General features: G+C 35.1%; 1 pseudogene; it reads right to left on the minus strand.

Annotated features, from left to right (window-relative positions):
- Positions 1-123,775: 123,775 nt before the first annotated feature.
- Positions 123,776-124,342, minus strand: LOC133081989 (ferritin heavy chain-like; annotated as a pseudogene).
- Positions 124,343-144,179: the final 19,837 nt, after the last annotated feature.

A 144,179-nucleotide genomic window follows, 5' to 3' on the forward strand; every position in this document is an offset into this window, starting at 1 on the left:
AAAAACCTATGGGCCCAGTAATATAGTATAATCTTAGTTTCTTAGAATAGTCCATAGATTACTCTTAAATCAATATTAATTGCAATATTTAGATCTTTATTATTCTAAATTAAGTTTTGTCAATTCAGTTAATGAAAATTGAGAAAAGTTAAAAGAACCACTATTTATTTTCTAGGTATTTTCCTTTTATTGATAACCATTACATCTACATTTCTTTTTTCTTTTATGTCTATATAATAGAATACTATATGGGACTTCATATTTCCCTGAACTTGGGGAGTTAGGTTCCAAAGCTGAGGACAGAAATATGTCAAGTACTCCACATTCTTAAATAAAGCCACAGAAGTCAGGGGCCAGACACTCCCTCCAAGACTGATGAAGAAGAAATCAATCTGGCTTTGCTATCTATGGTCATCACCACTGGATTCTGCTGCTTTCCTTTCCTGGAATATAAATATATAAATATAATATAAAAAGTTGTTTGTGCAATGGGCAGATTTTGTTTTTGGAGTACTGAGCCATTAGCCTGTTGAGGTGTGCTGTAACTTTTCCCTGTCTTTTCCATAAGGAAAGGGGGAAGTGCTTCTCCCACCCCCAAGCCACTGAAGGGAGGTTCCCAAGGATTATTTTTGGCGATTCATTGTACCCACATGCAAAGTATATTAATATCTCATTCCCATTTGGACACTTGCTTATCTAGTGATATTGTACTTACGTAAGCATGGAGAAAAAGGTAATAGGGGAAAAATGTCAGGCCAAGGAGTGGGGACAGCACCTTGAATTCCCCATGTTTGATGTGGCAAGGAAATGGATTTCCCTGGATCAAGGGGACATTGAAGAAATTAGTTGACCTTGAGCCATAGTTCAAAAGGGATAACCACCAGATTTCAGAACCCCAGCAGCAGAGTCTATGAAATATATTTTGGGGGATTAGATCTGGGGTTGAAAGTGGAAGAGGACAAGTCCAACTGTTAAAAAATTGCATATTAGGAAGGACCTTCTGTGGAACTCCCTACAAAACTGATAATGTGCCCTGTAAGAGAGCTTGACACACACACTCTCTGTTTCTCTCTCTTTTGAGCACCTGTCTAACAGGAAATGTTAATTGTCAGGCAGTGTTTACTAGGGAAGCATTTGGAGAAAAAAAAAATATCATCTAGGCAGCCAATTATGTGAAAGAACCCCTGCTATTTCTCCTATTTCCTTTTCTCAGGCTTTACATCCCAGAAAAGCTAGAACTAGAAGAGAGGGAGGGAGTTACAAGAACAAAAGACCATACCTCCTCCCCTCTGCAGGTTCCTTGGTCTGAAAGTCAAGTAAGATCCGGAGGGGAGGGAGGAAATGAGTTTAGAGTTTTTAATTGGAATATGTGCTGTCTAATAATCGCTGAAAATGACCAACTGTGGAAGCTACCAGAAATGTCATTAAATGGATTGAGAAGACAGGTTCAACAGGGCGTGACTGAAGGCAGTGACTGGAAGAAAAAAATTTGTTATCCATATTTCTCAGAGTTTGGTGGGTTCAATAAACCGGTTATTTATATTTTGCCTGATAATTATTTAATAATTAAATTATTTACTATACTTAGGATCTTATGTTTTATCAATATAAAATGAACTTTTTTTCCCATTCAGTGCTTTATGTTTTGAATTTTACTTCAGTTGATATTTTGCAACCCCTGCTTTCCTTTTGTTTTCATTTGTGTTGCATTTCTATGTTCACCTTTTTAAAAATTTTTCTTTCACAAATTATTTTTCAAATCAATGCCACACACACACACACACACACACACACACACACATATCTACCTATCTGTCTTTCCAATCTCAGTACAGGAGGTTAACTTATTCACACTTGTTTTAGTAGCTGATATGATTGATTTACTTCTGCCAATTTGTTTTATATGCTTTCTTTAAAAAAATGCATGCTTTTCCTTGGTTTTCTAACTTTCAGTATAGAGACTTCATTTTTGTGTTTTCCAGTGATTTAGAGGATCATGTTTTATATTCTCATAATAGTATCCTTTATGTTGTTCAAAAGCATTCTTTAACTTCTGAGTCAAAAATAAAATAGTTTAATGTGAATGCCCCATATTTGAGATAGACTATCTAGAACACTTTTAATTCTGTTTCTTTCTTCAACCTCTTGTTATCATTATAGTCAACATTTCTATTTAAATATTTGCTATTCCATTTACCTATCATATCTAAATCTATACACATATATACATATGTGGTTGTGCATGTTCATTTTTGAGAATATTTTAAAATTAACATTTTAATCATTATCCTAATGATTGCATTTGTAAAAGTTACTTAAAATTGTCTCAATTTTAACTAATTTCAGTGCTCACCAGTCTTTATTATTTACCTTGACTATACTATTTTTGGAATCTTTATTTTGCTAATCTCTTTGTCAGTTGCAATATACATTCAAACATTTCTTTTAAAAAAATTCATGAATAGTATGTCTTTAGACATCTTGATATCTAAGATGGTCTTCCACTTGCCATCACACATGAAAGTTGATTAAACAAGATATAAGATAGACACTCCTTCAAGTTTATTATGAAATTAACTGTTAGAAAAGTTTGAAGACAGCCTGATTTTTGTTTCTTTATAGCTAAAATATTTTGTCCACCTAGTCACTCGATAAGTTTTTTCTTTATAAGGATAGTTTAAAAATTAAGGTCCCCTTTAAATCACTATTTTCATTTATGGGAATTTATCCTAAGGAGATACACAGTATTTTGGGGTATTTTTCAGGCCATGTAGAAAGTCTGTTTGAATTCAGAGGACTAGTAAGTAGATAGGTAGGTGGATGATGACAACTCTGTGGACAAATACTCTTTTAGCTACAGTGAAATGAGGATTTTAGATCACAGAAGTCAAGGAATAGCCAAATGGTTTCACCTAGTTTTAATTCTCAAACACTTATTAGAACAATCTCTACAGGTTTGAATGGAAAAGAGGGGGGACATTTATTCTGCATCTGGTTGTTTATTTATACTTTCCCCAGACCAGACACTGTGAGACCATGGTGATATTTAATTATAATGTCTGTCTCTGGAGGGAACCCATTGTGAATAACCCTTGCTTTATTTGAGTAAAAAAGCAGAATTTCCCCTAAGAGGTTAAGGGAGGAAGGGTTTTTTAAGAAAGAGCCTTGATCCCAGTGCATTTTAATCGCATATTACTTGTCACTGATTTCGGAAATGCAAATGTCACAGGAAAGAGGCACAGTGACTTTGGCCCAACTTTATAATGCACCCTATTTTCTTTTTTTCCTTTTTTTTTCTTTTTTTGATGCTTATTACCCGATTTATTAGAGAGATCTCTTCCACGTAAAAAGGGGGGGGGACGGCGGGGCTGGGGGGGTGGGGTTCCGGGGCTGCATATGAGTGTTACGGGGCCAGCAGTGGCTGCGGTTACAGAGGCGCCCACGGCTCTGGGTTTGAGCGGGATGGCGTCCTGTGCCCGAGGAGGCTGTGCCCCGGATTGTCACACACCAGACCATGGGGGCTGAGCACACGGAACCCCCGGTGAGAATTAAAACACACAAGGTTTGCAGTTTCCTTGTGTTTGGAAATCAGTTCGGCCATAAAAAAAAAATCAGTGACCAGGATAATGCTGGGAACATTAGTCTATCTCCTTAGGATAAAGCCATATGAATAAAATTGGTTGATCAAAGGGATACAGGTTTTAAAATTTGCCAACAGTAAGTGCCCTCTTTTGCACACTCTTCGCTACCTGGAGTTTTGGCATCCTTTTTAATCTGTCATTCTTATATGCAAAAACAATTTTTTTTTTAATTACAGCTGGTGTCTTTTACTTTTTAATGTATTTATTCCCCACTTGTATTTCTTCTTTTGTATATTGCCATATTTACTAAAATAATAATATTTATATTTGTCTTAGTGATAAAGCTTGTTTTTTCACGTATACACTGCAAGTTTTCCTAATTTGTTAGCTATATTTTATATATGTGTGTTTATTTGTATATATATGTATTTGTTGTTTTAGCTACGTATTTTAACATTTCTATTTAGTCCAATTTATGAATTATTACCATTTTATTTCTGATTTTAATATTTTTCATATTTAGCAATGAGTCTCTCAAACCATCTATAAAAATTATAACCTAAATTTTTTCTAGTGCTTTTACGATTTATTTTATATTTAAAACTTGGAACCACTTATAGGTTGTTTTGATAATTATGATAGAAGCAATATTTTTGGTTTGTTACTACATGACTGCTTTTTTTCCATCAATATCATTTATTGAATAAATTTATTTTTCTTTGTTGATTTGAGATGTCACATTTAGCATGTATAAACTCCCATATATCCTTAGGTTTATTTAAAGACCGTATTCTATTCTGTTATGTCATCCCAATACCATTTTGTTTCAAATAATGTCACTAAGTAATAAACTTTGATGTCTGGCAGGACAAGTCATTTTCTACTCTTCTTATTGTCTTTTTTTTTTTTTTTAAATAATAGGCAGGGATATATGCTTCCAAGCACAGTAATAAGAAGGAGCATTTTCCTAGTAGATATTATGAATTGTAAAATATTATAATAGAGTAAATATCAACTTTAGACCCTCTTTGTTGAATTCCAAATTATATTCCATAGCGATTTCAATAGAAAAATATATGGATCTGAAATTTACTACTTGATCGCCTCAATCCAAGAGTAAATATTGCCTTTTATTTTTCCAAGCTTATAACGTGTTTCCATAGTGTAGTGGTTATCATGTTTGCCTGATGTTTTTCCAAGGTTATAAAGTTCCAAAATATGGTTTTAGCATTTTTATGTAGAGGCTGTGATTTTGTTGGTTTTTTATGAGCTTTTTGCTGCTCCTTTGGGTTATCATTTTGTTCCACAATGTTTTTCATTAGTTTACTGTCAGAATACAGGAAAGCTATTAGTTTTGTAATTTTTTCCCAAACAGTTTACCATACTGAACTCTTGTTTTCTCTAATAGATTTACATTTGAATCTATTGGATTTTTCAGATAGATAATCATATCGTGTGCAAATAACTACAATCTTGCTTCTTTATTTCTAAAATATTTATAACTTTTACTTTGTTCTGTTTTCTGAATGATGTTTTTGGTGGAAGTACTAGAAACATTAATACTAATAATTAGAGCAGAAAGTGTTACCTTGCTCATGATTTTCATGGTTAGTGGGGTGAGGAAAGGGGCAACTAGACACTTGTATTCAATCTGCCTTCTTACCAGTGCATTGATCCCACCATTTTCATCTATTTATTCTGCTTTTATTTTCAAATGTTTTATCTTGAAAGGGAATTTCTGGAGAAAATTCTTTGGTTTGCTTTTAGTGGTCAAAGTCACATCATACATTTGAGAGCACATTTTCACTCTGCTAAGATATATTATCAAAAGGAAGAGAGGAATATTTGAGATAAGACATCTGAAAACCTTATATCCTAAAAACAAACAAAACTGACAATGGTAAGTATTGGCAAGGACCCAGTGCTACTGGAACTCTCCTATATTACTGGTAGGAATACAAAACGGTAGTACAGCCAGTCTGGAGAACATATTGGAAGTTTGTTGTAAAGTTAAATATGCACTTAACATATGACCCAACAATCTGACACCTGGGTATTCCCCCCCTCCAGAGAAATGAAAACTTATGTTCATACAGAAATCTGTACATGAATGTTTATTGCAGCTTTATTGATAGTAGTCCCAAACTGCAAACAACCCAAATGTCTCTCAAGTGGGGGTGAATAAACTGTGGCACAAGCATACAATGGAATACTGCTCAGTAATAAAAAGGATCGAACTATTGATACACAGAACAACATGGATGGATCTCGAATACATTATCCTAAGCTATAGAAGCCGGAATGAATAGTTTACATATTGTGTGATTCCATTTACATGTCATTATAGAAAAGATGAAACAGGGATAGAGAACAGATTGTTGCCAGGAATTGGGGTAAGGGTAAGTTTTTACTACAAAAGTATTGCACAAGGGAATAAGGACCTGTTTTGTATCTGCATCATGGAGATGTTTACATGACTCTATGTATATGTCAGAACTTGCAGAACTGTATAGCAAAAAAGTGAATTTTACTGAATGTAAATTCAAAAACAAAAGTTGTATTCACACAACAGGGTCTTCTTTGAACTAAAACTTCCTTCTCCCTCTGGCAGTTTACCTGCTGGGAGCAGAGGTCAGCTTAGACATATCTGTGAGAAAAGCCCAAACTGGGAGTTTTCTCCTCAGTGTAAGAGGCATATGCAATTTTAACGTTTTTTATTCATTCAGCCAATTTTCATAGAAAATGGTAAGGTTTTTATAAACAATACCAAGGATTTAATGAGAGGCAAAGCAAAGTGTAACATTTCTAAGTATGAGAAATCATTGAGAGCATGTCATGTACTGGACTGAATTTTAGGCATCAGTTTGCATTGTATGTAATGTTTGTTTTTGTCATTAACTGGATTTAAAGTTTCGAGGATTCTTGTGTCTTCCTCAGTTACAATTTAAGTGCTATTAAAATAAGATTATTACTTATATAGAATCATCACTAATTCTTCTGAATTGTTCCTTTTTTATCATTTTAGCAAGATAATATTTTAAAATATCAAGTCATGAGATTGCAGTTTAGTTTCTTACCTCTTAATTATTCCCATTGAAGGAAAATGAAGATATGTTTACCATCTAAATGCAACAGTGGCAGACGCTGTCTTGTAAGTTATGGTAACAGCCTAGTCATATTTCCTTGGGCCACTCTAAATTTGGGTTGCTATCATTTTCCATGGTGTCTCCTGTAACCAGATCAACAATTCTTCAGTAACTTTTATGCATTCTGCCTCCTAGATCCCTTTTTTATTTGTTAACTTTACTCCATTCCCATTCCCTTTGTCCAAACACTTTTGTCCTGGCTTATGCAAATAGCTTTCTACATATTGTCTCTTTCTCCTAAGTAACCCTCCTCTTTCTTATCCACTAATAATCATCAAATGAGTGAAAGTATGAATTCAAGATTTACAGAGTGGCATATGTAATGTGATACACCAGTCAACCAGACTATAAGTATTAGAAACACTGTTGCCAGCTCAAAAAACCTGAACTTCAAATAATTGCAAATTAAATAAATATTATGATACTACTTTCACCCTTGAGTTTAGAAAAAAAATATTATAAAAAACTGATATCGAATCAATTTTCACTGCAAAGTAAAGGAGCTGTTACAGTGGAGGATTACTGGACTGAATGTCAATATTATGACATAGTATGAGTGTGTTTCATGTTTGGTAATTGCAATCATTGTTGCTTTTGTTGTGGTCATCCATGTACAATGCTTGGTGTCAGTCTATTTATCTCTTGTAAAAATAAAATACAGTGTGTGTGTGTGTGTGTGTGTGAAAAAAAAAACAAAAAAAAAAACTGATATCGAGTTTTAACAAGTTCTGAGGAAATGGGCATTATCAAGCAGATTCCTGGGAGTGTAAATTGCTATAATTTTTTGGTAAAGTAATTTTTTTGTATATGAGTATAAAAAGTTTTTAAACTTTTTATTGGAGGATAGTTGATTTACAATGTTATGTTAGTTTCAGGTGTACAGTAAAGTGAATCAGTTATACATATACATATATCCACTCTTCTTTAGATACTTTTCCCATATAGGTCATTATGGAGTATTGAGTAGAGTTCACTGTGCTATACAATAGGTCCTTATTAGTTACCTATTTTATATATAGTAGTGTGTATATGTCAGTCCCAATTTCCCAATTTATCCCTCCCCTACTCCTTTCCCCCCACTAGTAACCATAAGTTTGTTTTCTACATCTGTAACTCTATTTCTGTTTTGTAAATAAGTTCATTTGTACCATTTTTTTTTAGATTCCACATATAAGCAATATCATATGATATTTGTCTTTCTCTGTCTGACTTCACTCAGTATGACAATCTCTAGGTCCATCCATGTTGCTGCAAATAACATTATTTTGTTCTTTTTTATGGCTGAGTAATATTCCATTGTATATATGTACCATATCTTTATTTACTCCTCCGTTGATGGGTATTTAGGTTGCTTCCATGTCTTGGCTATTCTAAATAGTGCTGCAATGAACATTGGGGTGCATGTATCTTTTTGAATTATGGTTTTCTCCAGGTATATGCCTAGGAGTGGGTTTTCTGGATCATATGGTAGTTCTATATTTACTTTTTTAAGGAATCTCCATACTGTTCTCCATAGTGGCTGTACCAATTTACATTCCCACCAACAGTGTAGGAAGGTTCCCTTTTCTCCACACCCTCTCCAGCATTTATTGTTTGTAGATTTTTTGATGATGACCATTCTGGCCAGTGTAAGGTGATACCTCATTGTAGTTTTGATCTGCATTTCTCTAGTAATTAGTGATGTTGAACATCTTTTCATGTGCTTTTTGGCCATCTGTATGTCTTGTTTGGTGAAATGTCTATTTAGATCTTCTGCCCATTTTTGGATTGGGTTGTTTGTTTTTTTAATATTGAGCTGCATGAGCTGTTTGTATATTTTGGAGATTAATCCCTTGTCAGTTGCTTCATTTGCAAATATTTTCTCCCATTCTGTGGATTGTGGATCCAGAGTTATTTCAACTATTAGAAATCTATCCTACCTAAAATGTAGGTAAGATGCATAATACATCATTGTTTTAATTAAAATGAATTATAAATATTTTTCTTTTGTAAGGGAATGGATGACTGAATTATGGTGTAGTCATTCTAGATTTTAAAGAGGAAAATTTAGATTCTATTTCTGTTGGCCTAGAAGGGTCTCCATGATGTATTGTTCTGTGGAAAAAATGTTGAAGAACAATGGATATGAGCTAACATATTCACATAAAAAATAGAAAACCTAAAAGCATTTTCTTGGTATATGTTTGTAATATTACAGAGAAAGGCATGAGAGATTGGGATGTTTACCACAGGAGGGGGTTTGTTTCCTTATTTAAACAAATGAACTAAAAAGTCAGCATCTTTTAAAGAGGTTGAAAATGTAATTGCTTGTGTGATTATAGAGAAAGACGTGGTAGTGAGGAGGATACACCTAAACTGGTTTCCACTGGATGGGAGTGATAGTGATTGCTTCTTCTATCTTGTGACACTAGAGAACCAGTATAGCATAGCTGTTAAGAACACAGGGCCTGTACCATAACTATATGGGTTTGAATCCTAGCTCCTTTACTTAAATATGTGTTATCTCTGGCAAGTTTAGTAAATTGCTCAGTGCTTCAGTTTCCTTGTGTAAAATACGGCAATAATAATACCTGCTGAATCAAGTGGTTATGAGGATTGCATGAATTAATATGTTTAATGCTTAGAATATTTCCTGTTATAAAGTAACCATTCAGTAAATGTTAGCTGCTACTGTATAATGACAGGATTTATATGGATATCTCATTTATTAAGACATGGTATTTTAAAAGAAGTATATAAACAGGTAAATCCAGTTTTTATGTACATAATATTTATCAGTGTTTTATCTTGAACATAGGATTGTGGCAGTTTCTCTTATTATTTTTCATAATTTAGAAAATGAATATATATTATTTATTCTGATGAAAATCAAAAGCTTATTACAAGTAATATATGATTGATATCAAAGCAAATCAAGATGTGTCATCTCCAACTCACCATACAAATGTATCTAAGGCCAAGTCCTAGATTTCAGCAAAATTTATTTCCACATGCCTTTAGCTATAACTAGGATGACTATATAATTTATCATCCAATCCAGGGTACTTTTGAGAGGGGAATAGGGCACTTTGTAATTACACCCATAAAACAGATTTTAATAAGGGACTATCTGGTTAACTAGGTTACATGATCACACTAGCCCCAATTGAATCTCCCTTGACATACCTGTACTCACCCACTGTAGCCCAGTACACCTATGCTTACCTCAGATTCATAATGGTCAGTAAAGACACCCTGGTTCAGGCTACCATTACTCTTCATTTGCATTAACCCAATAGCTTTCTAAAAGACCTCCCTTCTCTGTCCTTATTTCCAGTCAGTCATCATGACTGCCAGAGTGATCGTTTTAAAATATAAGTTAAATCATATCACTTTTCTGCTCAGTTCTTCCAATGACTTTCTCTATCACTCAGACTAAAATCCAGAGTCCTTTCAATCATCTTTATAAGACCCTACCTGTCTGGTTGTCTCCTGCCTCCAACTCCCCACTTGGATCTCATTGCTTCTCTAACCCTATCTCCTACTATCCCCTTATCATTCGTTCGCCTCCAGCAATACTGCCCCTTTTCTGTTCTTCAAACATACCAGACCTGCCTAGACCTCAGGGCCTTTGCACTCTTTGTTCCCTCTTCTTGGTGTGTTCTTTCTGTCAATATCTATGGGTTTTGCTCCCTCATTTTTTTTTTTTACTTTTTTTCTCAAAGTCTCCTTCCCCATGAAGCCTACCAAATTACTTTATGTACAATTGCAAATCACTTGCATCTCTGGTACTCTCCATCCCTTTTCCCTATTTTATTTTATTAATTTGCTGTTGCAGTTCACTAGAATGTAAGCTTCTACGAAGTTAATAATTGCCTCTTCTATCTACTACTGTTTCCATTGTACCTAGAACAGTGCTGACCACGTAGTCGGTGCTTAATACATATTTCTTGATTGACAGTGACGACTTTAAAATTCACCTGCTTACCTATTTTGTCAAGCACACACGTGTTTGTACTATTGCTTTGCAGAAATTCAACCATGTTTTTTGGGGGGGCATGCCGAGTGTCATAACTTCTGTGAGCATGTTGCCTGTCCATTCTGAAAAAAGGTCACAAGTCTAGTAATGACCACAGCTTTATGCCATACCTGTGTGCCAATTTGTAAAGGAAATGGCAAGATTTGGAAGCATCTTCCCACGTGTGTTTTAAAATAGATCAGGTAGGAAACAGGAGTCTTATCTGTACTGATGCAGATCTTTATTTTACAGCCACTAATTCCTCAGAGGATTAATAAAGGATGACAGCAAGAGAAGAAAGATCTTTAGACTCATTTTTATATGATGCTTTGCCAAGAGCGACATTTATCAGGGCAGTACATGCACCATATGGAAGCCGGGGGCCTTGGTAATGTGTGAATTTGTTACCGTCTCCAAATTAAGTCTGCTCAATTCTGTTGTCTTTCCAATTTTACATCCTCGATTACAAATTCATAAAACTATCCCTTCTTTTGAACATAAATTCAACTGCTTCAAAAATATAATTGTTCATGTTTATCAAGTACCTAATTTGTTTTTACTTGCCAGTTACTAATTACATATGAAATATAAATGAATTGCAGGCCATACATTCTGTGTTAACTACTGCAAGGAAAACTTTTAGTAGGCCCTATCAACATTGGAGCTGCAGGAAGTAACAAGCCTGGCATTAAACATTCCTGACATATCCTACTTCTCAACCTAGACATCAAGGAATATGTAATTAACAATGGCTTACATATACATCCACAAAATGCGGCAAAAGAATATATCTTATGGAAATTGTCTTTTGAGAGGTTTTCATGCTATGAAAAGTATTTTAGCCTAACTTATTCTAGTGCCACTAACTTTATTTATTGAGAGACTAAACTTCATGAAGTCAGGGATCTTGTTCATCATTTTATACCTAGGTGTATTCATTTCCTCAGGCTACTGTAACAAATTACAATAAACTTGGTGGCTTAAAACAGCAGAAATTTATTCTTTCACAATTCTGGAGGCCAGAAGTCTGAAATCAAAGTGTGTGTAGGAGTGCACTCTCTCTGGAGGCTCTGGGAAAGAATCCTCCCTTGCTTCTTCCTATTTCTGATGGTTACCCAGCATCTTTGGTGAGTCTTGGCCTGTGGTTGCTTAAATCCAGTCTTTGCTTCCCTCTTCACATTGCCTTTTCCTCTATGTGTGTCTATCTCTCAAAACTTCCTCTGCTTCTCTCTTGTAATCATATATACCATTACATACATACATGCCAGATAATCCAGGATAAAACTCCTCCTCTCAAGATGCTTAAATTACATTCTTTGCCATATAAGGTAATTCTCTCTATTTTACATAAAAGATAATATTTACAGGTTCTGAGGATTAGGAAGTGAATATACCTTTGGAGGATGATTTGTTTAGCCTATCACACTATGGCAGTGCCTGACACATAATAGAAAGTTGATAAATTTAGTGACTTATATGACTTGAGCAAGTCTCTCTCTTTCACTCAATCTCTGATTTTCCCACATTTAGTCTGAGAGGGCGGAATTATTTAATCATTTTGACTTGAAATGACATGAAACAACAGAACAATTAATGAAGAAAAAAAATTACATGAAATACAGATTAAGCCAGGTATAAGGTCGAGTTTGATGTTCATTCCACGCTTCAGTCATTCAGTGAAAGAGAGAAAGAGACAAGTCCATGTCTTTCTGTTTCTGAGTTGGCATATCAGTCATTTCAAGGCAATATAATAAGATTTGATAGACTTCATTTGCTAATTGTTTAGAAAACACAGAGATGTTCTTACTGCAAATACATATGTGAAAGTGGGAGAAATCTCTGTAACAGTATGATACTTGCAATATGTTTGTTATTAGTCCAGAGCCCCAAAATTCTAAACCATGAAGAACTCTATTTGAATTATTTTTCCCAAATATTATGAGACCTAACATTGTAGAGGAAGTATACTACCATACCAAAGAAATCATACTTTTGATAGCTAAAATTTTAATCAAGTGCAGTTTACAGTAGCTATGATTTCAAGACATTGGAATCATTGATATTTTGAAATAAAACTTCTACATCACCATTTTTTTTAACATCTTTATTGGAGTATAATTGCTTTACAATGGTGTGTTAGTTTCTGCTTTATAACAAAGTGAATCAGTTATACATATACATATGTTCCCATATCTCTTCCCTCTTGCATCTCCCTCCCTCCCACCCTCCCCATCCCACCCCTCTAGGTGGTCACAGACCACTGAGCTAATCTCCCTGTGCTATGTGGCTGCTTCCTACTAGCTATCTATTTTACGTTTGGTAGTGTATATATGTCCATGCCACTCTCTCACTTTGTCACAGCTTACCCTTCCCCCTCCCCATATCCTCAAGTCCATTCTCTAGTAGGTCTGTGTCTTTATTCCCGTCTTACCCCTAGGTTCTTCATGACTTTTTTTTTTTTCTTAGATTCCATATATATGAGTTAGCATACGGTATTTGTTTTCCTCTTTCTGATTTACTTCACTCTGCATGACAGACTCTAGGTCCATCCACCTCACTACAAATATCTCAATTTCGTTTCTTTTTATGGCTGAGTAATATTCCATTGTATATATGTGCCACATCTTCTTTATCCATTCACCTGTCGATGGACACTTAGGTTGCTTCCGTGTCCTGGCTATTGTAAATAGAGCTGCAATGAACATTGTGGTACATGACTCTTTTTGAATTATGGTTTTCTCAGGGTATATGCCCAGTAGTGGGATTGCTGGGTCATATGGTAGTTCTATTTTTAGTTTTTTAAGGAACCTCCATGATGTTCTCCATAGTGGCTGTATCAATTTACATTCCCACCAACAGTGCAAAAGAGTTCCCTTTTCTCCACACCCTCTCCAGCATTTATTGTTTGCAGATTTTCTGATGATGGCCATTCTGACCGGTGTGAGGTGATACCTCAATGTAGTTTTGATTTGCAATTCTCTAATGATTAATGATGTTGAGCATCCTTTCACGTGTTTGTTGTCAATCTGTATATCTTCTTTGGAGAAATGTCTATTTAAGTCTTCTGCCCACTTTTGGATTGGGTTGTTTGTTTTTTTGTTATTGAGCTGCATGAGCTGCTTGTAAATCTTGGAGATTAATCCTTTGTCAGTTGCTTCATTTGCAAATATTTTCTCCCATTCTGAGGGTTGTCTTCTGGTCTTGTTTATGGTTTCCTTTGCTGTGCAAAAGCTTTTAAGTTTCATTAGGTCCCATTTGTTTATTTTTGTTTTTATTTTCATTTCTCTAGGAGGTGGGTCAAAAAGGATCTTGCTGTGATTTATGTCATAGAGTGTTCTGCCTATGTTTTCCTCTAAGAGTTTGATAGTGTCTGGCCTTACATTTAGGTCTTTAATCCATTTTGAGTTTATTTTTGTGTGTGGTGTGAAGGAGTGTTCTAATTTCATACTTTTACATGTACCTGTCCAGTCTTCCCAGCACCACTTATTGAAGAGGCTGTCTTTTCTCCACTGTATATTCTTGCCTCCTTTATCAAAGATAAGGTGACCTTATGTGCCTGGGTTTATCTCCGGGCTTTCTATCCTGTTCCATTGATCTATATTTCTGTTTTTGTGCCAGTACCATACTGTCTTGATTACTGTAGGTTTGTAGTATACTCTAAAGTCAGGGAGCCTGATTCCTCCAGCTCCATTTTTCGTTCTCAAGACTGCTTTGGCTATTCGGGGTCTTTTGTGTTTCCATACAAATTGTGAAATTTTTTGTTCTAGTTCTGTGAAAAATGCCAGTGGTAGTTTGATAGGGATGGCATTGAATCTGTAGATTGCTTTGGGTAGTAGAGTCATTTTCACAATGTTGATTCTTCCAATCCAAGAACATGGTATATCTCTTCATCTATTTGTATCATCTTTAATTTCTTTCATCAGTGTCTTATAATTTTCTGCATACAGGTCTTTTGTCTCCTTAGGTAGGTTTATTCCTAGGTATTTTATTCTTTTTGTTGCATTGGTAAATGGGAGTGTTTTCTTAATTTCACTTTCAGATTTTTCATCTTTAGTGTATAGGAATGCCAGAGATTTCTGTGCATTAATTTTGTATCCTGCTACTTTACCAAATTCATTGATTAGCTCTAGTAGTTTTCTGGTAGCATCTTTAGGATTCTCTATGTATAGTATCATGTCATCTGGAAACAGTGACAGCTTTACTTCTTCTTTTCCGATTTGGATTCCTTTTATTTCTTTTTCTTCTCTGATTGCCGTGGCTAGGACTTCCAAAACTATGTTGAATAATAGTGGCGAGAGTGGGCAACCTTGTCTTATTCCTGATCTTAGTGGAAATGGTTTCAGTTTTTCACCATTGAGGATGATGTTGGCTGTGGGTTTGTCATATATGGCCTTTATTATGTTTAGGAAAGTTCCCTCTATGCCTACTTTCTGCAGGGTTTTCATCATTAATGGGTGTTGAATTTTGTTGAAAGCTTTCTCTGCATCGATTGAGATGATCATATGGTTTTTCTCCTTCAATTTGTTAATGTGGTCTATCACGTTGATTGATTTGCGTATATTGAAGAATCCTTGCATTCCTGGAATAAACCCCACTTGATCATGGTGTATGATCCTTTTAATGTGCTGTTGGATTCTGTTTGGTAGTACTTTGTTGAGGATTTTTGCATCTATGTTCATCAGAGATATTGGCCTGTAGTTTTCTTTTTTTGCGACATCTTTGTCTGGTTTTGGTATCAGGGTGATGGTGGCCTCAAAGAGTGTGTTTGGGAGCATTCCTCCCTCTGCTATATTTTCGAAGAATTTGGGAAGGATTGGTGTTAGCTTTTCTCTAAATGTTTGATAGAATTCGCCTGTGAAGCCATCTGGTCCTCAGCTTCTGTTTGTTGGAAGATTTAATCACAATTTCAATTTCAGTGCTTCTGATTGTTCTGTTTATATATTCTATTTCTTCCTGGTTCAGTCTCAAAAGGTTGTGCTTTTCTACGAATTTGTCCATTTCTTCCAGGTTGTGCATTTTATTGGCATATAGTTGCTTCTAGTTATCGCTCATGATCCTTCATATTTCTGCAGTGTCAGTTGTTAATTCTCCTTTTTCATTTCTAATTCTATTGATTCGAGTCTTCTCCCTTTTTTTCTTGATGAGTCTGGGAAATGGTTTATCAATTTTGTTTTTCTTCTCAAAGAACCAGCTTGTAGTTCTGTTGATCTTTGCTATCATTCTCTTCATTTCTTTTTCGTTTATTTGTGATCTGATCTTTATGATTTGTTAACTTCTGCTAACTTTGGTGTTTTTTTTGTTCTTATTTTTCTAATTTCTTTGGGTGTAAGGTTAGGTTGTTTATTTGAGATGTTTCTTGTTTCTTGAGGTACGATTGTATTGCTATAAACTTCCCTCTTAGAACTGCTTTTGCTGCCTCCCATAGGTTTTGGGTCATCGTGTTTTCATTGTCATTTGTTTCTAGGTATTTTTTGATTTCCTCTTTGATTTCTTCAGTGATCTCTTGGTCATTAAGTAGTGTATTTTTTAGCCTACATGTCTTGTATTTTTTAGAGTTTTTTTCCTGTAATTGATATCTAGTCTCATAGAGTTGTGGTCGGTAAAGATACTTGATATGATTTGAATTTTCTTAAATTTACCAAGGCGCTATTTGTGACCCAAGATATGATGTATCCTGGGGAATGTTCCATGAACACTTGAAAAGAAAGTGTATTCTATTGTTTTTGGATGGAATGTCCTATTAATATCAATTAAGTCCATCTTGTTTAATGTATCATTTAAAGCTTGTGTTTCCTTATTTATTTTCATTTTGGATGATTTGTCCATTGGTGAAAGTGGGGTGTTAAAGTCCCCTACTATGATTGTGTTACTGTCGATTTCCCCTTTTATGGCTGTTAGCATTTGACTTATGTATTGAGGTGCTCCTATGATGGATGCATAAATATTTACAATTTTCATATCTTCTTCTTGGATTGATCCCTTGATCATTATGTAGTGTACTTCTTTGTCTCTTGTAATAGTCTTTATTTTAAAATCTATTTTCTCTGATATGAGAATTGCTAATCCATTTTTCTTTTGATTTCCATTTGCATGGAATATCTTTTTCCATCCCCTCACTTTCAGTCTGTATGTGTCCCTAGGTCTGAAGTGGGTCTCTTGTAGTCAGCATATATATGTGTCTTCTTTTTATATCCATTCAGCCAGTCTATGTCTTTTGGTTGGAGCATTTAATCTGTTTACATTTAAGGTAATTATCGGTATGTATGTTCCTATTACCATTTTAATTGTTTTGGGTTTGTTATTGTAGGTCTTTTCCTTCTCTTGTGTTTCCTGCCTAGAGAAGTTCCTTTAGCATTTGTTGTAAAGCTGGTTTAGTGGTGCTAAATTCTCTTAGCTTTTAGTTGTCTGTAGAGTTTTTAATTTCTCTGTCGAATCTGAATGAGATACTTGCTGGGTAAAGTAATCTTGGTTGTAGGTTTTTCCCTTTCATCATTTTAAATATATCCTACCACTCCCTTCTGGCTTGCAGAGTTTCTGCTGAAAGATCAGCTGTTAACTTTATGGAGATTCCCTTGTATGTTATTTGTTGCTTTTCCCTTCTGCTTTTAATATTTTTTCTTTGTATTTAACTTTTGATATTTTGATTAATATGTGTCTTGGCATATTTCTCCTTCGATTTATCCTGTATGCGACTCTCTGTGCTTCCTGGACTTGATTGACTATTTCCTTTCCCATATTAGGGAAGTTTTCAACTATAATCTCTTCAAATATTTTCTCAGACCCTTTCATTTTCTCTTCTTCTTCCTGGACCCTTATAATGTTTAATGTTGTCCCAGAGGTCTCTGAGATTGTCCTCAATTCTTTTCATTCTTTTTTCTTTATTCTGCTCTGCAGTAGTTATTTCCAGTTCAGTTATCCATTCTTCTGCCTTTTTATCTTCCAGATCACTTATCCGTTCTTCTGCCTCAGTTTATTCTGCTGTTGATTCTTTCTAGAGAATTTTTAATTTCATTTACTGTGTTGTTCATCACTGTTTGTTTGTTCTTTAGTTCTTCTGGGTCCTTCTTAAACGTTTTTTTTATTTTCACCATTCTATTTCCAAGATTTTCCAAGATTGTGGATTTTCCAAGATTTTGGATCATCTTTACTATCATTACTCTGAATTTTTTTTCAGGTAGACTGCCTATTTCCTCTTCATTTGTTTTGTCTGGTGGGTTTTTACATTGCTTCTTCATGTGCTGTGTATTTCTCTCTCCTCTCATTTTGCTTAACTTACTGTGTTTGGGGTTTCCTTTTCACCGGCTGCAGGTTCATTGTTCCCATTGTTTTTGGCATCTACCCCCAGTGGCTAATGTTGGTTCAGTGGGTTCTGTAGGCTTTCTTGTGGAGGGGACTGGTGCCTGTGTTCTGGTGGATGAGGCTGGATCCTGTCTTTCTGGTAGGCAGGACCACATCCGGTGGTGTGTTTTGGGGTGTCTGTGAACTTATTATGATTTTAGGCAGCCTCTCTGCTAATGGGTAGGGTTGTGTTCCTATCTTTCTAGTTGTTTGGTATGGGGTGTCCAGCACTGTAGCTTGCTGGTTGTTGAGTGGAGCTGGGTCTTAGCATTGAGATGGAGATCTCTGGGAGAACTCTCACTGTTTGATATTACGTGGGGCTGGGACATCTCTGATGGTCCAGTATTGTGAACTCGGCTCTCCCACCTAAGAGGCTCAGGCCTGACACGCAGCTGGAACACCAAGACCCTGTCAGCCACACGGCTCAGAAGAAAAAGGAAAAAAGGGAAAGAAAGCAAAATAAATAAAGTTATTTAAAATATTTAAAAAATGTTATTAAAAATTAAAAAATTAAAAATTTAAAAAAAAAGAGAGAAAGAAAGAAGAGAGCAACCAAACCAATAAACAACCCCACCAATGATAACAAGTGCTAAAAACTATACTAAAAAAAAAAAGGCGGACAGACAGAACCCTGGGACAAATGGTAAAAGCAAATGTATACAGGCAGAATCACAAAGAAGCATACACATACACACTCACAAAAAAGAGAAAAATGAAAAAATATATATATATATAAACAAAAGGAAGAGAGCAACCAATTCAGTGAAGAAATCTACCAGTGATAATAAGATCTAAATACTAAACTAAGATAAACGTAAAACCAGAAACAAATTAGATACAGAAAGCAAACCCCAAGTCTACAGTTGCTCCCAAAGTCCACCGCCTCAATTTTGGGATTATTTGTTGTCTATTCAGGTATTCTGGGGTACATGAAGTTGATTGTGAAGATTTAATCCACTGCTCATGAGGCTGCTGGGAGGAATTTCCCTTTCCCTTCTTTGTTTGCATAGCTCCTGGGGTTCAGCTTTTGATTTGGCCCCACCTTTGCATGTAGGTTGCCTGAGGGTGGCTGTTCTTTGCTCAGACAGGACGGGGTTAAAGTAGCAGCTGATTATGGGGCTCTGACCCACTCGGGCCGGGGGGAGGGAGGGGTATGTAATGCAGGGCGAGCCTGCAGCGGCAGAGGCCAGCATGACGTTGCAATAGCCTGAGGTGCGCTATGTGTTCTCCCGGGGAAGTTGTCCCTAGATCATGGGACCCTGGCTGTGGCGGGCTGCACAGGCTCCCGGGAGGGGAAGTATGGATAGTGACCTGTGCTTGCACACAGGCTTCTTGGTGTCTGTAGCAGCAGCCTTACCGTTTCATGCCCGTCTCTGGGGTCCGCGCTGATAGCCGCGGCTCGCACCCATCTCTGGAGCTCGTTTACGCAGTGCTCTGAATCCCCTCTCCTCACGCACCCTGAAACAATGGTCTCTTGTCTCTTAGGCAGGTCCAGACATTTTCCCGGACTCCCTCACATCAAGCTTTGGCGCTCTAGCCCTCTTCAGGCTGTGTTCACGCAGCCAACCCCATTCCTCTCCTTGTGTAAATAGTATTTTAAAAAATTCCCATGAGCATAAGATTCTAAGTGCTTAATTTTTAGAGTTATCTTCACAGTTATAATTATTATGCAATTGCTCTATGAATGTAAGTATATTACTGGTAGTAAATAATTATTAAACATATAAAGTAAAATTTTTGTTGAAAATGCCTCTATTAATGAGGTGATAAGAATTTTTATCTTGATTAGCTCATGTGCCTATGGATTTATAATATTTATGAATAGAAAGAAAGAGGATCCAATGGAAATTTACAGCAATGTAAACAGAGGTAAGGGTGCAGTTTACACTAGTAAGTGTGCAGCTTACAAAACAATTAATGTTGATCGTTGTTAGTGTTTTGAATTTACAGAGAATTTACAATAAAATTTCATTTAAATCTAATTAAATACACGATAAGAATGAATAAATGAGTAGAATATTCATTGAGAAAGACAGCAAACACAAGACTGTTGCCAACGTTTAAAAACTGGGTACAGATGTGCAGTGTTGAGTAACTTTCAACCAATTGAGATTGTTTTTCCTCAGTCTTAATAAGTGTTTAAAATATAAAATGCTACATTTTTTGATACGTTCAGTTTGCTAAAGATATTCTGTCAAGAGTAAATGCAACATTTTGAAACAATCTGAGACAGAGTTATGGGCGTAGTCACTAGGCTTTTATTAATGAGAATGGTGAAAATGTAGGAAAAGCATGCTTTATGGCAGATTGGTATTTCCTATGATGCTCTTGTAAGTCTTAAATATTCTAATTATAAAATAGTTAACAAAGCTTTGCATGTGTTTGTTACCTGGATATAAAAAGGAACTGCCACCTTTAATATTTCTTATTGTTCCTGCTTTTCTAGGGCTCTCCTTTAGAAGCAATACATTGAAAATTCTTGAGAAGTTGAAGAGGGAAATTCATTAAACAAAAGTTATTATTCCCATTGACCCACTCTTTAATATATTTCATTTCCTGTCCTACTCTTTAGTATATTTCATTTTCATCCCACAGAGGTCAACATTCCCTTTTTCTATCCAATGATTCATTACTAACGCAAATACATATAAAACCTATTGTGGGGTTATTGGGCCTTTTTTAAAGGAGGCTTTAAAAGCAACATTTGAAATTGTTACTTTGTTTGTCAGCCTGGAGATCTTTACATCTGGCATAGTTAAGATTTGTGATACATGAGAAATATGGCTTTCTTTATAAAGTATGTGGAGGATAACTACAGACACATGCTCAGGTACTTAATTTTTAGGGAAGAGATCTTATGGCAGTCGAGTATCTAGAAATTGAGTCTTAAAAAAAAAATCTCCTATTTTATATCCCTTTGAAAATATCAGGGTATCACCAGGCTTATGTGTACTCCGGTTTGAAGACCACTAATTTAGTGATATAGGTTCGCTAGAAGACTGCAACAAAGGAGTCAAATATTTCAATCAAAACATTGAAAAATAATTTGAGATTCAGGGTATACTTTTGGCTGATAAGGGAAAGAATCATTCAGATTAGTTGTTTGATTTCATATAAATGAATTTGAAAACTGACCCACAAACTTACTTTTCTACTAGTGGATGAATTGGCTTAATAGTTCAGTGCATTCATTTATCTACTCATTTGCCCATAATAAAAATTAAGACTTAAAGAACTGCATTTGGTGCTGTGGGGTTTTTGCGGGGGTGAGTAGGCATTGTTTAATCATTCCTTTTTTGTTGAATAGATACTGTTTAAAAATGGATTTAAATATGTTTGTTGGTTACTTCTATTTCATTTGCTTATAGTCTCATTCAAAAACATTTAAGTGAAATATTTTCCATTTCTGTTTTATCCCCTAATCTTTACTCATTTTCTTACATTCTGAACTGAAAGGACCAGATTTTCCAATCATCTTAAGGCATGCAAACTTAGAATAATGACTTGAAGGGAAGAACCAAGTTATATGTAATGAATGTTTTGGATAACATTTGAATTTCTTTAGGGTTTTTATTGAAGAAATGCTAAATTCTAAATGTCACCCTCTTCTTCAGGCTGTGGAGCCTCTGAACATTCTTAGTTATTTCTGGAAATTAGCAGAGTGTCGTCACCTTGAATTTCCTCATGACCTTGATCATGATGGAAGTTTAGGATTTAGTTAGTCAGTGGAGTCCTCATTAATTTAGCCTTTCATTAAATCCTGTCATGGAACATGATGAGATTCAGACCCTTGCAAAGGGATGATTTCCTTTTGTTTCTCTTCATCAGTTTATAGTCGTGCATTATAAAATTTTGTTTTTCACTAACAATCAGGATAATTTGGTGGAGGAAGAAAGCAGCTGAAACTAATGAAGTAAACTATAGAATAATTCTTATGTTTGGTATAATAGATGAAATACAGTGACTCTTAAAGGAATATCCTTCCTCACCTTCCAGGAATTTTGAATGTACTACTTACCTACAAATCACTTTCTTTTTAAGTAAATACTATAGGTAAATATCACCGCAGCCCATATCCTCATATTTAGAAATTCCTTAATAGTGCCTCCAAATTAATGAGACGATCTGTTGTTTATTTGTTTTGCATTTCCAGCTTTATTAAGGTACAATTGACAAAATGGTAAGGTATTTAAAGTGTACATCATGATTATTTGATGTACACATACATTGTGAAAGAATTCCTCCCATCTACTTAACACATCCATCACCTCACATATTTTTGTATGTATGTGAGAACATTTAAATTCTACTCTCTTAGCAAATTTCAATTATACAATACAGTGTTTTCAGCTATAGTCTCCATGTTATACATTAGATCCTCAGACATTATTCAATTCATAGCTGAAAGATTATACCCTTTTACCAACCTCTCCCTTTTCCTCCTACCCCCGAGACCCTGACAATCATGTTTCTACTCGTTTCTATGAGTTTGATTTTTTTTCTTTTTTTTAAGATTCCACATATAAGTGATAGCATGCAGTATTTGTCTTTCTGCATGTGGCTTACTTCACTTAGCATAATGTGCTCAGGTGCCATCCATGTCTTCTCAGACTGCAGGATTTCCTTCTTGCTTGTGGCTGAATAAGATTCCTCTGTGCGTGTGTGTGTGTGTGTGTGTGTATCATATCTTTTTTATCCATTCATCCGTTGATGGTCACTTAGGTTGTTTCCATGTCTTGGTTATAGTGAACAATACTGCAATAAACATGGGATTGCAGATATCCCTTTAAGATCCCATTTTCATTTCTTTTGGATATATACCGAAAAGTGAGACTGCTGGGTCATATGGTAGTTCTATTTTTAATTTTTTGAGGAACTTCCATGTTGTTTTCTATAGTGGCAGCACCAATTTACATTCCCACCAACAGTACACGAGGATCCCCTTTTCTCCACATCCTCATCACCACTTTTTACCTCTTATCTTTTTGATGATAGCCATTATAACAGGTGTGAGGTGATAGCTCATTGTGATTTTGATTTGCCTTTTTTTGTCCTTATTTTTTTAATTATTTATTTTTTCTTCCAGTTTTATTGAGATATAATTGACATACCACCTGTATAAGTTTAGTTGTACAGCATAATGATTTGACTTACATACATCATGAGATTATTAGCACAGTAAGGTTAGTGAACATCCATCATCTCATATAGATAGAAAATAAAAAGAGAAAAATATTTCTTCCTTGTGATGAGAACACTTAGGATTTACTCTCTTAACTTTCATATGTAACATGCAACAGCACTAACTATATTAATCATGTTGTACATTACATCCCTAGCACTTATTTATACTCTAACTGGAAATTTGTACCTTTTGACCACCTTCATCCAATTCCCCCTGCCCCCACACCCTTCCTCTGGTCACCACAAATCCGATTGCTTTTTCTATGAGTTTGTTTGTTGACACATAATTGACCTATAACCCTATTTAGTTTGTGGTGCACAACATATTGATTTAATATTTCTATATATTACAAAATGATCACTATGATAAAACTAGTTACTATTTGTCACCATATGAGGATATTACATTACTATTGATTATGTTCCCCACTCTCTACATTTCATCCCTATGACTCATTTATTTGTAACTGGAAGGTTGTACCTCTTAATTCCCGTCACCTCTTTCACTCATCCCCATACCCCTCTCCCCTCTGACATTCACCTTTTTTTTCTCTGTATCTATGACTCTCTTTCTGTTATGTTTATTCATTTGTTTTCCTTTTTAGATTCCACATATAAGTGAAATTATGTAGTATTTGTCTTTCTCCATCTGACTTATTAAACTTAGCATAATACCCTCTAGGTCCGTTCATGTTGCAGCAAAGATAAGATTTCATTCTTTTTTTTTAATGGCTGAGTAATATTATATTGTGTGTGTGTATGTATATATATACACATACATATATACACATATACATACACACATATACATATATATATACACATACATTTATATCACATTTTCTTTATCCATTCATCTATCAATGGACACTTAGGGTTGCTTTCATATCTGGGCTACTGTAAATAGTGCTACAATGAATATAACAGTATACATATCTTTTTGAATTAGTGTTTTAGTTTTCTTTTGATAAATACCAAGAAGCAGTACACGAGTGTTTCCTTTTCTCATGATCCTCACGAACACTTGTTTCTTGTCTTTTTGATAATAGCCATTCTGATAGGTGTAAGGTAGTATCTCACTGTGCTTTTGATTTGCATTACCCTGATGATTAGTGTTGTTGAGCACATTTTTATGCACCTGTTGGCCATCCGTATGTCTTCTTTGGAAAGTGTCTATTCAGATCCTCTGCTCATTTTTTTAATCGGATTTTTTTGTTGTTGATTTGTACGAGTTCTTTGTATATTTTGAATATTAACCCCTTATCAGATACAGCATTTGCAAATATCTTCTCCCATTGAGTATGAGCCTTTTCATTTTGTTGACAGTTTCTTTCAATGTGCAAAAGCTTTCCAGTTTGATGTAGTCACATTTGTTTATATTTGCTTTTTTTTTTTTTTCCTAGCCTGAGGAGACAGATCCAAAAAATATATATATATTGCTAAGGCCAATGTCAAAGAGTGTATGCCTGTTTCCTTTTTTTTTTTTTTCCTAAGCATTTTATGGTTTCCGGTCTCACATTGAGGTCTTTAATCCATTTTGAGATTATTTTTGTATGTGTTATGAGAAAGTAGTCCAGTTTGATTCATTTACATATAGCTGCCCAGTTTTCCCAGCCAAACACCATTTATTGAATAGTTGGACTTTTCCCCATTATATATTCTTGACTCTTTTTCAGAAATTAATTGACCATATACATGTGGGTTTATTTCTGAGCCCTGTATTCTGTTCCATTAATCTGTGTGTCTGTTTTTGTGACAGTGCCATACCGTTTTGATTACTGTAGCTTTGTAGTATAGTTTGAAATCAGGGATCATGATACCTCCAGCTTTGTACTTCCGTATCAAGATTGTTTGGGCTATTTGAGGTCTTTTGTGTTTCCCTATAAATTTTAGAATTATTTGCTCTAGTCTTCTGAAAAATGCCAGTATTTTGATAGGGACTGCATTGAATCTGTAGATTGCCTTGAGTAGTATGGTCATTTTAGCAACAGTAATTCTTCCAATCCATGAACACACTGTTTCTTTCCATTTGTTTCTATCACCTTTAATTTCTTTCATTGGTGTCATTGTTTTTCTAGTATAGGTCTTTTATTTCCTTAGTTATATTTCTGGATATTTTATTCTTTTTAATGTGATTCTAAATAGGATTTTTTTCTTAATTTCTCTTTCCGATAGTTTGTTGTCAGTGTATAAAACTGCAACAGATTTCTTTACAATGATTTTGTATCCTGCAACTTTACTGAATGCATTGATGATTTCCAGTAGTTTTTTGGTGGCATCTTTAGAATTTTTGTGTATACAGTAACATGTCATCTGCAAACAGTGACAGCTTTACTTCTTCCTTTCCAATTTGGATCTCTGTTTTTTGTGGGTTTTTTTTTTACTATCTATTTATTTATTTTTGGCTGAGTTGGGTCTTAGTTGTGGCATGCGAGATCTTTCATTGGGGTGCAAGGGCTGTTGCAGTGTGCGGGCTTCTGTCTGGTTGTGGTGCATGGGCTTCTGTCTAGTTGTGGTGCATGGGCTCCAGAGCATGTGGGCTCAGTAGTTGTGGTGTGTGGGCTCTCTAGTTGTGGTGTGCAGGTTCTCTAGTTGCAGCATGTGGGCTTAGTTGCCTCGTGGCATGTGGGATCTTAGTGCCCTGACCAGGGATCGAACCCGTGTCTCCTGCATTGGAAGGCGGATTCTTAACCACTGGACCACCAGGGAAGTCCCTAATTTGGATTTTTTTATTTCTTTTTCTTATCTGATTGGTGTGGCTAGGGCTTCCAATACTATGTTGAATGAAAGTAGGGAGAGCGGGCATCCTTGCCTTGTTCCTGATTTTAAAAGAAATTATTTCAGCTTTTCACCATTGACTATGATGTTGCTTGTAGGTTTGTCATATATAGCCCTTATAATAGTTGAAATAGGTTCCCTCTTTACCTACTTTGTGGGGAGTTTTTGTCATAAATGGATGTTAAATTTTGTCAAAAGCTGTTTTGCATCTTTTGAGATGGACATATGATTTTGATTCTTGAATTTGTTAATGTGGCGTATCACACTGATTTATTTGTTGATATGGAACCGTTCTTGCATCCCAAGGACAAATCCCACTTGATCATGGTGTATGGTCTTTTTAATGTATTGTTGGATTCAATTTACTAATATTTTGTTGAGGATATTTGCATCTATGTTCATCAGTGATATTGGCCTATAATTTTCTTTGTTTTGTGGTGTAATTATCTGGTTTTGGTATCAGGGTCATGCTGGCCTCATAGCATGAGTTCTGAAGTGTTCCTTTCTCTTCAATTTGTTGGAATAGTTTGAGAATGCATTTTTTTTAAGGTGTTTGATAGAAATTATCTAAGAAGCCATCTGGTCCTGGAGTTTTGTTTGTTTAGAGTTATTTTTACTACTGATTCAATTTCATTACTGGTCATTGGTCTATTCATATTTTCTATTTCTTCCTGGTTCAGTCTTGGGAGATTGTACATTTATAGGAATATATCCATTTCTCTAGGTTGTCCATTTCATTGGCATATATTTTTTCCTAGTAATCTCTTATGATTCTTTAAATATATATTCTTTGAATATATATCTGTTAAGTCCATCTAATCTAATGTGTTGTTTAAGGCCAGTGTTTCCTTGTTGATTTTCTTTCTAGATGACCTGTCCATTGATGTAAGTGAGACATTAAAGTCCCCTGCTATTATTGTGTTACTGTCAGGCTCTTTCTTTACGTTTGTTAATATTTGCTTTATGTATTTAGGTGCTCCTTTATTGGATGCATACATATTTAAAATTGTTATATCTTTTAGTTGGATTGATCCCTTTATCATTATGTAATGACCTTCTTTGTCTCTTTTTATAGTCTTTGTTTTAAAGTCTATTTTGTCTGGCAAAAGTATTGCTACCCCAGCTTTATTCTTCTTTCCATTTGCATGAAGTACTTTTTTTTTTCCCTCAGTTTCAGTCTTTGTCTTTAGATCTCAAGTGAGTCTCATGTAGGCAGCATATAGATGGGTCTTGTTGTTTTGGTTTTTTTTTTTTATTCATTTATCATTCTCTGTCTTTTGATTGGAGCATTTAGTTCATTTACATTTAAAATAATTATTTATAGGTGTGCACTCATTTCCATTTTGTTAATTGTTTCGAAGTATTTTTGTAGTTTTGTTGTTGTTTTTGTTACTTTCTTCTTTAGCTCTCTTCCACTGTGTGTTATGTTTGGATTTCTTTCTTTTGTATGTGTGTGTATCTATTTGAAACTTGTTTTGTGGTTACCATGAGGGCTATATATAGTAATAAGTATTTTATATATATATATGTGTGTGTGTGTGTGTGTTTATCTCATATGTATATGATTATTTTAAGTTGATGATGCCTTAAGTTAAAAATCATTCCAACAACCCTGCATTTTTACTCTCCCACCCCATGTTTAATGTTTTTGACATCATATTACACATCTTTTTGTTTTGTGTATCCTTTAATGACTTATTGTGGATATACGTAATTTTACTACTGTTGTTTTTTAACCTTCATTAGCATTATAATGGTCCTGGAGGGTCTCCAGGCTGGTGGGCAGTGGCGGTTCATGGGTTAGCTTTCTGGGGAGCCTGAGGTGGATGCCAGCCCCCAATTTGCTGGGGCTGGGTCCCCATATGCCTAGCTGCTCAGCCTGGTGTGTCCTGGGATTGATGCCGACCAGCTGGTGGGTGCGGCTGGTTCTCAAAGCTCATAGTCTACAGGAGGACTCCAAAATGGTGCTTCCTGGCACCACTGTCCTCGTGGTAGAACAAACTCCCATAAAAAGGCTGCTGCCAACCTCTATGTCCCCAGGGGAAGTCCCAGTAATCTTCTTTCTGGGAGGCTTCTCCAAGATCAGCAAATGGGTCTGACCCAGGATTTTTAAAAGTTACTGTCTCTGCACTGGATCTTGGAGTGTGTGAGATTTTGTGTGCACCCTTTAAGAGTGGAGTCTCTGTTTCCAGCGACCTTCAAAATCTCCCATATGAAATCCCCTCTGGCCTATAAAGCCAGATGTTCTTGGGGCTCATCTTCCCAGTACAGGACGATGGGTCTGGGGAGTCCAATGTGGGGCTTTGACCCTTTGCTCCCTGGGGGAAATCTCTGCGATTGTGATTATCTTCCATTTGTGGTTTGACTACCTAGGGGTGTGAGTTTTGACTATATTGCATTTCTGCCCCTCCTACTTTCCTTGTGGAAAATCCTTTCTTAGTTGTGGAACTTTCCTAGTTGTGGAAAATCTTTTCTTCTAGTCTTCTATCATTGTGTGTGCTTTTTAAAATCTTGTTTAAGAAGTCTTAATCCAGTGTCAAGATCACAGAGATACTCTCCTATAATTTTTTTTAGCTTTATAGTTTTGTCTTTTTCTCTAGTAGTTATTTCATCCATTTAGAGATGTTCTTTTTTAACCTCATGGAGTATAGATCAACCTTTATTCTTCTCCATAGAGTAAACCTCTTTTACCAAGCCATTTACTTAATAGTTTTTCTCATTGATTTGGTATACCACCTCTGTTCTGTTGGTCTTTCAGTTCCTAAAAAATTTGTTTTTATCACATTGTCTTTATGATTTCTTAATACCTATGACGGTAAAATTCCCACCCTCCTTTTAGGTATTCTTTTTGTAAGTTTTCTTACTTGTAGACTTTTCTTATTTCATGTAAACTTTAGATCAGGTAACAGCCTTCTAATAAAATATTGCTTGAATTTTATTAGAATTGCATTGTTTATATATTAATATATGGATAATCAACATTTCTGTGTTGCTGTGTCTTATGACCAGAGTAAATCTCTCATTTTTTTTTTTCAAGGCTTTCCTTAAAGTACAGTCATCCTTCAGTATCCATTAGGGATTGGTTCCAGGAGCCCCCCACATATACCAAAATCTGCAGATGCTCAAGTCCCTTAGGTAAAATATGTAGTATAATTGGCCCTTTGTATCTGTAGGTTTTGCATCTGCAGATTCAACCAAGTGGGGATGGAAATATCTATCTGTAGTTGTGAAACCCATCAATATAGAGGGCCAACTGTATAGTTATTTTTTTAAAAATCGATGTATAGGTGGACCTGCAAAGTTCAAACCTGTGTTGTTCAAGGGTCAACAGTAAATGCAGTTGTCTCTTGATATGGGTCAGAGACTGGTTCCAGTATGCACCACAGGTACCAAAATCCACAGATGCTCAAGTCCCATAGTCAGTCCTTCACATCCGCAGATTCAACCAACCTTAGATTGTAAACATAGTACATAATCCTCTTTGGTTGAATCTGCAGATCTGGAAACCAAGGATACTGAGGGCTGACTGTATATTTATTGAAAAAAATGTGTGTAAGTGGACCCCTGCAGTTCAAATGCATGTTGTTCAAGGGTCAACTGTATATCAAAATTATTAATACTTTTGAAAGATATTCTTTGAGCTGTAGCAGGAATAGATTGTAGGAGTAAGAGTGGAAGTGGCAAACACCTAAGGAGATAGTTGTAATAGTCTTGGAAAGTGATAATGATTAGTGCCTTGGGCTAATGTTGTGGCAGTGGAAATGGAAATAAAAAGACAGATTCAAGAGGTATTTTGATGGTGGAGACAGAATAACTTTCTAGGAATTTATATAGGTGAAGAAATTACGATGAACAAAGATTACACAAATTTCCAGCTTGGGCAACGTGGTGAATGTGTGGTGCTGTTACTGAGTAGGGAGCAGCTTTGCATGGGCCAGGGTTAATAGAGGGAAAATCACATATGGCACATGGACTGCTTATTTTTAAGTCAGAGTGAGGACTTTCTGTATACCACACCTAGGCAAATGGAACACATGTGAGATTATAGATTCATACGCCCCTGAAAACTCTAAATCAAAGTTATAAACATGGTATTGTATTGTTCCTCCTTTATTAATTTCTGTGTAGTATTGCTCATACCTGATCTTTGGTTTCTGCATCTGAACAACTAATATAGTGGAAATCTTATGGGTATTAAATTAGAAATTTCCAAGTTTGAATCCCAGATCTGCCATTTTCTAGCTTCTTGAACTTGGAAAAATTATTCAACTTTTCTGAGTTTTTGTTTTCTTATCTGTAAAGTCAGTACAGTAGTATGTATTTCATAGAACTCTTGTGAGGATTAAATGAGAATTTGACCATAACACATGTTTGGCATTGAACATATGTTTGCAATCTATCTCTTCTCTGATCTTCTTGCCTCCATAGATGAGATCTAGCTAATAAGATAGTAGGACAATTTTAACTTCTAACTTATAGGGCAATAATACTGATTCTTGATATCTTACTTCCTATACACTGGTGGACTTCATTTCATAAAATTGTGTGCATTTTATAAAATATAATATGCATTTTTCCTAAATAAAAATAATTTTCAAATATATCAGAGATGATAATTTAATGGAATTCTATTATGAACCATATTGTAAAATGAAAAGCGACTCTCTCATTCATTTATTCCTCTTCCCCTATTGTCATGTGGTTGTCATTTCATGAGTATGGTTTTTATTATAAGTAAATCTCTTTATTAAGAAAGTTAAATATAAGCAACTTAGAAATATATATATCAAAACACATTATTCTTTACAGAAAATTTAAAAGTAAATGCTAAGACACAAAGCACAAATAATCCACTGTTATGGAATTTAATTTGGGACTTGTGGAGAAAGGAAGAATGCATTTACATATTGCATGTACTTATTGTGACAGATTCCATCACACTACAGCAGTGTTTTAAGTCATTCATCCTGGGTTGTGCTGTCAGCTGTGATAACTAGAAATGCATATTGTTCCATGACAAGTTTAAAAAATGAATGACCATTATTTTGAGTAACTAGTGTTATCAAATTGTGTGTGCAGTTAAATGTCAAAATGAGAATTTACTACTTTAAAAGAAGCTTATGGGGATGGATAATGTCAAGTGTAAAAGGGTTTTATTTAGTGGCATTTTTTGTTTTTGTTTTGTAAAAGTAATAAATCTAAGAAGTTTTGGAAAGTTGGAAGTTAGAAATATGCATAAAGGAACAAGAAAGAATACCAGTAGTTATATATGTTAGTATTTTACATACTCTTACAAGTTTTCCTGAGTTGTTTTATATAACTAAGATAATCTTCTATATGCATCTCTGCATCCTGCTATTTATTTTTGAATTTATAAAAATTGAAGGCATTCACATTGTTAAAGTTTTTTTAAAACATTATTTTTAATGGTGTCAGAGATTCCATTGAATATATGTATCCTAATTTATTTAACAAATCAAGGATTTTAGGGCATTAGAGTTGTTTACAGTGTTTGCACTTTTACCAGTTACCTATTATAGTCCTGTGCAGTATACCTCACCTTCTTCTGGGAACTACTCCTACCTACCCCTACTCTAGCCACCTTATTACCAAAGGTTCTGTCATATTCTTTCATGTCCTTACCCTCTGGGCCATAGTTGAAAGGTCATGGTGTTAGTACCTGACCTCAAGCTTGGCTAATCATTTTCTTCCTTAGAGGTTTTGATTTTATAACCCCAGAGAACATTCTCCCTCTTATAGCTAAAAGTATAAGTTAAAAGCCTTGGCAGTTATTGGCAGCTGCAAATAGGATCATATGGCAAGAACTGATTTGTGGAGAAAGACAGTGAAACAGATATTCAGAGAAAATAGACCTGAAGGACAGCATTTGAATTCTTGGTCCAGTTGCTCCTGAGGCAAAGTTGTTCCCCTGTCCTTTCCACAGCTTGGTTGTTCAATCCCCCTTTGGATCGATGAACTAATAGACTACTCATTTTTAAAGCTAATTTTAGTTGAGTTTCTAAAACTTACAACCAAAGAAGCCTATTTTAAACACTGTGTTGGACATCTTTGAGGATAGAATATGGTCTGCATTTGAGATGAATTCCTTAAAATATATTATCAAAATAGAATTTCTGGATTAAGTGTTATATATTTTAAGTCTCTGAATAAGGGGATTTAAATATCACCAGGTTTACAGAAATCAGAGAAGATAGTCCTGATGAGACATCAAGTTTTAGCTTATTCCTGAAGGTAATTAATTGTGAGAATGAGGCCAAGGAGTTACAGTCAGATAAAGAAGCAAGTGACTCTCACCATGAAAGAAGCCAGAAACATTATGAAGGTTTCTGTGAAGAGAAGGACACATAAAAGAAATGCATAGAAACAACAGATATTCAACATTTGATATGAGTTCTACTAATTTTAAGTGAAGCTAGACAACATTAATTGGGGAAAAAATAGATTCTGTAACATGTCTTCAGAATGACCTGAAAATAATGCAAGTGTGTAAGGTGGCCAAGTCTTACATTACTCAAGGAATTTTTCATGGCTGAACCATAAGTCAACATGAACCACAAGTCAACATGAAGAACTTTAAACTTGTTTTAACGTCACATCAATGGCAATATTTCACCAAAATTTGTTGATTTCACTCATATGTGGAATACAAAAAACAAACCATAAAACCCACAAAATAAATGAACAAACAATACCAAACAAAAAACAATGTAGATATACAGAAAAGAGTAGTGGTTACCAGAGGAGACATGGCATGGGGTGGGAGTGGTGAGGGTGAAATGAATAAATGAGGTCAACTGTATGGTGATGGATGGAAACTAAATGTTTGGTGGTGAGCCTGCTATAGTGTATGGAGAAGTTGAAGTATAATGTATATTAGAAACATATGTCATAAACCAATGTTAGGTCAATTAAAATTTTGTTTAATGAGGTCGAGCATCCTATCAATCTTCTTGTGTAAAAATTTGGAAGAATTTTTAGTTTTGTGATTGGATTCTTCAGTATGATGATTCTCTGGCTCATAGAATGTCTTCTTTGAAATGTTTTTGACCAAAACTGATGTTATTCAGATCCATGATCCATTTCCTTTACCAAATTATGGTTTTATATGATTCTGTATTTTTTTCAGCAATGAAATTCATTTTTAAAGAGTGAAGATTTGTTACGATTGTGTTACAATTAAGGATATATAAAAAGAAGCTAAAATGTCTAGAAATATCAAGAAAGCTTTACAAATGTATTTTTGAGCAGTAGCTGTGCTGTTGTAATAAGTAAATTACCTTTGATATGACTAGTCTGAAGTGAATGTCACTTCTTTAGATACATATGGAGAAAATACATCATTTACTTGGGGGCATATTTCTTATAACCGTATATCCTAACTTCATCCCTGTCTGAAGCTAACTTTGCAACTGATGCCAAATCTTAACTTGGTAGCAAAAGCTTCTATGATAGGTAGCACAGTGCCTTGCTCGTAGAATGCCCTTTGCAGATATTCATTGAATATATGTGAAGTATAATAACCTTTCTGTCCTATCTATCCTTCAGCCTTCAGACTGTATACTGCACTCAGATCTCAAGAAAGTATTCCCTAGATCTTTTCAGGAATGAAGAGTTTTGATTTAATCAAGCAATCTCACACTCCATATATAAATTAACATATTTCTACCTTAGCAATAGTCTTATTATAAGAACTTAGGTTGGTTACATACATAAAATGACAGAATTCCTTTACCAAATAGAATTTTAAAATACATAAGAAAGTAATCACCTTTGTACCAGACTCCATTGTTGCCCACACTCCAGAGTTCATTTTCCTGCAGACATCTTCCAGGAATAGAAAAAAATACTGTGGGAAAGAACCTTACAATATACATGCAGATAGTTACATAATCTCTTTTTGCCTTGGTTTGTCTGGCTACAACACTTGCCTCAAGTACGTATGCTCTTGCTAAGCCCTTTAGCACTGGACCATGGATCGAATGAAAGTGTCTGAGCAACCCTCATCAGTGAGGTTCCCAGCCTCCATTCCATCTATTCTGGTGTCCTTCTCCACCCCAGAAATGTACTGAGAACCTAGAAAGTTCCTGCCTAAACACATGGGTTTTCCAGACTTACTATCTGGGGGTGGGGCTTAAGAGGCGGTCATCTGGTTGGAAGGTAGACTAAAGGGCTTGTCTTATAGCTGCATTTACATAGAATGTACACGATTTTTACCTAGTCTACGTACTTATTTGAGATAGCTTGAGAATGCAGTGATGGAGATTTTGAAATACTTTAACCACCTATTCCCTACCACTCCTTGGTTTTAGCACTAAAATCATCACAAGTTTAACCACCATAAAATATATATATCTAAATCCTTGTTAGAACTAATAAAAATCTATAGAACATGGAGACACATTTCTGTTAAGTCCAGGGTACTTATGCTTTTGGAGTAGATCTTTGTCAGATTGAGTTCCAAGTCACCTTGAAGGAGTTGGGAGGGGAGGGAAGGTATCTCTGCCATGGATGGTGAGGGAACTACAGTAAGAGAACATTGGATCTAGGGAACATGAATTTTAAGATTTTGGTAGGAGAGATACAGTTCACAATGTTTACTTTTGTATAGTGCTATATATTCAGTATTGAGTTAAAGCAATGAAGAGATTGTTAAAGTATGATAGAGAACTTTTAAATGAAACCTTTGGAATACATATTTTGGAGTCTATGTCCAAATTTTTTTTCTCAGCTGGAATTAGTTTATAAAACTAACGCATATCCTCCCAAGTATTGCAGAAATAGGAGGAGAATAATTAAACTTGAATTGAGAAAAATGGAAAATGTCCTTTGATACTTCCAAAAACCTGTACTTTCCAAAGTGAGTGAGAAGGCACATAAATTGATAACAGAAATATTCCCTAGCTGAAAAATTTTATGTGGAGATGGATATCTCATGACTCTGGAGCAGTCTGTGTTACTCATTAATGAAACCTGAAAGGAAAGAATAAGGCCCACGAAGCAGAGAGGCTGACTAAGAGCAGTAGGAAGCAGAGTAGAGAGGGCCATTTGACATTTCTATGACTGAGACTGCCTTAGGTTGCTCATTCAAGGGTTTTTCCTCATTGCTAACTAACTTCTGCCCTCCTCCCTGCCTAACAGTACTAAGTGAGAGTGCAGTAAGATGAACTCAGGTTATGTCCCAGCCAAGAGTCTGGCTTATTATGATCTCTTATTCTTCCTATATTTGCATCTCTGAATTTGCATTTGACCCTAATACCCATCCTCATTTTTTGTATGGAAGAAATTGCCTTTCCATTTGCTGCATGCTGGGATTGGGAGGGGAGATTTTAGTAGACACAATATCCACCCCTCTCCTCCCATGGAATTGTAGATGAGGGATAATATAAACTAGAGAAGAAAATTTAATATTAAGATGGGCTATTTAAGTTCAGTAATCTCTGGTGTCAGCTGCAGTTTCTTGAAAGTCTCTCAGACAAGAGATCTCTTCGTGATTGATGTAGAATTTGTGAGCACTCACAGCAAAATTTACCGAAGTTACTCTATCAGTTTTACATCTGCTAAGAATTCCTGCAAGTGAGTCTTAAGTATCTTCCCAATCTTTTGGGAAGATTGCTTTTATTTTTCTCCGTATCTCTAGGCTTTTGCAGAAATTTTACAGTTAAAATGGGGGGATCAGGGTGAAAATCACACATATATTCCATGAGGAAAAACTGAAAACGTTTCTGTAAATCACTGTAGCAGGGTTGAAACAAGTAGATGGCATCTCTGCCTTTTTCCCCTCAGGGTTTTTTTGTGCTCCTGGGGATGTCATCTCCCCTTTGATTGAATGGCTCACCTCTCATGTTCTTTGCCATCACCAGAAGGCTAGGCCACATTGCCCGGCACAATATTTGCTTCTGTTCCTTGGGTGCTGCTTCTTCCCAGCAGCTGGGAAGGCATCTTGCTTTTGTCAGCTCTTTCCTTGAAACTTGTTAAGTAGAGCTGAGCTGCCTATTAGAGCAGTGGTGACGTCATTCTGTATACTTACAAGGGTGCTAGTTGCAGGGGTTTGTGAGGTGGGGGATGGCTGAGCATTATTTGAATGCTCTGCCAAAGAAGTACAAGACCAGACAGAACTCTCCTTCAATAGAGGCTAGATCAAAAACTTCCACTCCGGTGACAACTGTAGCATGAAAGTTTCTTTCTTGGCTCTCATAGCAATTCCTCCTCTTTTGCTGTATAGAGCTGGAGAATCTCTGCATCTCCTTGATGTCAGGTAGTCTGGTGATTTTCAAATAGTTTTTACGTGGTGCATGGTGAGCGATACAGTTTACAACAGTGCACACATACATAAATGTATATGTAACAAACAAAAATTTCATGAAACATTTAATGTGAGTCTCTCTGTTATTTTCTATTATATCCTATTCTATTACAAATCTGCTTGTGACCCACACACTTGATTTTAAAACCTACTAATAGGTTGCTATCCACAAATGAAAAACAATGATCTAGTCCATTAACAGTTTGACCATAAATTCTTTCTTTTGCATGTATTTATCATTTACTTGTTTTCTTAATTAAAAAATCGATTTTCAATCCCTGTGAAGAAAACTAGGCCCTACATTGATAACAGTTTAAAATCTGACAACAAAGAAAGGTAATCTCCTGTGTTTCCTATATTTTCTACATGTAGAAGAGGGAGTGTGAGAAAATGAAAATAGCACTTCAGCAAGTCACATCCCATCCCTACGTCTCAATCTCCTCAACTGTATTATGAAGAGACTGGATTATAAATGACTTAGAAGGTCTATTTCTGGTAGGATCTGTGATTTTGTGTCACTTCTTTCAGGGAATTGTTATGGTGATGATAAGAGATACATGGTAAGTCTATGTAAGATTTTGTGATTCTCATTTGTCTATTACAAGTAGTGAATTTTCTACCTATGTTGTGCCTGAGTACTGTGCCAGATAGGTGGGGGACTAAGAAAATATAGTGAGTAAAAAATACAAACACATGGAGGCTACACAATACACTACTTAATAACGAAGTGATCACTGAAGAAATCAAAGGGGAAATCAAAAAATACCTAGAAACAAATGACAATGGAGACACGACGATCCAAAACCTATGGGATGCAGCAAAAGCAGTTCTAAGAGGGAAGTTTATAGCAATACAAGCCTACATCAAGAAACAGGAAACATCTCGAATAAACAACCTAACCTTGCACCTAAAGCAATTAGAGAAAGAAGAACAAAAAAACCCCAAAGCTAGCAGAAGGAAAGAAATCATAAAGATCAGATCAGAAATAAATGAAAAAGAAATGAAGGAAACAATAGCAAAAATCAATGAAACTAAAAGCTGGTTCTTTGAGAAGATAAACAAAATTGATAAACCATTAGCCAGACTCATCAAGAGAAAAAAGGAGAAGACTCAAATTAATAGAATTAGAAATGAAAAAGGAGAAGTAACCACTGACACTGCAGAAATACAAACGATCATAAGAGATTACTACAAGCAACTCTATGCTAATAAAATGGACAACCTGGAAGAAATGGACAGATTCTTAGAAATGCACAACCTGCCGAGACTGAACCAGGAAGAAATAGAAAATATGAACAGACCAATCACAAGCACTGAAATTGAAACTGTGATTAAAAATCTTCCAACACACAAAAGCCCAGGACCAGATGGCTTCACAGGCGAATTCTATCAAACATTTAGAGAAGAGCTAACACCTATCCTTCTCAAACTCTTCCAAAATATTGCAGAGGGAGGAACACTCCCCAACTCATTCTACGAGGCCACCATCACCCTGATACCAAAACCACGCAAAGATGTCACAAAGAAAGAAAACTACAGGCCAATATCACTGATGAACATAGATGCAAAAATCCTCAACAAAATACTAGCAAACAGAATCCAACAGCACATTAAAAGGATTATACACCATGATCAAGTGGGGTTTATTCCAGAAATGCAAGGATTCTTCAATATACGCAAATCAATCAACGTGATACATCATATTAACAAATTGAAGGAGAAAAACCATATGATCATCTCAATAGATGCAGAGAAAGCTTTCGACAAAATTCAACACCCATTTATGATAAAAGTCCTGCAGAAAGTAGGCATAGAGGGAACTTTCCTCAACATAATAAAGGCCGTATATGACAAACCCACAGCCAACATTGTCCTCAATGGTGAAAAACTGAAACCATTTCCACTAAGATCAGGAACAAGACAAGGTTGCCCACTCTCACCACTATTATTCAACATAGTTTTGGAAGTGTTAGCCACAGCAATCAGAGACGAAAAAGAAATAAAAGGAATCCAAATCGGAAAAGAAGAAGTAAAGCTGTCACTGTTTGCAGATGACATGATACTATACATAGAGAATCCAAAAGATGCTACCAGAAAACTACTAGAGCTAATCAATGAATTTGGTAAAGTAGCAGGATACAAAATTAATGCACAGAAATCTCTTGCATTCCTGTATACTAATGATGAAAAATCTGAAAGTGAAATTAAGAAAACACTCCCGTTTACCATTGCAACAAAAAGAATAAAATACCTAGGAATAAACCTACCTAAGGAGACAAAAGACCTGTATGCAGAAAATTATAGGACACTGATGAAAGAAATTAAAGATGATACAAATAGATGGAGAGATATACCATGTTCTTGGATTGGAAGAATCAACATTGTGAAAATGACTCTGCTACCCAAAGCAATCTACAGATTCAATGCAATCCCTATCAAACTACCACTGGCATTTTTCACAGAACTAGAACAAAAAATTTCACAATTTGTATGGAAACACAAAAGACCCCGAATAGCCAAAGCAATCTTGAGAATGAAAAATGGAGCTGGAGGAATCAGGCTCCCTGACTTCAGACTATATTACAAAGCTACAGTAATCAAGACAGTTTGGTACTGGCACAAAAACAGAAATATAGATCAATGGAACAGGATAGAAAGCCCAGAGATAAGCCCACGCACATATGGTCACCTTATCTTTGATAAAGGAGGCAAGCATATACAGTGGAGAAAAGACAGCCTCTTCAATAAGTGGTGCTGGGAAAATTGGACAGGTACATGTAAAAGTATGAAATTAGAACACTCCCTAACACCATACACAAAAATAAACTCAAAATGGATTAAAGACCTAAGTGTAAGGCCAGACACTATCAAACTCTTAGAGGAAAACATAGGCAGAACACTGTATGACATAAGTCACAGCAAGATCCTTTTTGACCCAGGTCCTAGAGAAATGGAAATAAAAACACAAATAAACAAATGGGACCTAATGAAACTTCAAAGCTTTTGCACAGCAAAGGAAACCATAAACAAGACCAAAAGACAACCCTCAGAATGGGAGAAAATATTTGCAAATGAAGCAACGGACAAAGGATTAATCTCCAAGATTTACAAGCAGCTCATGCAGCTCAATAACAAAAAAACAAACAACCCAATCCAAAAATGGGCAGAAGACCTAAATAGACATTTCTCCAAAGAAGAGATACAGATTGCCAACAGACACATGAAAGAATGCTCAACATCATTAATCATTAGAGAAATGCAAATCAAAACTACAATGAGGTATCATCTCACACTGGTCAGAATGGCCATCATCAAAAAATCTAGAAACAATAAATGCTGGAGAGGGTGTGGAGAAAAGGGAACACTCTTGCACTGTTGGTGGGAATGTAAATTGATACAGCCACTATGGAGAACAGTATGGAGGTTCCTTAGAAAACTAAAAATAGAACTACCATATGACCCAGCAATCCCACTACTGGGCATATACCCTGAGAAAACCATAATTCAGAAAGAGTCATGTACCAAAATATTCATTGCAGCTCTGTTTACAATAGCCAGGACATGGAAGCAACCTAGGTGTCCATCATCGGATGAATGGATAAAGAAGATGTGGCACATATATACAATGGAATATTACTCAGCCATAAAAAGAAATGAAATGGAGGTGTTTGTAATGAGGTGGATGGAGTTAGAGTCTGTCATACAGAGTGAAGTAAGTCAGAAAGAGAAAAACAAATACAGTATGCTAACACATATATATGGAATCTAAGGGGAAAAAAAAAAAAAAAAAGAGGTCATGAAGAACCTAGTGGCAAGATGGGAATAAAGACACAGACCTACTAGAGAATGGACTTGAGGATATGGGGAGGGGGAGGGGTGAGATATGACAGGGTGAGAGAGTGTCATGGACATATATACACTACCAAATGTAAAATAGATAACTAGTGGGAAGCAGCCGCATAGCACAGGGAGATCAGCTCGGTGCTTTGTGACCACCTAGAGGGGTGGGATAGGGAGGGTGGGAGGGAGGGAGATGCAAGAGGGAAGAGATATGGCAACATATGTATATGTGTAACTGATTCACTTTGTTGTAAAGCAGAAGCTAGCACACCATTGTAAAGCAATTATACTTCAATAAAGATGTTTAAAAAAAAAAAAAAAAAAGAAAATATAGTGAGCAAATATGCTGGCAAAAATAACAGTATCTGAGCTCATAGAACTCTGCTTTACAAATCCAAGCTGCAAGGACTCCTGAATTTAGATCATAGTTTAAGGCACTAGCTGACAGTCTCTGAATATCACTTTTCTTATCAGTTTTTAAAAGACTGGAGATAGAATCACATAATCACAATGTCAGATGTAGAAAAGAATTTGGAGATTATTTAATTCAGAGTGCACAGTAGTGTGGTACAGAGTATTCCAGACTTGGCAAACAAATGCAAAGTAAATGTTAATATGGAATGGATTTAGTCCGCAGAGCAGAGGAATTCAGAAATCTCCCCTAAGTGGAGAGGAACTTGTTTTTAAGCATTTAATACAAACCCAGTTTTAACGAAATCTTTGGCAAATTGATTTGGAAGCTGGAAAGTAAAATTCTTTTTGGATTTTTGAATATTTGGGAGAATACTTTGTAATGGTACATTATTTTTCCCTTTGGACTAAGTCCAAAATAGGTGCTTAACTCTAATAGATTTAAAAGTGTGATCTCTTTGTTGCTGAGAGGTCCTGCAACTTTCACAAGCAAATCCAAACACTTTAAGGTGTCAGTAAGCAGTGTTCAAATGAACCTTGTCACACCTGTGACATGGTAAGAAAATTGGTCTCTTATACCCCATAAGAGGACCGCTCCATATCAGAGCAACAAATATGTATGTAAGGTCTACTGGGGGCAGACATAGCCTTTGTACTTCCTGTGACTTTTTTGGAAATGGCCATTACAAAAGCTTTGTAATCAAGGTGAGAGTTGATGCACTACTCAGAATTGGCCAACATGCTGATTTAATTAGAAGTCAGGGTTTTTTAGTCAAAGTTCTGACACTTTCCATTAAGATTCAAAACTAAACTTATTTATTTATGAAAGATAGAGTGCTTAATAATTGTTGGGAAGGATTTTAACTTCTCGATTACTCATTCTAAGGGAAACAAGTTTATGTCAGCAGGAAGAAAGCCTCCTCTGTGAGAAATAAATGCATACATTCTCCTTTAAACTGCGTGATTTAACTTATTGACTTAAGTTACCTGAATTAACCAGTTGTTTTAACATAATATACACATGACTTTATGATTAAAAATGTATATGCAGTTTGTTTTTGAGATCAGGATCTCTGGGCTCTGTTTCCCGTATTACAAATCTGTGGCCCTAGAGACATTAGCTTCTAATTTCTTGGAGAGATTTGGTAGTACAGTATAGGGGCCAGCAAACTATGGACAGTCATTTGTTTTTGTAAATAAAAAAGCACACCCATTTATGTATATATTGTCTATGACTGCTTTTGCTCTACAGTGGCAGAGCTGAGGAGTTGCAACAGAGACTGTATGGCCCCAAAGTCTAAAGTATTTACTGTCTGTCCCTTTACAGAAAAAGTTTGAATGCCTCTGGTATAATATACTTTTAAAACAGCATGGAACAACCAAGTCAATCCTTTTTTTTTTTTTTTTTAATGGTTGGTAATTCCTCCATCTGTGTTCTTTATCTGATCCCCTCCCGTCTCTCTTTGGACTTTTTCCAATGTGTCATCCTCTCTTTCTCCTGTGTTTTCAACCTTCTCCGCTCTATTGAGTTTCCCAGAGCCTATAATATATACTGTAGTCTCTCCTAACTTAAAAAAACAAACAAACAACAGCAAAAAAAACCCACCCTTCCTAGCTCTTGCCCTATGTGCTCTTCTTTTTCTGAGATGCTCCTTCTTTTCACTTACTACCAACCTATATTCCTCAACATGCCACATCCTGGTTTCTGTTCTTACACTTCACTGAAACTGGAAAAGGTCACCAATCCAATGGACACTTAAAAGTCCTTGTCTTGTGTAACCTCTTTGCAACATTTTATGTTACTTCTCACTGCATCCTTGAAAATTTTCCTTCTTTGGTTTCTATGACATTACTGTACCCAGTTTTTCTACTCTTTAATAGTTTCATTCCTCAGTTGCTTTTATGAGATTTTCTTTTTTGTTTGTCCTCTCCATATTGATGTTACTGTGTATTCTCTCCTCTGCATAGGGGATGTATATAAGGGGAGAAAAGCAGAGGCCAGTCTAATTCAGTCACATAAACTGAATAACTACCTATATGGCTATATCCAAAATAAATATCTGCAAACCAAACATTTTTCCTAAGGTCAGGATCGTATCTGTCTAGTTGACAACTTTTCCCAGATATCCTATAGACATAGCAAAAAGTGACCTCATATTTTTCCACCTAACTCTATTTCCTGCTTTATCAAATGGCTTCACCATCCAACATGACATATACCTCAGAAATCTTGGAGTTTTTGTCTTCAAATCATTGTCTTTTGCTCGTTAAACCAATTGGTCGTTAGACCTCATAGATTATAGCTACCCCTCCCTAATATCTCTTATATCTCTTTTCACCTATCAATCTCTACTACAACTGCCTAGGTTAATAGTTTTTAAATCAGTATCTCTACTTGTAGCATATACCTCCCCTTCAAGTCATCCTCTACACAGTTGCAAGAGGAATATTTCTAAAGTCCAATCCAGCCTTCTTAACTAAATTGCTTATAAGATAATATTCAAACCCTGTAATGTCACATAAATGGCATAGCACTAAAGATTTTACAACTGCATTCCTGTTTAGCTTTACTTTGTAGCATTACCTTAGTGGTAAATTGTATTATTGTTTCCAATCACTTGCTCCCCTATCTTTTGTAAAACATTATGCATCCCTCCCCCTTGCTATGTGGTATAATGCCACCCTATGAGACAAATATGATACCCCATTGTGAGCTTTGACTATGTGACTTGGTTGGCCAATGAGATATAAATGGAAACAGCATTGTGATACTTTCAAGCAGAACTTTAAACACCTATTCCTTAATCTCTCCAGTTCTCTTGCTTTTTTCTCTTTTGCTATGAGAGTGGCATGTTTTCATGCTGACTGATAATATGGATAAATAATGAGTAGTGTAAGCCACCAAGAGTTTGGGATCATTCATAATCATAGCAAACCTAATTCACCCTCATGTCCTACCATTTTCTAATGAGGAAATCATAATTTCTGTAACATGTCATAAACCTCCACACCTCTGTGACTTCTCCCCATTTTGTCACCTTCTCTATAAAGCCTTTCTGATTCCTCTCCCCACTGTCTCTCATCCCCATCCCTACCCTAATTATTATCCCAGTCTATCCTACAGAAATATTTCTATCAGGGAAGGGAAAAATTAACAGGATGTCCGTAACTCTGTCTTCCCTTCTCAAGAAGATAATGTTTACCTCCACCAAACGTACTTATAAACATACTTATGGAATTTACTAACAGAAAGATAACTTAAAAAATTCTTATCTAAGAACTCTTCAATAGGACATACCTGGTCTTTTTTTTTTTTTTTTTTTTTTTTTTTTTTTTTTTTGGCTGTGTTGGGTCCTCGTTGCTGCACGCGGGCTTTCTCTAGTTGTGGCGAGCGGGGGCTACTCTTCGTTGCACTGCACAGGCTTCTTATTGCGGTAGCTTCTCTTGTTGCGGAGCACGAGCTCTAGATGTGTGGGCTTCAGTAGCTGTGGCACGCGGGCTCAGTAGTTGTGGCTCGCGGGCTCTAGAGTCCAGGCTCAGTAGTTGTGGTGCACGGGCTTAGTTGCTCTGCAGCATGTGGGATCTTCCCAGACCAGGGCTCGAACCCGTCTCCCCTGCATTGGCAGGCGGATTCTTACCCACTGTGCCACCAGGGAAGTCCAATACCTGGTCTTTAAAGATTGCTTATTGTAAAAAAAAAAATGAAATTTATAGATTTACAGGATGCTGATAGCTGAAGAATGGAAGATAGTCACAGAGGCTCCTTGTTTATGTAACAAATGGAGTGTAAAACCTGGGAAGTTAACATGTACCATAAACATAGTTAACATACATTTGTTACTTTGAAACAAAATGCATCTCACTGTTGAAAAAGGCAATATTGTGGAAATTATGCCTGATACTATGGAGCCCTTTCAGAGACAGATATTGCTGCCTTTGTGCTTGCTTTGTGTTTGTGTTCTTTGCCAGTCAGTAAAGTTTGCTGTTGAGTAGTATGCATGATTCATGTGAATCTACTTTTGTCAATCCAACCCTTTGTGACACTACATTATCAATACCCATACCACGTTTTAAAAATAGACCTCAGGACACACCATCTTCAGTGTGAATGCATGGTTCTATTCATTCAGTTAGTCATCCAGTCATTTAAAATTAAATCAAATCTTTTAAACCCACCCAAACGGAAAAATAGAAAATTGACAATACTTACATCTGTCCTCATGCTCCTCCACTTTTCTCACTTTCTGCCACCCTACCCAAAGTAAGTACTATCTTGAATATTGTGGTCATTAATCTCTTGTTTGTTAAAATTATTCTACATATTTCTATGTCTAAATAAAATGTTTAGTTTTAGTCATTTTTGAATATTATGAAAAAGATAGCATGCTGTATGCAATCTACTTGGAATTGCCTTTTCATCCCATACTCTTTTCTAAAGGGATTTCAGCTTTACATTTCCACTGGCAACATATAAGAGATCCTGTTGATCCATACTGGATATTGTAAGAAACCTTAGTTTTTGTAAATTGAATGCATATAAAATGGCTTCTGATTGTGATTTTGGTTTGTATTTTCATCAGTGTTAATAAGGTCATTCATCTCTTCATATATTTATCAATGTATACATTTCTTCCTCTGGACTTCCTCTTTATATCTTTTGCATTTGAAAAATAGTCTGGTTGTCTTTTGTTTGTTGTTTGTAGTAATCATATATTTTCCTGATGGTCCCTTTTGGCTATGTATATTGTAAATATTGTAAATATTTTTTCCCAGTTTCAGGCTTGTATTTTTTTCTTTCTTTAGGTTGTTCTTTGCTGACCAAAAATTCTTAATTTTAGTATAATAAATTTTATCAATCATTTCTCTGAGAGTTAGCACTTTTTATAATTTGTATAAACTATCCTTCAACATCCTGAGTACAGAAATATTTTCACCTGTATTTTCTACTAAGATTTCTATAGTTTTTCCTCTGACATTTAAGTCTAACTGGAATTGATTTCGTGTTTAGGGATAACTATTTTTTCACACTTCCATTAATCGAACTGCAATTTTTTCCTACTGATCTGCTATGTCATCTTCTTAATATAACAAAAATACTTTTAATGCGAATTTGTTTCTGAGATATCTCTCATATTCTACTGATTAGTTTCTCTATACCTATGCCACCCTCACTCTGCTTTATTATTATATCTTCACAATGTATCCTGATATCCAGCAAAACACATTTCTCTACAATATTTTTCTCCAGAAGAAGTTGATTAGTCTTAGATCTATACTTTACCATGTAAATTTTTCTAACCAGCCTATCAAGCTCTTCAAACAACCCACTTGGTATTATAATTGGAATTTAAGTAAATATGTAAGTTAATTTAGGATAATTGATATCTTTATTATGGTAAGTTTTCTGTCTCCTTTTATTTGGACCTTCTTTAATGTCATTCAATAAAACTTTATAATTTCTTATTCACACATCTTGCACAATTTGTTAGATTTACTTTTAGGTACTTCATAGTTTTGTGACTAATATACATTATATCTTATCTTAAACTGTGCTTTGCTAATTGTTTGTCAGTAGTGTACAGATATGCATTTGGCTTTGGTAGGTGGATCTTATATCCAGCCTCTTATTAAAGTATAGTTATTTTATTTTATTTTATTCTGTATTTTATTGAAGTATAGTTCATTTACAATGTTGTGTTAGTTTCAGGTATACAGCAAAGTGATTCAGTTTTATATATATTTTATATATTTATATATTTATATATATAATATATATTTATATATTTTTATATATTTATATATATATTTAATATATATAAAACGGAATCATTTTGCTGTATACCTGAAAATATATATATATATATAAAACCTGAGTAAGGTTACCTGTGCTATATAGTAGGTCCTTGTTGGTTATCTGTTTTTTATTTAGTAGCATGTATATGTTAATCCCAAACTCCTAATTTATCCCTCCCCCTCCCTTTCCCCTTTGTTAATCATAAGTTTGTTTACTGTGTCTATGAGTCTATTTCTATTTTGTAAATATGTTTATCTGCGTCCTTTTTTTAGATTCCACATATAAGCAATATCATATTTGTCTTTGTCTGGCTTACTTCACTTAGTATAATAATCTCTAGGTCCATCCATGTTGCTGCAAATGGCATTATTTCATTCTTTTGTATGGTGAGTAATATTCCATTGTGTATATGTACCACTTTTTCTTTATTCATTCATCTGTCGGTGGACATTTATTTAGGTTGTTTCCATGTCTTGGCTATTGTAAATAGTGCTGCTCTGAACATCGGGATATACATATCTTTTTGAATTAGTGTTTTACACTTACATAGTTCAGTATGATTACCACTATAGTATTAGTTAACATCTCTATCATGTCACATATTTATTTCTTTACTGTGTTTAGAACATTTAAGATCTACTCTCTCAGCAACTTTCAAGTATATAATACAGTATTTTAAACTATAATAGAAATGCTGTGCAATAGGTCCCCAGAACGTATTCATTTTCTAACTGCAAGTTTCTATCCTTTGATAACATCTCTCCACCCCACAATTCCTGGTAACCACTATTCTTTTTTCCATTTTACAAGTTTGGCTAATTTAGATTTCACATCGAAGTTGTATCATACAGTATTTGTCTTTCTCTTTCTGACTTATCTCACTTATCTTATTGCCCTAAAGGTCCACGCATGTTGTCATGAATGTTGGAATTTCCTTCTTTCTCATGGCTAATATTCCATTGTATATATATGCCACATCTTCTTTATCCATTCATTCATTAATGGACACTTAGATTGTTTGCATATCTTGGTTGTTGAAAATAATGCTGCAATACACATGGGGGTGCAGATATCTTTTTGATATCCTGTTATTTCCTTTGGATAAATACCCAAAAGTGGTATTGCTGGATCATATGGTAGTTCTATTTTTAGTTTTTTGAAGAATCTCCATGCTGTTTTCAATAGTGGCTACACCTGTTTACATTCCCACCAACAGTGCACAAGAGTTCCCTTTTCTCTACATTCTTTCCAACACTTTTTATCTCTTTTCTTTTAGATGATTGTCATTCAAACGGAAGTGAGGAAATATCTCACTGTGGTTTTGACTTGCATTTCCCTAATGATTCACATTGTTGAACATGTTTTCATGTACCTGTTGGCCATTTCTATGTCTTCTTTGGAAAAATATCTATTTAGTGCCTCTGCCCATTTTTTAATTGGATTGTTTGTGGGGTTTTTTGTTACTGAGTTGGAAGAGTTCTTTATATATTTTGGATATTAACCTCTTATCAGACATATGGTTTGCAAATATTTTCTCCCATTCTGTTGGTTGCCTTTTCATTTTGTTGATAGTTTCCTTTGATGTGCAGAAGCCTTTTATTTTGATATATTAGCACTTGCTGATTTATGTTTTTCTTGATTGTGCTTTTGTGTAATATCCAAAAAATTGTTGTCAAGGCCAGTATCAAGGAGCTTTTTCCCCAAGAGTTTAATGGTTTCAGGTCTTATGTTTAAGTCTTTATTTTATGTTAATTTTTGTGAGTGGTATAAGGTAGGGGTCTAATTTCATTTTTCTGCATGTAGTTATCCAGTTTTCCTTGCATAATTTATTGAAGAGACTGTAATTTTTCCATTGATTATTCTTGGCTCCCTTGTAAAATATTAGTTGCCTATATATGGGTAGGTTTATTTCTGTGCTCTCAAGTCTGTTGCATTGGTCTGTGTGTCTATTTTTATGCCAGTACAGTGCTATTTGATTACTATAGCTTTATAGTGTAGTTTGAAATCAGGATGTGATTTCAGTTTTGTTCATCTTTCATAGGATTGCTTTGGCTATTCAGGATCTTTTGTGGTTCCATACAAATTTTAGTATTCTTTTTTCTATTTCTGTGAAAAATGTCATTGGAATTTTTATAGGGTTTGCATTAAATCTATAGATGGCTTTGGGTAATAGGGCATTTAACAATATTAATTCTTTTGGCCCATGAACACAGAATGTTTTTCCAGTTGTTTGCTGCTTTTTCACTTTCTTTCTAATTTTCAGTATATGGGTCTTTCACTTCCTTGGTTAAATTTATTCCTAAGTCTTTATTTTGTTTTTTTGATGCTACTGTGAATGGGTTAGTTTTCTTTTGTTTGTTTTACACTTATTTCATTATTAGAGAAATATAATTGGTTTCTGTGTGCTGATTTTATATCCTACAAATTTATTGGATTTGTTGATTAATTCCAACAGATGGTTGAGTCTTTAGGATTTTATATATATAATCAGTTATGGTGGTGTGCGTGGCCTGGCTGTGACAGTTTGTGGGAGGGTCAATTGGCAGAGTCCACAAGTGGCCCAGATGACGGTAGGGTTCACGGTTGGGCCAACTGGCTATCTGGGTTTGTAGGCGGGATGACAAGTGGGGTCAAAATTTTATTAGTTATAATTAAGTTCAGATTTTCTGTTTTCTCTTGACTATATTTTGATATGCCAACTTTTTCTAGGAATTAAAAACTTTTTGTCTAAGTTTTCAAATGAAATAAAAATGCTTAAAATATTACCATATTTTTTAAGATTTCTGCTGTGTTTATATATGTCTCATTTTTATTTCTACTATTATTTAAGTACACATTTCTCTTTTTTGTTGATAATTATTAACATATTTTTATCTGTTACTCTTTACAAAGAGTGAGATTGTTTTTTGTATTGTTTTGTCCTTTTACTTACTATATTTATTGCTCATTTCACCAATATTATTTACTTCTTTCTACTTCTTTTCATTGTTCTCTGTTGTTCCACTTCTAACTTATTGGCCTTTAGGCTTAACACATTAATATTTAATCCTCATTTTTTGGTAATATAATCCCTTATGTCATAAACTTTTCTTCCAGTGCTGATAAAGCTCAGAATTCAAAATTTGATGTGTATTTTCTATTATTAATTTCAAACTGGATTGTAATTCCCTTTATGCTTCCTCCTTCAACTGATTTCATTTATAAATATCACTTTATATTTCTAAATATATGGGCTTTATAAATTATCTTTTTGTTATTGATTGCTAGCATAGTTTTACCCTAGTTAGAAAATGTCATCTGTTTCATATCCATTCTTTGCTATTTGCTGTATTTTTAGTTGTGGTGATGAACTCTGCTGTCCACATTATGCTATTTAAATTTAAATTTAAATGAAAAGTAAAGTTAAATGCTGCTATTTAAATTTGCATTAAATCAAATTAAATAAAATTTAAAATTCAGTTAATCAGTTGCACTGGCCATTTTATAAGTGCTCTAGAGCCACACCTGGCTAGTAGCTACTGAATTGAACAGAACACTATTTCCCTCATGGCAGCAAGTTCTATTGAACAGACCTTGGCTAGAATGTAAACAATTACTAAAATGTTCCTTATCTGCTTAAGAATAATACGCCTTCACTAAATTTGGCATGTCAGTTCTATATTTTATTCTTTCTTTTATTTTTTAATCTATCAAACCTGAGAGTGTTAGACTCTCCCACAATGATTGTATATTTACCAATTTCTTTTTAAAGTTTATTTAATTTTCACATTACATGTTCTGAGTCTCTGTTATTAGTGGAATACAAGTTTGTAATGTTTACATCACCTTTTGAATTTTTTCTCTTTTATTCTACATTGATCATCTTTACCTTTAATATTGCCTTTTCCCTGAAAATCTATTTTATTGATATTAACATAGCTACATCTGCTTTCTTTTGCTAACTACTATCCTGATATTTTATTGTTTACCTTCAATCATTAGAAATCCCTGTGTTTTAGTAGTATACTCTCAAAATTAACCAGAGCTCTTAATTTACTCACCTGTTTATTTTTTTACAAGTCTTATATTCCATTATTATGTTCTCAATTCAGTATTCTTCCTTTAATTTTTGGTTCCATTAGAAAAGATTTCTATGTTGTCTTTGTTCTTGATCAGTAATTTAACAAGTTACAAAATTCTAGGCTAGGAATTACTTTTTTTCCCAGCACATTGACAATAGCATATCTTTGCCTAGTGCTTGTGTGTGTGTGTGTGTGTGTGTGTGTGTGTGTGTGTGTATACTCTCAGTTTTATTGTTATTTCTTGGTGGAACTAAATCTTTGATTTTTGTTTGCATTCAAAAATATTTTCTTTGTGTTTGATGTTCTGCAGTTCTATGATGTGTGAGGGATAGATTTAGATTTTTCTTAAATTGCAGTTAGAATCATTTTTTTTTATTATTTTTTTTTATATTTATTTTTGGCTATGTTGAGTCTTCGTTTCTGTGCGAGGGCTTTCTCTAGTTGCGGCAAGCGGGGGCCACTCTTCATCGCAGTGCGCGGGCCTCTTCACTATCGTGGCCTCTCTTGTTGCGGAGCACAGGCTCCAGACGCGCAGGCTCAGTAGTTGTGGCTCACGGGCCTAGTTGCTCTGCGGCATGTGGGATCTTCCCAGACCAGGGCTCGAACCCATGTCCCCTGCATTAGCAGGCAGATTCTCAACCACTGCGCCACCAGGGAAGCCCCTAGAATCATTTTGATAAACATATTTGAGGCTTTAATTTTCAATGATTCTCAAACAATATCACTTTTATTATTTCCTTTCCCTCATTTTTTCTCTCTTGTTCTTTTGCATTGCGTTTTGGATTGTCTCAGTCTTCCACATCTCTCTCACATTCCCATGCCCCCTTGTCTCTGTGTTGCCTTTTGTTTCATTTAGTTCAATTATTCTTTAGTTCATGACTTTTCTCTTTAGTAGTGTATTATCTGATATCTAACTGTATTTTTCCTTTCGAGGAACGTTATTTTTTATTGCAAACTTGCCGAGTACTTTAAAAATAAAGAGTTTGTTATTTTTGCTTTCATTTCCTCCTCTTATGTATTTATTTTTACATAAGTGTTTTTTATGAGAAAATTTTCACATATACACAAAAGCAGAGTCTGACAAATCCCTAGGTAACATCACACACCTTTAACAACAAATAACATTTTGCTGTACTTATTTTGTCTATCTCCCATCTGCCATTTTTTGCTAGAGTATTTTTAAGCAAATCTCAGAGGTCATTTATCCCCACCACCCAAGTACTTCAGTATATATCTTCAAACAAAAAACAAGAAAGGGCAAGTTTTTCTTTCACATAGACAAAATGACAGCAAAGTTAACACTAATTCCTTAATACTATCTAAACCCATGTTCATATCCAAATTTTCCTAATTGTTTACCTTTTTGTTGTTTTACAGTTAACTTGTTTTCATCAGGATCTATGCAAGGTCTATTCATTGAAAATGATTTTTATTGTCTTATGTCTCTTTAGATCTCCTTTAAATTGAACCAAATCAGATCCTCTTCCCATTTGTTGCTATGTATTTGTTGATGAAACTAGATTATTTATCCTGTAGAATGGTCCATATTCTACATTTGGTCAATGCCTTATCTTATATACTGTATCACATCAAGAGGCACATATCTGAGTGTCTCACTTTTACTAGTGTACTAAGATTTATTCATGAGTTCAGGTGATGACATTCTGATCCTTTTATTATAAAATTCCTAATGATGATTATTGCCCAATTGTGATTTTTATTAGGGGTTGCAAAATGTTGATTTTCCAATTTTATAATTCCCACAGCATTTAATGCCTTGGATTTATTCAGTAGATGATTTTTAAAATCAACTTTTCTTTTCATATTACTCTCTCCTTTTATACATTGGAAAGTATACCTCCTTATAATCTCAACTATGTTAATATAAATCATTTCAATATCATATCCAGAATTTTATTTGCTTTTAAATAATGTGAGAATTTTTAGTTTTCCATATTGTTTGAAACTGAAGTTCTTAAATTATAATAGCTTTTATCATTATATATTTATATTTTAATATCTGATATTTGCCCAGGCCTTAATTACATTCTTTAGGGTTTTAAAAAAATTGAATTACATTTATGCATTGTCAGTTTGATCCTAGATCCACACTTTTTTAGCTATGTGACCTTCACTAAGTTGTCACCTTTAGGGAAGAAATTGAAATTTTCAAATTAATAAAGCTCCCTGTGCTTGAATATATTAATAGTCTACATATTCCATGTTTTTCAATAAAGTTTTATTGTTTCCTGAAGATAGATCAGGCATATGTCATTAATCAGGGTTCAACTTAGTATGGCTAATAGGCTGCATCTGACCTGCTGCCTAATTTTGATTAATTGTGTATTTAGCAAATTAAATGTGCAAAAGCATTAATTGTTTGAAACATTAACATATCTCTAAACATTTGACTAAAATCAAAGTCTAAGTATCCCATTCTCTTAAATGCTTGAGAAGCAGAAAAACACCCAAAATTTCAAAAACTTATTTTTTCCATTTTATTTCCTTTGAAAAAGTGCTCATCCTGTGGACAGTGATGGCTGATATTTACACTTGACATGTACTGACATCTTTTTATTGTGGTAAAATACACATAACAAAGTTTACAATTTTAACCATTTTAATATATGCAATTCAGTGGCATTAAGTATGGTCACAATAATGTGCAACCATCATCTGTCTCTAGTCTCAGAACTTTTTCATAACCCCAAAAAGGAACTGAACACCTATTAAGCAATCTTTCTTTATAATACTGTATTTATGATGCCATTGAAAATGGAATTATTTTTCGGACTTTCCTTTTCAGATTGTTCATTACTAGTGTATACATCTACAACTGATTTTGTATATTAATCTTGAACCCTGCAACTTTGCTGCATTCATTTATTAGCCCTAATAGTTTTGTGTGTGTGTGTGTGTGTGTGTGTGTGTGCATGTGTATTTTATATATATAAGATCAGGTCACCTGGAAATATAGATTTGCTTCCTTCATTTCCACGTTGGATGAATTTTATTTCCTTTTCTTGCCTAATTTTTCTGCCTAGAACTTCCAATACAGTATTAAATACAAATGACAAAAGTGTTCATCCTTGTCATTTTCCTGATCTTAAGGGGAAAGATTTCAGCCTTTCACCTTTGAGTGTTATGTTAACTGTAGGTTTTTCCACAGTTGCCCTTTATAATATTTATTTTTTATTTAAAAAAATTTTTAACATCTTTACTGGAGTATAATTGCTTTACAATGGTGTGTTAGTTTCTGCTCTATAACAAAGTGAGTCAGCTATACATATACATATATCCCCATATCTCCTCCCTCTTGCGTCTCCCTCCCACCCTCCCTATCCCACCCCTCTAGGTGGTCACAAAGCACCGAGCTGATCTCCCTGTGCTATGCAGCTGCTTCCCACTAGCTATCTATTTTACATTTGGTAGTTTATATATGTCCATGCCACTCTCTCACTTCATCCCAGCTTACCCTTCCCTCTCCCCGTGTCCTCAAGTCCATTCTCTACATCTGCATCTTTATTCCTGTCCTGCCCCTAGGTTTTTCAGAACCTTTTTTTTTTTTAGTTTCCATATATATGTGTTAGCATACGGTATTTGTTTTTCTCTTTCTGACTTCCTTCACTCTGTATGACAGACTCTAGGTCCATCCACCTCACTACAAATAACTCAGTTTTGTTTCTTTTTATGGCTGAGTAATATTCCATTGTATATATGTGCCACATCTTCTTTATCCATTCATCTGTTGATGGACACTTAGGTTGCTTCCATGTCCTGGCTATTGTGAATAGAGCTGCAATGAACTATGTGGTACATGACTCTTTTTGAATTATGGTTTTCTCAGGGTATATGCCCAGTAGTGGGATTGCTGGGTTGTATGATAGTTCTATTTTTAGTTTTTTAAGGAACCTCCATACTGTTCTCCATAGTGTCTGTATCAATTTACATTCCCACCAACAGTGCAAGAGGGTTCCCTTTTCTCCACACCGTCTCCAGCATTTATTGTTTGTAGGTATTTTGATGATGGCCATTCTGACTGGTGTGAGGTGATACCTCATTGTAGTTTTTATTTGCATTTCTCTAATGATTAGTGATGTTGAGCATCCTTTCATGTGTTTGTTGGCAATCTGTATATGTTCTTTGGAGAAATGTCTATTTAGGTCTTCTGCCCATTTTTGGATTGGGTTGTTTGTTTTTTTAATATTGAGCTTCATGAGCTCTTTATATATTTTGGAGATTAATCCTTTGTCGTTTGCTTTGTTTGCAAATATTTTCTCCCATTCTGAGGGTTGTCTTTTGGTCTTGTTTATGATTTCCTTTGCTGTGCAAAAGCTTTTAAGTCTCATTAGGTCCCATTTGTCTATGTTTGTTTTTATTTCCATTTCTCTAGGAGGTGAGTCAAAAGGATCTTGCTGTGATTTATGCCATGGAGTGTTCTGCCTATGTTTTCCTCTAAGACTTTTATAGTCTCTGGCCTTTCATTTAAATGTTTAATCCATTTTGAGTTTATTTTTGTGTATGGTGTTAGAGAGTGTTCTAATTTCATTCTTTTACAAGTAGCTGTCCACTGTTCCCAGCACCACTTATTGAAGAGGCTGTCTTTTCTCCATTGTATATTCTTGCCTCCTTTATCAAAAATAAGGTGACCATATGTGCGTGGGTTTATCTCTGGGCTTTCTATCCTGTTCCATTGATCTATATTTCTGTTTTTATGCCAGTACCATACTGTCTTGATGACTGTAGCTTTGTAGTATAGTCTGAAGTCTGGGACCCTATTTCCTCCAGCTCCGTTTTTCTTTCTCAAGATTGCTTTGGCTATTCAGGGTCTTTTGTGTTTCCATACAAATGGTGAAATTTTTTGTTCTAGTTCTGTGAAAAATGCCGTTGGTAGTTTGATAGGGATTGCACTGAATCTGTAGATTGCTTTGGGTAGTATAATCATTTTCACAATGTTGATTCTTCCAATCCAAGAACATGGTATATCTCTCCATCTGTTGGTATCATCTTTAATTTCTTTCATCAGTGTCTTATAGTTTTCTGCATACAGTTCTTTTGTCTACTTAGGTAGGTTTATTATAATTTTTAAGAAGTTCTCTTCTATTCCTAGTTTGTTGAGTGTTTTATCATGAAGGAGTGTTGAATTTTGGCAAATGATTTTTCTGTATCAATTGAGATATGTTTTTCCCCTTATTCTATTAACGTGATATCTTACATTAATTGATTTTTGTCTACTGAAACATCCTTGCATTTCTGAGATAAATCCCACTTGATCATAATAATCCTTTTACTGTGTTGCTGGATTTGGTTTGATGCCATTTTGTTGAGGATTTTTACATCTGTATTCCTAAGGGATATGAGCCTGTCATAGTCTTTTCTTATGATGTCTTTGTGTAGCTCTGGTGTCTGGGTTATCCTGGCCTCATGTAGAATGATTTAGGAAGTGCTTCTTTTTATTCTATTTTTTTAAAGATTTTTGAGGAGGATTGGTATTCTTTAAATTTTTGGTAGATTCATCAGTTGAGGACATATGGTCCTGGGCTTTTCTTTGTTTAGAGACTTTACTGATTCAGTCTCTTTAACTTCTTATAGGTGTATTCAGATTTCTATTTCTTCTCAGTTAAGTTTTGGTAGTTTGTGTGTTTCTACCAATTTGTCTCTTTCAACTAGATTTGCTAGCATGCAATTTTTCATAACATTTTCTCAAAATCATTTTTATTTCTGAAGGGTTGGTAGCAGTGGTCAAACTCATTAATTATTTTAGTAGTTTAAATGTTTTATGTTATTTGCTTGGTCAGTCTACCTAAAGATATGTCAGTTTTGTTGGTCTTCTCAAAGAGCCAACTTTTTTTTTCTCTATTGATTTTATATTCTCTATTTCTTTTTCAATGAATTATAGTTGATTTATAATGTTTTAGTTTCAGAGGTAAAACATAGTGATTCTATATTTTTGTAGGTTGTATGTATTCTTAATTTCATTTTTCTCCACTCTAGTCTGTTATTTCCTTTCTTCTGATAGCTTTGTCTTTAGTTTGCTTTTCTTTTTCTAGTTTTTAAAATGTAAATGTAGGTTATTGATTTGAGGTCTTTGTTTAATGTAGCCAGTTGAAGCTATAAATTTCCCTTTGAGCACTGCTTTTTCTTCATCCCATGAGTTTTGTTATGTTCTGTTTTCATTTTCATTCATCAAAATGTATTTTCTAATTTCCTTTGTCATTTTTTCTTTGATCTATTAATTGTGTCGTGTTTATTTCCACACATTTTTTAAATTCTTAGTTTTCCTTTTTCTTATTGATTTCTAGTTTAGTTCCATCATTGCCAGAAAAGATACTTTGTGTGATTTTAATCTTCTTAAAAATATTGATGATTGTTTTGTGACCTAGAATGGTTTATCCTGAAGATTGTTTCATGTGCACTTAAGAAGAATATGTCTTCTGTTGGGTGAAGTGTTCTGTATATGTCTGATATGTCTAGTTGGTATATATTGTGCCAAGTCTTCTATATACTCATTATGTTCTTTTAGTTGTTCTATCCAGTATTGAAAGTGGGTTATTGAAGTGTCCAGCTGCACTTGTTAAACTGTCTATTTCTCTCTTCACTTCTGACAATGTTTGCTTCCTATATTTTGAGGCTCTATGTTAGGTGTGTATAAGTTAATAATTGTTATATCTTTTTGAAGGATTGACCCTTTTATCAATGTATAATATCCTCCTTTGTCTACTGTAATAGTTTAGTATAGCCACCCCAGCTGTCTGTTGGTTACAATTACATGATATCTTTTTCTATCCTTTTGCTTTCAAACTATTTGTTTCTTTGGATCTAAAACAAGTCTCTTGTCAACAACATGTAGATGGATCACACTTTTTATTCATTCTGCCAATCTCTGCCTTTTGATTGGGGTAATTGCATCAGTAACTATTGATAAGAAAGGACTTACTTCTGCTAGTTTGCTAGTCTTTTTTCTGTGTTTCTTATACCTTTTCTCCAATTCTTTTATTACAGCCTCCTTTTGTGTTTAATTGAACCCCTCACATAGCCCAAAATAGATCAAAATAAACTCAATTTTGAGAACAAGCTCTGCTCTATTCCAGAACCAAGAACTCACACTGGGAACATAAGCTGTTTCTTTAAGACAGTTGCAATATGGGGAGGGGGATAAGGCAAGAAAAGTTAAAACATTATAAAACTCTCCCTACTGTGTTTCAATTGCCTTTTTATTTTTACTTTCTTTAATTGAAGTATAGTTGATTTATAATACTATATTAGTTTCACGTGTATAGCATAGTGATTCAGTTATATTTTTCTGATTGTATTTCATTATAGGTTATTAAATATTCGATATAATTCCCTGTCCTATATAGTAAATATTTGTTGCTTATCTATTTGGTGTATAGTAGTTTGTATCTGTTAATCCAATACTCTTAATTTGTCCCTCCCCCTTTCCTCTCCCCTTTGGTAACCATAAGCTTGTTTTCTATATCTGTGAGTCTGTTTCTGTTTTGTATGTAGATTCATTTATATCAGTTTTTAGATTCCACATATAAGTGATATCATATAGTATTTGTCTTTGTCTGACTTACTTTACTAAACATGCTGTTCTCTACGTCCATCCATGTTGCTGCAAATGGCAATGTTTCATTCTTTTTTATGGCTGAGTAATATTCCATTGTATATATGTACCACATCTTAAGCCCATTGTTTGTTGATGGGCATTTGGGTTGTTTCCATGTCTTGGCTATTGTAAATAGTGCTGCTGTGAACATTGGGGTGCATGTATCTTTCCCAATTAGAGTTTTCATTTTTTCCAGATGTATACCCAGGAGTGGGATTGCTGGATCATATGATAGCTCTGTTTTTATTTTTTTAAGGAACCTCCATACTGTTTTCCATAGTGACTGTACCAATTTACATTCCCACCAACAGTGTAGGAGGGTTCCCTTTTCTCCACACCCTCCCCAGCATTTATTATTTGTAGACATTTTGATGATGGCCAGTCTGACCGGTGTGAGGTGATACCTCATTGTGGTTTTGATTTGCCTTTCTCTAATGATTAGTGATGTTGAGCATCTTGTCATGTACCTGTTGGCCATTTGTGTGTCTTCTTTGGATAAATGTCTATATAGGTCTTCTGCCCATTTTTTGGCTGGGTTGTTTGTTTTTTCAATATTGAGTTGTATGAGCTGTTTCTATATTTTGGATATTAACACCTTGTCAGTTGTATCATTTGCAAATATTTTCTCCCATTCTGTAGCTTGTCTTTTAATTTTGTTGATGGTTTCCTTTGCTATGCAAAAGCTTTTAATTTTGATTAGGTCCCATTTGTTTATTTATGCTTTTATTTCTTTTGTTTTGGGAGACTGATCTAAGAAAATATTGCTACAATTTATGTCAGAGAATGTTTTGCCTATGTTCTCTTCTAGGAGTTTTATGGTGTCCTGTATTATATTTAGGTCTTTAAGCCATATTGAGTTTATTTTTTTATGTGATGTGAAGGAGTGTTCTAATTTCATTGATTTACATGTAGCTGTCCAGCTTTCCCAACACCACTTGTTGAAGAGACTGTCTTTTGCCCATTTTATATTCTTGCCTCCTTTGTCATAGATTGACAGTAGGTATGTGGGTTTATCTCTAGGCTCTCTATTCTCTTCCACCGATCTATATGCTTATTTTTGTGCCAATACCATGCTGTTTAGATTAATGTAGCTTTTTACTGTAGTCTGAAGTCTGGAAGGGTAATACCTCCATTGTTGTTCTTTTTCCTCAGGATTTCTTTGCAATTCCGGGGTTTTTTTGTGTTTCCATATAAATATTAGGATTGTTTGTTCTAGTTCTGTGAAAAAATATCGTGGATAGTTTGATAGGCATTGCATTAAATCTATAAATTTCTTTGGGTTGTATGGCCATTTTAACAATATTAATTCTTCCAATTCAAGAGCCCAGGGTATCTTTCTATTTCTTTGAATCATCTTCAGTTTCCTTTATAAATGTTTTATAGTTTTCATCATATATGTCTTTCACCTCCTTGGTTAAGTTTATTCCTAGGCATTTTTTTGATGCAATTTTAAATTGGATTTTTTTTTAACTTTCTGATATTTCATTATTAGTATAAAGAAATGAAACAGATTTCTATGTATTAATCTTGTATCCTGCTACCTTGCTGAATTCATTTATTAGTTCTAATAATTTTTGTGTGGAGACTTTAGGGTTCTCTATATAGAGTATCATGTCATCTGCAAATAGTGACAGTTTTACCTCTTCCCTTCAAATCTGCATACCTCTTCTTTTTCTTCCCTTTTTTAAAAATTTTAAAACAATTTTTAAAATGATTTTTAAAAAAACTTTATTCATACATAGATAGAGAACAATGTTTATTTTTTTTCACTCTTTTTTAGATTCTTTTCCCATATAGATCATTACAGAGTATTGAGACTAGTTCCCTGTGCTATACAGTAGGTTCTTATTAGTTATCTATTTTATATATAGTAGTGTGTATATGTCAATCCCAATCTCCCAATTTATCCCTCCCAGCCTTTCCCCTCTGGTAACCACCATAAGCTTGTTTTCTAAATCTGTGACTCTATTTCAGTTTTGTAAATAAGTTCATTTGTACCATTTTTTTTAGATTCCACATATAAGCGATATCGTATGATATTTATCTTTCTCTGACTTACTTCACTCAGTATGACATACTAATGTCTCTCTTCAGATTGTATGACTCTTTTGCCTTTTACCTCTTCTTTTTCTTGTCTGATTGCTGTGGCTACAACTTCCAATACTACATTGAATAGAAGTGGTGAGAGTGGGCATCCTTGTCTTGTTCTTGAATATAGCAGGAAGGCTTTCAGCTTTTCACAGTTGAGTATTTGATTGCCTTTTTCTTAATTAGGCATTCACTCTGTTGCTATAAATCTTTTACTATTTTTCAGAGTTTAAACAAAGTTGATTCTGACAGTTTTGGCAGATTTTTTCAGTGCTTCTTAGGAGTGATGGGTTCTTGGAATTCACTAGTCTGAAATTTTCACTCCCCTTGGTTCCTGCTGACTCTTTTTGTACATAAAATTTTATTGGAACACTGTACCACTCGTTTGTTGACATATTATCTATGGCTACTTTTGCTCTACAATGGCAGAGTTGAGTGGTTGCAACACAGACTATGTGGCCTCAAAACCTAAAATATTGTTATGTTTTCCCAATGAATTAAAATGCCAGTTTAATCAATCAAATATAGATTCATGTTCCTAAGCTGTCTATTTTTTTGTGTGCTCAAAAGCTCTTTTCTAATAAGAGTACTATACTCTTAATTATTTCACTTTTATAGGTAATGTTGATCAATATGTCTCATTTCATTACTGTTTTTTTCAATGTTTTTTTAAAATATATGTCTTGTCTGCTATAGATGGAAATTAGAATTATTTTATCAAGGCTCTCCAACTCCTCACAATCCCTTTGGAAATTTGAATAATATATAATATATAATCTTTGCAATATTGGGTTTTTCTTTCCTAGAAAATAACATGTGTCAGTTTATCCAGTTTGTTTTTATTTCTCCCAATAAACTCTTCTAATATTTAAATTGAACTTGTATATTTACTGTGATTAATCCTTACAGTTTTATATTTTATTGTTTTTTGTATAGGTTAATTCATCTCATGTTAAATAACAGTTGTGTTATACAGGCAATATTTTTGGTGTCAGATTTGATAGGCATGCTTTTAGTGCCCTGATAGATGAAATCTCATGTGGCAAATGTTATATACTGTTTATGTCTACCTAGAGTATTGGATTTAGAAAGGTTTTTAGGTCTGTTTCAATTCAACTGTAAAGAGGACTTTTATAGTTGAATTCATTAATTTCATGAATATGGACTAGGAAATGGCAATACATGTCCTAATTTTATATACCTGCTCTTCTGTTTCACCACTAAGCATGACAAATAACTACTAATATCATTTATACATTATTAACAAGTTAAAGAAGTTTCCTCCAAGTTTTCACTTTACTAAGAGTGGGGTTTTTTGGTCAGAAATTGGTGTTGAAGTTTATCAAATAAACGCCCTTTAGCAACTGTCAAAAATCATTTGGTTCTTTATTAAAGTAAAACAATATGCAGAGTAGGTTAAAGAATTTCTAATTATAACTCATCTGTCATTTCCTGTGATAAAATCAGTTTGGTCATAATATATGATTTTTAGTTAACATATGACTGGACTTGTTTTGTTAGATATTTGAGGTTTCATGTTATACTTATTAGTGAAATTTATCAGTATTTTCCTTCTTTTTGTGACAATGTATATCAGATATAACAGCTTGATAAAAAATAATTCCAGGATTTCGACCTTTTGGTCCTATACTCTGAAACATTTTGAAGAAAATAAGAGTGTCTCTTACTTTGAGGTTTGAAAGAATCTGCATAACACAATTGGAATATAGTGTCACTCTTGGGGGTAATTCTTTAAAAACCTTTTCAGACTTCTTTCATGGTTTTTGATATACTTTTACACTTTTTCCTTAGTTAACTTGGTCATATATATTGATACTTCCTGGTAGAATTGTCCATTGTATCAGTTTTATTTTTTTTTATTAGAACAGAGTAGAGAATTTTTATTCTTCTCTTCTAATTTTATTAAATAAAATTTATTTTATCAGGATAATATATATGTGCATAAGTTTTTTAAGTCACATTTACTAAGGGCATTTAGTGGATAACAACAGTATCCTGATGGAAATGTCCCCATCCCTTAGCCCTGTTCCTCAGATAGAACAACCTTAAACTATTTAAGGTGTTTCTTCTAGTGTTACCTCTATGTTTCAAAGGAATATGCTCATGCCATTATTTATTTAGTGATTTTTAGAAATTATGCTTTTATTTCCAGTTACGGCATAGGAACATTTAAACTCTATAATACAATTCAAACTTTTTCTTCTTCCATCTTTCAAATATAGTTATAATTTTAATAAAATTTCAGTGTTTATATTATTATGACTGTTTATAGCATTAACTGATAAGCCATCTATGAATGTTTCTTTTTTATACTTCTGAATTTTCATACATTTAATAATTATCTTGTTTTCTCATTAGCAAATTCTTATTAATTATTGCAATACAAATGTGAAATGCCCATCAGTATTATTTTCTAAACAGTCAAATGCATTGTTTAATCTAGCATTTCTATTTTTTCCCTGGAGACCTTTTTTTCCTTAATCCCTCCATTCTTCTCCATTCCACAATGATTGCTTTCTGGGTATACTGAAGATTTGTCATCCCAGGAGTACTTTCATTCGTCTCCTATGTTGTACTCCATGTTTTCTAAATCTCATGACTGTCTGGTTTACTCACCCATTTTGTTGGAGCAAATTTACCAGTAGTCTTCTGTGAAAGGACATATGCAGAATGTATTATAAATTTCTGAGCCATTTCATGTTTGAAAATCTCCTTACACTGTTCAGAAACTTGGTTTAGAGGAATGATATTCTCTCAGAATTTTAAAGGCATTGCTTCATTTTCTTCTAGCTTCCGGTGTTATGCTTGAGAACTTTGATGCTATTCTATTTCCCAGTCCTTTTAGGATCATCTCTTTTATTTCCAGTGTTCTGAAATTTCACAATAATGTGCTTTGGTGTAGGCTTTTTCCCAGTCATTTTGTTGATACTTCGTTGCTTCTTTCTATTAGGAGACTCATATCCTTAAATTCTGTGAAACTTTTCCATTTTATTCCTTTGATAATTTTCTCTTTTCTATTTCCTTATTTTTAAATTTCAGGTTATTTTATCAATTCCTGAATTAATCCTTCAGTTAAAAAATCTCCACTCTCCCATTGTCTGATTTTCTTATTGCTGTCAATATTACTTAAATTTCTAGGAAATTTCCTTGGTTTTAACTTCCAGTGTTTCTTCTTTCAGAAATTGTGAGCTTATTTTTAAATTCCAAGGACTCTATTTTTTCCTGATTCTTCCCCTTTTTGTAACATTCTGTTCTTATTTCAAAGACAAAGTATGTTCTCCAAAGATATTAATTATTGCCATTTTTGAAGTTTTATCTGTTTCTTGTATTTTCTGTTTTCATCTTGCTTCCTTTTGTCTTGTTTTTTAGGGGGCTATTTCATCTTGGAGAGTTTCCTGAACATCTCATTATCTTTCACTGTTGGTTTACATTTAGGAAGGAAACATAAAAGAACTGCTTAGAAGCTCTGTGTGTGTGAACAGGGCTTTCAAATAGCAAACTTTAAATTACAGTGACTGTACAGTAATCCAGCTCTTTCATTAGGAGAACTCACAAATGCCTTTTCTCTACAGTCCTTCCATTTTTCTGTGGATAACTTATCTAATTACCTGCCTAGTATGTATAAGCCTGGCTGCTGAAATTCTGGAAGCAGGGTAACAAAGGGAGCCTATAATTTCCAAGGTTCAGTATGTATATTTTTATTTAATTATTACATGTGGAGCTTTGCACTTCACCCCATCCTCTCTTGTGTTTGATCATGGACACAGAAACAAGTCCCTTTTTCATTTGTCATGGTGTCTTTTTTTTGAATTTGTAGTTTAATATCATTCTGTGTAAAGAGTTAAAATCTTAAGCTACTAACATAAATTTTACTGTTCATTGTTGTATTGTGCAATGCCAGGTTTAAATGCAAATATAAGAGCATTTAAATCATATATGAAATCACAGAAATTATACAATTTGTCTTAGTTCATGCATGCATATGAATTTCATTACCACAATTGTGAAAATGCTGCACAAAGGTAACTAAACTGTTTTTTGTTTTACTTATTGATATGTGCACATTCTATAGATACTCTGGCTTACTGTTGAGTGAGAAGGACTGAACAGAAAAAAAATTTTAGTTTCCTTTACTTTTTTGAAAAAAATTATTTTCAATGTAAGTAGTTGGCTAATTAGGGATATAAAATAAGTAAGACAGGATATGGTAAGATTCCTTGTTTGTTCCAGTTTTTTAAAATGTCATTGTCTTTTTTCTGCATTTGGAGTTAAGTTTTGGTCTTTGGGAGCTGTCAGCTTCCTTGCTTACTTACTTAACAGATAAAACACACCTACCTTGTACTCAGTGTCTTGCTGAACTGCCACATATCATGAGTCTACTGAAATTCTATGCTCATGGATCACCCACAAATGCTATGTGCACATGATGTGGTAAGGAACAGCAGGGAGCATGCATACTGCACCAGTCTCCTTTGCTCATGTATGTGCTCCATTGTCTCATGGAGTTTCATTCATAATACCCAAGTTGAAAGGTATAATTATTAAGAACTTCAAGACAGCAACAGCAGAGCTTTAAACCAAGGTGGAGCTATTTTGAGCACAAGGCCATACATATACATGAAACCTGTTTGCATTGGTCTTTTCAAGTAAATAATTCAGAAGATTATTTCTGTTTTCTAATTCATTAATTTCTGCTTTTCTTCTGTCACTTCCTTCCTCCTATTTTCCTTATATTTTTTTTTGTTTTCTTTCTAACTTTTCCATTTGAATGTCCAGTTTAATTATTTTCATTCTTGCTTATTTAATAAAAATATATTTGAGGCTATGAATTTCACTTGAGTATAACTGTAACCGAACTCTATAAATTTTGATATTTAGTGATATAATTGTGCATTTTTTGTAAATACTCTATAATTTTGACTTACTATTTCATATGAAAGTCACTTAGCAGCATAACTTTTAGTTCCTATAATATGTCTTATTCTACAAACAGAGGTGTTTTTGAAAATGTCACATAATTTCCATTAAATAAAATTTGAATCCAACTTTGTTATGGATTGAATTATGTCTCCCAAAATTATATATTGAATTCTTCGCCCCCAGAACTTATTGGAAATAGGGTCTTTGCAGATGTAATCAAAATAAGATGAAAACATACTGGATTAGGGTAGACATTCTTACAGGCACTGCTGTCATTATAAGAGAAAGGAGAGGGATATTTGGACACTGAGATGCAGGAAAATAGCCATGGGAAGATGGAGGCAGAGATTGGAGTTATGCTACCACAAACCAAGAAATGCCAAAGATTGATTTCTAGCAACCACCAGAAGCCAGAAGACGCAAGGGAGGTATCTTTCCTAGAGACTTTGGAGGGAGTATCACCCTGCTGACTCCTTGATTTAAAACTTCTAGCCTCCAAAACAATGATAGGATCAATATTTGTTGTTCTAAGCCACCCTATTTTGCTAAATTTTTATGGCAGTCATAGGAAACTAATATAGATTTTGGTATCAAGAAGTATAGTGCTGCTGTAACAAATACCTAAAAATATAGAAGTGGCTTTGGATTTGGGTAATGGATAGAGGCTTGAAAAATTTGGGGGCACATGATAGAAAAAGCCTAGGCTACCTTGAAGAGACTGTTGTTGGAAATATGGAGGTTAAAGATGCTTCTGGTAAGTTCTCAGATGGAAATGAGAAACATGTTATTGGCCACTGGAGGAAAGGGAATCCACATTGTAAAATGGCAGAAAGAATGGCTGAATCATGTTCTTCTGTTGGATAGAAAGTAGAACTTGTAAGTGATGAACTTGAGTATTTACTTGAGATTCCCAAGCAAAATGTGGAATATAGAGTCTGCTTTCCTGCTTCTCCGAGTGAAATGTGAGAGAAAAGAGAAAATTTGAAGAAAAAAGGGACTAGAACTTGATTTGGAAAAGTATCTGCCTATTCATATTGAAAAAGATGCTAAGACATGCTCTGTAGAGAACACCAAGTCTGTAGCTGGGCAACCTTCTGCTGGAGAGATTAAGGATGTAACTCATGGATCCAATCAAATATCTCAGCAGAAGCCAAGACTAGAGATGGGGTTATCCAGGAAGGATCTGTAGAGAATCCTCATGTGTAATAGCATTGTTCCCCTTGAAGAAATGGAAGACTACAGTGTTTTTGAGGATGTTATACTAGCAAAAACACTTCCAGCTTGGACTGCCAGGGAGAAAGAAAGGATGAAATGAAGGAAGGCTGTTGAACTTCTGGAATTCTATGGGCAAAATAGTTACTTGGCTACCAACATGTGTTATCCTTCAAGTTAAGTAATGAATGACTCTAAGGTTGGCTCAGTAGCCGATGGGGCCAATGGGACATCTGTAAGCCTAGAGGATGGAATATTAAGCCATAGAGGATTATTCATGGGCCTTGAAATATAATGGAATTTTCCCTGCTGGGTTTGCACTTGTATAGGACTCATGACCCCTTTATTCCTTCCAATTTCTCCCTTTGGGAATGGGTATGTCTATCCTATGCCTGCCCCACCATTGTATTTTGGAAACACTTTCTAGTTTCACATGTCCACAGGTGGAGAGGAGTTTTGTCTGAAGATCAGCCATATCCAGAGTATTACCCATACCTGATTAGATGATTTAGAAGACAAGATATAAGACCTATTGAGTTGACAGCCACAAAAAATAATGAAATAATGCCATTTGCAGCAACATGGATGGACCTAGAGATTATCATACTAAGTGAAATAAGTCAGAAAGAGAAAGACAAACAGCATATGATATCACTTATATGTGGAATACAAAATATGACACAAATGAACTTATCTACAAAACAGAAACAGACTCACAGACATAGAGAACAGGCTTGTGGTTGCCAAGGAGGAGGGAGTAGGGGAAGGATGGATTTGGAGTTTGGGATTAGCACATGCAAACTGTTACATATAGAATGGATAAACAACAAGGTCCTACTGTATAGCACAGGGACCTATATACAATATCCAGTGATAAACCATAATGGAAAAGAATATGAAAAAGAATGTATATATATATATATATATATATATATATATACACACACACACACACATATATATATAAAACTGAATGACTTTACTGTATAGCAGAAATTAATACAACATTGTAAATCAACTATACTTTATGTTTTGTTTTATTTTATTTTATTTTATTCTATTTTATTTTATTTTTTTATTTGGCTGCCTCGGGTCTTAGTCGCGGCACGCTGGCGGGATCTTCATTGCAGCATGCGGAATCTTTCATTGCCTCATGCAGACTCTTTGTTGCGGTACGCGGGCTTCTCTCTAGCCGTGGCACACGGGCTCTCTAGTTGTGGTGCTCTAGCACGCACGGGCTGAGTAGTTGCAGCATGTGGTCTTAGTTGCCCCATGGCATGTGGGATCTTAGTTCCCCGACCAGGGATTGAACCCACGTCCCCTGCATTGGAAGGTGGATTCTTAACCACTGGACCACCACAGAAGTCCCTCAACTATGCTTTAATAAAACAAATTTTAAAAAAAAGAATAAGACCTATTGAGTTGATATTTAGATGAGATTTTGGCCTTAGAGTTAATCCTAGAATGAGTTAAGGCATTTAGGGGTGTTGGGATGAAGTGAATGTATGTATTTTGCACGTGGGAAAAACAAGAATTGGGGGTAGGGGGCAGAAGGTAGACTGTTGTGGGTTGAATTGTTTCCTCCCCCAAAATATGTTAAAGTTTTATCTGCCAGTATGTAGTCTAGGTCTTACTTACTAATTCTTAGACTAGCAGCTTCAGTTATATACTTTTTCCCAATCTCACAGAGCCTTGCTGGCTGCATGGACCCTCCTGCCCATTTTTCTCTCTTTCTAGCTGCCACAGGTATCTGGACTATGCTGATTCTTTCAGCACTCTTGGGGCAGGGGACTAGAAACCAGGCCTTTGGAGAGCACATTAAAAGTCCAGAGATGTTAGAGCCATACTCCCCTCCTCCCTCCCTCCTGTATGAGAAGCCTCAGTTCTGCACCTTCTCCAAATTTCGCAGAGTTATGCTGGGCCACAGGAAGGTGTCTACCCCTTTTTCTTTCCTAGCAGCCCCAGGGGTGCAGACTGTGTTTTATGGTTTGATATTTATCTGGCTGGGAGTTAAGTTGTGTTTACTGTTTACTATTCTCTCTATGTGTAAGTATCAGAGGGTTAAATTTGCTTGTATGTCCTTGTTTTTATCTCCCCTGTTGCATAGGAGTCCTACTGATGTGTGTACCCATATTTCTTCTCTTTCTGTTGTCTCTTCTTTTTACCTGATGCCCCAAGTTTCTTTCTTTTATCATTACTTTTCTGTTTAAAGAACTTCCTTTAGCCATCTCTCTAACAATAGATTTACTAAACAGAAAGCATAATTGTGGCTACTAGGGGCTGGAGGGTGGAGAGGATGAGGAGATGCTGGTCAAAGGTTACAAGCCTTCATTTATGAAGTGAAAGATCTCTGAGGATCTAATGTACAGCATTGTGACTATAGTTAATAATACTGTGTTGTGTACTTAAAATTTCCTAAGAGAGTAGACATTAAACATTTTCATCTAACATACAAAAAAAGGTAACTATGTGAGGTGATGGATGTGTTAATTAACCTGATTGTAGTAATCATTTCACAAAGAATGTCAAATCATCACATTGTGTACTTTAAATGTATACAATTTTGTCAATTATATCTCAATAAACCTGGTAATAAAAACAGATAGATCTACTAGTGACATTCTTTTTGTTTTCTCTAATGTTGGAATGCTTTTATATTCCCTCAGTTTCCAAAGGTGGTGGACTGTTCTTTCCTTTCAGCACTTGAAATAATTTTTGTAGCTTCCTTCTGGCCTCCATGGTCTCAAATGAGAAATGTGCTGTCATTTGAATTGGTGTTTTCCTATAGTTCATGTGTTGTTTCTCTCTGGCTGCTTTCAAAATGTTTTTCTTTGATTTAATTTTCAGAATTTTAATTGTGATGTTTCTTGGCAGGGATCTCTTTGGATGTATTCTATAGGTATTTGATATTTACTCCGCTTTATGAACCTGTAAGTTCTTGTTTTCCATCAAATTTGGAAAGTTTTAAGCCGTTATTTATTTGAATATTTCTTTAGTTCTACTTTCTTTCTCCTCTCCTTCTGGCACTCTGATGATACATATTTTTTTTTCACAGATCACTGAGGCTCTATTCATGTTTTCTTCTGCATTTTTTCCTCTATTATTTAGATTGGGTGAATTCTATTGATCTGTCCTCAAGTTCACTGATTTTATCATCTGTTATTCCCACCCTATTATTAAGCCCTTCCAGTGAGATTTTTATTTCTGTTATTTGGCAACTTTTATTTGTAATAACATGTCTTCCCAGAAAACTAACAAGATAAATAACGTTTTCAAATTGTGGGGTTTTACCTATTCTTTTCTAATCATTATACTTCCTATTTATTTCTGTTTGCTTATTGTGTTGGCTAGGACCATCATTAAAATGCTTAATAGTAGAAGTTATACTATCTTTAATTTACTCAAGACTTTATTAAAAATTCTTCAAAAGTTTTACCAGAAATATCATCTTTTTCATGTGGTTTTTTTTTTTTTGGAGTTACCTTTAGTTAAGTTAAGGAAGTTTTTCCTTTATCTTTATTTTGCTAGACATTTTTATAATGATGGTGTATTGAATTTCATCAAGTCCTTTTTTTTTGTCAGTGAGATGTTAATATTTTTCCTTTAAATTAAAGAAGTGAACTACAGAGATAGATTATCAAAACTATGTGCCATCCTAAGATACATCTGACATTTCTTTTTTCTTAACTTTATTTATTTATTTATTTATTTATTTGGTTGCACTAGGTCTTAGTTGCAGCAGGTGGGCTCCTTAGTTGCAGCTCCAGGATTCCTTAGTAGTGGCATGAGAACTCTTAGTTGAAGCATGCATGTGGGATCTAGTTCCCTGACCAGGGATTGAACCCAGGCCCCTTGCATTGGGAGCGTGGAGTCTTATCCACTGTGCCACCAGGGAAGTCCCTACATCTGACTTATTTCTACTTTATTATTTCAAATCCTTCCTGAATTCAATTTGCTAATATTTTGTTAAGGATATTTGCTTTTATGCTTATACCTGAGTTTGATTAATAATTGTATTTAATGTTCTTCTTTTCTAATTTTGGCATCAGGATTATGTTAACTAGCTAAAAGGAGTTTATAGTCTTCTCTTTTTTCTAAGTTGTTTTTTTCTTAACATCTTTATTGGAGTATAATTGCTTTACAATGGTGTGTTAGTTTCTGCTTTATAACAAAGTGAATCAGTTATGCATATACATATGTTCCCATATCTCTTCCCTCTTGCGTCTCCCTCCCTCCCACCCTCCCTATCCCATCCCTCTAGGTGGTCACAAAGCACCGAGCTGATCTCCCTGTGCTATGCGGCTGCTTCCCACTAGCTATCTATTTTACATTTGGTAGTGTATATATGTCCATGCCACTCTCTCACTTTGTCCCAGCTTACCCCTCCCCCTCCCCATATCCTCAAGTCCATTCTCTAGTAGGTCTGTATCTTTATTCCCATCTTGCCCCTAGGTTCTTCATGACCTTTTTTTTTTTCTTATATTCCATATATATGTGTTAGCATACAGTATTTCTTTTTCTCTTTCTGACTTACTTCACTCTGTATGACAGACTCTAGGTCCATCCACCTCACTACAGATAACTCAATTTCGTTTCTTTTTATGGCAGAGTAATATTCCATTGTATATATGTGCCACATCTTCTTTATCCATTCATCTGTTGATGGACACTTAGGTTGCTTCCATGTCCTGGCTACTGTGAGTAGAGCTGCAATGAACATTTTGATACATGACTCTTTTTGAATTACGGTTTTCTCGGAGTATATACCAGTAGTGGGATTGCTGGGTCGTATGGCAGTTCTATTTTTAGTTTTTAAAGGAACCTCCACACTGTTCTCCATAGTGTCTGTATCAATTTACATTCCCACCAACAGTGCAAGAGTGTTCGCTTTTCTCCACACGCTCTCCAGCATTTATTGTTTCTAGATTTTTTGATGATGGCAATTCTGACTGGTGTGAGATAATATCTCATTGTAGTTTTGATTAGCATTTCTCTAATGATTAATGATGTTGAGCATTCTTTCATGTGTTTGTTGGCAATCTGTATATCTTCTTTGGAAAAATGTCTATTTAGGTCTCCTGCCGATTTTTGGACTGGGTTGTTTGTTTTTTTGATATTGAGCTGCATGAGCTGCTTGTAAATTTTGGAGATTAATCCTTTGTCAGTTGCTTCATTTGCAAATATTTTCTCCCATTCTGAAGGATGTCTTTTGGTCTTGTTTATGGTTTCCTTTGCTGTGCAAAAGCTTTTAAGTTTCATTAGGTCCCATTTGTTTATTGTTGTTTTTATTTCCATTTCTCTAGGAGCTGGATCAAACAGGATCTTGCTGTGATTTATGTCATAGAGTGTTCTGCCTATGTTTTCCTCTAAGAGTTTGATAGTGTCTGGCCTTACATTTAGGTCTTTAATCCATTTTGAGTTTATTTTTGTGTATGGTGTCAGGGAGTGTTCTAATTTCATACTTTTACATGTACCTGTCCAGTTTTCACAGCACCCCTTATTGAAGAGGCTGTCTTTTCTCCACTTTATATTCTTGCCTCCTTTATCAAAGATAAGGTGACCATATGTGTGTGGGTTTATCTCTGGGCTTTCTATCCTGTTCCATTGATCTATATTTCTGTTTTTGTGCCAGTACCATACTGTCTTGATTACTGTAGCTTTGTAGTATAGTCTGAAGTCAGGGAGCATGATTCCTAGAGCTCCAGTTTTTCATTCTCAAGATTGCTTTGGCTATTTGGGGTCTTTTGTGTTTCCATACAAATTGTGAAATTTTTTGTTCTAGTTCTGTGAAAAATGCCAGTGGTACTTCGATAGGGATTGCAGTAAATCTGTAGATTGCTTTGGGTAGTAGAGTCATTTTCACAATGTTGATTCTTTTTTTTTTTTTAAATTAATTTTTACTTATTTATTTTTGGCTGTGTTGGGTCTTCGTTTCTGTGCGAGGGCTTTCTCTAGTTGTGGCAAGTGGGGGGCCACTCTTCATCGCGGTGCGCGGGCCTCTCACTGTCGCGGCCTCTCTTGTTGTGGAGCACAGGCTCCAGACGCGCAGGCTCAGTAGTTGTGGCTCATGGGCCCAGTTGCTCCGCGGCATGTGGGATCTTCCCAGTCCAGGGCTCGAACCCGCATCCCCTGCATTGGCAGGCAGATTCTCAACCACTGCGCCACCAGGGAAGCCCCACAATGTTGATTCTTCCAATACAAGAACATGGTATATTTCTCTATCTATTTGTAGCAACTTTAATTTCTTTCATCAGTGTCTTATAATTTTCTGCATACAGGTCTTTTGTCTCCTTAGGTAGGTTTACTCCTAGATATTTTATTCTTTTTGTTGCAGTGGTAAATGGGAGTGTTTTCTTAATATCACTTTCAGATTTTTCATCATTAGTATACAGGAATGCAAGAGATTTCTGTGCATTAATTTTGTATCCTGCTATTTTACCAAATTCGTTGATTAGCTCTAGTAGTTTTCTGGTAGCATCTTTAGGATTCACTATGTATAGTATCATGTCATCTGCAAACAGTGACAGCTTTACTTCTTCTTTTCCAATTTAGATTCCTTTTATTTCTTTTTCTTCTCTGATTGCTGTGTCTAAAACTTCCAAAACTATGTTGAATAATAGTGGTGAGAGTGGGCAACCTTGTCTTGTTCCTGATCTTAGTGGAAATGGTTTCAGTTTTTCACCATTGAGGACAATGTTGGCTGTGGGTTTGTCATATATGGCCTTTATTATGTTTAGGAAAGTTCCCTCTATGCCTACTTTCTGCAGGGCTTTTATCATAAATGGGTGTTGAATTTTGTCAAAAGCTTTCTCCGCATCGATTGAGATGATCATATGGTTTTTCTCCTTCAATTTGTTAATATAATGTATCACGTTGATTGATTTGCGTATATTGAAGAATCCTTGCATTCCTGGGATAAACCCCACTTGATCATGGTGTATGATCCTTTTAATGTGCTGTTGGATTCTGTTTGCTAGTATTTTGTTGAGGATTTTTGCATCTATGTTCATCAGTGATATTGGCCTGTAGTTTTCTTTCTTTGTGACATCTTTGTCTGGTTTTGGTATCAGGGTGATGGTGGACTCGTAGAATGAGTTGGGGAGTGTTCCTCCCTCTGCTATATTTTGGAAGAGTTTGAGAAGGATAGGTGTTAGCTCTTCTCTAAATGTTTGATAGAATTTGCCTGTGAAGCCATCTGGTCCTGGGCTTTTGTGTGTTGGAAGATTTTTAATCACAGTTTCAATTTCAGTGCTTGTGATTGGCCTGTTCATGTTTTCTGTTTCTTCCTGGTTCAGTCTCGGCAGGTTGTGCATTTCTAAGAATTTGTCCATTTCTTCCAGGTTGTCCATTTTATTGGCATAGAGTTGCTTGTAGTAATCTCTCATGATCCTTTGTATTTCTGCAGTGTCAGTGGTTACTTCTCCTTTTTCATTTCTAATTGTATTGATTTGAGTATTCCCCCTTTTTTTCTTGATGAGTCTGGCTAATGGTTTATCACTTTTGTTTATCTTCTCAAAGAACCAGCTTTTAGTTTTATTGATCTTTGCTATCATTTCCTTCATTTCTTTTTCATTTATTTCTGATCTGATCTTTATGATTTCTTTCTTTCTGCTAACTTTGCGGTTTTTTTGTTCTTCTTTCTCTATTTGCTTTAGGTGCAAGGTTAGGTTGTTTATTTGAGATGTTTCCTATTTCTTGAGGTAGGCTTGTATTGCTATAAACTTCCCTCTTAGAACTGCTTTTGCTGCATCCCATAGGTTTTGGGTCATCGTGTCTCCATTGTCATTTGTTTCTAGGTATTATTTAATTTCCCCTTTGATTTCTTCAGTGATCACTTCGTTATTAAGTAGTTTATTGTTTAGCCTCCATGTGTTTGTATTTTTTTCAGATCTTATCCTGTAATTGATATCTAGTCTCATAGCGTTGTGGTCAGAAAAGATACTTGATACGATTTCCATTTTCTTAAATTTACCAAGGCTTGATTTGTGACCCAAGATATGATCTATCCTGGAGAACGTTCCATGAGCACTTGAGAAAAATGTGTATTCTGTTGTTTTTGGGTGGAATGTCCTATAAATATCAATTAAGTCCATCTTGTTTAATGTATCATTTAAAGCTTGTGTTTCCTTATTTATTTTCATTTTGGATCATCTGTCCATTGGTGAAAGTGGGGTGTTAAAGTCCCCTACTATGATTGTGTTACTGTCGATTTCCCCTTTTTTGGCTGTTAGTATTTGCCTTATGTATTGAGGTGCTCCTATGTTGGGTGCATAAATATTTACAATTGTTATAGCTTCTTCTTGTATTGATCCGTTGATCATTATATAGTGTCCTTTGTCTCTTGTAATAGTCTTTATTTTAAAGTCTATTTTGTCTGATATGAGAATTGCTACTCCAGCTTTCTTTTGATTTCCATTTGCATGGAATATCTTTTTCCATCCCCTCACTTTCAGTCTGTATGTGTCCCTAGGTCTGAAGTGGGTCTCTTGTAGACAGCATATATACGGGTCTTGTTTTTGTATCCATTCAGCCAGTCTGTGTCTTTTGGTGGGAGCATTTAATCCATTTACATTTAAGGTAATTATCGATATGTATGTTCCTATTCCCATTTTCTTAAATTTTTGGGTTTGTTATTGTAGGTGTTTTCCTTCTCTTGTGTTTCTTGCCTAGAGAAGTTCCTTTAGCATTTGTTGTAAAGCTGGTTTGGTGGTGCTGAACTCTCTCAGCTTTTGCTTGTCTGTAAAGGTTTTAATTTCTCCATCAAATCTGAATGAGATCCTTGCTGGGTAGAGTAATCTTGGTTGTAGGTTTTTATCCTTCATCACTTTAAATATGTCCTGCCACTCCCTTCTGGCTTGCAGAGTTTCTGCTGAAAGATCAGCTGTTAACCTTATGGGGATTCCCTTGTGTGTTATTTGTTGTTTTTCCCTTGCTGCTTTTAATATGTTTTCTTTATATTTAATTTTTGATAGTTTGATTAATATGTGTCTTGGCATGTTTCTCCTTGGGTTTATCCTGTATGGGACTCTCTGTGCTTCCAGGACTTGATTAACTATTTCCTTTCCCATATTAGGGAAGTTTTCAACTATAATCTCTTCAAATATTTTCTCAGTCCCTTTCTTTTTCTCTTCTTCTTCTGGGACCCCTATAATTCGAATGTTGGTGTGTTTAATGTTGTCCCAGAGGTCTCTGAGCCTGTCCTCAGTTCTTTTCATTCTTTTTTCTTTATTCTGCTCTGCAGTAGTTATTTCCACTATTTTATCTTCCAGGTCACTTATCCGTTCTTCTGCTATTGATCCCTTCTAGAGTATTTTTAATTTCATTTATTGTGTTGTTCATCGTTGCTTGGTTCCTCTTTAGTTCTTCTACGTCCTTGTTAAATGTTTCTTGCCTTTTGTCTATTCTATTTCCAAGATTTTGGATCATCTTTACTATCATTATTCTGAATTCTTTTTCAGGTAGACTGCCTATTTCCTCTTCATTTGTTAGGTTTGATGTGTTTTTACCTTGCTCCTTCATGTGCTGTGTGTTTTTCTGTCTTCTCATTTTGCTTATCTTACTGTGTTTGGGGTATCCTTTTCACAGGCTGCAGTTTTGTAGTTCCCGTTGTTTTTGGTGTCTGTCCCCAGTGGCTAAGGTTGGTTCAGTTGGTTGTGTAGGCTTCCTGGTGGAGGGGACTAGTGCCTGTGTTCTGGTTGTTTAGGCTGGATCTTGTCTTTCTGGTGGGCAGGTTCATGTCTGGTGGTGTGTTTTGGGGTGTCTGTGGCCTTATTATGATTTTAGGCAGCCTCTCTGCTAATGAATGGGGCTGTGTTCCTGTCTTGCTAGTTGTTTGGCATAGGGTGTCCAGCACTGTAGCTTGCTTGTTGTTGAGTGAAGCTGGGTCTTGGTGTTGAGATGGAGATCTCTGGGAGATTTTCGCCATTTGGTATTACATGGAGCTGGGAGGTCTCTTGTGGACCAGTGTCCTGAAGTTGGCTCTCCCACCTCAGAGGCACAGCCCTGATGCCTGGCTGGAGCACCAAGAACCTTTCATCCACACGGCTCAGAATATAAGGGAGAAAAAATAGAAAGCAAGAAAGAGGGTAAAATAAAATAAAATAAAGTTATTAAAATAAAAAATAATTATTAAGAAAAAAAATTCTTTATGTAAAAAAAAAAAAACAAAAACGGACGGACAGAACCCTAGGACAAATGGTGAAAGCAAAGCTATACAGAAAAAATCTCACACAGAATCATACACATACACACTCACAAAAAGAGGAAAAGGTGAAAAAATAATATATCCTGCTCCCAAAGTCCACCTCCTAAATTTGGTATGATTCGTTGTCTATTCAGGTATTCAACAGATGCAGGCACATCAAGTTGTTTGTGGAGCTTTAATCCGCTGCTTCTGAGGCTGCTGGGAGAAATTTCCCTTTCTCTTCTTTGTTTGCACAGCTCCCGGGGTTCAGCTTTTGATTTGGCCCCGCCTCTGCGTGTAGGTCGCCTGAGGGCGTCTGTTCTTGGCTCACACAGGATGGGGTTAAAGGAGCAGCTGATTCGGGGGCTCTGGCTCACTCAGGCTGGGGGGTGGGAGGGGTACGGATGCGGGGCGAGCCTGCAGCGGCAGAGGCCGGCGTGACGTTGCAGCAGCCTGAGGCGTGCTGTGCGTTCTCCCGGGGAAGTTGCCCCTGGATCACGGGAGCCTGGCAGTGGCGGGCTGCACAGGCTCCCGGTGGGGGGAGGTGTGGAGAGTGACCTGTGCTTGCACACAGGCTTCTTGGTGGTGTCAGCAGCAGCCTTAGCGTCTCTTGCCCGTCTCTGGGGTCCGCGCTAATAGCCGTGGCTCGCGCCGGTCTCTGGAGCTCGTTTAGGCCGCGCTCTGAATCCCCTCTCCTCGCGCACCAGGAAACAAAGAGGCAAGAAAAAGTCTCTTGCCTGTTCTGCAGCTCCAGACATTTTCCCGGAGTCCCTCCCGGCTAGCTGTGGTGCACTAACCCCTTCAGGCTGTGTTGCCGCCAACCCCAGTCCTCTCCCTGAGATCCAACCGAAGCTGGAACCTCAGCTCCCAGCCCCCGCCCGCCCCGGCGGGTGAGCAGACAAGTCTCTCGGGCTGGTGAGTGCTGCTCGGCACCGATCCTCTGTGCGGGAATCTCTCCGCTTTGCCCTCCACACCCCTGTGGCTGCGCTGTCCTCTGTGGATCCGAAGCTTCCCCCCTCTGCCACCCGCAGTCTCCTCCCGCGAAGGGGTTTCCTAGTGTGTGGAAACCTTTCCTCCTTCACAGCTCCCTCCCACTGGTGCAGGTCCCGTCCCTATTCTTTTGTCTCTGTTGTTTCTTTTTTCTTTTGCCCTACCCAGGTACATGTGGAGTTTCTTGCCTTTTGGGAAGTCTGACGTCTTCTGCCAGCGTTCAGTGGGTGTTCTGTAGGAGCAGTTCCATGTGTAGATGTATTTCTGTTGTATCTGTGGGAAGGAAGGTGATCTCCGCGTCTTACTCTTCCGCCATCTTCTCCTCTCTCCTAAACCTTATTTGACTTATTGGTTTCTGAGAAAGATCTGCTCAAATCTCCTATTATTGCATATTTTACAAATTCTCCTTTGAGACTCAGTCAATATTTGCTTTACTTTAACAAAAAGTTGTTGGATATGTAAATTAATGTTCATGGCTTTCATATATTTTAGTTGATTTTTCTTTACCAATATACAGTATCTTACTTTGTCCCACTTAATGCTTTCTGCAATGAAACATATTTTGTCTACACCTGCTTTTATTTTAACATTTACTTGATGTAAAATTTTTTATTCATTTATTTTCTACCTTTTTTGCCATCTTATTAAGGTGCCACTCTTATGAACAGTCATGCTTGAACTTTAAACAAATCCATTTTGAGGATCTCTGTCTTGCAATAGATAATTTTAACCAATTAAAATTTATGCGATTACTGATATAGTTGGCTTTATTCCTGCCATCTTACTTTGTGTTTTCTCTTTCATTGTTTTATTCTATTCCTTTTTCTATGTTGGATAATCAAATTTATCTTTAAGTTTGGCTTACCTATTATTTGTTCAGAAACAGAATCCATAACTCTAATTCTTCTAGAGTTGATCCACATATTAACACACTCTTAACAAACATCTACAAAATAACACTAGCCTTCTGCATTTCCTCTCTTCTCCCTTCAATGCTCCTATTTATTTGTATGTTACCCCTTTCTATCTGCAATTTCAGATCTTTCTTCATTTTAAATTTTAATTGTTTACTTCTTTTATATATTTCAAGTCTCTTCTTTTTGAACATAGTTGTCTGCGAATTTGTTCTTAATAATCTGTCTTGTATGCTATCGCCTCTCTTATCATTTATTGTCTTTATTTTCTGCCTTGTTCGTCTGTGCAATCCCAGAAAGCTGTTTTAGGCACTCTGCATATAAATAATATATTTTGTAATAATTATCCTTGCTTGTAATGCTTTTCTGAAATATGTTATACTGTTCATTTCCCTCTACACTTTTTTCATTATACTACCTATATCCGTTATTATCATATTTTATTTCATCAACATAGCTTTCATCTCCTCTATAGAACTTGTTTGTTTCTGTGAGCACAGCGCAGATGCTGGCTAAAATTTCCTCTTATTTTAGCAATCAGTTTAACAAACTATGTTCTTCTTTATCTCTTTAGTGTTACTTTTATTTCTTTATATTATTCTGAAAAATCTTTTGGCTCACTTGTTAGTTCTTTCTGTTGCAAACTTGAATGTGGCCTGATATTTGTCCAAAAGTGTGGGTGGATTCTCTTTACATTGTCTCTTTAGTCTCTAAGATACTCACAGAATCCTTTGCTCACATCTTTAATTTGAAAGTTGATTAAAATAAGTTTCTGTTATCAGTCTGGTGATTCAGTAACCTGAGGTAATGGTAAGATGCTATTGCAGTGAGCAGCCCTGGTACAGTAATTTTACTTTTTCATAGATTTTATTTCAGAAATCTACTTTCTGCATCTAGTTTTCTCCTCAGCCTGACTTCCACTTCAGAGACATTATAATTAATTGTCCATTTTTATTCCTGGTGCTACTGCCCCCAATGCCAGAGAAAACCCTGATATATTTAGAAATGGTTTTAAAGACCTAAATAAATGGAGAGACATGCCTTGTTCATGGATTTTGAAGACTCACTGTGGTGGAGATGTTAATAATTCCCAAGTTGATTCATAGAGTCAAATAAATGCCATTCAAAATCCCAGCAAGATCTTTGTTTAGAAATTGAAAACTAATTCTATAATTCATATGGAAAGGCAAAGTTACTAGAATAGCCAAAACAGTTCTGAACAATACCTGATTGCAAGATTTTCCATAAAGCTAAAGTAATCAATGTGGTATTGGCACATACCAAGAGACACACAAATCAATGAAACAAAATAGAGAAATCAGAAGTAGACTCACACAGGTATGGCCATTTGATTTCTGATGAAGGTGCAAAGGTAATTAAATGGAGAAAGTATAATATTTTCAAGAAAATGTGCTGAAACAATTGAAAATTCAAAAGAGAATAAAGGAAACTCAACATATGCCTCGTACCTTATACAAAAACCAAAGATTAACTCAAAATGGATCATAGCCCTAATTGTAAAATGAAAAAAAAAATGCAAGCTTTAAAAGAAAACACAGGATAAAATATGTGACATGGGATTGGTAACATAATTTTAAGTAGGGCACCAAAACTGTACATACAGATACGCTGCTGGATAAAATACAGGATATCAGTTATATCTGAATTTCAGAAAAACAATGACATAATAGTATAAGTATTCCCCAAGTGTGTATTTTTCTTTGCTAAATCTGGTAACCCTAGGGATAGACAATAGATCAATTGTTGCCAGAATCTGAGGGTGGGGGAGGGATTGAATACAAAGGAGTATGGGGGAATTTGGGAGGTAAAAGCAATATTCTATATCTTGATTGTTGTGGTAGATATACAATTGCAGGTGTTTGACAAAGCTGGTACAACTATACACCAAAATGGGTGAATTTTACTATATTTAAAGTGTACCTTAATAATGAAAATTGAAAGAAGTTAGAGTAAAATGGTAATTGTAGAATCCAGGCAGATATACGGTTGTTGTCTGATAAAATCTTTAAAAATTTTCTGAATGTTTGAAATTTTTCATAATTAAAAATTGGTGGGGGGAGTTGAACAATATAAAACAGACAAATAAACAAAACAGAAAACAAGTAGAAATAGTTCTACCTCTTAGGGAATATGTCCACCATATCAAGAAACAACTATGCTAGGGAGATACCAAAGATTTCTATTTGTTTTGGCCATACTTGCCTTTAAAGTACTTGGGAGTAGCTGCTTCTGATAAGTTTCTGCAAGGCTAAGAAGGTTCCAGAAGTGCATTTTCCAACTTCTAAAATACCAATCCTCATGTCTTAATATTAGGGGTATTTGTGGTGTTTTTCTAGGATCAACACAGTTCTTGTGATTCCACACTGTTTTTCCAGAGAAAGGATTTGAATAGATGAAATTTCATATCTTCTTTCAGTCAGGCCTACTTTGCCTATTTCAGAGAAAAATTTCTTGTAGTTTGTGTCATTTGAAGGGCATCTTTGCCCAATTTCCACAGCAGGGTTTTGCATATTTTAGCTAATTTGTGTCTGTTTTTAGGCAACATAGTAGGGTCAGGGGTAATGGTTTGGAACTCTCTTCTTATACCACTGTCTTGAGAAAGGAATAAAAATCAGGTTGGCAAATCTGGAAGAGTTTTGACAAAACAAAAACTTGATTTTGTTTCCTTGAATACATAAAGATGTTTTGTCCATATTCAAATTCACATTTTACTAGTTTGTTATCTGTGTACAGGTCTATTTTCTTTAATTTATCCAAAACAAGTTAATATTTTTCTTTCTATTCTTAAGCATGTTTTTTTTTTTTTTTTTAGGTCCAGAACATTTTATTCCCAGTATTTGGTTCTTCCTTTCAAATGTTCTTGTTCCCTCTTTGGAACACCTAAACTTTATAGTTTTGATCTCCATTGTCTGTGCTCATTTACTCATTTATACTTCATTTTTTATCCTCATTCATAATTTTGCAGAATGCAGGGTAAAAGAGACAGTATTAGATTTGCCTCTATATTGCATATTTAGGTTTTTTTTTTTAGCCATCGAGACGACAATTTGTATCCCTTTGTATTGTTTTCTGTTATCTTTGTTTTTTTCTCTGCTTTTCAATTCCATCTTTTTTTTTTTCTTTTGACACACATGTGCTTGTGCCTAAAAGACCATGTCTTCTTAAAGTCATATTGAAGAAGCCAAGCATGGAAGATTCTCAGCACTTTTCCATAGATCCTTTGTAAATATTTCTCATTCTTTCCTCGAAACTGCTCACTATCCACTGGGAGAAGATTGCCGGAAAGTTAAAAAAATAATAGCAATGGATAAGGGTTCTGGTTCAAGATGGTGACCTAGGAAGATCCTGCACTTACCTCCATTCACAGACTCACCACATCAACAACTATATATGGAAAAATTTTCCTGACAAAAACCCTAAAAACTAGCAGGTACACATTGGGCAAATGAGAAAAAAAGAGACACATCAAAGCAGGTAGGAGGGGCTGGGGTACAGTCTCACCATAAACCTTACCCCTGGCATGGTGACCCACAGCCAGGAGGAAACTCAAAACCTGGATCTTCTCCCTGAGAAGCAAAGAGTTTGAACCTCACATTGGGAACCCCAACTTTTAGGACCTGCACCTGAGAGATGAGTTCCCAAAGCACTTAGCTTTGAAAACCAGTGGGCCTTGCATCCACAAGACCCACAGGGTATAGCAAACTGAGAAAGCGCTCTTAAAGGGCTTTCCTGCTCAGACTCACTGGTCCCAGGGACCAGTGCAGAGGCAGCCAGACTTTTCATGAAAAAGGCTTATTTGATTATCTTAAAGTGTCAGCCTGAGGGGAAGTCATCTAATTAACGCACATCCAGGTGTCTGCTAGGTTATTCTCTGGGAAGGGAGGTTGGCAGGTGCCATCTTTGCTCTCTCTGCCTCACTCCAGCTTACCTGTATCTCCCAGAAAGGAACTTGTACCCTCTTCTCATGCCCCAATTTTTGTGGTTGCCACCCAGGAGGCTCCTCTAGACTGCCTAGCTCTGGTGGCCGACAAGGCTTATGCTCACTGGCCCCAAAGGACTGTAACCAGCAGAGAAAAAGTTCTTAAAGGGCTACTACCCCAGGGCACAGCAAGAGGTGACAGTCCAATGAGCCCAGGCTTTCTGCTGAAAGAGGCCTATTAGATTATCTTTATAGCTGTGGCCTGAGGGGCAGGCTTCTAATTAAACACACGTTTAAGGACTGACTGTAATTGTGTTTCCAGAGGCCTAGAAGGGAGGGTGCTATCTTCGTGCTCTTCCTCTGCCAGGTTCCAGAGCACCAGTATTTCGCAGAGGGGAGCTTTTGCTTGTATCTGGTGCGCCAGTTTTTGTGGCTGCTGCTGAAAGGATGCCCTTAATCACTTGGCTCTGGAGGCCAGGGGGGCTTGCGGTCCCACAGGACTGTAACAATCAGAGAGTCAGTTCTTGGGTGGCTACCACCCTCAGGGCACTGCACAGACAGAGACTGAAACCCACCCCAAGTCCTTCTGTGAAAAAGGCCTATTTGCTTGTCCTGGAGCTTTGGCCTGAGGGCCAGGCATCTTGTTTGTCACACATCTAAGGGCCTACTGATGTTCTCTCAAGGAACGGAGGCCAGTGGACGTCATCTTTGCACTCTCCCCTTGTCTCACTTCAGCTTGCTGGTATCTCTCAGAAAGGAGCTTGTACACTCATCTGGTCCCCCAATTTTTGTGACTGCTGCCCAGGGGACACCTCTAGATCGCCTGTCTCTCATGGCCAATGGGACTTAAGCTTGCAGTCCCACAGTACTGTATATATTTGCAGACTTTAAAAACCACTCCCTGAGCATCTGGTGTTCAATCAGCCTGAATCTAGGTGCTGACTGAGATCCTCCCCTTTGGGACACTGACAGGTCTTGGCACACCCTCAACTACTGGGAGCCAGTAAAAATAAAATGGGTTGCTTGGACAATCACAATGGTTCACTCTCTGTGCTGTGAAGTTCAATGAGCTTTGACATATGCTCAATGTCTTATATCTACCATTAGGGTATTAGTCAGAATAGTTTCACTACCCTAAGAAATCCCTTGTGGTTCATCTATTCAACCCTCCCCTTTACCTGAACTCCTGGCCGCCATTGATCTTTTTGAGTTGTATATACTTTTGCCTTTTCCAAAATATGATGTGATTATACTGTATGTAGTCGTTTCAGATTGGCTTCTTTCCCTTAATAATATGTATTTAAGGTTTATCCATGTCATTTCATGACTTAATGGGTCATTTTTGGTACTGCTAAATAAGATTCCATTGTAAGGATATATACAGTTTGCTTATCCATTCACCTCTCAAAGGGCATTTTAGTTGCTTCCAGTTTTTGGTGATTACAAATAAGGCTGTTACGTTTTTCAGTTCTATAATTTTATTTGACTCTTTTTAATAACATCTATTTCTTTGCTGAGATTTTTTTTTATTTTGAGAGAATTTGTAATTGCCTGTTAAGCATTTTATGGTGTCTGCTTTAAAATACTTGTGACAGAATTTCAATATCTGATTCATCTTAGTGTTAGCATCTTAGTATTAGTTGATTGTTTTTTCTCATTCATGTTGTGCTTTTTCTGGTACTTGATATGGTGGGTGATTTTTGACTGTGTCCTGCATATTCTTGAGCATCCCTGGATTTTGGTATATGAGGAGATCCTGGAACCAGCCCCCATGGATACCAAGAGAAAACTGTATTACTACCTCAGGTCTAGAGAAAAGTGGGAAGAAAAAATAGAGCAAACCCCCAATGCTTATTATTTTTTAATATATTAGAACCACACAATGAAGAAATATATACCAATAGCTCTTACTTTTCAGCCAGGTACCTCATTCCTCAGAGTAGCAAGTAAGAGGTAAGGCAATAGTCCAATAGTATTAATCCAGGGAAGTCTCCTCACATAGAGACTTTTTGAAATCAGTGTTTCTGTCTTATTATTGAGTTATAAGAGTTTTTTGGTATATATTCTGTATACAAAACCTTGATCAGATAAAATATTTTGCAAATTTTTTTTTCTCAATCTGCCTCTTTATTCTTCAAAGTCGTTCAGAGATCAGGAGTTTTTAATTTTGACGTATTCCAATTTGTATAGTCTTTATTTTACAATTTTCACATAGCCCAAAGCCACACAAATAAGAGATAAGCAATCCAATAACACTTGGCATTATTAATTTTTAAAATTGCCAATGTAATAGGCAAAACACTATATCCAATTCTTAAGAATTGCATTTATTTGATTATTAGAGATGTTGGACCATTTCTAATATTTTTTATTTTTAACATCTTTATTGAAGTATAATTGCTTTACAATGGTGTGTTAGCTTCTGCTTTATAACAAAGTGAATCAGTTATACATATACATGTGTTCCCATATCTCTTCCCTCTTGCATATCCCTCCCTCCCACCCTCCCTATCCCACCCCTCTAGGTGGTCACAAAGCACCGAGCTGATCTCCCTGTGCTATGCGGCTGCTTCCCACTAGCTATCTATTTTACATTTGGTAGTGTATATATGTCCATGACACTCTCCCACCCCGCCACATCTCACCCCTCCCCCTCCCCATATCCTCAGGTCCATTCCCTAGTAGGTCTGTGTCTTATTCCCATCTTGCCACTAGGTTCTTCATGACCTTTTTTTTTTTTTTCCTTAGATTCCATATATATGTGTTAGCATACTGTATTTCTTTTTCTCTTTCTGACTTACTTCACTCTGTATGACAGACTCTAACTCCATCCACCTCATTACAAATACCTCCATTTCATTTCTTTTTATGGCTGAGTAATATTCCATTGTATATATGTGCCACATCTTCTTTATCCATTCATCCGATGATGGACACCTAGGTTGCTTCCATGTCCTGGCTATTGTAAACAGAGCTGCAATGAATATTTTGGTACATGACTCTTTCAAAATTATGGTTTTCTCAGGGTATATGCCCAGTAGTGGGATTGCTGGGTCGTATGGTAGTTCTATTTTTAGTTTTTTAAGGAACCTCCATACTGTTCTCCATAGTGGCTGTATCAATTTACATTCCCACCAACAGTGCAAGAGTGTTCCCTTTTCTCCACACCCTCTCCAGCATTTATTGTTTCTAGATTTTTTGATGATGGCCATTCTGACTGGTGTGAGATGATACCTCATTGTAGTTTTGATTTGCATTTCTCTAATGATTAATGATGTTGAGCATTCTTTCATGTGTCTGTTGGCAATCTGTATATCTTCTTTGGAGAAATGTCTATTTAGGTCTTCTGCCCATTTTTGGATTGGGTTGTTCGTTTTTTTGTTATTGAGCTGCATGAGCTGCTTGTAAATCTTGGAGATTAATCCTTTGTCAGTTGCTTCATTTGCAAATATTTTCTCCCATTCTGAGGGTTGTCTTTTGGTCTTGTTTATGGTTTCCTTTGCTGTGCAAAAGCTTTGAAGTTTCATTAGGTCCCATTTGTTTATTTGTGTTTTTATTTTCATTTCTCTAGGAGGTGGGTCAAAAAGGATCTTGCTGGGATTTATGTCATAGAGTGTTTTGCCTATGTTTTCCTCTAAGAGTTTGATAGTGTCTGGCCTTACACTTAGGTCTTTAATCCATTTTGAGTTTATTTTTGTGTATGGTGTCAGGGAGTGTTCTAATTTCATACTTTTACATGTACCTGTCCAATTTTCCCAGCACCACTTATTGAAGAGGCTGTCTTTTCTCCACTGTATATGCTTGCCTCCTTTATGAAAGATAAGGTGACCATATGTGCGTGGGCTTATCTCTGGGCTTTCTATCCTGTTCCATTGATCTATATTTCTGTTTTTGTGCCAGTACCAAACTGTCTTGATTACTGTAGCTTTGTAATATAGTCTGAAGTCAGGGAGCCTGATTCCTCCAGCTCCATTTTTCGTTCTCAAGATTGCTTTGGCTATTCGGGGTCTTTTGTGTTTCCATACAAATTGTGAAATTTTTTGTTCTAGTTCTGTGAAAAATGCCAGTGGTAGTTTGATAGGGATTGCATTGAATCTGTAGATTGCTTTGGGTAGCAGAGTCATTTTCACAATGTTGATTCTTCCAATACAAGAACATGGTATATCTCTCCATCTATTTGTATCATCTTTAATTTCTTTCATCAGTGTCCTATAATTTTCTGCATACAGGTCTTTTGTCTCCTTAGGTAGGTTTATTCCTAGATATTTTATTCTTTTTGTTGCAGTGGTAAACGGGAGTGTTTTCTTAATTTCACTTTCAGATTTTTCATCATTAGTATACAGGAATGCAAGAGATTTCTGTGCATTAATTTTGTATCCTGCTACTTTACCAAATTCATTGATTAGCTCTAGTAGTTTTCTGGTAGCATCTTTAGGATTCTCTATGTATAGTATCATGTCATCTGCAAACAGTGACAGCTTTACTTCTTCTTTTCCGATTTGTATTCCTTTTATTTCTTTTTCTTCTCTGATTGCTGTGGCTAACACTTCCAAAACTATGTTGAATAATAGTGGTGAGAGTGGGCAACCTTGTCTTGTTCCTGATCTTAGTGGAAATGGTTTCATTTTTTCACCATTGAGGACGATGTTGGCTGTGGGTTTGTCATATACGGCCTTTATTATGTTGAGGAAAGTTCCCTCTATGCCTACTTTCTGCAGGGTTTTTATCATAAATGGGCGTTGAATTTTGTCAAAAGCTTTCTCCGCATCGATTGAGATGATCATATGGTTTTTCTCCTTCAATTTGTTAATATAATGTATCACGTTGATTGATTTGCGTATATTGAAGGATCCTTGCATTCCTGGAATAAACCCCACTTGATCATGGTGTATAATCCTTTTAATGTGCTGTTGGATTCTGTTTGCTAGTATTTTGTTGAGGATTTTTGCATCTATGTTCATCAGTGATATTGGCCTGTAGTTTTCTTTCTTTGTGACATCTTTGTCTGGTTTTGGTATCAGGGTGATGGTGGCCTCGTAGAATGAGTTGGGGAGTTTTCCTCCCTCTGCAATATTTTGGAAGAGTTTGAGAAGGATAGGTGTTAGCTCTTCTCTAAATGTTTGATAGAATTTGCCTGTGAAGCCATCTATCTGGTCCTGGGCTTTTGTGTGTTGGAAGATTTTTAATCACAGTTTCAATTTCAGTGCTTGTGATTGGTCTGTTCGTATTTTCTATTTCTTCCTGGTTCAGTCTCGGCAGGTTGTGCATTTCTAAGAATTTGTCCATTTCTTCCAGGTTGTCCATTTTATTGGCATAGAGTTGCTTGTAGTAATCTCTCATGATCGTTTGTATTTCTGCAGTGTCAGTGGTTACTTCTCCTTTTTCATTTCTAATTCTATTGATTTGAGTCTTCTCCCTTTTTCTCTTGATGAGTCTGGCTAATGGTTTATCAATTTTGTTTATCTTCTCAAAGAACCAGCTTTTAGTTTCATTGATTTTTGCTATTGTTTCCTTCATTTCTTTTTCATTTATTTCTGATCTGGTCTTTATGATTTCTTTCCTTCTGCTAGCTTTGGGGTTTTTTTGTTCTTCTTTCTCTAATTGCTTTAGGTGCAAGGTTAGGTTGTTTATTCGAGACGTTTCCTGTTTCTTGATGTAGGCTTGTATTGCTATAAACTTCCCTCTTAGAACTGCTTTTGCTGCATCCCATAGGTTTTGGGTCGTCGTGTCTCCATTGTCATTTGTTTCTAGGTATTTTTTGATTTCCCCTTTGATTTCTTCAGTGATCACTTCGTTATTAAGTAGTGTATTGTGTAGCCTCCATGTGTTTGTATTTTTTACGGATCTTTTCCTGTAATTGATATCTAGTCTCATAGCATTGTGGTCGGAAAAGATACTTGATACGATTTCAATTTTTTAAAATTTACCAAGGCTTGATTTGTGACCCAAGATATGATCTATCCTGGAGAATGTTCCATGAGCACTTGAGAAAAATGTGTATTCTGTTGTTTTTGGGTGGAATGTCCTATAAATATCAATTAAGTCCATCTTGTTTAATGTATCATTTAAAGCTTGTGTTTCCTTATTTATTTTCATTTTGGATCATCTGTCCATTGGTGAAAGTGGGGTGTTAAAGTCCCCTACTATGATTGTGTTACTGTCGATTTCCCCTTTTATGGCTGTTAGTATTTGCCTTATGTATTGAGGTGCTCCTATGTTGGGTGCATAAATATTTACAATTGTTATACCTTCCTCTTGCATCGATCCCTTGATCATTATATAGTGTCCTTCTTTGTCTCTTGTAATAGTCTTTATTTTAAAGTCTATTTTGTCTGATATGAGAATTGCTACTCCAGCTTTCTTTTGATTTCCATTTGCATGGAATATCTTTTCCATCCCCTCACTTTCAGTCTGTATGTGTCTCTAGGTCTGAAGTGGGTCTCTTGTAGACAGCATATATACGGGTCTTGTTTTTGTATCCATTCAGCCAGTCTGTGTCTTTTGGTGGGAGCATTTAATCCATTTACATTTAAGGTAATTATCGATATGTATGTTCCTATTCCCATTTTCTTAAATGTTTTGGGTTTGTTATTGTAGGTGTTTTCCTTCTCTTGTGTTTCTTGCCTAGAGAAGTTCCTTCAGCATTTGTTGTAAAGCTGGTTTGGTGGTGCTGAACGCTCTCAGCTTTTGCTTGTCTGTAAAGGTTTTAATTTCTCCATCAAATCTGAATGAGATCCTTGCTGGGTAGAGTAATCTTGGTTGTAGGTTTTTCTCCTTCATCACTTTAAGTATATCCTGCCACTCCCTTCTGGCTTGCAGAGTTTCTGCTGAAAGATCAGCTGTTAACCTTATGGGGATGCCCTTGTGTGTTATTTGTTGTTTTTCCCTTGCTGCTTTTAATATGTTTTCTTTATATTTAATTTTTGATAGTTTGATTAATATGTGTCTTGGCGTGTTTCTCCTTGGATTTATCCTGTATGGGACTCTCTGTGCTTCCAGGACTTGATTAACTATTTCCTTTCCCATATTAGGGAAGTTTTCAACTATAATCTCTTCAAATATTTTCTCAGTCCCTTTCTTTTTCTCTTCTTCTTCTGGGACCCCTATAATTCGAATGTTGGTGCGTTTAATGTTGTCCCAGAGGTCTCTGAGACTGTCCTCAGTTCTTTTCATTCTTTTTTCTTTATCCTGCTCTGCAGTAGTTATTTCCACCATTTTATCTTCCAGGTCACTTATCCGTTCTTCTGCCTCAGTTATTCTGCTATTGATCCCATCTATAGTATTTTTAATTTCATTTATTGTGCTTTTCATCGTTGCTTGGTTCCTCTGTAGTTCTTCCATGTCCTTGTTAAATGTTTCTTGCATTTTGTCTATTCTATTTCCAAGATTTTGGATCATCCTTACTATCATTATTCTGAATTCTTTTTCAGGTAGACTACCTATTTCCTCTTCATTTGTTAGGTCTGGTGTGTTTTGACCCTGCTCCTTCATCTGCTGTGTGTTTTTCTGTCTTCTCATTTTGCTTATCTTACTGTGTTTTGGGTCTCCTTTTCACAGGCTGCAGGTTCGTAGTTCCCGTTGTTTTTGGTATCTGTCCCCAGTGGCTAAGGTTGGTTCAGTGGGTTGTGTAGGTTTCCTGGTGGAGGGAACTAGTGCCTGTGTTCTGGTGGATGAGGCTGGATGTTGTCTTTCTGGTGGGCTCGTCCACGTCTGGTGGTGTGTTTTGGGTTGTCTGTGGCCTTATTATGATTTTAGGCAGCCTCTCTGCTAATGGATGGGGCTGTGTTCCTCTCTTGCTAGTTGTTTGGCATAGGGTGTCCAGCACTGTAGCTTGCTGGTCGTTGAGTGAAGCTGGGTCTTGATGTTGAGATGGAGATCTGTGAGAGATTTTCGCCGTTTGGTATTACGTGGAGCTGGGAGGTCTCTTGTGGACCAGTGTCCTGAAGTTGGCTCTCCCACCTCAGAGGCACAGCCCTGATGCCTGGCTGGAGCACCAAGAGCCTTTCATCCACACGGCCAAAGCAGAGCCCGAGAGCGCGGCGGCCCGGGAGCGAGCGGCGCCTTTGTCTGCGGTCGCAGCGCCGGCGCGCTCGGCTCGGCCGGTCCCAGCCCCGGCGCGCTGCACGCTCCGGCGGGCGCCGGGATAGCCCGGCTCACGGCTCCTGCTCCGGCTGCGGCTCCTCTAATATTTTTTTTCTTACACTTTTTAACTTTTTTGACCATGTCATAGAGGGCAAATGTCACACATCTCCCAAAATATCCTGTGGTATTTTTGTTAAAAAGAATTCTGCATAGACTGGATAGACCATGATGTTGACCAGTACGGAAATGTTTTTCCTTCGATTCAAGTAACTTGTTAAATAGAGCATGTTATACCTATGTATAATTTGGAAGACTCAATCCATTTCTAAAAATTAGGACAACAGACAGGAGATAACATCATTTTTTATTATAACCGTAATGTATCCACTACCAGTTATTGCCTGATAGAACATAAGTAGGACTTGGTTATGCTCCTTGTTGTTAATGACCCAAAGATAAGCATGTATGTGAACACTATAGTTTCTCTTAATATCTTCATGAATGGAAGAACCATAACAAAATTTCCATACCTATTTACAACACATGTATTTTGCTGATATTTCACAATTTGGTGAAAATTTTAAAGTTTATTTTCTCACTCTTTTTTTAATTTAATGTGTATGACTCTGGCCTCAACTTAAACTTTGCATTTGCTCTTATACAAATATATAGAAGCAGCAGGACAAAGTGGCGACGTGGCAGTATAGAGGGTTAGGAGTTAGAAGCCGTGGGTTTAAGTCCCAAGCACTTAACACATTTATGGAACAACTCCCACAGTCCAAATTCTATTTAATTTGAACAGCTGAAGAGATGAAATCTAACTTTGCCATTTGCTAGTTGTTTAAACCTACGAAAGTCACTCCTTTTAGCTTTAATTTCCTCACTACAGGGTCATTAAGATTATGAAACAAGATAAAATTAACAAGACTACTTTGTACATTATAAGTACAGCATACATGTAAGAGATTGCTATTATTTTGCAGTCACATCCCCTCTTCTCCTGAATAACTGGTGTTTTCCCATGTCTTATTTGGACCATCTGTAATTTAGATCACTTATTTTTGTGCTTAGTCTAAGCAGAGATGATCTCTATGTACATTTTCAGATTTCCATATGTAGAGACATCTCAAAACTCCTAGGAGTTTTTTGGTATATATTCTGTCTACAAAACCTTGATCAGATGAAAATTTCTACAGAAGTTTTTTCTTAATCTCTTTGCCTCTTTATTCTTGAAAGTCTTACAAAGATCAGAAGTTTTTACTTTTGATCTGTTCCAATTTGTATATTCTTTGTTTTACAATCTTCACTTAGCCCAAAGCCACAACAAATTTTCTCTTATATTTTCTGTTAGAAGTTTTATAATTTTAGCTTTACCTTTAGGTCTATGTTCCATTTCAAATCAATTTTTTGTATAGTATGAAGTAAAGTGAAGGTTATTTTATTTTTATTGTTTGCATATGGATATCCATTTGTTTAAGCACAATTTGTTGGAAAGCCTTTCTTTCCCCATTGAATTACCTCAGCACCATTTTAAAAAAGCAGTTGACCACATATGTATGTATCTATTTTTGAATTCTCAATTCTGTTCTATCGATCTATATGTCTGTTTTTATGTCGATGCCACATTTTTTTCTTTACTGTAGCTTTATAGTATGCCTTAGTCAGGTAGTGTAAGCTTTCCAGCTTTTTTCTTCTATTTCAAAATTATAATCTCTATTCTAGGTCTTTTGTATTTCCATGTAAAGTTTAGAATCAACTTGTCAATTTCTAAAAAACAACCTGTGAGAATTTTTTGGAGGGTTATATTGGATCTCACATCAATTTGAGAAGAATTGACACTGTAAGATATTGAGTCTTCCATTGTAGGCAGAATTATGGTTTCCATGGTCTGTGTCCCCTGGTGTCACTCCTGTAATAATGTTACATTTCATGACAAAAGGAATGTGGAAATGTAATTCAAGTTACTAATCAATTGACCTTGAAATAGGGAGATTATTCTGGATTATCTGGGAGAGCAGTATGTAATCAATCACATGGGCTATTAAAAGCAGAAAGCAGGGGCAGAATTAGAATTATTAGAAATCCAAATGTTAATTTTTCAACCCAATATAAAAAGAACAAGATAAGGAAAAGTGTCTATTTGTGTGCTGATTCACATTTAAAGGTTTTATCTCATTACACTGTTTAATTAAAGGACTTGTTTTGAGTTAAGCACCAAATCCTGCAGCACAATTAGTAGATGTTGTTGTTGTTGTTGTTGTTGTTGATACAACACACTGAAAAGGACACATCATTTCTGTGCTTTGGTGTTTTTTTTCCCCCAAATCCATAACCTCACTCCCATCATGGGAAAACAGCAGACAAACCCAAATTTAGGGTATTCTATAAAATAACAGACTAGTGATTTTCAATATTCTCAAATTCATTAAAGACAAGGAAACACTGAGGACCTGTTATGGACTAAAAGAGACAAAAGAGAATACTAAATACAATGTGGAACAAAAAAATGGTATTAGTGGAAAAATTGTTGAAATTCTAATAAGGTCTATAATTTAGTTAATGATGTAATACAAATGTTACTTTCTTGTTTTTGATAATTGCACCATGATAATGTAAGATATTAATATTAGGGGAACCTGGGTGAAGGATATGAGATGTTTTGTACTATTTTTGAAAATCTGAAGTTACTTGAAATGAAAAAATTTTAGAAAATTTATACTAAGGGAATAAAATGGCTGGCACTTAGCAAAGTTCTGAGGGCATGAGCATATGACAGGTAATCTTTGAATGGGGCATGGTCTATCAATATTTGACTACAAGAAAGGGTGCTATCCCTTATGGGCTGAGTGTGAGAAACTTGAATGTGATCACACAGCACAGAAGGATCAAAGCAGTACATAAAAGGAATTTTTATATCTCAATTCCAAGTTTACCAAGTACCTCCCCTACTTGAGTGGTAACAGCTCAGCTGAAGGACCAATTTGTGCCAACAGGTTGATCCATCCCGCAAAGCAAAAATACATTTTCTTAAGCCTTTCTGGGAAGTCAATGTCTTAACTAAAAGAAATAACCTTAACATTATGGATTTTAAGTATCATAACAGATCAGTCTATCCAAAGTTTGGAGGGAGACAAGTCCTTGGAACTATTCTTAATTTGTTCTATTGTAGGTGGCTGCCTCTTCTGCTTCATCTATATCAGGAAGTCTGAATTAATCTTTCTGTTCTGACTGCAGTCTTATTAAATATCTGATATTTTTCTTCATACTTTTACCTTTTTTCTCTCTAGCATTGTCTTTACATCTTCTGCATAATTAAAGAGGTATTCTTGTTTAGTTCAGTTATTAGAAGCCCTAGAAATGTGCCTGTGTGAAGTGAGCCGGTTACAATTTGATACACTGTATTACCATGGGCTTTAGCCCATGGATTATGGGACCACTCACAATTGTCTTTGCTGAAATTTTATGGTTTGTAATACCTGGAGGGCATAGTGGTAATTTTGTACAACCTTTATTTCTTAAAAATAAGACATCATGGACTATTGAAATGCACAGTGATTGAGAGAAATGAAAGAAAGGTATGAGAAGAAGAAATAAATAAACGAAATGTTCTTTTTTAATGCAAAGGAAATACTTCATTGGTGTTATTTTCAGAAGGCAAATATTTTCAAGTATGAGCCAGCTTTCAACTAACAGAGACTTCCCTACTTTGGGATGTATATATCCCCCTGCTCTCCACACTCCTTCTGAATGCTACAAGGACTTCATTTTTTCTAACAACTAGCTAAAGTGCACGTTTATTTGACAATTTCATCACCAGTGGAAAAAGTCTGAAAATGGCATTCATATAGCTCTCTGAAAGATAGCAAGCACTTTGTGGAGTACTCCAGGAAACAGTACCAAATACAGGGTTAGTTGATTAAATGTAGTGGGAAACCAAAAGCTACATTATATTTTAAATTCTCAGAAAATGCATGAAGTTGTACATGGAGTATCCATGATCTCTTTCTATCCTCTCTCTTTCTCAATCACATGCACACACACAATTTTAATTTGTTATTCTGATATCTAGTTGTTTTATTTGCTAAAAGTCTCATCCTAGTAATGTAAGTGTAACAATGTTAAAAATTAACAGTATGATTTGTGCTTTTGACTAGAGTATATAAACTACACATTTTATCTGTATAAACAGATACAATTTTTCAGAAAGTTCAGTAAATGTTTATTATTAAAATCCACGTGCAAATATGAATAGATGAGAACATTTTTGGTAAGTTTTAGGTTTTTGACTAAAAGCCTAAGGCAAATATATTTAATGGGAGAGAATTCATATACTTTCCCTTTAAGGTAAGGTGCAAGGCAAAAATGCTTGTTACTTCCATCACTGGTTAACACAGGGAATCCTATCACATTACAATGGGAAAAATATAAATACCTGGATTGGAAGAAAAGAACAATAACTTTCATTTTATATAGATAATTTGACCATTTACATATAGGAACCCCTATGAAATCAACATACAAATTATTAGAATGAAAGTGTTCATAGAGGAACAAAAATCAAGAGTTCTTCCACACTTGGAATAGGTGACTAAGGTATTATTTCTATTAATATTATGAATGAAGTATGTCCTTTTCACTGTATATTCTTGCCAGTGTAATCAGTGTTTCATAAGGAGACAGTAGAGATAATGAGGAAGAAGAAATATATGAAGAATGATTGTTGGTGATTTAGAATTTTCCAAAACTGTCAAAGGACCTCAATCCACAAACATAAGAAGCACTATAGGGACTTCCCTGGTGGTCCAGTGGTAAAGAATCCGCCTTCCAATGCAGGGGGTGCGGGTTCGATCCCTGGTTGGGGAACTAGATCCCACATGCCAAGGGGCAAGTAAGCCTGCCCGCCACAGCTACTGAGCTCGCGTTCCTCAACAAGAGAGCCCACGTTTTGCAAACTACAGAGCCCACATGCCCTGGAGCCCGCGCACCACAACTAGAGAGAAGCCCGCATGCTGCAACGAAGACTTGACACAGCCAAAAAAATAAAGAAAAATAAATAAATAAAATTTAAAAAAGAATCACTATAAAACCCAAGACGTATATATACAAAAAACTTCAAACCAAGGCACATCATAGTAAGACTGCTGAAAATAAAATGCAAGGAGAAAATCTTTAAAGACTCTCAAGAAAGAAATGACACAATATCATTAAGAACAACAATATAACTGACAGCTTACTTCTCAACATCAACAAAAACCAACAAGAAGACAGGGAATAATATTTTTAATGTAAAAATAAAATAAATGCAAATTTAAAATTTAATAATGAACTTATCCCTCATGTATTAAGGTGAATTAAATACATTTTTAGAAAACCAAAATGAGAGAATTTATCATTAGTAAGCCTGCCCTAAAATTAAAAACTAGTATTTAGGCTGATGGAAAATGATTCCACGTTGCAGTTTGGAGATGCAAGATGTAAAAAGGTAAATATAAATGAATTGTTGTCAGTATAAAACTACAGAACATCAGAAGCAGCAGCAGCAACAATGATGTTTCCTTATATATATATGAAAATAAAATATACAAAACCCAGAAAGTGATAAGTGAGTTTAAAGTAGCCTGATGTCTTTTTAGTATTTGAAATTTAATAAAAGTAATAATATTGGATTTTAAATCGAGGCTTCATGTTGTAGTCTTTAGGATAAACATTAATATAGACCTGAAAGAATGTGCAAATAATAAGTTAAAAGAGGGGTAAAATGGTATAATAAAACACAATAGAAAAAGGTCAAGTAAAAAGAAAATTAGTTAACATAGAGAGGTGGGACAAAGAGCAAGCACATTGTACAATGGTAGATTTTAAGCCAAATATATCAGTCATTCCATTAAATAGCTTAATTTCCTAATTAAAAACAAAGTCAGTCTGGATAAAAAACTAGAGATGCCCTCTAAATAAAATGACATAAATAGATTGAAGGGCAAAATATGAAAAAGGGTTATGATATCAACAAAAAGAAAACTGTTCTAGCTGTACTCATATGACAAAAATAGAACATAAAAGTAGAAGCATTACTAGAGATAGTTATTTCATAAGGATAGAGTCTCAAAATACCAGGAATATATATATACATTCTAACTTTGTATAAACCTAATGAAATAATCTCAAAATATACTAAGCAAAGACTAACAGAACTAAAGGAATAGATTAATCCATAGTCCTAAGTGGAGATTTTAACATTTATTTCATAGTAAATTTAGAACAAGATAACAGAAAAGATCATTTAAGATTGAAGTAGAAGGAAGGAAATGATCAAATTCAAGAGAGACATAATAAAATATGAAGCAAATATACAATAGGGAATAAATAAAGCCGAATGTTGGCTCATTTACAACATGTTTGATTTTTTTTTCACTCTGTCAAGACCAATCAAGGAAAAAAAAAAAAACGGCAGGACAGAAATAACCAGGACCTGGAATGAAAAATGGGCATCACTTTAGATCCTATGGATTATTATAAAGACATTAGCAGGGTAATTTGAACAACTTTACAAAAATAAATTTTTTAACTAGATGAAAGGAGAAAGTTTCTTTAGAAATACATGTGAATAAATGAAACAAGAGGACATGGAAAATCTGAATAATTCTCTGTCTATTAATGGGTTTGATGTCATAATTCATTTGAATATCTAATGGAAACCTTTTCCCAATTAGTGTCTGCTTATGCATAGGATGAAGTGATTTGTGTCCCTCTGAGAACTAGTGGAAATGCCAGCTAAATTTTTTTTCAAATCTGCTTAAAGGCATAAAAGAACAGGGGATAAGATTCGGTATAAGGCTGAAACATGTAAAGGTAAGCTGAAGATATGCAGTCATTCAATCATTTTTCCTGTAGTAGCATTTGCTGATTTCAAATTAGGGAAGAGGTTAAGAAGTAGAAAGCTGAGAAGAGATCGGAAGACTGAAGCCAGCAGAACTCTTGGGAGTAGTATGCAATGGAGCAACAAAATAGGAGACTTTAGGGCCACAGATGTCTGGAGTCCTCTGAAAACATTGGCTATATTCTGAACCTATGGTGGGTAGTAGACTAAAAAGCTAAGTCAAAAATATTTGAAAAACAAAATTTCCAAAATCTTGCAGTGCTGAAAATTAAAAGATTATAGCTCATGACCCATCAACAAGAGGGACTCCAATGAACAACGCAGCAGATTTACATTGGGAACTTCTGGTGAACTACAACATACCCACAGGATAAACCAGTTGTAAACTGAGCCTTACCAAATCTACAACCCAATATTAACTCCATGAGTCCCTGTCTGCATGAAATTATCACCTCCAACTTTAACTGACTAGCAAAGGAGCTTATGAATACTATTTGGTGTATAATAAAATCACCTGGAAACTCTAGAGGTTTTCTTTTTTTTTTTTTTTTTAAATTGGCTGTGTTGTGTCTTAGTTGCGGCATGCAGAATCTTCATTGCAGTGCGTGGGCTTCTCTCTAGTTGTGGCGCATAGGCTCCAGAGCACGTGGGCTCAGTAGTTGCAGCACACAGGCTTAGTTGCCCCACGGCATGTGGAATCTCAGCTCCCCAACCAGGGATCGAACCTGCGTCCCCTGCATTGGAAGGCGGATTCTTAACCACTGGACCACCAGGGAAGTCCCTAGAGGTTTTCTTTTAATACATGATTTTTGGTATTCATTTAAAAAATTACTTGGTATTCCTATAAAACAAACATAATAGAACAGCTAGGCAGAAGACAATAAGGAAATAGAAGACTTGAACAACACTATACACAAATTAGGGCCAATAGACGTCTATAGAACATTCTACCAAACAAGAGCAGAATTCTTCCCAAGTGTACATGGAACATTCTCCAAGATAAACCATATGCTATCCCATGAAACAAGTCTGAATAGATTTAAAGAGATGGAAATCATAAAAGATATGATATTCTATCACAATGGAGTAAAATTAGAAATTAATAACAGAAATAAATTTATGTAATTCCCAAATAGTGGAAGTTAAATAACATACTCCCGAATAACCAAAGGGTCAGAGGAGAAATCATACAAAAATTAGAAGATACTTTGGAACAAATGAAAATGGAGATAAAACATACCAAAATTTAAGGAATGTAGCTAAAGCTGCACTTAGAGGGAAACTTATAGCTGTAAATGCCTACAGTAAAAAAGAAATCTCAAAACAACAACGTAACCTTCCACCTTAAGATACCAGGAAAAGAGAAAAATGGATAACCCTTTAGCTAGACTGACCAAGAAAAAAGAGAAGACTCAATTTATTAAAATAAGTAATGAAAAAAGGTATATTACTACTGACATCACAGAAAGAAATGATTGGAAGGAAATACTATAAATAACTCTATGTCAACACATTAACTTCAGTGAAACGGAAAAATTTCTAGAAACGCATAAAAACCAAAACAGACTCAAGAAGAAATAAAAAATCTGAGGAGACCAAAAACAAGTATCATGAATTGAATCAAGCTTCCCCTTCCCAAAATTCATATGTGAAAATCCTAACCTCCAGTGCCTTAGAATGTGACCTCATTTGGAAATAGGATCTTTGCAGATATAATTAAGATGAGGTCATATGACTGGTGTCCTTACAAATATGAGAAATTTGTACTCAGACATACATACAGGGTAACATTATGTGAAGATGAAGGCAGAAATTGGGGTGATGCTTCTATAAGCCAAGATGCACCAAAGATTGACAGTAAACCACCAGAAACTAGAGGAGAGACATGGAACAGATTCTTGCTCATGACCCTCAGGAGGAACCAACCTGTCAACACTAATCTCAAACTTCTAGCCTCCAGAATTGTGAGAAAATAAATTTTTATTGTTTAAGGTACCCTGTGTGTAGCACTTTGCTACAGCAGCCCTAGCAAACTATTATTAGTGGAGAGATTAAATTAGTAACGGAAAAAAAAAATCCCAGGCTAGGGTGGCTTCACTGGTGAATTTTGCCAAGCATTTAAAGAAGAAATACCAATTATCCACAATTTCTTCCCAAAAAACCCAAAGATAAAGGAACATTTTCCAACTCATTCTATAAAGCCAGCATTACCCTGATACCAAATCCAGATAATGAAATCATGAGAAGAGAGATCTGCAGCCCATTATTCCTTATGCATATAGATGCAAAATCCTCAACAAAATACTAGCAAGCTGGATCCAGTAATACATAGAAAGCATTATACACCATGACCAAGTGTTATTTATCCCAGGAATCCACAAATAAATGAAATACAAAATATCAATATAATAAATGACAGAATCCTCATTATCATTTCAATAGTTGTAGAAAAAGCTTTTGAGAAAATTTAATATCCCCAGTGATTAAAAAAAAAAAAAACTAGGAATGGAGAGGATCTTCCTCAGTCTGATAAAGGGCATCTAACAAAAAACATCCACAGCTAACATACTGAATGGTGAAAGACTAGATGCTATCCCTGTGAGATCAGGAACAAGACAGGGATTTCTGTTCTCACCACTTCTATTCTGTACTTGAGGTGTTAGCCAGGCAATTAGACAGGATATGAAATAAGATGCATCCAGATTGGAAAGGAAGAAGTAAAACTACCTCCATCTAGAGCTAATAAACTAATTCAGCAAGGTTACAGGATACAAGATCAATGTACAAAAATCAATTATATTTCCCTATATTTGCAATGAACAAACCAAAAATGTTATTGACAGTTACACTTATAATAGCATCAAAAAAAAAACAACTTAGGAATAAATTTAACTAAAAGTTTATGCTTTAAAAACTTCTAAACAGGGGAAAGAAGACTCTTTTGAACAGATAGTACAGGGACAACTGGATATCCACATGTAAATAAAAGAATTTGGACTCCTACTTCATACCATATTTTAAAATTAATTCAAAATTCATCAAAGACCTAAATGTCAGAGAAAACGCTATAGAAGTCTTAGGAGAAAACATAGGCATAAAACAACACGGCCTCTATTTCTTAGAAATGATATCAAAAGCACAAAGAACAAAAGAAAAAATAGGTACATTGTACATCAGCAAGATTAAAAATGTCTGTGCTTAAGGACACAAGAAAGTGCAAAGACAATTCACACAATGGGAGAGGGGTGGGATTATGGCAAGAGGATGTCTTGGATTTTTCTACAGGCTTCGGTGTCACTGGTTTCACGCTAATCTAGGGTGCTGGAGCCTCTCAATTGGTTTCTGGATTTTTCACAAAGAGAACTAATCCATACATCATTGTTGAATGGGTGTGTCTCTCCAGGGAAAGAGGGTCCAGGGCTTCCTATTCTTTCCTCTTGCTGATATCACTCCTCAATATTGATTTTTTAAAAAACACAATTATTCATTTGAATATCTTTTCTTTGCATTTGACTTTCTCAAATGTAAAAAGCAAGATATCATTTATAAAGATTCTGATCACTTGCGTTCTGATCAGTGGAGGTAAACTTCTCTGAGATTACATCCTGAAACAAAGTTGCTGTTACAGTCATACACTAAAGAGTTGATGAAATATATATTTTAAGTACTGCACTTCAGCACTCTTTCTTACACATTGCCATACAAATGTAAATCAGTGCCTTTCTGGAAAGCAGATTGCAATTATGTATCGAGCCTTAACAATATTTGTACTCTTTAAACTAGTAATTCAACTCAGAGAAATTGACCTACATCTCTATTTCCTAGGAATAAAGACTTACATTGAGTACTGTTCTTTGCAGTTTTTCTTTTTCAGTAAAACTAAAATTTTTGAAATACCTCAAGTGCCCAACAATAAAAGAATGATTCAATAAAGCATGGTACATACCCACATGGAATCATTTACAGCTATTAAAATGCATACTTAAAAATATTTTAGGCTTGAGGAAATACTTGCAATTAATGGTAAGCAGAGAAAAATCAAGCTAATACTAAAATATGCAGGTGTAAAAATCACAGGACACCTGGGATTCATTTTTAAATACTTAAGCAAAAGAAAATTTAAAATTCAGGTGATAAAGACACTGAGGGATATTCTTAATAATTGTTGAGTCTTGGTGCCATTTGATTTATTATGATCATCTCTAATTTAGGTATGTTTAAAGAAGTTCATGATCACTTTAAAAACAACCTGCAGATGAATGGGTAGAGCAGAGGGGATTTTTAGGGCAGTGAAGCTATTCTGTATGATACTGTAATGGTGGTTACATGTCATTATACGTTTTTTAAAACTCACAAAATGTACAAGACAAAGAGCGAACCCTAAAGTAAACTATGGACCTTAGTTTAAAATAATGCATCAATATTGGCTCATCAATTGTAACAAATATACCATGTAAGCAAAATGTTAATAGGGGAAACTGTCTGGGGCGGTTGAGGGGATCCATGGGAACTCTGTACTTTTCACTCAGTTTTTGTTGGTAAACCTAAAACTGCTCTTTAGAAATAGTCTAATTACGGAGAAAAGAAAGAGTAGTGGTTACCAGAGGGGAAGGGGTAGGGGTTGGTGGGGGACAGAGAGTGAAATTTTTGGTGGGGAGCATACTGTAGGGTATACAGATGTAGAAATGTAGTACATATGAAGCTTATACAATGCTCTAAACCAATATTAACTCAATAAAAATAAATTTTAAAAATAGTTTATTTAAAATAAATAAGATACCATGAATAAGCAGTATATTATCAATTTCCTTTTATGTATTTACATTGAATAAGGCTGAAATGATATAAATGTAAAGAAAAGAAATATTTGGTGGAATTATGAATTATTTTTATGTTCTTATTCCTAGTTTTGTTTTCTTCTAAATTATTAGGTAAAGGTTAAAGAAAATTCTTACATGCATATTATAGTCAACACCACCTCCCAGAAAAACCTCTGTTATTATATTATCATTTGGTCTTAATTCCTTTCAGTATATTCATTATGTGTAACTTATACACAACAGATCTTACTCTGTATGTGTTTTTGGCATGTGAGATCTGTTTAACACAATCTCTGGTGAAAATATCCAAGTAACGTTTGGAGTCAGAGGGTAAACAAATAAATCTATAAATCCATTTATAGGAATTGGCGGTTACCATTTTCATTCAGTCTAATATCTTTCTACAAGAGCAAGCAAACTAGGAAATATAATTGTGTGAAATGTCAACATTTATTCTTTCAAAGGTAAATTTTGAACTTTTCAAAATAGCTCGTTCTAGCTATTTAAATATGGTGGTTTATTTTTCCATAGTTATTGTGTAGTAAATGTTAAAACCAAATCTGAAGAATAAAAAAATGTAAAATATTTTCACTCAAAAACATCAGATCTAAAACAGTTTTTCCCTGACACTGTATTCTTCAATATCCCTGCTTCCTCACTATCATTTAAAAACTAATCTTTAGAAGGACCTTCAAGATGGCAGAGGAGTAAGACGTGGAGATCACCTTCCTCCCCACAAATACATCAAAAATACATCTACATGTGGAACAACTCCTACAGAACACCTACTGAATGCTGGCAGAAGACCACAGCTCAGTGCTTTGTGTCCACCTAGAGGGGTGGGATAGGGAGGGTGGGAGGGAGATGCAAGAAGGAGGGGATATGGGGTTATATGTATACGTATAGCTGATTCACTTTGTTATACAGCAGAAACTAACACAACAATGTAAAGGAATTATACTCCAATAAAGATGTTAAAAAAAAACTAATCTTTATATTTACTTCTCCTTTGCCTCTAATTCTATTTGGACATCTTCTTTAGCCTATTGTTACCGGTTGTATTGATCAATTTTCAAATGTTGAATGAGTCTTGCATATCTGGAATAAATCTCCTTTGGTTATGGTGTATCATTCTTTTTATATGTTGTTGGATTTGATTTGCTAATTCTTTTTTTTAATTTTAATTTTATTTTTGGCTGCGTTGGGTCTTTGTTGCTGCACGCAGGCTTTCCTCTGGTGCGGCGAGCGGGGGCCACTCCTTGTTGCAGTGTGCAGGCTTCTCATTGCGGTGGCTTCTCTTGTTGTGGAGCATGGGCTCTAGGCACACGGGCTTCAGTAATTGTGGTACATGGGCTCAGTAGTTGTGGCACACGGGCTTAGTTGCTCCATGGCATGTGGGATCTTCCCGGACCAGGGCTCGAACCCATGTCCCCTGCACTGGCAGGCAGATTCTTAACCACTGCACCACCAGGGAAGCCCTGATTTGCTAATGTTTAATTAAGGTGTCTTGCACCAGTGTTCATGAGACATATTGCTTGGTAGTTTTCCTTTCCCGTAATAGCTTTAGTCTAGTTTTAGTGATAGGGTAATGCAAACCTCATAAAATGAGTGAGGAAATGTTCCCTCTGCTTCTATTTTCAGGAAGCAATTGTAAAGAATTGGTATCTTTTTTTCATTAAGTTTTGGTAGAAAACCTTATGGGCTTGGTGTTTTCTCTTTTGGAAGGTTATTAGTTATTGATTCAGTTGTTATAAGTAGATATAGGCCTATTTATCTGTTTCTTCTTGTGTTAGTTTTGTTGGTTTATGTCTTTCAAGGAATTGGTCTATTTCATCTGTTATCAAATTGATGGACATAGAATTGTTCATAATAATTTTGGCATGACAGTTTGCCCTGCAACCTCAGTTTTCTGCTGGGTCCAAGTAAAATTATTGATTTTCAGTTTGCTCAGCCTTTTTCTTTTAAGGACTAGAGTAAAACTGGAAGTCTATTTTCAAGTCTTTAAAGTACCAATCTTTACAACAGTGATTTGTGACAACTTTTTTGATGCCACAGTAATATGATGAAGTCTATAAACCCTCATTGCAGTACAAAATGAATAAAACTATTATCCCGATATTGAATACAATTCAACACTGAACCTGCCCTGAGACCCATTCTCGGTGTCCCTTATACTAAGGCAGTATTTTCCAAAATTTCATACCCATGGCCATTTGTAGCAAAATTGCCTGGGGTTCTTGTTAAACATGTAGAACTATTGACCTGCCCCAATCCTACTGAATAAGAGTATTTTGGAGGGAGCTTGGAACTCTGTATTTAAATAAGCATTACAAATTTTGTGTGCCATAATAAAATATAAGAACTACTTCTCTCTCCAACCTGCTACACTCAATGTAGCATTATCATTGCACTCTTTCTCAGTAAAATTCTTGGCATTAATATCCTATCCACATTTTCTTTTCACATTGTTCTTTGCACATTTCTTTCTTTTCTCTGATCCCAAAGTTCTCCATACTTTTCCCACCATCTCCATTTTCCCAATTTCTACCATTATATGAAGACTTCATTACCTTTCTATTTTTTACAGGAAGTTGTCTTCTATTATTCAAATCTAGTATCATCTTTATCTCCTCACAACCTTTAGTAGTGTAATAATATTGTGCTCTAGTTTTGTTTTGTTTTTGTTTTTGTTTTTGATATATCCAAGTATTTTTATCCCTGAACATTTTTAGCTGGGTATCAGGAATAATACATTTTTCCTTCTGAAGGGATAGAACATCATCATCATTAATTTAGATTACCAGTCATGAGTACACATATCTTTAGATATGGCATATCTAATATCTAGGTTTACCTAAATATATCTAGATATAAATAAATAGGGTATATCTAAATATTATATATATCTGAATATCTTTAGATACTAGGTATCCAGCTCATATTTTGCAGCACTTTTGCACCTTTTTCCTGGACATTCAGTTCTCTCATAACATGATAGATTTCATTTTCCCTCTGGTATTCACTAAGAAGCACAGTTGGCTTTGCATTATTCTCTAGTTTATACATTTTCTTATAATTCCATTTTTGTATTGGCAATGTTTTTCCAGCATCTTTCAACAAAATTTAATTTGGGAGACCAAGATTTTAGTCATTCTGATTTAAAATGTAAACTAAAAAAATAGAGGCATACTGTGTTTAGTACAAAGTGACTATATAAATTAGCTGGCAAGAACTAACTTTTATATTCAATATAATTTACACATAGAAAATCATGATGGGGTGAGTGTACCAATCAATGAAGTTTTACAAAGTGAATATGCCCAGATAAACATCACCTGGACCAATATATAGAAAATTGCCAGCATCTTAGAAACTTCATCCCAGCCAACAGATCCTCTACCCCAAAGTAATCACTCTTCCAACTTGTATAATCTAAGATAAGGCTTTTATATTTTTGAATTTGATATACATGTTATCACACAATGCACTCTTTTGTGTCTGGTTTCATTTGCTCAATATTATATTTAAGATTCATCCATATTGTTGTATGTAATGGGTTGCAGTTATTTTCTCCCAATGCTGAAAAGGCTTGACTTCTCATTCTTTTCATGGAGATTTGTTTTATGAAATCATTTTTTAATTTTGTTGTCCAATTTATCAATTCTCTTTTTTATGGTTAGTGCTTATGGCATCTTCTCCTACCCCAAGATCATGAATATATTCTCATGATTATCTTTTAGCAAATTGGGTTATCTTTTAAAAGGCGTACTCCTTTACCTCTTTATGTTGCAATCTACAATCCACTTGGAATTTAATTTTGTGTATGCTGTGAGGTATGAGTCATGATTCTTAATTTTTTTAAATATATGGGTATACGATTGACCCAACACCATTAATTTTTCCTTTTCTACTGTTCCACTATGCTTTTTCCAGAAACAAACTGTCAAATTTAGCAATATCCCTGTTTTTTCTAGTTTGCTAACAGTTTTATTATTATTATTATTATTATTATGTGAGAATGTTGGCTTTTATTAAACGTTTTGCTGCATCCAATGAAAGGATCATATGATTTTCTCCTTTGTTCTATCGATGTGAGAAATTATATAATTACATGGATTGAATTTTTAATTGTCATAAAAAATACATAACATAAAATTTTCCATTTTAACCATTTTTAAGTGTACGATTCAGTACCATTAAGTACATACACATTATTGTGCAGCCATCACCATTATCAATCTCCAGAACTTTTTATTCATCCCAAATTGGATTGATTTTTGAGCAATAGTTATACATTCTTTTACTATTTTTTAATTGCTATTGTAACAATTACAAGATGCATTCTTAGCTTAGTAAGCGCAATATAAAGTAGAATATTTCAACTTTATTGACAATTAAAAACCATTAGAATAGGTTAACTCCATTTAGCACCTTCTTGCATTCTGTGCTATCTTTGTCACACATTTGAATTCTTCATAATCTCCAAGTATTTTGTACCCCACAGGATATCATTATTATTGTTTCATTTATACAATATGAATTTAGATTTTAACTCCACATTTACTTTTTATTTTTCATTCTTTCTTGCAATTCCTTGTTACCATCAAAAATCCGTTTTATTCTGTGTGAACTCCTCCCTTAATATTCCCTTTAATGCTGGTCTACTGATAGTGAATTTTCTCATTTTTTTTGGTCTTAGAAAGTTGTTATTTTTACTTCATTTTAGAAACTACTTTTTAGATGTAATTTACATATGATTAAATGCAAAAAATTAAACACACAGTTTGAAGGCTTTAACAAATATACACACCTATGTAACACTAGTTAAGAGGTAGAACATTTCCATCACTCAGGAAAGTTACCTCACACCCCTTTGCAAGATAACCACCCACCAAGGTAACCAGCATTCTGGTGTGTATCACAGCAACTTAATTTTATCTACTGTAGAAATTCATATGCATGGGATTGTACAGTAAGTACTCTTTTGTTTCTAGCTTCCTTAACCCAAAATATTCTTTTGTTATCATCCATACAGTTGCGTGTTCAAATAGTTTGTAATTTTTGTACTGAGTACTTTTCCATTGTATGGATATATCATAGTTCATACAATCTCTTCTTAACAGATGTTTGTATTTTTCCAGATTTTAGTTCTAAATAGAGAACCTCTTCTAAATAGAGAAGCTATGAAATTCCTGAATAAGTCTTTCTGTAGATATTACTTTTTTATTTTCCTTTGGAAAATAACTAAGAGTGATTAATAGGTTAGGTCTATATTTAACTTGTATAAAAAATTGCAAAATCTGTTTCCCAAAGTGATTTTTACCATTTTACACTTACACCAGCAACATATAAGACCTCAAGCTGCTCTGCATCTTCACCCACACTTGAAATCGTCATTCATTTTAATTTTATTCTAATGAGTGCAGAGTGCTACCTTTCATGGTTTAATTTTCAATTTCCAAATGACTAATGATGCTGAACACCTTTTTGTGTTTTTTCAGCCATTGCTATATCTTCTGTTACTTTCTAAGAAGATGTATTGCCTACTTTTAAATTAAAAGTGTGTCTTTTAATTATTGAATTGAATTCTATATATATTCTGTATACAACCTCTTTGTCAAATTTATGTATTATGTTAATTAACTCCAAGTCTATGCTCTTTTTATTTTCATAATAATGTCTTCAAAAGAGCAAAAGCTTTTAATTTTGATAAGGTCCAGTATTTTTTTTCAAAATGTAAATTTTGTTTATTTATTGAAATAAAGTTGACATACAATATTATGTTAGTTTCAGGTGTACTACATGATTTGACATTTGCATACATTAGGAAATTATCACCACAATAAATCTAGTAACGATCTGTCCCAATGCAAAGATACTACAGTATTATTGATCACATTCCTTGTGCTGTATTATATCCCTATGACCTATTTCTCATATAACTAAGGGTTTATACCTCTTAATTCCCTTTACCTATTGACACCCCCCCATGCCCTCCCCTCTGTCAATCACCCATATTTCTCTGTATCTATGAGTCTGTTTTGTTTTGTTTGCTTGTTTTGTTTTTTAGTTGCCAAATGTGAGATCATGTGGCATTTATCTTTCTCTGACTTATTTCACTTAGCATAATACCCTCTAAATCCATCCATGTTGTTGCAAATAGCAAGATTTCATTATTTTTATAGCTGAATAATATTCCATTGTGTGTGTGTGTATATACATACCATGTCTTTTTTATCCATTCATCTATTCATGTATACTTAGGTTGTTTCCATGTCTTGGCTATTGTGAATAATGCTGCAATGAAAATTGGAGTGCATATGTGTCACAGAATTAGTGTTTTTGTTTTCTTTGGGTAAATACCCAAAATATTTTCACCAAAGTGAAATTGGTGGATCATATGGCAGTTTTATTTTAATTTTTTGAGGAACCTTCATACCGTTTTCTGTAGTGGCTACACCAATTTACATTCTCACCCACAGTGCACCAAGGTTCCCTTTTCTCCACATAATTGGCAATACTTACTATTTGTTGTCTCTTTGATGACAGACATTCTGACAGGTATGAGGTGGTGTCTCCTTGGGGTTTTGATTTTCATTTCCCTGATGATTAGTGATGTTGAGCATTCTTTTCATGTGTCTCTTGGCCATATGTATGTCTTCTTTGGAAAAATGTATATTCAGGGCCTCTACCCATTTTTAATTGGGTTTTTCAATGTTAAATTTTATGAGTTTTTGTATATTTTCTATATTAACTTGTTATCAGATATATTGTTTGCAAATATCTTTTCCTGTTCAGTAGGCTGTCTTTCTTTTTGTTGATAGTTTCTTTTTCTGTGCAGAAGCTTTTTAGTTTGCTGTAGTCCCATTTGTTTATTTTTGCTTTTGTTTCTCTTGCCTGAGGAAACATACCCAAAAGAATGTTGTTAACATCCATGTCAAAGAGCGTACTACCTATGTTTTCTTCTAGGAGTTTTATGCTTTCAAGTCTTAACATTGAAGTGTTTAATCTATTTTGAGTTTATTTTTGTATACACTATGAGAAAGTAGTCCATTTTGATTCTTTTCCATGTAACTGTCCACTTTTCTTAACACCATTAATTGAAGACACTATCTCTTTCCCCATTGTATATTCTTGCCTCCTTTATCATAGGTTAACTGGCCATATAAACATGGGTTCATTTCAGAGCTCTCTGTTGTGTTCCATTGACCTATGTGTCTATTTTTGTGCCAGTCCCATACTGTTTTGATTACTGTACCTTTGTAGTATAGTTTGGAATCAGGGAGTGTGATACCTCCAGCTTTGTTCTTCCTCATGATTGTGTTCACTGTTTGGGGTATTTTGTGTTTTCCAATGTATTTTAGAATTATTTGTTCTAGTTCTGTGAAAAAATGTCATTGGTGTTTTGATGGGGATTGCATTGAATCTGTAGATTGCCTTCAGTAGTATGGTCATTTTAATAATGTTAGTTCTTCCAGTCCTTGAGCACAATATATTTTTCCATTTGTGTCATCTTCTATTTCTTTCATCAATGTTTTATAGTTTTCTGAATATAAGTCTTTTACTTTTATTCTTTTTGATTTGGGATTATTTTCTAAATTTGTCTTTCCGATAGTTTGTTCTTAGTGTATAGAAACACAACAGATTTCTATATATTAATTTTGTATCCTGCAACTTTGCTGAATTCATTTATTAGTTCTAATAGTTTTTTAGTGGCATCTTTAGGATTTTCTGTATATAGTATCATGTTTTCTGCAAGCAGTGATAGTTTTACTTCTTCATTTCCAATTTGGATGACTTTTATCTCTTTTTTCTTATCTGACTGCTATGGATATGACTTCCAATACTATGTTGAATAAAAGTGGTGAGAGTGGGCATCCTTGTCTTGGTCCTGATCTTAGAGGACATACTTTCAGCTGTTCACCATTGAATATGATTTTTCTGTGGACTTGTCATATATGACCTTTATTATGTTGAGTTGTGTTCCCTCTTTACCCACTTTTTTGAGAGTTTTTATCATAAATGAATGTTGAATTTTTTCCAAAACTTTTTTCTGCATCTGTTGAGATGATCATATGATTTTAATTCTTTAATTTGTTAATGTGGTATGATATGTTGATTGCTTTGTGGATATTGAAATGTCCATTGCTTTCCTGGGATAAATACCCCTTGATCATGGTGTTTGATCCTTTTAATATATTGTTGAATTCAGTTTGCTAATATTTTGTTGAGGATTTTTACATCTATGTTCATCAGTGATATTGGCCTGTAATTTTTTGTGATATTTTTGTCTGGTTTTGTTATTAGGGTGATGATGGCCTTGTAGAATGAGTTTGGAAGCATTCATTCCTCTTCAATTTTTTGGGATAGTGTGAAAAATATATGTTTTAATTCTTCTTTAAATGCTTGGTAGAATTTACCTATGAAGCCCATGGGGTCTGGACTTATGTCTTGGGGGAGATTTTTCTTTTTACTGACTCAATTTAATTACTGGCAATAAGTTCATATTTTCTATTTCTTCTAAATTCAGTCTTAGGGGATGGTACATTTCTAGCAATTTATTGATTTCTTCTAGGTTGTCCATTTTATTGGTGTATAATTATTTGTAGTAATCTCTTATGATCCTTTGTATTTCTATGGTGTCAATTGTAATTTCTCCTGTTTCATATCTTATTTTATTTACTTGGGTTCTCCCTCTTTTTTTCTTGATGCGTTTAACTAAAGGTTTATTAATTTCATTTATCTTTTCAAAGAACCAGCACTTAGTTTCATTGATCTTTTCTATTCTCTTTTTTTTGGCCTCTGTTTCATTTATTTCTGCTCTGTTCTTTATGATTTCTCTCATTCTACTAACTTTGGATTTTGTTTGTTCATTTTCTTGTTCCTTTAGATGTAAGGTTAGGTTGTTTATTTGAGATTTTTCTTGTAGATGCTTATGGTTTACCTTATATATGCTTTATATATTTTTTATTAAGTTTTCCCTAAGTATTATATAGATCATTATTATCGTAAAGGCTATTTCTGACAACCTGGATCCCCTGTGGGTATCTTTTTGTTGTTCATTTTTCTTCTTGATTTTAGATTATTTGATCTTGAGACATGGTATGCCTGTTAATTTTTAAAAATTCAATGTCAGATATTATATATAGAAATATAGAGATATTTTAAGGCTTTTGCATCTGGCCTCTAAGCTAGGGGGAGATCACTTTAATTCAGCCAGAGTTTGGGCTGATTATAGAGGCTGAGTTTCAGTCTTTACAAAAGCTGATCTATTTTTGGTTCATCCTTACAACCCTGTAAAGATGATCTACCTGAAAACTAAATTATTTTATGAGGGCCGACCACTTTGATCAGTCCTAAACTCCAATTTCTATCTTCTTAGCTCCAAGAGAATGCTGAGAGCTATGCTCAAATTCTTCGCTTTCTGGCTATCAGTCATGAATTTGTAAATGCCTGTAGAGGAAGTGCAGTACCAAATGTCAGACTCATCTCTCTGTGTTTCACTTCTCTCTGGGGTCTTGACCCCTCAAGTCCTGCCTTTATTTGTAACTTTCTGATGCCTTCAAACATTTTTTAACAAAAAACTTTTTGTTTTAAAATAAATCATAGTTTCACCAGAAGTGACAAAATAGTACAGAGAGGTACAGTGTACCCTTCATCCCAGTTTCCTCCAATAGTTACATTTTATATAGTTTTAACATAATATCAAAATAAGGATATTGACATTAGTACAATATGCGTGTATAGTTCTATGACATTGTATCCCATGTGTACATCCATGTAACTACCATTACAATCAAGCTATAGTATTCCACATTAAAAAAATGCTTTAAAAATATTTTATCCAGCTTTTCTATCAATTCTTAGAAGTAAGGTTGATCTAACCTAGCTTGTCCATCATGGCCAGAAGCAGATGTCCTAAAATTACCTTTATAATGTTTATTTTTCATATTTGCATTAGGAATTTTTCTGACTCTGAGATTGTGTATAGTATGTGAAAATGTAAGATGTAGGTTTCAGAGTTCTCTTTTTCTTCTCCATAGTGCCTACCGTGGAGCTGGATATATGGTAGTAAAGCAACAAACAATTATTAGATAATATTTAACTAAATTTATTTCTATAGTCATAGTTATAAAGTCATTGTAGCAATGCATTTGAGCCAAAGCCATCAGTTCTAGTTTACCTACATGGCAGAGACCTAGCTTAATTTACTTTTTTGGTACATTCAAGCTAAATGAATCATAGTTGTCTTGTTCTTGCACAATTTTATCTTTGCGTATGCACACATCTAAAGTGTTCCTGTATATTTAAATACCACAACATTTAAGTTACACTGGGAACTATTCTCCTGCTCCACCGTTGGAAGAACTTAAATTTCAAGTTAAAGAATATGGGCATTTAGTAGACAATGAATAGGTATTAGTGGCTACTTAGCAAAGTAATGCTGCTTGATGAAACATACTTTAGGAAACTGCTTCTTTTGGAAGTACACATAACGGATAAGACGTGAAAAGCAATATTTCAGGTGAAATGTCATGAATAGCCATGAGGTTGACCCAAGGGACCAGTGAGTTAGAATTTTGTATCTGTAAGAATATTAGAGTTTAAGTCCATGACTTTATATAATGGAAGGGAAAATAGAAGGAAGAGAGAAAGTGGAAAGGAAATATAGATAGCACAGTGTTTAAAAAATGAGTTCAGAGGCAAATAAATTATTTAAAGTACCAAGTTTTGGGCTTTCACATATTTTTTTAATAGAAGTGTCATATAAAAACAAATCCAGACTTAGATAAAGAGAGGCTTTACTGAGAAGAAAGACTGTTGCAGTAGGGAAAGCGCTCAGATCTCAGACATGTGCAAGTGTCTCAAAAGCAAGCAAAAAGGCTTTTCTTTTATAGAGAGGGTCAGCTTATTCGCGGGATAAGCTGATAAGGGGATATTTTTGGCTTTTCAGTGCTTGCTTAGGTTTGAGGACAAGCAGAGTTCAGGGATCTTTAGTGAAGAGAAAAACCTGACAAAAATTTGGTCAAGACAAAGTAGAGGGTAAGACGTGGGCAACTGTGAACACCTGATCAGGAGCCAACACCACACAGGGATATACTGTTACTAAAGACATTCCAGTGAATAATAAATAGCCTCTTGGTAGTTATGCTATGGAAGAAATTTGTTATTTTAATCTGGTAGGAATTTGGCCTAGGTGACCTTCAAAAATTTATTCTAACTTGAAGAACAATTCTTTGTACAATTCAGTGAGTTAGTATTTTTACAGAAAAACCGAAGAGGTCCCCTTAGTGTACATTCCTGGACAATTAGATTTGCTACATCATCTAGTCAATTTATATAGTATCATTCAATGAAAGTTAGTAAAATCCTTTAAAAGCAAGCTGTGCAATCATCATTTTGTAGATTGCATAAATGAATTATTCAGGACTAAGTATTTCAGAATATCTGTTATTTCAGATTGAACAAAATTGCTGTGTACAGGATATGCATTTCTTCCCTAGGAATGCAATAATAGTATGGAAAGGATGTGCAGTATTAACATTTAGATAGGTATCATTGGAAGAGCAATGCTTAAAATTTACCTAGTGTGGCAAAAAAAGAGGAAAAGTTTTGGTTAAATCTTATCAGACTTACCACTAGTCCATCAATTCAAAGTCAGCTTGGGGAGTGATGTTGCTTTTCAAGCTCTCATGAAAAGACTTCCTGATTTGTAAAGGAGGCAAATTTATTTATGTAAATTGACTATTTGGCAGTACTTCTGCTTCTTTTAGTGTTGACTAGTCCCACCTCTGATAAGACAGATCTAATTTCATTTCCATTAAAATGCAATGAAAGCACATTTATGAATTTAATAATTTCTTGCCTGAGTTTGATAGGAGCTTAAAATGGTTAGCTATGGAGTATTATTAATAAATATTGCTTTTTAAAATTAAAATAGAAACACCTAGCTGGTCAGGGATTTTTTTTTCTATAGATTATGACAGAAATTGAGTTGGTAAAAGAAATAGTAATTTGCCAAAGGGTTTGTTTAATTGGACCCTCTTGCTTATCTCCTTGTCAAATTATTTTTAAACCTAAGCTTTTCTATATAATTTAAATATTGGTGTACTTTGTTTTGCATAACTTATTCATTCTCCTGAAAGGAACATGAAGCAAATATAAATTTAGGCTTTTTAACAAAGCATGAAAAGAGGAATGTGACATCATGAATTGTTATTCTAATTTGTCTTTCAGAAGGCTCTCCTAAAATCTTATTTTTTCTCATACTTTCTGATCTTGGGTGGCCTCGGCCTGTAGCAGCTTGAATCAGGGTTTTGGTTCCCAGCCAGAGACTGAGGTCAGGTCAAGGCAGTGAGAGCACCGAATCCTAGCCACTAGACCACCAGGAACAAGTAGCCAGTGACAAGGCCCTGGCCCTTCGGCTTTGCAGAAAAGAATTCCCACAAAGACGTAAAGTAGTGAAACAAGTGTCTATTAGGAGAAGAAAGGAGTACGGTACATGTGGATAGACACACGGGCAGACTCAGAGAGAGAGTTGCACCCTCATGGTAGTTTAAATCACTTATATGGGGCATTTCTTCCAGGTTTCCTTTGACCAATCATTTTGATTTGCCTGGTTCAGAGTCTGTATTTGGTATATCTCAGGATCCTCCCATGTGCGCGTGCATCTCTTAGCCAAGATGGATTCTACCGAAGAGGCTATGGGTAGTTGGCATCACTTACTATGGGGTGGCACCCCCTCCCTTTTTGACCTTAAGGAGCTTTCTAGTTGGGAAGGTTTCCTTGACTTTGAGAATGAGAAATATGTGGTCTCTTATCCTGTATCTGGGCAGGGCCCAGCCTCCTCTCTCAATTGTCCTGCTATTGTCATCTTGGAGTATTGGTCCACAGGGAATGAATCTTCAATTGCTTACCCTGGGGGGGGAGGGGCATCTACCTCCTGCCTCACTTTCTACATTTTTATATGTACTGCCTATGTAAATATCATTATTTATGATAACTTTGTGGGCCTACTTGATCCACAGTTCTTCCTGATGAAGTAGCATTTCGCTGAAGTTCCTCTGCATAATCTGCACAGTCAACAACCATTTGTGCTTTAACAAAAAAGGGAAGATATGTGTGAAAATTTGAAAAAATACAAAAGGGTTTTTTTTTTAAGGGTTTTAAAGATTATGAGAATCACTGGTAGCAGAGCTGATCCTATTTTCCTGTCTAAATTAAGTTTCTGACTTCCCCTTCCCAAGAGGGTGAGGGGAGGGGAAGCTTCCCTTTTTTCACTTAAAAATCACTTGATTGAATTGTTAGGTCATCTGAAACAAACAACTTTCTTGACACCAAGAGACGTGTATATTGGGGAAGAAGACTGAGAAAATCTATGTAACAAAGTAGAAACAGTGTGTTGCATGGATTCAGAATACTGAAACAACGTGGCTACAACTTAAGAGTTTCTTATGCGTGGTTACTTAAAATAAATAAATGCTGAATTTGCAAACTCGTAATTTCCTTGACAGTATTGCACACCTGTCAGTCATTTCCAGCCTATCCTTTATTAAATGGCAAATAAAGAAATCTGGATTGGAGTAGAAAATATTATCTTGTGTCAAACATTTGTAGATGCCTTACTATGACTAGAACTTCCAGTGTAATCAAAATATTTAGGATCTATTAATATTGCTGTACTAGCTTCCCTTTTTATTTTATACATGTATGTTAAATTTAAAATGATAGTTTTACCATTTTCTAAACACAATCTAAATTTATCATGCTATTTAAAATTCACAATCAGTTTTCTGTGCAGACCTGTGTAATGTTTTGTGTATGGAATGAAAATCCATTTTAATCAAAATATATTGATTTAGATTATAAAAATAATATAAAATGAAATAAATTCAATAGCTAACAGTAAATATTTGAACTATCATCCTTATGCATATTAAAAATTCATAACAAATTAAGAAAGAAGAAAAAACATCATTAGATAAATGTACCAAACCTACAGCAAAAGTCATACTTAATGGTAGAATATTAATAATTCATCCCAAATCAGGAATAACACCATTGGTGCTATTATTTATTATTTTACTAGAAGACCTAACCAATGCATTAAGACAAAGAAAGAGAGATAAATATTGGAAATTGATACAAAACTGAGGATGCTTTCAAATGATTTGATCTGATTATCAAATAATTACTATTAGATTAGAAGCAGTGTTCTAATATATCGGCAATATCCAAATGATATATTGCAAACAGAAAAATAAAGATACATATTAAAATAGACAAGAGCTTTAATTTTATTTTGGAATAAACTTAACCAGAAATGTGAAAGACCTATACAAAGAAAATGGTAAAATTTATTGATAGACATTAAAGTTTCAACTAGGAAGACCAAACATTTTCCTTTTATTCTAAAGATTCATGAGTTTCAACTTTTGGGAATTTACTTATACTACTTCTTTAATAATTTTGTCTTCTTCATTTCCTCTATTTACTCTTTTTAATTTCTAATAGTAAAATATTGTCTCTATGAGATTGAATCCCTATGTTGCCATCATTTCTTTCACATTTTCTTTCTCTTTTCCTTTCTCTCTACAAAAATACATGTATTTCTTCAGCATTTTTTCCCCCGTAATTCTATTGATTTACTTTCATATAACAGCCATGTTTTGTTTTCTGATTTTTTTTACAACATTCAATTTCATTTTTAGTTAAGTTTTTCATTTTGAGAAAGTTAAATTCACATGCAGTTTTAAGAAAGAATACAGATCCTGTATACACCTTACCCAGTTTCTCTCGGTGATAATATCTTGCAAATCTATAATATCACAACAGAGATATGACAATTGATACAGTCAAGATATAGAACATTTCTGTCACCAGAAGGATCCTTCATGTTGCCCTTTTATAGTCATGCCTATTTCCCTCCCACCCCACCCTTTCCTTAATCCCCGTTGACTGTCAATCTGTTTTCCATTTCTATTATTTTGTAGTTTCAAGAATTTCATATAAATCTTATACAAATATAGCATTTATATAGTGTGTATTTGGCTTTGTTCACTCAGCATAATTCTCTGGAGATTCATACAGGTTATTGCATGTATCATTAGCTCATTGCTTTTTATTGCTAATTAGTATTTCATGGTATGGATGTACCACAGTTTGTTTAACCAATCATCCGTTGAAGGATATCTGCATTGTTTTCAGTTTGGGGCTATTACTATTAAAGCTAGTATAAACATTCATGTACAGGTGTTTGTATGAATATAAATTTTCATTTCTTTGGAGTGTAATTGCTGGTGTATGGTAATTGCATGTTTAGTTACTCAAGAAATTGTCAAACTGTATTCCAGAGTGACTGTACCATTTTACATTCCTACCAGCAATCTATGATGTACTCATATTTCTCTGAGAATACTAATTAGATTATCTTAAAATATCTCTTCTCTTTCTTGAACTATATTTATTCTGGGCTCAATATTCTGCTTGTTGTTTTTAAACTTACTGTCTTATTCTGTTGATTTTTATCGTATATGTTAAATTTTTGTTACCTGTTCGTATACTTCAGAATGAAGTATTTGGTTGATTACTGTACATAAGTTGAAATTGGTTTTCTTTGCTATTGTATAGGCAGGTGTGTTTCCTGATAGGTTTCTCACCTGATTGGGAAGCCTAATGGAAGCTTTGTTTCTGGAGACTAGGCTGGACATTTTGAATGGCAAGCTTCATTTTAAGATGCCTATATGAAGAGTTAGAATGTTTGTCTTGGGAATCCCCAAATTCCAGACTGTGGAATGCTTTAATTTAAGTGTCAAATTCAATATTTGAAGGCCTAACTACACATAGAGTTAAGCACTCTAGTTTTGGAGTGGTGTGTGTGTATATATGTGTGCGTGCTTGTACATGCATGTGTATGTGAGTGTTTTGCACATGGAGCAGGAGACAGGGAAATGGCCTTCCCATCTCATCTCTCTGTATGGAGGAGTAGGGGAGGATAGGATGAAGACAGAGACTGATCAGGATTCCATAGATGGTCATTAAAATTAATACCCTTCTGGCCTCACTTTTCACCATCTCTCTGTGTGGAAGAGTTGGACAGGATGGGAGGATGGCAGAGACTTGGCACAAGTTTTTGGTAATTATTCAAATTAACACCTCTATATCCCCCTGTAAATACTTACTTCAAGAATAGATCCTCACTGGGCTTTTCCCATGAATATCAGCTTGTACTTCTTTTCTAGGTACCATATTCATGTATTCGGTACCACATTTATAACAGGGCAAGAGAGTAACCTGTCCTGAGCTCCATGCTTTAGATGATCCCAATTATACACACACACAAAAATTAAACTTATTAAAGAACACATAGCAACTTCTGTCCCTTAGCATCTTCCACTCAGACCTGCAACCCTAAGCAAGCTGTCTTGTGACGCATATTGTTTGGATCCAGGAGAAAACATTTTCCCACCTCTTGCCCTGTGCCGAAATGTATCCAAATACTAAGGAGTTTCATGTGTTGGATACTGCTTCAGGATACTGCTTCAGGATGTGAGAAACATTTAAATGCCTTATGTAACAGAAAACACAAATTAATTAACTTGTTCAATATCTTTTCTCTCAGATGATATAAACCCCATAGATTCTTGCTTAAGGAAGTATTATTTCATAGTAGTGACAAGCATCCCTTTCCTTCCTTTTCTTTATGTTCCAATATTGTTTCTGGAGAGACACACATGGTTTTTATAACCAGTACAAAATGCAGCTGAGAAATATTTTGCTACATTTAACAATTCATATTCCTTTTAAATGTACATATGTAGCTCTTTATGTTGGCAAGTAGGTGGGCATTAAAAGGTAGGATTGTGAATATCTTTATATTTATAATCATATTGATAAGATTTGAGTAAATTTTCAAAAAATACTATACATTTCAGCTTTATTTAAAATTTTAACTAAAATTTTGAAATTCAATAATTAAGGTATATTATATTTGGCTTTTAATTTTAAAAGTTTGAATATTATATAAAGTAACTGAAAGCATATGTGAACATAACTATGTTTTAGTATTTTATAGTAATTTAATTTTATCAACATAAATTCAAAATTTGTATATTTTGAACATGATCACCTTTTACATTTTAATCTTTTATTGCATTAATATGAAAATCTTTATTTTAACAACATTAAAGAAAATGAAAAATAAATTGTATGGAATGAATATTCCTAAATATGAGTTATATATATCTATATTTTATTACTCAACCAAATATCACTGACTAATCAATAGAAAATCGTTATACATTAATAATTAACAATTTTTAATATTCTTCCAAAATTGTCATATAAAAACAGTCAACCAGGCTTTTAACTTTTTTCAAGGCCGGACAATATATATGTTTTATGTAACAGATTTTTAGCTTGACTTAGAAGTCTTATACTCTTGCCAGGTCCCCAAATTGTTAAAGGTGTGTCCAAGCTCTTATTTGATTTCTGGTTCCAAAAATGTGTTTAAATCTTTTTGCTATTTTTTCCTTACTCTTTTAGTTCAGATATTTACTATGATGTTTTTAGAAAATATCACACACAAACAATTCTGCCCAGTCTTCAGTAAACGCTTTCACCTCAAAATAAGTGCCTTCTTCTGTTGTGCACTTGACTGCTTTTTACTCCTCCAGGGCTCCACGTTTTCCTATGGAACTACTGTTGTATAAATGCTGTGTGTGTGTGTGTGTGTGTGTGTGTGTGTGTGTGTGTTTGTATGTGAGAATAAAGATGTTCTTCCATATTTGCTCTCTGTATCCTTGCTATTTAAAGTAAGGTCTGCTGATCAGTAACTTCTGCATCTCTTGGGAACCAATGAGAAATTCAGAATCGCAGGCTGTACCGCATATTTACTCAATCAAAATGTGCATTTTTAACAAGATCACATGGTGATTTATATCCACATTAGCGCTTGAGGGCACTGCTCAGTATCTTGGCTATCATAATTTCTATGGTTTTCCTTAATTCTGTATTTTGAGAGGATTCTCTGATACGGTAACTAAATTTTGCTAATTCAGATCTTTATTGTTATGTATGTGATTCAATGCCACTAAGGGCTATTTTATTATTGTTATTATAATTTCTGATATATTTTTATTTCTATGGAAGTTATCTTTTATTTTGATTCTCTCATTATACTTGATTTCCCCTTTTACTTCTTATAATTCTGTAAATTTTTATATATATTTTTCAGTTATATAAGTATGTGCATAGATTTATAATTGTGATATATTCCTGAAGGATTGACCATTTTGTCATTTTATGAAATCTCCCTCGTTATCACTGGAAATGTTGCTCGCCTTAAAGTCTGCTTGATTTAGTAGCAGTCCTGTTAAAGTAGCTTTCCTCTTAGTATTTTCATACTGAATGTTTTCATTGTTTTACCTTGAACCTGATTACTTTTATTTAAATTGTGTTTTTTGGTAAATAGCAACCATTTCGAAATATGCCATAACTGTTGTCCAAAACAAAGGGAACTTTGTAAGGTCCTTGTATGACCTTGTTGTGTCTCCTTTATTGACTTTAGAATTCCTTAATTACTCCTACTTGGATAAAGTCTTTGTTATGCAGCTCTTTTCGCTGTAAGCCACTGTTACACCAATCCCTCTTGGTATGGTCGCAAGGTATGGGAGAAGAGAAGTTTCTTTCAATTTATGATTAAATCTCAGTCGTTTAGTGGGCCCATGTCTCTGAGCTGTGACTTTCATCAATGTTTCTTAGCATTAATTTCTCCTCTTAGGTATTACAGGAAGGATTTGGGGTGGGGGAGGGAGTAGGATTGGATAAATGCTCTTCTCCCTAGGGTGTAATAAGGCTCTGGTAAAGCCTTTTCTCCTGCAAAGTTCCCTTTGTTTTGGAGAACAGTCTTGGCATATTTCAAAATGGTTATGTTTCCTTTTCCCATTTCAGAGCCAGTAGAGGATCCTTCCAAGCTTTTCACTGTGAGGATCTCATTGGGCTCCTGAAGGCAAAATCCATGAAAGTGTACCCCCGACACACATGCCAAAACACAGCTCTTAGGAGTTCTCCCTCATGCTAGTATACTCAACCTCAAGCAATTGGTCAAAATTACAACTTAAGTGTTCCTAGGAATTTTTGTTTCCAGGTTTCAGCTGTGATTCTCTATTCACCTATCTCTCCAGATTTCAAGGGTGGCAGTTTGCCCTGTGATCACAATTCTCTGATGGGTCTAAGAAGAGTCCTTAATTTTCAGTTTGTTCAGTTTTCTTTCTGTAATGATGGAAATAGCTATCTCCTAGCTGTTTACATGTCAACGTTGAAACCAGGAGTCTCTTTTGGTTTGCTTATAACTTCTGAAACAGTAAATATTTTTAAGATCTGTTTTATTTCATAAAAGAAGTATATCATGCTGTATGCAATCTTTGGAGACTCATTTGTCCTCAACATTTTATCACAAAATTCTTTCATGTTTTTATATGTTGCTAGTTCATTTGTTTTGACTACTGTATAATATTACATTTTACTGTACCACAGTTAATTCATCTACATTATTGTTTATGAGCATTTGGTTTTTTTCCAGTTTGTCGATATTGTGAACAGTACTTGAAAATACACAAAATACACAGGGGAATTTCTGGCTCATATATATGTCTATTCTCAACTTTAGGAGATAATGCTAATGCCTTATGAAGGTATACATATTTATATATACATATTCCATTCTGTTAATATGGTAGATTAAAATGATTTTTTGTCAAATGGCAAACCAACTTTGCTTTTCTGGGATAAACCCCAACAAGTCATGGTGTATTATTCTTTTTGTACATTACTTTAAATTATCTACTGATATTTTGAAAGGGAATTTGCATCTATATTTATGAGGAATATTGGTATAAATTTTATTTTTCCGTAATGTTTTTGTCAGTTTTTGGTATCAGGGTTTTAATGTCCTGGCTAGCTGATTTAGGAAGGGTTTCCTCCACTTCTATTTATGAAAACAGTTTATTTTAGATATGGCATTATTTATTGCTTAAATATTTGATTAATTAATTAATTAATTAAGCTGTGCCTGGAGATTTTCTTCCTTCCCTCCTTCCTCCCTGCCTTCTTTCCTCCTTCCCACCCATTCGTCCTTACGTTCTTTCTTTCTCTTTTTTTTCCTCCCTCTTCTCCTCTCTTTCTATTTCTCTCTCCTGATCTTGCTCTCTCCATTTTATTTTCTGCTTTTCTTAGGTGGTTTCTGATTATGAATTGAATTGCCTTAATGAAAAGTGTTTTTCTAAATTTTTATTTCTTCATCTGTCAGTTTGGGTAATTCATGGTTTTCAATAAATATCTCCAGTTAGCTAGGTTGTTGAATTTAATGATATAAACAGATTTATAATATTATTTTATTACCCTTTTAATGTCTGTAGTCCTTTTAGTATGTTTAGTGATATTCCCTTTTTAATTACTGTTCTAGGCAATATGTATATCTTTTTTTCTTAGTCTGGTTAGTATCTACAATTTTTATTATTTTTTCCCCAAAAACCCCATATCTTAACTTTATTATCTATTGTTATCTGTTTCCTATTTCTTGATTTATGATCTTATTTTTATTATTTACCTTCTATTATTTATTTTAGGTTTAATTTGCTCTTTTACTAGTGCTCTTATGGTACAAGCTTAGGTCATTAATTTTTAAATCTTTTTTCTAGCAGTTATTTATATTTATAAAATTCTAAGCATTGCTTTGGATACATGCCACAAAATTTGATACTTGGATATCCATTATTGATATATATGGTAGGTGTTCAGCTCACAATAGTCACTATTTTTTCTTGTGATTTCTTCTTTGACCCATGGATTATTAATACATGTTGCAGAAATTCCAAAATTGAGGGAATCTCTCCATACTATTTGGTATGGGTTGAGATATGTTCCCACCCGAAAAAAAAGGTATGCTGATGTCCTAACCCCCAGTACCTCAGAATGTGACCTTATTTGGAAGCAGAATCAATGTAGATGTAATTAGTTAAGATAAGGTCATATTGGAGTCAGGTGAACCCTTAATCCTATACGACTGGTGTCCATATAAGAAGGCAGCCATGTGAAGATAGGCACAGGGAAACAGTCATGTGAAGGCAGAGAATCAGAGTGATGCATGAACAGGCCAAAGAATGTCAAAGATTGCTGAAAAACCACCAGAAGCTAAGAAAATGCAAGGAAGGATTCCACTACAGGTTTTAGAGGGATATTGGCTCTGGTGACACATTGGTTTCAGACTTCTTGCCTCCAGAACTGAAACAATAAATTTCTATTGTTTTAAACTCCCCAGTTTGTGGTACTTTGTTATGGCAGGCCTAGGAAACTAATACACTATTACTGTATGGTTTCAATTCTTTTAAATTTGTTGAGGATTTGGTCTTATGGCTCAGCGTACCTTCTACCTTGGTGAATGTTCCCTGCACTTGTACATATATGCTGCACTTGTTGGTATAGCATTCTTATTTTGGGGAGAGGGGTAACAAATTACTCTATTTGAAGGAATGGTACTAAGGAAAGAACTTGTAGATGTTTTGGTACAACTTATAGAAAAGGTAAAGGTAACCCAAACATGCATGCACTGCCTTGGTGACCAGGGAAGTCACCCTTGTGGCTGTGGAAAGCCAGCCTAAGGCTTAGCTCTCATTATCACTGTTTCCCAGGGTGTGCTTGTCAAAGAGATACTCTGCCATGCCAGATTCGGGGGCCCCCATCTTGCGTAAGTTGGTTACATGGTCACGCAATTCTTTGATGGATTTCACCTGCTTGTTCAGGTAAAGAGTCTCAATGAAGTCACACAAATGGGGGTCATTTTTGTCAGTGGCCAATTTGTGCAGTTCCAGTAGTGACTGATTCACACTTTTTTCCAAGTGTAGCGCACATTCCATTGCATTCAGCCCATTCTCCCAGTCATCACGGTCTGGTTTCTTGATATCCTGAAGGAAGATTCGGCCACCCTGTTGGTTCTGCAGCTTCATCAGTTTCTCAGCATGTTCCCTCTCCTCACAAGACTGGTGAAGAAAGTATTTGACAAAGTTCTTCAAAGCCATGTCATCACGGTCAAAATAGTATGACATGGATAGGTAGACGTAGGAGGCGTAAAGCTCCAGGTTGATCTGGCGACTGATGGCAGCCTCCGAGTGCTGGTGCTAGTTCTGGCACACCTGCGAGGGGGATGCGGTCGTCATGGCCGGCGGCTGAGGAGAGGCGGTCGGAGGGCGCTGTGAGGTGGTGGCGAGGGCTGGCTCTGAGTGGCCGGCCGGAGCGCGGGGTTCCGTCCAAGCAGTGTTGAAACAGGAAACCTCGGTGACTCTCCGCGATGACTGTGGCCGGTATAGCATTTTTTAAATGTCAGCTAGATCAAGTTGATGGTTTTCAAATCTCTTGTATCTTCACTGATTTTTTTTTTCTACGTTTTTTATCAGGTACTGGGAGAGGGATGTTTATTCTCTATGAGTGCTGATTTTTCTATTTTAGTCTGTCAATTTTTACTTAATATAGCTTTTTACATCCACTTTAATATGATTCATATTCAATTTTTATAACTTTCCTTAACTGTTTACTGTCACTCTGTGCCTTTTTTATTAAATTGTTTCTACTCAACACCATAGAGTTTAATCTTGCTTTTAAATCTAGTCTGATAATCTCTGCCTTTTGATTCTAGTGTTGGACCATTTATTAACTGAATCAGTACAGTACAGTACAGGTGTTTACTTTGTCTTTACTGCAGACCCAATTTTCTGTCATATATAATTTCTCTACAGTCTGATGAACTTCTTTTATCAGTTATTATATTGTATGTCCATTTGGGACAAATTCTCTCAGCTTTCCCTGCTGAGAAAGTTTTTATTTCATATTCATAGATTGCAAAGATATTCTTCTTTGTTTTATTCCAGCAGGTATATAAAGTTTTTACACTTATGTCCATGATCATCCTGAAATGAAATTTTGTGTGTGGAGTAAGATAGCATCCAAGTTCAGTTTTTCCCCATAATCGTATCCAGTGGTCCCAGTATCATTTGTTGATAAGACAGACTTTCTTTTCCCCATTAAATTGTAGAAATATATTTGTGGAAAGTCAAATGACCATATAAGCTTAGGTCTGATTCTGAATTCCCTATTTTATTCCGTTTATTGATTCATCTATCCATATATCAATACCATTCTGTCTTTAGTTAATGAAGCTTCTTTGTAAGTCTTGATATCTGGTACTAAATGTCACACAATATCACTATCCTTTTGAAAACTAATACTAGCTCTTCCGTAGCATAAATTGTAGAATCAGACTGTCAGTTTCTTCAGTATCATAGCAATGTTCTCTCAATTAATGAACATAAATAATCCCTCCATTTATTTAACCATTCTTTAATATTCCTTATCTATGTCATGGGGTTTTCAGTCATGAGCTCTTGGAAAATTTCATTAAATTTATTCCTAACTCTTTAATATTTTCATGCCACTTTAATGACATTTCAGAATTAAAATTCTCAATATTTTGTTGCTAGCATATGTTAATGCAATTGCTTTTTTATATTTTAACTTATGTGAGTTAGAGTTCTGATATTTTTATTAATAGATTCCTGTAGATTTTTTCTAACATATAATCATACTCTCTGAAAATAACAATAGTTTTACTTCTTATCCAATATTTATGTATTTATTTACTCTTTTGTCTTATTGATTGGTTAAGACCTACTTCTAATGTTGATTAGAAGTAATGAAGCAGACATCCCTGACGTTTCCCTATTTTAGGTGGAAACTTCAATATCATAACAGTAAGCTTGATGTTAGCTATAGATCTTTGCTAGAAGCATTTTAGCAGACTGAGGGAGTTCCCTCCTACTTACAGTGTGCTGAAATTAGTTATTATGATTTAGTGTTGAATTTCTTTAAAAAAATTCTTTTCTATATCTATTGAGATCATTATTTTTGCTTCTTATTTTTTAAATAGATTTGTGGTGATTTAGATGGATTTTAGAATTTTAAACCAACCTCACATTCCTGAGATAAACCCACTTTGTTATAATCTATTTTCCTTTTTCTTAAATATTGATGGATTCAATTCATAATGTTTTCTTGAGGAATTTTGATGCTATGCTCCTGAGTAGTTTTGAACTATAAATTAATTTTCTTATAATGCCCTTGTCAGCCTTTTGTATCAAGATCACATTGTCTCATACAATCAGTTGTGACATGTTCTTATTTCTGTTATTTTCTAAAAATGTTTGTGCGAGATTGGTGTTATTTCTTCCTTAAATGTTTGATGGTATTCACCAGTAAAATTGTCTGGGTGTGTAATTAACTATCATTATTGTGCAAACTTCATACCAGGGAGGGAAAGTGTAGCTTCATGCATCGGGACCCTGTCTTTTCCAAGGGGGTTTCTCAGATGACTGCCTTCTGTTTTGGAGCTCTGACGAATCTGGCACAATCTAGCCACCACAGGGAGAATAGAAGTGCACACTGGGATGGTAGAATGCCATTGATCTTATCTCCTGCTCTACACAGTGAGCAGACAAAAAAATCTCAGCTCTCAGCTTCCCCCTTGGGAAGGAAAGAGTTGATCCATGCATGCAGCAATCCATCCTCTCCAGGGCTGCACAAAGGAATGGCATCTGTACTGTATAGCACAGGGAACTATAATCAATATCCTGTCATAAACCATAATGGAAAAGAATATAAAGGAAAGAATGTATGTGTATAACTGAGTCACTTTGCCGTACAGCAGAGATTGGCACAACATTGTATATCAACTATACTTCAATTAAAAAAAAATAAAAATAAAAATAAAAGAAATAGCATCTGTTTCACCAGTTCTGAAGTTCTGATGGGCCAGTGGCAGCTCGTGTGTGGATGCCATTGTTTCTCTCCCATGATCAACACAGGGTTAATGGATAAAAAATCCCAGTTTTCAGCTTGCCCCTGAGAAGGAAAAGAGTTGATCTGTATGTCCAGTGTCCCCACTTTTCCAGGGCTGACCAAAGAACTAACATCGATCTCACTAGTCTTGAAGCTCTGATAGATCTAGCACAGTCTAGCCACCTGGTGAAGAATGGAGGTAGCAGCTTGGGCTGGTAGATGCCATAGCTACCCCTACCTCCTGGGCTCAGCATGGAGGGAGTGGACAAAAGCCACAGATGCCTGCTTTTCCCTGGGGAGGGAAAGAGTTGGTAGAGGTCCCCAAAATCTCTGGCCGGGCTGATTGGCAGGGGTCTTCTTCTGTATGAGGCAAGTCAGTGAAGACTGAAAGAGGTGTCTGCTTTGTCAAATGCATAGACACCAACACAGAAAACCTATGAAAATGAGTAATCAGATAAAGATGTTCCAAACAAAGGAAGCAGAGAAATCTCCAGAAACCAACCCTAATGAAACAGTTATGTGATTTTCCTTATAGAGAATTAGAAATAGCTCTTATAAAGATGGACAATGAGGTGGTGGGTAAATCACTTTTTAATTCTAGTATAAAAGTTAAAGACAAAAGTATTTTTAAAAACTATACCTAAAAATGTGTTAAAGGATACACAATATGAATACCTGTAAATTGTGACGTGTATTCATATGACACCCACTCTGAAAGATTTAAAAAAAAAAAAAAAAAACCACGGTGAAAAGTTTCATTTAAATTCTTTCCAAACCCAAGGATCCTTAGGCAGTAAGCAAACTCTAGCAGCATTATCAAAATCCTCCACAAGTTTGCAAATGTTTGAATGTCAGGCTTGAGACGTAGAGTCTCTCCACGTTAGATGCTTTCTCTTGCGGGAAGTAAGAGGAAACCTAGAGGTTGTATGGTGCCTGTCATGGCAGGAGAAAGCTGACTTCTGGAGATAGTAAATTCTGACAATGATAACATGGACTGGAGAGGGGAGAAGTTAAAGTGTAGAGCATTTGTATGCAGTTGAACTCTAGTTATCAGCTTAAAAAAAGACTGCTATAAGATATATCATATTCTTATAAAATATAATAATATTATATAATTATATGTATTACATAACCCCAAAGTAACCAAAAAATACCTATAGAAATTATGCAAAAGAAAAAGAGAAAGGAGTGAAAGTATATCAATTTAAAATATCAAAAAAACACAAAGCAAGATGAAGGGGAAAAGACAGACAAAAGTATTAAAAGACTAACAGAAAACAACGAATGGCAATAGTAAATACTTTCCTAAGAATAATAATTTAAATGTAAATAGATTAAATTCTCCAATTAGAAGATATAGAATGACTGAAGGGATAAAAAGCAGGACTAACTATATGCTATCTACAAGAAAATCACTATTTTTTTTAATTGAAGTATAGTTGATTCACAATATTGTGTTAGTTTCAGGTGTACAGCAAAGTGATTCAGTTCTATTCAGTTAAATATATATATGTATATTTCAGATTATTTTTCATTATAGGTTATTATGAGATACCGAATATAGTACCCTGTGAAAAAGGATGAAATATTGAAATATTGCCATCTGCAGCAACTTGGATGGACCTAGAAACTATCATACTAAGAAAATCACTTTAGATTTAAGGACACATATAGGCAGAAAGTGTAAGGATGAAAAGAGATAATATTCCATGTCATTGGTAAACAGTAGAGAGCAGCGTTGACTGATTTTATCAGGCAAAATAGATTTTAAATTACAAACTCTCACAAGAAACAAAGAAGGATATTATATAATGATAAAGGGTCAATCCACCAGGAAGATATTTGCACTCAGTATCAGAGCATACACTGGTAGAACTGAAGGAAGAAATAGATAGCAATACAGTAAGAGTAAGAGATTTCAATACCACACTTTCAAGAAGGGACGGAATATCCAGACAGAAGATCAGTAAGCAAACAGAGGACTTCAATAACACTATAGACCAAATGTAACAAACAAAGTTTCTACAACTTTCCACTCAATACCACAATACACCACAATACACATTCTTCTCAACTGAGAATGGATCTTTCTCCAGGATAGATCACATGTTAGATCATGAAGCAAGTCTTAACAAATTTAAGATTAAAATCATACCAAGTATCATTTCTGATCACAGTGGAATGAAAATAGAAATCAGTAGCAGAAGGAAAACTGAAAAATTCACAAATATGTGGAAATTAAACCATACACTCTTGAACAACAATTGGGTCAAAAAAGAATCAGAGGAAACTAGTAAATACCTCGAGACAAAAATAAAAACACAACATACCAAAACATATGAAACTGAGAAAAAGAGTACTAAGAGGAATGTTCATAGTTAGAAAAGTCTACATTATAAAAGAAGAAAGATCTCAAAAAATCTAACTTCATACCTCAAGGATTTAGAAAAAGAAAAAGCCCAAAGTTAGCAGAAGGAATTAAAAAAACAAAGACAGAAATAAACAAAATAGAAAATGGAAAAACAATAGAAAAAAACCAGTGAAACTCAGAACTGTTTTTTGAAAATATTTTTTAAAAAGCGAAAAAACCCTTGGATAGACTAAGAAAAAGAGAGAACAATCAGTATCAGAAATGAGAGACATTACAACTTATGCCACAGAAATACAAAGAATCATAAGGACACTACTATGGACAATTATATACCAACAAGCTGAATAGTCTAGAAAAAATGAATAAATTCCTGGAAACATACAACCTACCAAGACTAAAACATGAAGAAAGTCTGAACAGACCTATATCTAATATGGAGATTGAATCAGTCATCAAAAACCTCCCAACAAAGAAAAGCGCAGAGTCAGATGGCTTCACTAGTGAATTCTTAGGAAAAAATACCAATCTTTCTCAAACTTTTCCACAAAATTGAAGAGGAGGGAACACTTCCAGACTCATTTAATGAGTCCCTTACTACCCTGATACTAAAGCCAGACAAAGACCTACAAGAAGGTAGGTGAGAGAGAGAGAATCATAAGAATGTATTACCTTATCAAAAATAAATTGATTGTAAAAGAAAATTGGAGATAGTAAGACAGCAAGAAAGGGTCAAAACTTTCAAGTATTATTTTTATTATTGCTTTCCTTAAACATTTGTAATATATGTTTCTTATATAAGAAAGCCTTTCCTAGCCTCTCAAATCTAAGTATTTACTATATCTAATACAATTGAATTTTTGCATACGTTGTGAGGAAGGAATAAAAACTTATTTTCCCCATCTGGAAAATTGTTCTAGCATCATCTATATCATCTATCTATCTATCTATCTATCTATCTATCTATCTATCTATCTATCTATCTATCTATCTATCTATCATCTATCTATATCTATTTTTATTTTGAGATGTATTTTACATAAATAATAGTGCATAAAACACAATGTAAAGAATAATTATGAAGTATGTGTAATTTGTAATAACCAAAGTGAAAAAAATAGATCATTTTTAGTATCTCAGAAATCCCTCATGTGTCTATCCTTTCCCCCATTCTAAATATTTTGACATTTATGATAATTATTACCTTGCTTTTCTTTATAATTTTACTACTTATATGAATATGTCTATAAATATATTATTTTTCCTTGATTTTGAGTGTGATGCAAAGTGAGCACACTACTGTATTACTTTCTTTTTTATTTATTGCTCAACATTGTGAGAATCTAACATCATTAAATATAGCTATAGTTATTTCATTTGTTTTGCCGTATACTATTCTATTGTATGAATATCTCCAAGTTTGTTCATTCTACTATTGATAGACATTTGAAGTTTTTTCCAATTGAAAATCATTACAAACACTGCTGCTGCAAATATTTTTCATATCTACTAGCAAGCATGTACAAGATTCATTCTGCTTTATATACTTAGATGGGATATTGCTATATTACAAGTCAAGTGTTATTTAAATGAGTAGATAATGCTAATATTTTTTCCAACACAGTTGAACAACTTACAATCTACCAGTCATGCATGAGATTCTCCTTTGGGTCACAATTCTACCAACAATTGGTGTCATCAGAGGTTTTAGTAATTGCCAATCTGGTATGTGTGCAATAATGTTTCGTTGAGATTTTAATTTGAATTTGTCTGATTTACTAATGAAGTTAAAGGTATGTTTACATGTTTAGTGGTAATTGGTATATCCTCTTTTGTAAAGTATAGTAAAATTTATGGCCCATTTTTAAAAACTGGTATTTGGAGATTTTCTTAATGGCTTCTTGTAATTTTTGTTTGTTGGTATGTATTATATACATATACTTAGTTAAATATACATGTTGCAAACATCCTCTCCTTACTTTCTTTTACCTTCTCACAGTTTTATTGTGTCTTCAGACGAAGAGAGATTAAGTTTAATGTAATTGAGTTTATCAGTATTTCCTTCATGCATATGGCTGTTTTCATCTAGTTTAACACATCTTTCCCTCAAGATGAAATCATAAAAATATTGTCTTATGCATCTTCTAAAAATGTATAGTTTCCCCTTTCATGTGTTAGTCATTTTTTCTGCCTGGAATTGATTTTTATAGCATTTATAAAATTTGGGATATATTTTATATAGCATATAATTCAGCATTTTTAAAGTGTACACCTAAGTGGATTATAATATATTTACTATGTTGTATAGCCCTCACCACTGTCTAATTCCAGAACTTTCCACTACCCCATAATGAAACCATAGTCATTAGGAGTTAATGTCAATCACCCATCACTCCCATCCCCTGACAATCACTATTCTACTTTCAGTCTCTATGGATTTGCCTATTCTGCACATTTCATATAAATGTTATCATAAAATGTGACATTGGAAAATTATAGACCTTCTAGATTCCCTTCTAGATCCCAGGAATATTTTGCAACCTTCCAAAGTTTTAGGGACGTTCCTCCTGTGTTAGTTGCTAGGGCTACCATAACAAAATATCACAGACTGTGTGGCTGAAACCACAGAAATTTATTTTCTCACAGTTCTAGAGACTTCAAGTCCTAGAGCAAGGTGTTGGCAGGTTTGATTTCTCCTAAGGCCTCTCTCACATGGCCTTTTCTCTGTGTGCACGCATCTCCAAATATGGTCATATTCTAAGATTCTGGGGTTAGGGTTTCAACATATGAATTTTGAGGGGACACAATTCATTCCATAAAACCTCCCAAACTTTTTGGTTAGTCTATTGTTTTCCACAGCTGTTATGCAACACCTATCATCTCAGGTGGCAGGAACCTAAGATTGTTTTAGCCTGCAAGGTTTGCAGGAAATGCTGCCCCCAACTTGTAAGCTGCTTTAACACTAAACCTGCAAGTTACTAACATAAAAACTAACGTTTGAGCCAGTTTTCCAGGGAGATACTAGACAGGTCAGAACAAATAATTAATTACAACTCTATGTGAATAAGGTCTGTTCTTTTGCCTTTGGTGCCAGGAAAGTGGTCCAGTGGTCTGTTATTTTCATGGCTACCATGGAGAAAGGGAGCTGGGTATGGGAATGGGGTAAGTTAAATGCCACAAAATTCTCAGTTCTTACTGAGAATCGTTCTTTTCTTTTTTTTTCTTTTTTTGAGCAAGTACATTCTCCAGATTGTTGCAAGCCTTGGTAAGTTGCCAGAATCTAAAAAAAAGTTGATTCTGACAGTTTTTGCCTGTTTTTTCTTGCTTTTATGCCTGGTAGAATTGGGGATCATTTATTCTGCCATTTTTGCTGATGTCAACCTGGAATTGATCTTTGCATATGATATGCAGTAAAAGTCCTGTTTCATATGATTCATCAGTTGTCGCCACATGACTTTTTGTAAAGTTCATCCTTTTTTGCTTTTCTTCAAGGCCATTTCTTTCGTACATCAATTGTCCATACATAGGTAACTCAGTTTCTAGGATTTTTATTTTCATTCTGAGTGATTTATTTACCCATCCATGTCCAAATACCATGCTGTCTGATTATTTTACTTTAAAATAAGTACATTTTTAAGCTATTTTTAATTTACTTTTTTAGTGAAGTATAGTTGATTTACAATGTTGTGTTAGTTTCTGGTGTACAGTAAAGTGATTCAGTTTTATATATATATTCAATTTCATATATATATATATATTCTTTTTCATATTCTTTTCCATTATGGTTTATTACAGGATATTGAATATAGTTCCCTGTGCTATATAGTAGGACCTTGTTTTTTGTCTATTTTATATATAGTAGACTGTATCTACTAATCCCAAACTCCTAATTTATCCCTCCCCCATCCCTTTTCCCCTTTGGTAACCATAAGTTTATTTTCTATGTCTGTGAGTCTGTTTCTGTTTCATAAATAAGTTCATTTGTGTCATATTTTAGATTCCATCCACATATAAGTGGTATCATATGATATTTGTCTTTCTGACTTATTACTTCATTTAGTATAATAATTTCTAGGTCCATCCATGTTGCTGCAAATAGCATTATTTCATTCTTTTATGGCTAAGTAGTATTCCATTGTATATATGTACCACATCTTCTTTATCCATTTATCTGTCAATGAACATTTAGGTAGCTTTCATGTTTGCCTGTTGTAAATAGTGTTGCTATGAACATAGGAGTGCATGTATCTTTTCGAATTATAGTTTTCTCCAGATATATGCCCAGGAGTGGGATTACTGGATCATACGACAACTCTATTTTTAGTTTTTTGAGGAGTCTGCATACTGTTTTCCATAGTGGCTGCACCAATTTACATTCCCTCTAACAGTATAAGAGGATTCCCTTTTCTCCACAGCCTCTCCAGCATTTGTTATTTGTAGACTGTTTAATGATGGCCATTCTGACCAGTGTGAGGTGGTACTTCATTGCAGGTTTGATTTGCATTTCTTTAATAATTAGCGATGTTGAGCATCTTTTCATGTGCATATTGGCCATCTGTGTGTCTTCTTTGGAGAAATGTCTATTTGGATCTTCTGTCCATTATATGATTAGGTTGTTTGGTTTTTTTGTTACTTACTTGTACGAGCTGTTTTCATGTTTTGGAATTTAAGCCCTTGTCAGTCACATTGTTTGCAAATATTTTATCCTGGTCTGTAGGTTGCCTTTTTGTTTTGTTGATGGTTTCCTTTGCTGTGAAAAAGCTTATAAGTTTGATTAGGTCCCATTTGTTTATTTTTGCTTTTATTTCTGTTGTCTTGGGAGACTGACCTAAGAAAACATTGGTACAATTTATGTCAGAGAATGTTTTTCCTGTGCTCTCTTCTAGGAGTTTTATGTTATCATGTCTTATATTTAAGTCTTTAATCCATTTTGAGTTTATTTTTGTGTACAGTGTGAGGGTGTGTTCTAACTTCATTGACTTACATGTGGCTGTCCAGCTTTCCCAACACCATTTGCTGAAGAAACTGTCTTTTCTCTATTGTATATTCTTGCCTCCTTTGTTGAAGACTGACTGTAGGTTCGTGGGTTTATTTCTGGGCTCTCTCTTCTATTCCATTGATCCATATGTCTGTTTTTTTGCCAATACCATTCTGTTTTGATTACTGTAGCTTTGTAGTATTGTCTGAAGTTTGGGAGGGTTATGGCTCCTACTTTGTTCTTCTTCCTCAGGATTGATTGGCAATTCTAGGTCTTTCATGGTACCATATAAGTTTTAGGGTTGTTTGTTCTAGTTCTGTGAAAAATGTCATGGGTGTTTTGATAGGGATTGCATTAAATCTGTAGATTGCTTTTGGTAGTAATACCATTTTGACAATATTAATTCTTCCAATCCAAAAGCATTGGATATCTTTACATTTCTTTGAATCATCTTCAGTTTCCTTCCTCAGTGTTTTATAATTCTCAGCATATAAGTCTTTCACCTCCTTGGTCAGGTTTATTCCTAAGTATCTTTTTTTTTTTTTCCTGATAAGATTTTAAAAGGGATTTTTTTTTTTTTTTTACTTTTCCTTTCTGATATTTTATTGTTAGTGTAAAGAAACACAACAGATTTCTGTATTTTAATCTTGTATCCTGCTACCTTGCTGAATTTGTTTATCAGTTCTAGTAGTTTTGTGTAGAGTCTTTAGGGTTTTCTATATATTGTATAATGTTATCTGCATATAATGACAATTTTATCTCTTCTCTTCCTATTTGGATACATTTTATTTCTTTTTCTTGTCTGATTGCTGTGGCTAGGACTTCCAATACTATGTTGAGTAGAAGTGGTGAGAATGGGCATCCTTGTTTCCAGATTTTACTGTGAAGCCTTTCAGATTTTCACTGTTGAGTTTTATGTTGGCTGTTGGTTTATCATAAATAGCTTTTATTATGCTGAGATATGTTCCCTCTATACCCACTTTGTTAAGAGTTTTTATCATGAATGGATGTCTAATTTTATCGAAGGTTTTTTCTGCATCTATTGAAATGATTATGTGGTTTTTGTCTTTTCTTTTGTTGATGTGGTATATCACATTAATTGTTTTGCATATGTTGAACCATACTTGTGACCATGGGATGAATCCAACTTGATCGTGGTGTATGATCTTTTTTTATGTGTTGTTGCATTCAGTTTGCTAATATTTTGTTGAGAACTTTTGTATCTATATTCATCAAAGATATTGGCCTGTAGTTTTCTTTTTAGGTAGTGTCTTTGTCTGGTTTTGGTATCAGGGTGATGGTGGCTTCATAGAATGACTTTGGAAGTGTTCCCTCCTATTCAATCTTTAGGAGGAATTTGAGAAGGATCAGTATAAGTTCTTTGTATGTTTGGTAGAATTCCCCAGTGAAGCCATCTTGTTCTGGACTTTTGTTTGCAGGGAGTTTTTCTTATTACAGATTCTATTTCACTTCTAGTGATTGATCTGTTCAAATTATCTATTTCTTCTTGATTCACTTTTGGTGGGCTGTATGTCTCTAAAAACTTGTCCATTTCTTCTAGGTTGTCCAATGTTGGCATATAATTGTTCATAGTATTCTCTTATGGGTTTTTGTAATATTTCTGTGGTATCAGTTGTTATTTCTCCTCTTTCATTTCTTATTTTGTTTATTTGGGTCCTTTATCTTTTCTTCTTGGTGAGCCTGGACAGAGGTTTGTCAATTTTGTTTACCCTTTCAAAGAACTAGCTCTTGATTTTATTGATATTTTTCTATTTTTTTCTATTTTTTTAATCTCTATTTCATTTCTTTCCTCTCTGATCTTTATCATTTCTTTCCTTCTGGTGACTTTAGGTTTTGTTTGTTCTTTTTCTAATTTTTTGGGGTAGTAGGTTGTTTATTTGATATTTTTCTTGTTTCTTTGAGGAAGGCCTGTATCACTATGGACTTCCCTCTTAGGAATGCTATTGCTGCATCCCATAGATTTTGTATGGTTGTGTTTTCATTGTCATTTGTCTCAAGGTATTTTTTAATTTCCTCTTTGATTTCATCGTTGCCCCATTGGTTTTTTAGTAGCATGTTGTTTAGTCTCCATGTAATCATTTTTTTCTTGTTTCTCTTTCTGTGGTTGATTTCTATTTTCATGACATTGTGGTCAGAAAAGATGCTTAAATTGACTTCTATCCTCTTAAATTTGTTGAGGTTTGTTTTGTATGTAGGCAGTCCTAGAGAATGTTCCATGTGCACTTGAAAAGAATGTGTATTCTATTTTTTTTGGATGTGATGTACTAAAAATATCAATGAAGTCTAACTGTTCTATTGTATCATTTAGGATATCTGTTGCCTTCTTGATTTTTTGTCTGGAAGATCTGTCCATTGATGTGAGTGGGTTTTTAAAGTCTCCTACTATTTTTGTTTTCCTGTTAATTTCTCCCTTTATGTCTGTTAGTATTTGTTTTATGTATTTAGGTGCTACTATATTGGGTGCATATATGTTAATGAATATAATATCCTCTTCTTGTATTGATCCTTGTATCATTATGTAGTATCCTTCTTTATCTTTCTTTGTGGCCTTTGTTTTAAAGTCTATTTTGTCTGGTATGTCTGTTGCTACCCTGATTTCTTCATAATTTCTAGTTCCTTTTTTACAGTCATCTGCATTTCTATTGGTAGCTTTTCTTAATTCCTTCAGTATTTTCATTACCTCCTTTTTGAATTTGAGGTCTAGTAGACTGGAGAGGTCTGTTTCATTGTTTGTACTTTCAGAGTAATCCTCTTGACCTTTTAATTGGAAGTGCTTCCTCTGCTTCTTAGTTTTACTTATATTTCTCTGACTCTATGAGTTTAAGAGAAACAGTTATCTACTATAGTCTTGGAGGGTTCTTATGTGGGAACATCCCCATGTAGGCTGCATGAGTCTCATATTTTTGGTGCAAGGGCTGTTTTTAGTATGGATGCCTGCCACATTTTCTCTCAGGGTGTGTAGGCTGTTATCCCCTTTGTAGGGGGTGTGACTGGTGTTGTGGTGACCAGAGCCTGCACTGGATGTTGAGCAGGCCTCCTCTTTGCTCTGTGGTTGTCACAGTCCTGTTGAGTGCAGGATCTTCTCCCCAGTTTTTGGAGTAGATGCCCCTAGATCTGTTTCCGAACTGTGGTGTGAGGTAGGAGGAACTGGAGCACTCCCACTGGGAGAGGAGCCACTGAGTATTCCTCCACAGGAGCTGTCCACTAGGAAGTGTGCTCTGTGGTATCACCTGTCACCTGTTGTGCAGGCTCACCAACTACACTGTTTTGGCACTGCCCTCAGCCCTGCCTCAACCTTGGAAATTCAGGCAGTTGGCCCAGGTGTCCCGCATGTGCTGTGTTCACAAAGCCCTTAGTGCATATCTGTTGGCACAGAACCACTGAGGTCAGGCACCGGGACCACCATAGTCCCACACTTGGACCTGCTCTTGGAGCTACCAAGTCAGCCCAGACCCCAGCCCTACCTCTACATGTGTGCGCTTGCAGAGCCTATAGCTTGCTATCGGCAGACCTGCCCCAGCCATGGGAGCACCAGTAATCATCTCAGATGTCCTGCAGGCAGTGAGTTTACAAAGCCACCTCTGGTGCATAAATCCGCTGATCACAAAGTGACTACTTCTGAAGTCTTGGGGCTCCTGGGGATTGGCTTGGATTTCAGCCCACCTCTGCATGTGGGCAACCTGCAGGTGCTTATGTGCTCCCAGAACTCCACACCCACTGTGAGCATGCTGAAAATGAGGCTGCTCCAGTAGGCCCCACCCTTAGAGCATGCATGTTAACAATGGGGCTTCAGTGGCAGTTTAAGAAAATTGAAATAGTATCAAGTATCTTTTCCGACCACAACGCTATGAGACTAGATATCAGTTACAGGAAAAAAATCTGTAAGAAATACAAACACATGAAGGCTAAACAATACGCTACTAAGTAACCAAGAGATCACTGAAGAAATCAAAGAGGAAATCAAAATATACCTATAAACAAATGACAATGAAAACTTGATGACTGAAAACCTATGGGATGCAGCAAAAGCAGTTCTAAGAGGGAAGTTTTTAGCAATACAATCCTACCTCAAGAAAAAAGAAAAATCTCAAATAAACAACCTAACCTTACACCTAAAACAATTAGAGAGAGAAGAACAAAAAAGAGAGAAGAACAAAAAAACTCCAAAGTTAGCAGAAAGAAAGAAATCATAAAGATCAGATAAGAAATAAATGAAAAAGAAATGAAGTAAACAATAGCAAAAATCAATAAAACTAAAAGCTGGTTCTTTGAGAAGATAAACAAAATTGATAAACCATTATCCAGACGCATTACTAAAAAAAGGGAGAAGACTCAAATCAATAGAATTGGAAATGAAAAAGGAGAAGTAACAACTGACACTGCAGAAATACAAAGGATCATGAGAGATTGCTACAAGCAACTCTATGCCAATAAAATGGAAAACCTGGAAGAAATGGTCAAATTCTGAGAAAAGCACAACCTTCTGAGACTGAACCACGAAGAAATAGAAAATATAAACACACCAATCACAGGCACTGAAATTGAAACTGTGATTAAAAATATTCCAACAAACAAAAGTCCAGGACCAGATGGCTTCACAGGTGAATTCTGTCAAACATTTAGACAAGAGTTAACACCTATCCTTCTCAAACTCTTCCAAAATATAGCAGAGGGAGGAACACTCCCAAACTCATTTGGCAAGGCCATCATCACCCTGATACCAAAACCAGACAAAGTTGTCACAAAAAAAAGAAAACTACAGGCCAATATCACCAATGACAATAGATGCAAAAGTCCTCAGCAAACTACTAGCAAACAGAATCCAACAGCACATTAAAGGGATCATACACCATGATCAGTGGGGTTTATCCCAGGAATGCAAGGATTCTTCAATATATGCAAATCAATCAATGTGATACACCATATTAACAAATTGAAAGATAAAAACCATATGATAATCTCAATAGATGAAGAAAAAGCTTTCAACAAAATTCAACACCCATTTATGATAAAAACCCTCCAGAAAGTAGGCATAGAGGGAACTTACCTCAACGTAATAAAGGCCATATATGACAAACTCACAGCCAACATCGTTCTCAATGGTGAAAAGCTAAAACCATTTCCTCTAAGATCAGGAACAAGACAAGGTTGTCCACTCTCACCACTATTATTCAACCTAGTTTTGGAAGTTTTAGCCACAGCAATCAGAGAAGAAAAAGAAATAAAAGGAATCCAAACTGGAAAAGGAGAAAGTAAAGCTGTCACTGTTTGCAGATGACATGATACTATACATAGAGAATCCTTAACATGCTACCAGAAAACTACTAGAGCTAGTCAATGAACTTGGTAAAGTAGCAGGTACAAAATTAATGCACAGAAATCTCTTGCATTCCTAAAGATGCTACCAGAAAATTACTAGATGCTACCAGAATCCTAAAGATGCTACCAGAAAGCTACTAGAGCCAGTCAATGAATTTGGTAAAGTAGCAGGATACAAAATTAATGCACAGAAAACTTTTGCATTCCTATACACTAATGATAAAAAATCTGAAAGAGAAATTAAGGAAACACTCCCATTTACCATTGCAACAAAAAGAATAGAATACCTAGGAATAAACCTACCTAAGGAGACAAAAGACCTGTATGCAGAAAACTGTGACACTGATGAAAGAAATTAAAGATGATACAAACAGATGGAGAGATATACCATGTTCTTGGATTGGAAGAAGCAACATTGTGAAAATGACTATCCTGCCCAAAGCAATCTACATATTCAGTGCAATCCCTGTCAGACTAACAATGGCATTTTTCACAGAACTAGAACAAAAAATTTCACAATTTGTATGGAAACACAAAAGACCCCGAATAGCCAAAGCAATCTTGAGAAAGAAAAATGGAGCTGGAGGAATCAGGCTCCCTGACTTCAGACTATACTACAAAGCTACAGTAATCAAGACAGTATGGTACTGGCACAAAAACAGAAATATAGATCAATGGAACAGGATAGAAAGCCCAGATATAAACCCACACACATATGGTTACCTTATCTTTCATAAAGGAGGCAAGAATATACAATGGAGAAAAGACAGCCTCTTCAGTAAGTTTTGCTGGGGAAACTGGACAGCTACAGGTAAAAGAATGAAATTAGAACACTCCCTAACACTATACACAAAAATAAACTCAAAATGGATTAAAGATCTAATTGTAAGACTGGACACTACAAAACTCTTGGAGGAAAACATAGGCAGAACACTCTATGACATAAATCACAGCAAGATCCTTTTTGACCCACCTCCTAGAGAAATGGAAATAAAAACAAAAATAAACAAATGGAACCTAATGAAACTTAAAAGCTTTTTCACAGCAAAGGAAACTATACACAGGACATAAAGCCAACCCTCAGAATGGGAGAAAGTATTTGCATATGAAGCAACTGACAAAGGATTAATCTCCAAAATATACAAGCAGCTCATGCAGCTCAATATTAAAAAAACAAACAACCCAATCCAAAAATGGGCAGAAGACCTGAATAGACATTTCTCTCAAAAAGATATACAGATTGCCAACAAACAGATGAAAGGATGCTCAACATCACTAATCATTAGAGAAATGCAAATCAAAACTACAATGAGGTATCACCTCACACCAGTCAGAATGGCCACCATCAAAATATCTACAAACAATAAATGCTGGAGAGGGTGTGGAGAAAAGGGAGCCCTCTTGCACTGTTGGTGGGAATGTATAATTGATACAGCCACTATGGAGAACAGTATGGAGGTTCCTTAAAAACCTAAAAATAGAACTACCATATGACCCAGCAATCCTACTACTGAGCATATACCCTGAGAAAACCATAATTCAAAGAGTCATGGACCACAGTGTTCATTGCAGCACTATTTACAATAGCCAGGACATGGAAGCAACCTAAGTGTCCATTGACAGGTGAATGGATAAAAAACATGTGGCACATATATACAATGGAATATTACTCAGCCATAAAAAGAAACGAAATTGTGTTATTTGTAGTGTGGTGGATGGACCTAGAGACTGTCATACAGAGTGAATTAAGTCAGAAAGAGAAAAACAAATACCGTATGCTAACACATATATATGGTATCTAAGGGGAAGAAAATGGTCATGAAGAACGTAGGGGCAAGACGGGAATAAAGACGCAGACCTACTAGAGAATGGACTTGAGGACATGGGGAGGGGGAAGGGTAAGCTGGGACAAAGTGAGAGAGTGGCATGGACATATATACAGTACCAAATGTAAAATAGATAGCTAGTGGGAAGCAGCCACATGGCACAGAGAGATTTGCTCGTTGCTTTGTGTCCACCTAGAGGGGTGGGATAGGGAGGGTTGGATGGAGATGCAAGAGGGAGGAGAAATGGGGATAAATGTATATGTATTGCTGATTCACTTTTTTATACAGCAGAAACTAACACACCATTGTAAATCAATTATACTGCAATAAAGATGTTAAAATAAAAACAAAACCTATTTTGCATTTCAAAAGAAGAATGTATATACTGCTGCTGTTACACACAGTAATCTATACATGACCATATGTATGTGTTAATTTTGTTTTTCGAATCTTCTCTAGCCTTATTTTTGCATGTTCTGTCATTTACTGACAAAATTCTTTGTCTAGGTATGACGTTTATAATATCGAAATAAATTTCCCAAAGAACTATGGAGATATTTCTCTGTTCTCTAGTCTGATTCTTGTTTTGTTTTAGGGATTGCTTTTATATTTTCTTTCTGAAGTTAAAAAAATTGAATATTTGTGGTTCAAAAGTTTCACCCAATTGTTTCAGATTTTTAAACTTAAAACAATTCCCTTTTGGACTTTTCATAATGACACTTAGTTCATTCTTCTATTCAGAGATATTTTACACTATTTATTTCCCTCCTACTCTTCATTGTCTGTAGTCTATTTATTTTGATCCCTGTTAAAAGGATATTGGAACTATTGCACCCATTTTATGTATCTCACTTATTTTTCTTCTCATCTTTTTATACATTTTCACTGCACTCCTGGAAAATATCTGAATTTAATCTTATGTTTATTAATTACATCTTCAGCTTGGGTCATTCTGTTATTTAGCCAAAATATTAACTTCTAATTTCAATAAAGCTCATGGACATTAAAAATGACTGCCTCTGAGAGATTCGAGAAAGTATAGCATTATAAAAAGTAGAGGATGAGGATGCAGCAATGAGGGTGCAACTTCAATGTTAGAATTAATAGGAAAATATAAAATATTAATTATAAGATTACCTAATGTGTTCACTTTGCAGAATTTTGATGCTTTCAGTTACATCATGTTGGTTTTCTTCACTAGTTGATTCCTGATTGTATATCCATATTTACATATAATGGTTAAGATTGATTCAGATTGGCCACTTTCTTTAGACATAAATAATTCACCTTTTCTCTTTTCATGAATGCAGGTTTGAATTAACAGGTTACCCTTGGCTTGGATAGTTGTTGAGGGGCATATTGTAGTTACTAGGATTCCTTTAGAGTTTAGTTTTTCCTGGGCTTCTGAATTTAGGGAATCTGTGTCCTTTGTGATGGTTGACAGGAAATTAAAGCACTACGCTTATTCCTATGTAAATTGTCATATTTTAGAGTACCCTACTTGTGTTTTTATCCTGTGGTCAAAACACTGAAAACAGCCACTTTAAGAAAGAGGGAATGAAATATTTTTACTGACCTTTAATTACATGGGAAAAGTACCTATGTTCCTTTCAATTCCTGTTGTGATTGTTCTTATAGTTATACACAGTTTCTGCTCGGAGTAATATTTGTGGGGTCCCCTCTTTCTCTCAGTGAGACTGAAAGTTCTTCAGCTCTTTTTGTTTTCATTATTAATCTGTTCTGTCTTCTTTATAATTTTAAAAGTCTCTTTTTTTGTCTGCTGGAGATGTACTTTCTTTCTTAGTGTTATTATTCTTCTATTTTAATAGAATTTTGAGAAGGTGGTAAGGTGAATATATGTATTATGTTTTCAAATTGAACTATATTTCCTATTTACTGATGAATATTTTAAATTCAAAGGCCAACTGAACTCATTGTAATGAGTGGAATAATACAAAAATGCATAAATTAAATCTTAAACTCCCTGCTCACATAGAAAGCACTGATAGACCAGGCTTGACTGCTATCCTTTGTAAGTCCTGCTTACAAGGTTGGTCTTCACTAGCATCTGAGAACTTGGATTTAGGGAAGGTTCCCATCATTCTAACTGGTAAGAGTGGCTCACTGTGCCTACACTGTTTGTATGAATAATGTGGCTTATCCTGCCTTCCTTCTGGGAGTATGCAGTTTTGACACATGATAGGCAGACAGTGCCTAATATGATCAGCCCCCAATAAAATTCTGGGAACTAGGTCTCTAATGAGCTTATTTATAGACAACATTTCATTTGTATTTTCACAACTCATTGCTAGGAGATTTAAGCATGTTTTGTGTGACCCCAAAGGGAGAGGGCTTGTGCCTGGTTTTCTCTGGACTTTGCCCCCTTTGACTTTTCCCTTTGCTAATTTTGCTTTATATTCTTTCACTGTAATAAAACATAGTGATGGGTGACATTATATACTAAGACCTCTTAGTCCTCCTAGCAAGTCGTCAAACTGGGAGTGATCTTGGGGACCTCTGACACACTGCTCTAATTTATTACTACCCTCTTGATTTGTGTATGATGAGCCATACTTGCATCCCAGGGATAGATCCCACTTGGCCATAGTGTATAATCCTTTTAATGTACAGTTGAATTTGGTTTGATTATGTTTTATTGAGGATATTTG

Source organism: Eubalaena glacialis, chromosome X, assembly GCF_028564815.1.
Source record: "Eubalaena glacialis isolate mEubGla1 chromosome X, mEubGla1.1.hap2.+ XY, whole genome shotgun sequence".
NCBI classification, from domain to species: Eukaryota; Metazoa; Chordata; class Mammalia; order Artiodactyla; family Balaenidae; genus Eubalaena; species Eubalaena glacialis.